Consider the following 144,179-nt stretch of genomic DNA (forward strand, 5'->3'; position numbering starts at 1 on the left):
TCCGGATAACCTCAGATTTTTCGGGTGCGCACTTCAGGCCACTCCATCTAGAAAATTTCTCCACCGCTAATACTGCGCTTTGGAGCGTATATTCCTTTTCCCCTAGTGAACCTCTGTTCGTCCACAGCGTGATGTCGTTTGCGTAGAGCGTGTAACCTAGTTCGGGTATCCGATCCAGATCGCGCGCGAGGCGACACATCGCCATGTTGAAGAGAAGAGGAGATAATATAGCTCCTTGAGGTGTTCCTTTGTCAGGCATTTTAAATAAATCCGAAGTGATTTGCCCAATACTGATGCTCGCCTCGCGGTTGGAAAGGAACGCTCTTAAGTAATTGTATGTGCGCTCACCACAACCCGCGAGTTCGAGTTCCTCCAATATTGCGGCGTGAGAGACGTTGTCGAAGGCTCCTTTCAGGTCTAGTGCTAGGACTAGTCTCTCGTCGCCGTACGGTATATTAGTTAGAATTTCGTCTCTAAGTAGGAGGAACGCGTCCTGGCAAGATAAAACCGTGCGAAATCCTGCGAAAGGAAGTATCCACAATCACGCACTATACATAAGGCGAAGATTCTGGCAAAAACAAAAAAATAAGTCAAAGCTATCTAATTTGTAGGCGTTTAAAAGAGAGGGTAACGTGTAGGATAAACGCTGTTCTCCGGTAGTAAGACGAGGAGACTAACCAGTTTTCGGCATATCTAGTTGGGTAGTATGGTAATTTGTTTTGCAAATTTGCAAGAAGTTGTACACTATTAAGGTTATGTCTTATTTCTGTTTTGAACTTCACGCTCAGTCGGTACTTACATAAGTTGTGTATACTAATTATTCTGGAATTGTGGAAAAGTTGAGCTGTGTGGCATCGGTACGGTGCATTATAAACATGACGAACGTATTTCTTCTGCAAAAGATGAATGCGTTGCAGGCTAGAGGCCGCTGAGGTTCCCCATAAGAGTCGACAGCACTTGAGAATAAAAAAGGGAGTTATAAAGAAGCAATTTAGTTTGTGTTGATAGCTGATGTTTTAATCGGCCTATCATACCAGTGATTGAGGCGATCTTCGTCGTTATATTATATGATCGTCCCAAGACATATGACAAGAGAAAATTACGCCATGACATTTGAAACTCTCTACAATATCTATGTTGCGGAAGTTCAGTACTAAGAGTTGGTTTGGTGGAATGATTTTGTTAGCTGGTCGGCAAATGACTGCCTTAGTTTTCTGTTCATTTATACGCATAGAGTTTGATATTGCCCATTTTCGTAGCGTGGTTAAGGTATTGTTACATGCGGATATCATTTCGGAGATATTTTTTCCTGAGAAGAACATAGTATCATCATCTGCATAACTAATAAATCTTACATCATGGTTTAGGTTTACAATGTCGTTAAGGTACAAATTAAGGAGAAGAGGTCCTAGTATGCTGCCTTGTGGTACACAAGTTTGGATAGATTTAACTGCGGAACAGGAACTAGTTAGCTGAACCACTTGCTTTCTCTGGGATAAATACGACCGTATTAGTTGTAAAGCATTACCGGGAACTTCATATTCATGTAATTTTTGCAATAATGGGCCCTATAACGTAAAACTATTCCAATATGTTTCTATTCCAATTTCCTGACGTCAAATTTGCGTAACCACCGACGCAAGCACCGGGCGGTCACCCACAGGGTTGTCTGAACAGCCCAATCAAACGCTCTCCTCGTTCATAGGAGGTCACTTTTGTTTACTTGAAAAACGAATAACATTGCCTACACTGAGCGGCTTGTCGTAGCTAATTGGCTGACAAGAGGCGAGGAGAACGCTCAAGTGGAGAGGGATTCACTGGGGCAGAGCCAGTGCACTGAAAATCGATAACCGGATGAAGAGGGTAGTGCCGGCGTCTGCGATTGGTCGGCTTTCCCTTACTTAGCTTGGGGTGGCTGGTCGAAAATCGCGGCGGCATGCAACGGAAGCTTAAGAATGACGCTAAAACTGACCCTCAGCAAAGAAGAGTTGGCAGAATGAGGTAGTAAATGAGCCGAAAGTGCTTGAAAACGTTACACGGTCACACAAGAAGTTTTATTATACGCAAATACACCCATGCTCTCTGGCAGGTGAAAGTAGCCAGCGTTTCAGCGATCGGCGGCAGCCATCTTTTATTCCTTTCGGAACGGGGCAGCCTGCGGCTATTCCGCAAGAAATTCAGTTTTGTTCGGCATATTAATGCATCTTTATCGCGTACACGTCACTTTGACGCAGTGAGTTCCTCCGGTTTTGTGACGTCGCGTGACAGGCAGGTGAAGTGGGTGCAGCCCGAAAACTTTTTACCAATAGCCGAGGGCTAATGGCGAAAAGGGGTCGAATCAGAAATAACTGTTTTTCTTTTTTCTGTCAAATCATGCATAATCAGTGTGTGCACATCATATCAGATGGGGAGGTATCGCGGTTTTCGTGACGTCGCGTGACAGACAGGTGAAGTGGGGGGTGGTCGAAAAAAGTTTTTGACCAATCGCGGAGGGCTGATAGCCGAATTGGAATAGAAAAGTTTGGAATAGTTTTACGTTATAGCGCCCAATATGTTGTGATCCACGAAGTCGAAAGCCTTTGAAAAATCGACAAATACGCCAAGTGCCGTACACTTTTTTTCAATCTGTCCAAGTACAAATTCTTTCTGTGCAAGAAGCACCAGTTCAGCTGATTAATTTTTGGTGAAGCAATATTGATGTGAAGTAAGCAGTTCGTACTTCTTAATGAATTTGGATAAACGCAAGTGTAAAAATTTTTCAAAGACCTTCGAAATCACAGGTAGTATAGACACTGCAATATAGTTGCCCAAACCATTTCGGTTGCCTTTTTTATACATTACAATTACCTTTGCTATCTGTATTTTTGTTGGAAAGACGGCTGTCGTTATACATGCATTAAATATGTTAGCAAGACTTCGTGCTATGATATCAGCGACATGATTCACAGGGCGCACCTGGAGGTCATCGATATTACGGCATGTACTGTTTTTTAGGCTGTGTATCACAGATATTATCCTGAGCTGTCGCAGGCTGCAGAAAAATGAACGTATAACGACAGCGGTCTTTCGGACTAAAAGGCAGATAGCAAAGGAGTCCCTGTTCGGAGTGTTCATGTATTCTAAGGCGTCGGGCAAGACATTGCTTGTTCCAGTCTTACAAAAGAAATTGTTAAATGCATCAGCTAAATCGTTTCCAGATAATTCTTGGCTTGTAGTTTCAAAGGCGGTGCGTGAAAGTTACAGTGGTGCAGGAGCATATTCAGTCGAGACCATAGCAAATCATGTCTGTCATGCTCCATGCTTGGTAAAGAAAAGTGGTACTCGTTTTGTGCGCGTCTCAGTTTTTTGGTCAATCTATTTCGGGGTTCTTTAAAAATGGCTGGGTCACCAGGCGTTCGTGTACTCAGAAATCGTTGGTAAAGCTGGTCCCTTATTTTCCTTTCGTGCCTTAATTCCGTTGTTACCCATGGATTTCGTATTTTACTTCTGCGGCGAGACCTTAAAGGAAAATGAGAGAAATATAACTTTTTAAAGTGATCAAGAAATGCATTATACCCTTTATTTGCGTCAATTAACTGGCTTTCATTTGTACAGTCAGCCTTTAGAATGCAAGCGCTACACTCATATTCTGAGCCGTCCTTGGAAAACGAGACGTGACACTGCTTTTTATTTTGGAATAAATGGGGTTGAAGCATGAACCATATGCACGCAGCAAAGTTTTAAGCTGTGTGGTAATATTACAGGCAATTAAAATACCTACTGCAACTGCTCGACAGAATCAGCTTCATTGGAAATTTTGCTGGATTCTGTAAAGTCACAGAAAGGCTGTGCATATTTCAGATTGTCAAGTTATATCTTGAAATATTTTAGTCGTAAATTAGGAATAAGAGAAGAACAGGGCGTCTGTAATACACTTTGTAGCGTAGCGCTTTGAAAGTTTCTGGTGCACACGGCAGTCGAATCTGCTAAGTTATTTAGCCTAACCGTTATGAAATTCCAGAAATAAGCTTTCAGAGACATTTAGCCAACCAGACGCACTTCTCCTTAACAGCCCTGCCTTCTTCCTTTCTTTTTCTTCTTCCTTCCCAAGCTGTTTTCCAAACATATCCTACCAAAAATACGTTGTTCTAAATCGAACTTAAGGGGAAACTTGAGCTCCTACATGGGAAATCAACAAACCTTTCTTCTGATACCCACTGCACCGATATTAATGAGATATGTTGAACTTAAAAGAAACAGTTGAAATATAGTGATCTCGGAAAACGAATTTTTTATGTAGGCTGGCGCCTTTTTTTTTAGAAAAGTTATTAAACATGGCGAAATTTCAAGAAACGAGACGAAGTATGCAACTCTACCTCAGCAACTAAAATAATTCTGTAAACTTTACGTAATATTTATTCTAAAGCGGTCGAAAATCATGTATCATACGCCACCCTGAAATATACCACTAACTTCTGAATATGACACCTGCAAAACCTTTTCAAACATTGTAACAAATTCACATAAGTGGTAAGTTAATACATCAAATTTGTGCGATTTAGATGCTCCAATGAATGCACTTTATAGAAATGCCATAGGTGTTTTTTACGCTGAGTTACGGATTTGCAAACTTCGTGCGTCTATTTTTTTTTTAAGATTTACGGATTCCAGCCAACTCTTGTAAAAAATGCCATGGCATAAATCAAAATTCTGTTTGCTGCAATCACTGCAATTTAACGTTCTCTCTTAAATGCAACAGTTCTCATTCATATCGGTTGGGCGGTTTTCTCATGAACGTATTCTTGCGTTTTGCATTATTTGAGCAGCCGGCATCGGAGATAGGCCCGTGCTAAAGCTTGCTCTTAATGCATCACACTGGTTCTATAGGAAACCCACGCAACAAAACACTGCCTATACACAAGCCCGCGACGGCAGTGGTGCCCAAATAGTAAGACACGTAATCAAGAAAAAAGAATCAGAGCCCTTCCACTTGTGAAGATGGAAGAGCAGCGAAACTGTATTGCTCAATAGCTATATTAAGGTTTATATTTTGGTAATGCTTTACTGTTTAATAAAGGAACAAACACATAACTTTATTGTTTGTTTCTTCTTTTCATTATTTATTTATTTATTTATTTATTTACTAAACTCATTCACTTACGTTTCGACGCGCATCGTCATAGACTAGCATTTGGGCAACAGCGTTATTTTCTTTTAATTTTTATGCATTATTTATTTTTTATTCTTACTTTTCATATTTTTTTTTACTTTACACATATGCACTGACGTTTCGACACGCATCGTCATAGACTGGCGAGCCCAACCGGGTTATGTGCGTTTGAGCTTGGACCCTTTCTGCACTATCACCAGGATCGGCCCACATGATGGTTTCTTTTCGTCAACACCTTGGGGGGGGGGACGCATTTTTTTTCAGCTCCAAGCCCCCCCCCCCCCCCCCATAGACAGCTTCGCTGTAAAAAAAAAGAAAAGGAAGCTTGGCGAGAGCAGTTATGTCGGCCAGACATCTTTTCCGGAATGCCGACCTGGCCAGGCGTCTAGCAACATCGCCGATTCATTTCCAGTCGAGCAAGTAGCTGGTCGCCTTCGAGATAAGGCTGATGCATAAGCGCGCTCGTTTTCAAGTGCGGAGGTGAAGCAGCAGTCTAAGGGTGTGTTTAGTTTTATTGCGCTTTCTTTAGTTAAGCGTCATGGATACGTCCATGGCGCGAATTTCAATTCTTTAAGGTCGATACAAAGGTCGGAAGAAGGTCTTTCAGGTTTAAAAAGAAAAGAAACTGAACCAATATCCAGAATTCCTGGGCATGATTAATCCGGAGTCCCCCTCTACGGCGTACCTTATAATCATACCGTGGTTTTGGCGCGCAAAAACACAAAATTTAATGAAATACCAATATGGCATCCATCACAATACTTTCTCACTTTCGATTTAGAAGCCCTGAAGAAACGGTGCAGCACGCTTTATATCCTCTCAGTGTTGTAGGCACATCGAGGTAACTTTAAAAAAAAGAAGACCCTCCACCCGGCACTTGCATGGCGCAACCGCTTGCTCTTGCCTGCTTCATTCTTTATCAGTCACACATTGGGCACGTACACTTGACCGGTTCTTAAGAGTACCAGGCGAGCGTCGAATGCCCGGCCGGTGAGTGCCTTCTAACGGCGCGACGCGACGCAATCAGTAAGAGCAGGAGAGACCAGCAAGAGATCATGGAGTTCTTGCTTCGCGGTTCTCGGGAACCGACTGACTGGTCGACGCTCGCGTGGTACTGTTAGAGAATTGGCTAAGTGTACCACTAAATCCGCCCCTGAGATCGTCATCGCGATTGACACACTCGTATTCCATAGCACGCATAAGTGACTGAATATTGGCAATGGATAGCTTTTTTCCTCATGCAGTAACCCTGTGGAAGGCACTTATAAGAAAGCGACCTGGTATCTCAACATACACCCCTACCATAACGTCTGTTTCTTTCCTTCTTTTTTTATTCTACATCCCCTCCCCTTATAGTGTCAGAACAGATTCAACCGCACAAAAGATAGAGAAAAAGAAGGCAGTGAGGTCAACCAGATAAGCGCCCGGTTTGCCACCATAAACTGGGGGTTAGGGAAAGGGGACTGGAAAAGAGGGAACAGTGCACGCGAACAGCAGGACGCGCAGCAGGACTACGCTTGGTAACTGAACCCGAAATTAAATAGTTTCACCAGTGTCTTCATTCTGCTGCATACGCTTTCTTGTATGTTCTATTTTCTTGCGAGTTTTCCTTCCTGTTAATATTCTTCTTTTTTTGTACTTTGCCTTAAGCACTTCGATATATGGCCCTCTGGCCCTTAAGGGGCAATAAATGAAATGAAATACGGCGCATATCTTTCAATATAATTTGTTGTAAGTCAGAGGCGTGTGTCTAGTCCTTTTGTTCCCGTGCTGTAGATGTAATCATAAATAGGTAACAAGGCCACCCTCGTAAAGTGCTCAGTGACACTGCGAAAGAGCTATAAAAATGCAAACACACCGCAGCAAGTCCACAGCGGTGGCTTCATTTAAATTATATTCATCTACATGCTCAAGGTCAAAAACCAACATCCCGACGTGATGCTGATCGAGTGCCAGAACCTGTTCGTAGCGGGTCGGCATACGAATGTCGCGGCCTTGGACGTCAAGGCCTTCCTAAGCACGACAGAAAAAGTGCTGCGGTGAGCCAGTGTTCAGGAGTCGGATCAGTGTTAACCAGGTGGCAGCCTGCTGCTCCGCTTGCTCCTCAACATCGGTTTGTGACTAGTGCAGCGAACGGGTGAGCACCTCCTGCAAGAGCAAATTTCTCGTTGATAAACTTCGGAAACGGAGATGTCATCTACTAATCCAACCGCTCTAGTAAATGAAATTATGTTTGAAATAAAAACGTAATATGAAAATAGAGTAAAAGAATTTGGTGTAGGTTTCACAGGCATTGCATGAATTCGCCAGAACGAAAGTATCAGAGAATAAGAGTGCAGTGTTATCATTTCGTAACAATGAAAGGACGTAACATATCCTAGCCCTGAAGCTAGGTATTGCCACAATGGTTCAAGCAGCGAAATTATAATGTGTATATGTTAGCTCGGTTAGGCGACTGTTCCAGAGAGCTTCGGAGAAGTAAGCTTTTTGTAAATTAACGTAAGTTATTTATGTTCTTCACTTCTTATGAAACAGTTCAGGGCCTTTATTAAAACATAATATCATCTTTCGATAGAAAGTACTTCTTAAAATGCAAAAAAATATTTGAATTGAGAGCTCACAAAACAATATCATTGGAGCATTTCCCACGTAGTTGGACAGAAAACACGCTTTCTGCCACAGCGCTCCGCGAAGCGCCATGTTCATATTATTTGATTTTTTTTTCATCACGGCATTTTACGTGCCAAAATCATGATATGATTATGAGGCAGGCCGTAGTTGGGGGTTCCGGATAAATATTGACCCCCTGAGGTGATTTAACGCACACCGGTTAGCGTTCTTGCATTTCGCCCTCATTGGAACGCGGCCGGGATTTGATGCTGTGACCGCGTGCTTAGCAACGCAACGCCGTAGGCGCTGTAAGCCACCACGGCGGGCTTTGGGATTTCCTAGTTCATGCAGTCCTTGAAAGCATATCCTTGGAACCAAAGTTGCGCCACTTTCGCAAGCATTGTACGCAGTGATTGCGCTCTCCCTATGGGCTCGTTTCCTGGGAAATATTCGCATTATTCCTTAAATGTAGAAAAGTGAGACGCGAGCAAGAATATAAACAACAGTGACACCCGAGCTCCGGGGTCTGTTACATCTCAGTAATGGGTCTGCTGTTATTTTTGATTTTTATCAATGACGGTACAAATAGAATTGATTGTAAAATTAGACTCTTTGAAGACGAAGGATCGTGTTCTGGTCGATAACACACTAGCAAAAATAACTGAATGGTGTGCGATAACTGGCGAATGACCATTATTAAAGAAAGAAAACGGTTTGCACGACAGTAACAAAAAAAAAAAACACCCATCGCTTTTTCCCTGAACACTTAATGACAGCCTTGTGACTAGAGTTCAACAGCACAATTATCTTGGCTTAACAATAATGCTCCACCTTTACTGGGCATCGCATATTAACAACATTGCTTCTTGTGCATTACGAAAATTCTTTTTCTTCCAAAGCTGTCCGCGGCTGGCATCAACTAACGTCAAACCTTTAACTTACACTATATGTGTGAGACCTGTCCTTGAGTATGCTGATGTCGCATGGTTCGCATGCGCTGAAATTATCATATTTAAACTGGAAAACGTCCAGAGAAAGGCAATTAGGTTTGTCCACAGTAAATACCGGCGCCTTGATACACCTACCTCTTACTAACACAGTCAGGGCGTGCAACTTTGGCTCTTCGATCAAAACGAGCTCGTCTAAAATTTCGGCATCGAATACTAGACAACGGACTTAAAATATCTGCTTCTGCATACCTCTTCTAAATTGCTGGTCATAATCATCCGTACTCACTAAATGAGTTCCTTTGTAATAACGATGCATTTGTTTTCCTTTTTTCCCCGTGTTGTTCGCGAGTGGAATAACCTAGATGCATCTATAACTGATACAGTACCGCCGTCTGATTTTGTTAAGTTATTGTTAAGTAGTTAGGAAATAGTTTTATGCACTATATAATCGTGAAAATTTCTATTTTTAGGAAGTATAGCTAAATTTTACTTCCTTTGTTTCTTTTCTTGTTTTTGTAACAATATAATAATCTCTACTCACATGTCACACGAAGTACACTATTTATGTGACTTGCTTTCTTTATTAATACCATTATTGTTGCAAGTATGCGCAATGAACCGATTTGATGTATTTTCATATCGAAAAACTGTTGGACATATTTAGATGCTTTTACCATTCGTTGTATAAAAAATAAGCTGTATTTTTAATAATTTGCCTGCCTGCTATGGTTCGATATGAAGCTGACATTATTTTAAATAAATGAATCAATGAATGAATGAAAAAATAAATATCAGTGCGCGTACATTCACTCACGTAAAAATTATGAGCCCTTCTACTCTGAAAGTGGATGACCAGCAAAGCTGTGTAGCCCACGGCTAAGATGTGACACAGAATTATGAGCAAAGCTACGAACACATTTATTGTCTTGACCGGTGGTCATCGTGACGAAAGGTATGCACACACATTTATTTATATACATCCGTATTCATTCGTCTGATACATTTGTTATATGCATTCGTGTTTTCATTTCGCGATATTTTATTTATTTATGTATTTACATATACTGCAGCCGAATATAGGGCTATAACAGGACTGGAAACATTACACATTAAAAACAAACATACGCAAAACGACGAATGATCAAAAAGAAGTGCTTTGCGTGTTAGCGTAATGCTTACTAGTTGTAGCTATAAAATATTTTAGTGATAGTGAACGAATTTTATCGGGTAGAGAATTCCAAAGCTCTATTGCACGTGGAAAAAAAACTGTACTTGAATGTGTTAGTACGGGCATAAATAGGTGTTACGTTCAAGGCGTGGGAGCTACAGGTACAACTTGTGTTAGAAAATCTGATATAGTTACAGTCAGAAAGAACAGAGGTGGAGTTACGAATTGCGTATAAATGTTTTAAGGCTTCAATGCGATAACGTGAAAGTAATGGCTCACTGTTCAAAGATTGCTGAGTCTGTGTTGGTGAAAAACTGCGGCTGTAATTTTGGCAAATGAAACAGATAGTATATGTTGAGGCAAAGAATTTGGGACTGAAATCACCGCACCGACTGCCAGTGTGCCGCTGCCGTCAGCGCCTTCGCTGAGGGAGGCGCGATGAGCGGCAGCGGAGTCCGATGTGGACGACGCATGCGCGAGCAGTGGCACGGGCCATTGCTGATGATGATAGTTTTTGCTCACACAGATTTGCTGATGGACGTCGAAAATACATAGAACCCTAGCCATAAACAGCTTCGCTGTAAAAGATGTGTGCACATGAACTCATATTCACAATAGGTAAAGCAGCAAGGTTTTTATAGTTATAGGTTGCTGTATAAGCTTATACCACGGGGCCTGCAGCAGAGAACAGCCTAAACTTGGTATGAAATTAGTTAACTTTGTAAAACGCAGCTCGCAAATAACGTATAAAAATAGGTTTCCACCAGAAGAGCTAAATTTTTTCGCCAAAGATAAAGCTTTAAAGTCCGTGCCATGCAAATGCGGAAGTTGTCAAAAAAGCATTAGATAAGTTCATTGAGGTGAAAGGAAGATCGATGCACCGAATAAAGGAAATGAAAAACTGCTGCGGACCCTACATGGGAGCCTTGCCGCCAAATCACAGGATGAGGCAGTTAAAGCTCTATTGGATTAGTGAAACTATCAAGAATGATAATTCATAAAAATTGTGCAGTAAAGATATTTATTCGGCGATTTACATCGGCAGTCATCAGGTTGTTTTTAGTTCGACAGTTAGGCTAACTTTGTTAACTGTACAAGTAACGAGTATCACATATGTACGTTTATTTATTTATGCAAACAGCGCCTTTACGGCTATACATTGTGTGTTGGGGGGGGGAGGGGAAGGAATACTACATAACATCAAGTGGATCCGTGTAGCATTGCAAAGGACTAAACATAGCTGACAAAAGTGCAAAGACTGTAAACAAAATGATCAAACAATAAAAAATGTGCGATGTACGCACAAAGTGTAGGCATGCAGATCAAATCATCGTGGGCAGTAATATTCCCTTTGTCCCACATATGAAACGTATCGTTAGACATCACACGAAAATGTGATCAAAATGGCACTCGGAAAATGGCAGTTTATTTTCCTCCGGAATTGTTATTAGGTATAAAGACATTAGAAATATCTCTGTACAAAGAAACTTTGAATGTTGCAACTGACCGAATGAATCCAGTGACTGCTGAAAGCATGTCCGCTTATTAGGATTCCTAGGAATAGTACCAGTTTCGGAGTATTTGTCCTCAAAATATTGCACAAAATGCACGATAGTGTTACGTAGTTTTGCTTAGGGGCGCAGAAGACTCGAGTTTTGTGGGGGAATGATAAGTGGGAATTCAATGCATTTGCCCCACATGTGGGCATGGTACTTCTAAAATCGATCAATCTTTTATGGCTGTTTTTCGTACAAAGCTGACGAGGGTGAGCAAAAAGGCAATGTCTAACCACTGCTTGACGCGCTTCAGCACCCATAGTGTTGATCACACTGGTGTTACTCTCATGATTCCTTCTAAGTGGTCATAATTTTATCAGTGTCTGGCTGGCAGTTGTGAAATTGAAACCTGTGACCTACTTAATTAAAAGTTTGTCCACATGGTAATTATTACGTGATATATTATGCAACGACTGATGAAGGTTAGGAAGAAGATTTATATGTCGAAAAAAAAACACCTTTTTACTTGATAAGCTATATTCTATAACTATATTCGTCGCCGAAATAGCTACGATAAAATGCGTAAGGTAAATGAGAAAGTAAGTTGGATGAAAATGCATCCTCATTTTCGGGGCCTGAGAAATCTTCTCTGACTCTAAACACGCCGTGATTCAAAAGGAACTCGTCGTGTCAAAGTGTAAAAGCAAAATATCGGATTATTTTTGCATGCAATCTTGCGTGTTCAATGCATGCCAATAGCTCTGGAACTGGTCGTTCTAGAGAGGCGCTGTCGCTCTCGAGGTGTTTCTTGAGATTGAGTCGATGCTCATTCAGTTTTTCTTCAAGGTTGCAAATTTTACATATGTGTTCGTATTCGCACTGCGCGCAAGACGTGTCTCATAATCTTCTGCACTAAGGCAACGGAAGTTTAGATTCTTATTTACCGTACGTCGTCGTAGATGCAAGCAACGTGAGGGAAAGGCAAAAAGAGATGCTTAAAAGTGGACAACAACAGCAAAAGAAGTGAGAAAATAGAGCTGCAGACATACAAATAGAGTGCAAGGTTGAAGCCAACTAGAAAATAGGAAACATTGCGCTGGCCATAAGTAGTGAAACGTTATACCCGAAGAATAAATTAATGAGCCTAAGCTTTTATGTCGGCGAGGGTTGAATGAAACGGAACGAAAGGTGCAGTTTGCTGCGAAGAGATGCTACTGAATGATTTGGCAGCCGTGATTTGACCTGCAATATGTCAAGGTTCCCTACGGCTAACTCTATCATGTGACATTGACCGCCATTTGTGTCAAGGCCATAAAAGAGGCATTCATGAACACTTATCTTCCTCATGAGGCAGTTTGCCAACTCACGTGGAGGCAACCCCGCTGCTTGCGTGCGCGCTGAGCAACTGGGCTCAGCGCGTAAGCTGACACGGACAGCGCTTGAACTGCTTATTCAAAAGTTACGCAACATCTTGTCCTTTCACGACACAGTCTCAAGGTAACATCCGATTTCCGTGGATGCTTCTCTCAAAACGTCACACAGGCAGCGAGGCCGATAAAAGAATTCTGCGTCAAAAAAGGAAAGAAAAAAAAAGAACAGGGATTCCGCGTCACCCAGTAAAGAATCGTCGTATAGCCACCACAAGTGTTCCATATTAACTTATGGAGCGTGTACTTCGCTCAAGTATAATATTTTTTGTATAGGTTAACTTTTTTCACCTACGCCAACATGGCTGTTTAAGGAAGTTATCTTGTTCCTCTCAAACGGCTCTGTTTCTTAACGGTATAAGCCAAGGTATGGACGCTAACATACCCTTGTACGCCGTCCTTCTAGACTTGGGAAAGGCTTTGCCAGTGCGGGTGCCTCAGTTGTGAAAAATATATTTCGTGAATTTTTGTGCTCATCAAGAGCGGAAAAAAATTCAGGTCTTCCTCCCTCGGGCACCATTGATCGTCTATACGGTATTTACCCGGTAGTTCGATCAAGCTTTCCAAGACGGCTACCCCGAGAATTGGAGGCATTCTACCATCGGCTACGACCAATCGTGGCATACACAAACAGCCTCCTCTGCCGCTTTGGTCAAACTACGAGCCCCTGCTGCGTCAACTGTGGCTCCGTGGAAACGTTCGCACTTATTCTATCAGAATGTAGAGCGCACAATGATGAAAGGCACATATACGAGGCAAATATGGCGCCAATCTATCAAGGTCCGACGAGACTAAGGCGCAAATTAGGTCCCTGGCAAACTTCATCAATGCTGCGTCAAGCACTCGACTTCTTATTGGATTACCTTCAAATAATTGGCTTTATCTCAAATCCAGCTGGTATTTGAACTATTACATCGCATACAAAGGCAGCATTGAAGTCAAGACAACTCATATTCGGGCAAGTAGGAGCCGAACGGAAATGAACATATCAGGCGTTATTTTTTTCTGCCCTCCTTCTCATAGAGCCTTTCTCTCCCTTGCCACACAGCGTAGCTAGTAGGCGAGTACTTCTGCGCCGGCAAGACTCTCTGAACTTTACTAAAGAGCTCTCTCTCTCTCTCTCTCTATCTCTCTAAAGCTTTCTACAGGGCTGCTCACCGACTACTCTTTAGCTTTCACGACTAAACCTCAGTTCCTTGGTTCTTGAGTGGATGCTTAGTTTTCTAACTAATCGTAAACAGTGTGCTTTCTATGTCCTGCATCGTATCAAGCGTTCCACAAGGTACTGTTTTAGGTGCTTTACTGTTCGTAACATATATATTATTGAGCTGCCTGATTATAGTAGTCCATTATTCGCCGACAATTACGTTATTTACCTTAGTATCACTAACAGTACCGACCCCTGTGTTCTCCAGTGTGACCAAAGTGAGCACAGGTGCACTAAAGGGCTAATGTCGCTCCCATTGTGGGCTAAACCTCGCTAACTTTCTTTTTTAAATGCCGTCACTCGCGCTCATCGCCTGTATACACTGTTTCTGGTACCCAAACATTTTCTGTAATTTCGTACTAGTTCTTCAAAATACTTGCATTTTCAGATCTTACGTGGGCATCCCTCACATAAACAGAGGTTTGTTCTAAACTTGAATATGCTGCCTCTATCTGGGACCCTAGTGAAATCACACTAACCCGCGCTGTCGAAAGCACTCAAACTCGCGCGCAGCTCGTTTGAGGTTCACAATGATGAGATTCACAAATTGAGGTTCACAAATTATTATAATGGGGAACTTGTCCTCAAAAACAAAGTGCCGAAATTCTGACAGCCGCGACTGCAGACTTCTGGTATTCCATTGAAGTATAGAAGCGCACCTGACTTGCTTCCGGAATGGCTGCAGTGGTTGTGGATGGCAAGCCATCTTGCTACTGTACACCCACAAGTACTGGCTCAAGGGAATCCAGGACTTGCAGTGAGCATTTTTTTATTGAAATCGATATTAGGAGAGGTTGGTGCCTTTATGGTGGCACCGGCTACTCCTTGTCACTTGGCAAAGGAAAAAAAATTGCGTAAAAAGGCAAAATAGCGACGCAAAATATGACACTCAGTAGAACACTGGATGAATAAAAAATATACAGTCCAACAGCATATGAATTGCAAAGATTTATGCATGAGTTCAGTACTCGTACGCATATGTAAAGGCAGATGTTTTGAACAGCCAAGACACACAACACATGCAATACACTGCTAGTGCAGAACAGAATTATACATATTGCGTAAAAGTTGAGATCACCACATAAACCAGTTATGAACCACGATCAATATTTATGTTACTCATTTAGCGTATTCGGATAATCTGAAACTTAATATTCTCCCAAAATGTTGGTGTGTATGTGTGTGTGAAAACTTTTATTGTAATGAAGTCCGGAGGCTCGACTTCTGAAGCCAAGGCGGGCCGCTCCCACGTTGGCACTGTCAGGCCAAGCCTTTCAGCGACATCATGGGCCCTCTGGACGGCCCTTATTTGGTCCTGAAACAATGGGCTTTGAATCCTTTTCTCCCACTGTGTCCATTCTTCAACGAGGTTGGGGAGAGTCGCGGGACACCCCGCCAGCATATGTCTGATTCCAATGATGCCATTACAATCATTGCAGTCCATCTTAATCTCCCTCAATGGATATATTTTATTAATAGTGTACGGTGTGGGATATGTACCCGTTGGCCTGTATAAGTTGATGTTTGATCAGCAGCATAGCATCCTGAGTTGACAGCCCTGGACGAAAGCCGATCACGTTGTATGGGAGGATGTCGTTCTGCTCAACGTATTTCGTGAGTCGATTTAGGATGACATGTTCCTTAGCTTTGCCTAGACATGACGTTAAGGAAATGCGACGGCCACCCTCCCTTCCTCTGAGTATACCCCTTTTCTCCAACATTCATTGAAGTGTTCAGTTAGATAAAAGATTGATTCATCATCTAGATTTAATATCTTGTTAGTTATTCCGTCAGGTCCAGCCGCCGATCTACCGTTAAGACTGTGAAGAACCGCCCTCACTTCACTCTCAGGGAAGTCCCGGTCAAGTTCTTCACATATGTCTCCCGTATACTCGGGGATCTCGACCCCTTCATTTGGTTGTTTAATCAGGAGATATTTGGCTGCTAGACTATCCATGATATCCCTCTCTGTTTTATCTTGGCTTTCCTGATGAACCAACTTAGCTATAGCTGTTCTCTTGCTTGTCCTTGTTTCATTCTCGTTGAGCAAGTGCTTGAGGAGGTTCCAGCTACCTCCATGTTTGAGTCTACCATCAGCCGAACTACAGATCTCATCCCACTATTGCTTCACGAGGGTCTTCGAATGATCATCAATTTCTTTGTTTAATTGCGCTATTTTTTTCCTTAGCCTTCTGTTAAGTCTCTGCGTTTTCCATATCTGTAATATAGCCTGTTTAGCCCTCAATCAGATGCGCCAGCCTGCCGTCCATAGCTTCAATATTTTCCTCTGTCCTGATTTCTTTAGTGGCCTCCTTGACCTCCTCTCTGAGCTGGATGACCCATGTCTGAAATGTCTGAAGGGGCTCCTGCTCGGCATCTAGAGGCCCCACTTTCCTTCTGTTCGTCCTAATTTTTCTGAACTGATACCAATCAGTGAATTTGAAGATTCTAGTTTCCTGTCTCGGTGTGCGTATGGTTATGTGTACGATGTAATGATCGCTTCCGAGATCCAAGTTTGAATTTTCCCAATTGGCTCCTCTTGAATTGTTTACAAAAGTAAGATCAGGCGTGGAGTCGCTGCTTGTGGACGTGCCACAACGGGTGGGATACGCTGGATCAGTAATCAAGCATAACCCCAGACCCATGGCAAGACTCCATAGCTCCTCTCCCTTCTTTGTGTTCCAAGTGTATCCCCATGTGGGATAGGGAGCACTAAAGTCCCCTCCAATAATGAGCGGGGAGTTTTTGGCAACCGAAAGCACCTTGTTGAAGAGTGCTCTAAACCTCTGTCTCATGTCGTTAGGACTGCTGTAAATATTCAAGCAGAAAATGCTTTGCGTCTTACCTCAGTTCCTTTTAAGTATAATCTCAACTAGAATAAATTCAAACCTGGAATGTCTAAGGTGAATATCATGCTCAATGTATGGCAACTTTTTGTCAATGAGGGTCGCCAACCCCCTCCCCATTTTTTTGTCTCTACATATAACTTTGTACCCAGTGAGCATAATTTCGTCCGCTAAGGTTTCCTGCAGCATAATTACCTTTGGCCTGGCCTTAGATGACCTGATCACCTGTTGCAGTGCTGCTTTTTTGTGTTGGAACCCACGACAACTTCATTGCCACGCGTTAAATCCATGATTACTGTCCATTGTTATTAGGTGAGGCTGCCTTTCTATTACCTGCTATTTTCCTCTTTGTGATGGCCCCCGACAATCCAGGAATGGACTTTATACTATCCGTCTCCGATGGCAGATACTCATCGTCGTCATCCCCTCGCGCCTCCATTTTTCTAAGTCTTTTCTCCGCCGTTAGCCTCCATTTCCACAATTTGTCCACTTTAAAGTTGGTCGTTTCCACTGTCTCTCTTATCGCTTTAATTGCCTCTTTTATTTCACTGAGGGCTGAGAAGACTGAATCACCCTCGGAACTCACCGCTCTCTTTTTAGGGGCAGGGGAGTTGGATTCCCCTGGATCGTTGCTTTTGCTCACAGGTCTATCTATCTATACTCTAGCAGGGCTTGACTGCTCTTTTTTGCGAAGCTCTACTACCTGCCTGGTCAATTCTTCATTAGCTTTTCTTAAAGAAGCTACTTCTTTAATTAATTGCTCTATTCTGGCATCATTGTCATCACCCACAGCCGCCGAGGCGCCCCCAGCAACTCTCGCCACACCTTTGACTTTGGCAGCCCAGATGGTTCCTGGCGTTATCTTCTCGCCAGGTATTGAGTCTCTGTGCACGAAGCGCACCTGCGCTTCCCCTGACTTGGAGCGCCTTCTCTCCCTGGATAGTGAACGGTGCCTGGATCTGGTGCGACTCCTGGAGCGTGAGTGCTCCCTGTCCACGGGGCGATGGTTGGGCGCCAGCTGTTGCGCCTCCGACTGCGCTCTTGTTGACGACCGAGTCCTGTTGCGCTCTCTTCGACGGAGTCGTACAACGTAAGGGACTTGAAAACTTTTCTTACAAAACTTGTCGCCGGTAGGGTGATCGCCGTCACAAAATTTACACCTAGGTACACACACATGTTCATCTCCTGGGTTGCGAGTTCCAAAACCCCTGCACTGAAAAAAGTCAGGTGTTGGACACACATCAGAGCGGGGCCCGACCCTTCCGCAGGTGAAGCAGACGTCGAATTGCTTCCTGTAGAGGTAGCGTCTCACTAGTGTGGATCCATACCTGACAAAACTGGGCACTTTGAGTCCATCGAAAAGTACAATGACCGATTCCGACGTCTTGATGCACTTAGCAGCCAGCGCAAGCGGGTTCAAGTCATGCACGATATTTCTTGTTATCATAGCTTGGGAGTCTCTGATGTCCACTCTTCGGATGACGCCTTTGCATGTGGCATGTGGTGCCGCTTCGTATGCATTTACCTCGTATTCCGCTTCCATGATCTTGAAAGACTTGATTCTGACATACGTCGCAGCATGTTCGGGCTTAGGTGTGCTGACTACGATGATATTTTGAGTGAAGTTTGGGCAGACAACATCTTCACGGGTCTCGTCTTCCGTTAGGCCGGACGCCTCGATGACTGCAGAACCAATCGTGGTGGTGCTCACCTTGTTCAAATTGAGCCCTCCTCGAGGCAGTATAATGATCTTTCTGTGCTCCTCAGGCAGTTGAGGCATTCTCGAAGCTCTGATAACCCGATTATTAACCATTCCACCGACGGCGGTTTTCTTGACGCCACGATCTCGCTGACTGCGTGGCAATGTGCTCTCCTCATCCACAGCCTTTGTGCTAGCTCGCGATCTTCGGCCAGCCACTACTTGCCAGCCGAAGTCGTCCTGAGCGTTGTTTCTTTCATTTCCAGAAAAATCTTCATCTTCCATGCTTGTATCCGCCATGCCTGCGGGCAGGTGGGCTTACTAGGCCCAACAAAGGCCCTACTCCTCACTAAGCTTAGCTCCCCTAAGCACAAGTAGGCGTCTAGGAGCAGAAAAGGTTCCGTAAAATTGTGAAAATAGAAGCCCCACCTCAAATCTTGGTGTCAGTCGATTCGCCGTCGCTTCGTGGATCCAGTGGTATGCTTCTTTTCGTTGTACTCTTAAAATTGGCGAGCGGAGCATGGAAAAATAACGGAGCCGATGCTTCCACGTCTGCGCTGCTCGGCGCTTCTTCTTCCCCAAATGTTGGTGTCCTCTAAAAACTTTTTCAGAGCAAGAAGTGCTCTTTCCTGAAGGCCTGCAGTTGGCCATGGGCGAAGTATCTTTTTTAGAGTGAATGGTGTTCTGTCTAATATAAACAAATTTACTTGCAGTACCCTTCTTTGTGGATCGTATTTCGTCCACTCGAGAAGAAGATGATGCACATCTTCGTCTGGATGGACACAAGAGTACTGCTGACTAGAGACACGTTTTATCCTGTACAAGAAGTGTTTCGTAAATGCAGTACCAAGACGCAGGCGGTGTACCGATGTTTCAAATTTTCTGTTGTCCCTTCGATTATCCGGCATTGATAAGTTTATACATGGTTCTATAGAGTATAACTCCGAGTTTTTAGTTTGCTTATCAAACCAGGTAGTTTCGTTGATGCGACAGGAAATCTATCTCAGGATCAGACGGACTTCACTACGCAATTGGGGAAGATTGGTTGTCTCTGCGTTATTGTGCGCTCGATTCGCAGCTGCGTCCGCTGCAGAATTACCAGGAATATTGCAGTGCCCAGGTACCCACTGAAATGCAATTACGTGGTTCATTGCGCTTGCTTTTGTAAGTTCTTTGAGCGTCTCATCTAATAGCAAAGTGTTCAAAGAAGTTTTCTTATTGCTTTGTAGTAATGTGAGAGCGGCTTGCGAATCGCTAAAGATAACCCATTTTTGCAAATGCTTTTCTGCTGTTATGAAACGCAAAGCACACAGGATTTCAAACAGTTGTGCCACGGTGGAAGATGTCTCTCGGGACAATTTAAATCTTTGTTCTAGCGCTAAATGTGGAATAACGAATGCTGAAGTCGAGCAATTTTCGCGCGATGATTTATGTATAACATAGTTTGAAAGACGAAAGTCATCTCGTACGTCTGCCTCCTGTATACATAAAACAGGAAAGTTATGTTTAGCTAGTAGTTTGCGAAAATCAGCTGACTTATTTCGAAGGCTACTAGCATTTCACTGAAATATGAAAACATCGTTGTAACGATTATTCATTGTAAGCCTGCCGTGGAGCTGTTGGTGGTTGTGGAAGCACCAACGATTACATAGAAAGCAGTGCTTTTACCTCTGGTAGGTTTTTTGCTTGTGGAATGGCACGGAGAATTGCACGCAGAGCTGTGAATACACTGGGTAGGATCATCTGTGCCAAGGATGAAGACGCGTAATCACCAAACGGCGCTGAAGCTCCATGCGTGCTCGAAGCAAATCGCTGAAGAGCTGACTGAGATGGTCGCTGGGATGACTGGTGTGGTTGAAGCGAATGCTGAGGTAGTCGTTCAGACGTTGGATGAGGTTGCTGGGTCAATAGGAGAGGGCGTTGCTGAGAAGGTTGTTGGGAGTTGGAGGCGCGCATCTTACTGCATCAAAGTTGGGTGAGGGCGCATTGCGAGGAGGTAGCCTTCCGTATTTCAACTCAAGTCTGCGTAACCTTGAGGTAGCTCTGCTCTGAGGGCACCCGGAGTAGGAAGCTGTATGGTTTCCGCCACAGTTGGCAGACTTTGGCTGACACACAGACTTGCACTCTGAATGGTTGTGGTCTTCTGAGCATATTTTGCAGCGACGTGGACTGCGGCAGTTCTTCGATAAATGTCCAAATCTCTGGCAGTTGTAGCATCTCAGAGCAGGGTCATGATATTCTTCTACGGGATGACTCGTGAAACCTAAATGCACACGTTGCGGCATTGGTTTGTCTTCTCTGAAATGGAGAATGACTGTTCTCAGAGGGCGTCATTCTACCGCGCCGTCTTCTTGGCGATTGTAGCGCGCCTGATGACGGGCAGATGTCACGCCAAAATCCTTCAGGAAGTCTACCAGTTGTTCTTCCGTATACTCAACTGGCACATGGCGTATCTTGCCAACATTCTCGGTATAAGATGCCGGCATGAATGGCTTGACTCCCAAACCAGCAACTTCGCTCATCGACAGCAAATGTCTTGCAGATGAGACTGAAGTAACGTTGACAGAGAAACTTCCATCTGTATTCATGCACAATGACTGTACCTTTTCCTCTGCCGCGGAAACAATTACCGACGTAGCGCGGTTTGCATTCACTTGCCAGAAGTTGCGTCCTTCCTGTGAGGGTCGAAAAACAACTGGAATTCCCTCACGCCGCTTCTTTTTATACGCAACCAAAGAGAACGGCGTTTCATCGCAGTCTATATCTTCATCTTCACTTAGCTCATAGGTAGATGTCTTGTCGTCGTCAACCCGTGGTTTCTTGGCTTCACTCTCGCTTGTCTCAGCCATATTCACTGAAGTTGCGCTGGAAGGTAGGGCAGCGTCGAAAACTAGCGTCGCCGGCTTGATGACATTAGGCGTGTGTTGTGGCGCTTCCGAGTGCGCCGTTGATTCTGCGGCACTCATGCGCCTAGGAACGTGCTGTTGAACATAAGGCTCGTGCCGGTGTTCTTTGCTGCCTACCGCGGTGGTAGGCGCAGATGCGCTGGGGAGCGCAGCAAAACCACGCGATATTCTGCGTGATCTTTAGCACATAGGTATTCTACGGGATGTCTGTTCTCTCTGGACAACAGCGAAGTCTCAACACAGCACTGATTCTTCGAAGAAAACAGAAGAGAATATCTCACCGAAGAAGCAGCGGCCGCTCGGTGCGCGTTTAGCGGATGGCGTTTGCATATTAATGAGGAGTACGTGCATAACACTCACCGGCGACCTCAGCATAGCAATGACCTGGACATCTTGCGCAGCTTGATTATCTGTTGTCGAAGTAGTGCTTGGCGGTAGTCGACGCAGTGACTCCGCGGAGAAGTGTGCATGTGGTAGCGCAGGCCAAGCAGGGTCAGATTCTTTTTTCTGAACCTCGGTATTTTTCTAACCATTTAGGTGTAGGGTGCTTGGCGGTGGTTGGGGTGGCAGCGGCGTACAGGAATGCTCTGGAGGCAAAACAACTTTTTTCTTTCTTCGAAGCGTGCCGTAGATCAGAACGTCGTCTTTTAACAGTCGTTATCGCTTCCTTCCGCGACGAGCCGTCTTTCACCATTTGTCTCAAAATTCTCTTGTCATTATTGATTAGTGGACAGTTTTTTTTATGAGGCATAATGATTTCTTTTGCAGGTCCGGTACTTCAGGGCAGTCTCTTTGCCACGCTCTGCTGTGTGGGCTCGGCGCAGCGCTGGCAATTTGGCGTGTTGTTAGATACGCCACTCACGTGGCCCATTCTCAGACACTTGTGGCGTTGAAAGGACCTCGGAATATAGGATCGAATGGCATGACGAAAAAGAGCAACCTTCATATGTGAAGGAAGACAGTCGCCCTTGAAGATCAGTTTAACACAACGGGAGTCGCTTATTCGGCAAACTTGCAGTATGACTGTAGCATCAGTACCTGTTCTGACCAGGACAGGAAGGTCGCCATTCGGTACGGAGACGTCGACATCATATATAACGCCCATTGTCTTGCCTCTGCCTTGTGGGATGTAAGCACGGACACTGATGTCGCCAAGATCCGTAACAGTTCGCAATATACGTAAAGCGGCCGGGTGCTCGACGTCTATGGGCAGGACGTTCTTACGTGCGTTACGTCGAATGTCTTTTGGCTCATTCAGCAGGGGAGTTTCAAGTCGTGCCGAGATGATCTGCCGATTCATGCTTCTCGGTTTTCCGAAGAATTACGGGAACAAATAGTATAGTGTGGCGCTCCAGACCACAGGAAGGCTTCACTGTTGACGTACTTTCTGGCGAAGACCCGCCGAGGATCCTCCTCTTCGCCTTGCGCTTAGGAAGCTGTCGTAGGTAGGAAGCTGTCGTCGCTGTCATTGCTACCCGCCGTATGCAGTTCAGTGATGTCACTGGCAGTGTCAGCATCTCGGCTGTTCCGCTTCCTCGAGGCCTACGTTGCAGGCAATGCCATGTCGAGACTACGTATAATGGGGTCAGGATCCACCGCCACACGCAGGAGAGCGATAATCCCCGGAATAAAGAACAATCAGAAAAACTAAGGCAACAGAAGGAGCAGCGTTCCACAGGAGAAACACTTCATCGTCTTCGTCCCCACGTCATAAGGGTTCCTCAAAGGTCAGCAACCCCACGGTTTAGCGGTCAGCGCTACAAATGCACTGAATATTTACGCTTTTCAATGAACGCCTTTCACGCCAGCGCTTTAGTGAGATGCAGTACGAATCCACCGGGTATGTACCGCTATTCAATAAGCATCTCGCCACCTTCGGTCACTGAGTATGTTCCACTGGCTGTGCGGCAAGCGAGGGAACAATTCTCAGTGTTTACAGGCACCGGCGCTTTTTGTCTTGGAGGTCACGCGCAGACTTTTCGGCAGACAGCGTTCGTGCACAAAGGCGCGCCGTCGTTTCGCAGGCTTCGCTGTGGCGGCTTTTGATGGCACCGAGTGCAATTAAGGGAGCGCGAAAGAGAAGTCCCGCTGCGATACACGCCTCACAACTCGCTTTTACGGTGGCAATACATTGCGTCGCTTTATTGATTCAATAATAAACGCATTACATCGACAGTCATCGTGAGACGGTTTCTGGCGCTTTTTGTTTCCATCCTTTGCATACAATCTGCGGAATCTGTTTCTCTCACTTCTTTTTTATGACTCCTGGTTGTTTGTATACACATTTAATGACCCTGTTCTTGGTTTCCAACGTTCTTGACATCTTCCTCCATTACGCGTAGACGCTTTTGTGGTAGAGATATTTGTGCACTTTATGCGGCCATTTGTTTCATTTCATGTTCCTTAGTCTTTCTCGAAAACTTATCCTGTCACCACAGCATACGTCATCCTGCCGACACAGCAGCGCCGTGGTGCGGCTGCTTACCTCAAACTTCACACGCGGAGGCCACCGTTCTGGCCACCCTCCCAAAGTGTATATATAAACGCTCTACCAGTAATACTCCTACACTGGAGGAACGATGGAAAACCGCAAAATGTGAATTCCTGCACAGCCTCTGAGCGCCCGCTGCGCTGTTGTTTGAAGAGGGCATGCGGCGCCACTGTGGCTGGTGCCGGCGTAAAGCGCTTATGTTCTCTGCTCGCAGCCACGAAGCGGTGAGAATGGCCACCAGCGACGCGAACCTGTGTATGCGGTCAAAAAAAAGCAAAAAAAAATTCTGTAGACATATCAGGAAGTCGGTACCGAGGAAATCAGCAAAAGTAATTGAAACACCTGTAGCACTCAACAAAGAAAAAAAACATGTAGAATAGCTAAAATGTACGCAATTCGTAGCTCGTCTGCTCTCGATTCTTAATTCTGTCAGATTTTGCCCATGGAGCACCTCATTGATTATTCTAGGTCATTTTGAAGCATCAACACCACATCGGGAGACGTTCACTTTAAGTGTACTGCTAGGAAAATTTTCACTGTGCAAAGGACATCTTCTATTGTAACTGGTTTCAAGATATGAAGTCTGTCTTTCTGGACATTAATGAAATGACATACCGTCAGATAATGCAAGCTTGAGAAGTGGAGGGTTTTAATAGTTGTCTTTCGTTGCCCTTTGCGAAGTCGTACTATAGAAGCAGTGTATGGGGGCAGCTGATTCGCATAATATATATATATATATATATATATATATATATATATATATATATCAACAGGTTATTTCCACAATTTATACACCTCAAGGCAACACAAAAAATACGTTTATTGTTTTCAGCCTGCTATGATGTTTTGACTGAGAAAGACGTTCACTTTGTCCTGTGAGGCACGCAATCATTGCTGTGGCGTATTATTTTACTGCGCAACACTGGATACAGTAGCCAACCATTATTAAAACTCAGAAGAAATTAATAGCACAATGCATATGATAAGGCCCATAGCATTTTATTGCACTTTCTTAATTGATGTCATTATTTTATTTGCACAAAAACTACGGCACTAAAATAATATACTAGTACATACTTAAAAAGCACGATTTTATACTACAATAATAATCAATCTGTTAGAGGTTTATTATAGTGCCCAGGAACAACTAGAGAGCATTCATACTGTTGCATTTAAAGAGCAATATGTCAGGCAAAATGCACAGAAAACATGATTGTGGTAGACAAAAAAATGCGAGATAGAGCAACAAATAGGAAAAAGAAAACGAGGAAGGGTGAAAGGGAGTTAATCATCCATGATTATCTATAGATACAAAAAAAAAAACACAGGAAATGAACTCTGAAGTATGTCATTACAGGCACAATTCTTATTACACGCTTTTTTGGAGTCGGGCCATATATAGTACAGTCTTTAATGCAACAAAGCCAGACAAAGAATGAGGAATGCTGCCTGGTATACTGTTGCGGCACGAACAAATGCATATGATCAAGAAGCTTTGGGCAATGTATAATGGCATGGACCACCTTATACAGGAACAAAAAGTCTGATTAATTCAGTGTTCGATATAGAGCTGCGAGTTGAGGTATATTCGAGAACGCTGAACTATGGTCGCCAGAATGGTAAACGTAGTGCTTGAAGATAGATATCAATTTATTCTGGACGCGTTCAATGAGGTCAGAAATAGATTTGCACGTTGCACCCCCACCTACAGAGGCATACTCAAGTAGTGGAAGGCACACAGCAGAATACAATTTCAGAAACACAACAGGTGAGTGGAAATCAGGCAATATATGACATACAGTTGCAAGAGCGTGAAGGGGATGTTATGTGATTATCTGTGTGAAGAGAAGCTTAGTATTTTGTCGAAGTACACATCAAGATCTTTCATTTCATTGACCTTGGGCAGTGGAGCACCCCAAAGGGTGTATGAATATACACGTGGTGTGTTGGTCGTATTTAACTTAATGCCATACTACTGGAAGCATTTCCGGCGTCGTTCGAAGTCGGTTTGGATCCACGTCGCACTACCACAGCTCACGGTCGTCGGTCGTGTCGTTGTCGGCCTACTATCACAACACTGCCCTTCAGGGACACTGTCGCGCTCGTCGTGCGTCCAAAGAACTCGGACAATCGTTGGTGTCAGCGCCTTCGCATCGGCTGCCATCAGTGGCATAGCAGCCGGAGGCCTCGCAGCCTCCGATTGGTTGACGACGGCGACGCATCACAGCCTCTGATTGGTGCACGCCGGAGAAGCGTCGCCACTGCGTCGCCGAATTTCTAGCGTCGGCATTCGACAAAATCTCTGCGCGTCGCCACGCTTCATCCTGTTCCCGACCGACGCTTTTGACGCTTTAGCGCGTGCCGACGCGTTCCCACGCGTGCCGACGCGTGCCCGTGGTAGGTATTTAAGATATTACTAGGAAATAGACATGCCCCTCATTTCATTTTATGAATGTTTGTGAACGCCTGTAACGCATATCGAAACTCCAGCCACTCGATGCAGGTGCACCGTGCAAAAAGCGGAAAGCTGAGCTTGCTGAATCGCCTTTGATTACGGCCTAATCTGATGCCGCGAACTCGCTTTCGAGCTTGTCCTGCAATTGCCGCTTGTCCTGCAATTGTTCAGTGCCCGTTAATGTGGGTTGATCGAGTTTCAATACACAAATGTGAGCGCCAACTAGTGAAGGCAGACGTGTCAAATGTATCGGACAGTGGCAGCGGGTGATGTGATACAACAGACGATACCATATGGCATGCGGGTGTGCCGCTCACTCTCGGGAAGCGGACGGGCAAAGCAGGGGACAGCATACGTCTACATACATGTCTCTATTATGGGCCCACAGACATCACCAGGATTACATATATGGTACACAGTAAAAATGGCGTAATGAATGTCAACGAAAAGTCAATTACCACAGTCAGAGATCCTGACGCAGTACTATATACAGTAGAGTCCCTTTGAGAAGAACTCGAAGGGAGCATGAAAATTTGTGTATCTTATCTTAAGTTCGTCTTACCAGAAGAATAATTGGCAACATGACCAGTTGCATCCAGATATCTTACTTTGAAGCGGTAAATGAAGTAGACTTAGAACGTGAAAAAAATTACCCAAACAGCATTTATTTACCTGAACCTAATATTGCAAATCAGCGAGCAGCCGCAAACGATGTCATTTCATGTAATCAACTTAATAATCCTTCTGTGCATTTGTGCTGCTGGAAAAAGTTCACTAGGGAGTTCAAGCATGCATTTGCTGCCTGAGAGGTCATCGGTGCAGGCTCCGAGCAAACACAAGTACGTAGGACCGCGGTGACAAACCAACGCAACCCAGAGGAAAGTCTAGGTGATGTTGGGCGAAGTGGGGAAGGAGCAACGAGGCGTAGCGTCGCGGAGGAGGAAGGTAGGCGGGGGCGCGCTGGGTTGACTCCCTCTGGCAGTTGGTACAGCTTTTGTGTGCGATACGGAGGCACCGGGCCCGTCTCGTCATAATATCGTCTTCGCGCGCCGTACGCTGTGTGTGCGAGTGACAGCATGTGACTGTGAGCTGACAATGGCTGCTCAATATCGCATGCGGAAAGGGGAAAGGGGTGGGGAAGCGCGCCGTCTTCGGTCGTGCGCGTGGCACCGGGCCGGGAGGGAGGGAGGGGGGTGTTGTACTTCGGCCACTCGCGGCCGTGGGGGCTTCATCTTGAAAACGATCTGCTTTGTGGGCACAATCAAGGTGGGCCGATGGCTTGTAGCGGAGGTCACTTCGCTCACTCCTGCTGCCGCGATTCCTCAAGCCAGCGCTTTGACAGCGAGCGTCCGCGGTCATCGAGTGTGATGTGTTCATGTTTGCCTGCCATGCTTGTCAATTTAGTTAGTAAGCGAATGAAAGAGGCGTTCTACTGCCGCGGCTGCTGCTGCGTATGGCGCGGCATACGATCTGCGATGCGGACAGTCCAGGCGCACCGCGGGCCGATAGCTTCGTGTGCGCTATAGCACCGATACGCTTGCGCGTCACCCACGTTCACGAAGTGAAACGTCACTGTCTCTTCTTGTTCCTGCTCTTGTTTTCGCTCTGTCCACGAGTGATGTACACCGCAGCCGTGCAGTAGGGTTCCTCGATGCGTGCTCCCCCGGGTTCAGCACATCGATGCACCCTAGCCGGCAGGATCGGTGGCGATCACTCCGAATGTTCGTCTTAACTGGATTTTTTTTTGCATTGAGTGTATGAAAAACCAAACAAATGTGCTCATGTTGTTCGTTATACGCAAGAATTGTGCTTAACCGAGTTCGTCTTAACGAGAGTTCACTGCATACGATACTATATACTTATATATATATATATATATATATATATGGTCGGCGTAAGACAATTATATATGCGATATCTAAAATCTCTTGATAAACTCCATGAAGCCTCAAAAGCAAAGAATGCAAGCAAAAGATGGTGTATGAAATGTAGCTTTCTGAAATGGAAGCACTGCAAAACAGGTGTTTCATTTCATTTCATTTATTTTCTCTCAGGGCCGAGGCATTACAGAGAGGAGTGGATGGTATCAACACAAAAAAAATATACATTTTAGCAGCATAGTAGGGCTACAAGAAGTTGTTAACATGGGCGTTTTTGAATTCGTTGGAATTGACGATTGAAACAACGGAAGCGGAAACGGAAACGAAAACAACTGTTATTATAGTAAAAGAAAACGGAAACAACTGTTACGATAATAGCAGAAGTCACGTCGTACTCAACCCTCTTCATTTGTGCCACACAGCTCCCGAAGATTTCTAATGGGCCGACGGCATGACTGATTTCTTCCCTCTTGCAATACGTATACATGGTTAGCGGACTACGAGTGAGCACCGCGAACCAAACTGCTTCCTTTGAAGTGCTCGTCGGCGGCGCTTATCCTAGCGTAGCCACGGAACAACAAGCGAAGCTCGTTTTGCGGTGCCATTGCAACACGCAGCCGCCGCACACCAGTTCGGACAACGCGCCGAGAAGGATGTGCACCGACCCGGCGGCCCACTGGCGCCGCCGTACGAGCGCATGGAGCCCGCAGCGCTTGTTGGCGTCTCCGTGCGCGTAAACATGTTTGGCCGTTTTCAATATGTGCATCCGGTCACATTCATTGGCACAACTTGGTGCACTATTCTGGCAAGATCATTTTCCAGTATTGATGTTTTCCGCGTGAAGTTCAAGTTTTATGCTCTGCATGCCAGTGTCTTCCTTCTGATACGGTTAACACTTTTGAACATGTCAGTTGGTCCTCTAAATTCATGTCAGGTTTGTTTTACCTTATTATCATTTTCTCCTCGTGTGATTCTGTTAAGATATGCGTTTCATTTCTCTCTCTCTTTCTTTATTTTTTTGTGCAAGTAATAACAAATACCGTTTCGGCGTTTGTGTTTTTACCTGTTTATATCTATAGTTCTGTTTGTGTATAGGTTTCATGCACCCATTAACTGTTTTGGTCCCTACGTCCTTTGTCTTTATATATTATTATTCAAAGTATATTCGCAACCTACACTCAGACAGCACTATATACGTAAATAAATAAAGTAAATATAGGGCAACTAACACTTAGATGTTACGAAAATTACCCGCCGTGGTTGCTCAGTGGCTATGGTGTTAGGCTGCTGAGCACGAGGTCGCGGGATCGAATCCCGGCCACGGCGGCCGCATTTCGATGGGGGCGAAAACACCCGTGTACTTAGACTTAGGTGCACGTTAAAAAACCCCAGGTGGTCGAAATTTCCGGATTCCTCCACTACGGGGTGCCTCGTAATCAGAAAGTGGTTTTGGCACGTAAAACCCCATAATTAAATTAGATGTTACGAACGTCTCCCAAACGCGCGGAGGGTTGAAAAGATGCGCTTTATAAAAGCCGCGTAGCGGGCCACGTGCTAGCGTTACGATGACTTATAGCACGCAGAAGAGAGTTACTTGTAATGATACTGCACGTAATGCCATTAGTCACCTTATTCTTGCGGTGTCCCTACCCGTGGCACAAAAAGCGCCTTCAGACATGCGCTCGAAGTATGGCACTTAAATCGCTGTTCACTGTGCATAGCTAAGACCACGGGGAAATAGCAGCACAAAACTTGAAAAATATTGTTCAAATATGCGCTCCGAAAGAGCTCCAAGAGCTCCGAAATAGGACAGCCTGCTATCACGTCATGTGAACATGCCTGACGTGACTTTGAAAACTTAAATTCTGGGGTTTTATATACGTGCTAAAGCCACGATATGATGGTGAGGCACACTGTAGTGGTGGACTCCGGATTAATTTTGACCACCCGGGGTTCTTTAAGATGCACCCAATACGCGATACACTGGAGGTTTTCCTGTCATTGCACTTTGTCCCATCGAATTGCCGCCACCGTGGCCGGGATTTGATCCCGCGTCCTCGGGCTTAGCAGCGCAACGCCAAAGCCACTACGCCCCCAGGGCGGGTCGCCTGACGTGACATGTGCTTCTTAACATCACTTCAAAACCTACCAGCGACATGCATCTCAGATGTAGTCACTCGATCGGAATATTGCCCCACTGAACACAGATTGCACGGATTTTAGCCTCGTATAATGTATTTTTAGAGTAAACTTTAGTCATTGTAGCACCACGGAACCTTCGTGGCACCGTATTACGGAACTGAAAACCGCCTTGCACATTAGTTGTTTTTGCAACCCAACGCAAACGTAATGATGTGGGATGCAACAGTTAATTTATCTACATGTCTTGTTGCTTCCTTAGGTGCATCACGAGCGTCCTGCGCGACAATGAGACCTGCAGTCTTCTTGCTGAGCTTGTTCTACTGCTCAGCATTGGCATCTCAAAGCAAGTTGATAGCGTCGACATCCCAAGGCCCGCTGATAGGTAAAACGGAAAGATTCGATGGCAATACGGTGGAGGCATATCTGGGTATCCCCTATGCCCAGCCGCCTGTAGGAAAGCTGCGATTCCGCAAGCCCGTTCCTCTGGCCTCGTGGAATGGAACGTACGACGCACGCAAGGCCAAACATTCCTGCATACAGACCTTGTACCCCATTATCTTTCACATAGAAACAGACCTCTCGGAAGACTGCCTTTACTTAAATGTTTGGACTCCAAGCAAAGGGGGGCCCCGCAGGCCCGTCTTGGTTTGGATCCATGGCGGGGCTTTCAAGTTCGGCTCTTCTCACGAGCGCTGGTACAATGGTGCTGCACTTGCCTCCCTGAACAATGTCGTTGTAGTGTCCCTAAACTACAGACTCGGCTTGTTCGGTTTCTTGAATTCCGGTGATGAAGAAGCCCCAGGAAACATGGGCCTATGGGACCAGAATGAGGCCCTCAAGTGGATCCAGAGGAACATCGGGAATTTCGGCGGAGACCCCGACCTTGTCACACTGTTCGGAGAGAGCGCCGGCAGCATGAGTGTACACGCCCACGTGTTGTCTCCGCATAGCAAGGGACTCTTCAGGCGAGCATTTATGCTCAGTGGTACGCTCAGCTACAACTTGCCTGTAGAAAGCATTTCCGAGAGCGTTCAGAGAGGCGACGTGGTGGCCCGGATTCTAGGTTGCGCTGGCTCGCGCGTGGCTCAGTTGCGGTGTCTGCGCGCAAAGGGTGCCGAGGAGCTGCATAAGGCAGCCGAGGAAGCTGCCTCCAACAGGATCGTCACTTTCTTCCCAACGTCTAAATCCGAATTCCTGCCGGTGCTTCCTTCTCACGCGGCTCCGACGAAAGACTACGACCCCGTTGACACTCTTGTCAGCGTCACGGCGGACGAAGGCGCCTTTGCGGCCATATTCCAACCAGACACGAGGCTCTGGGCACAGGAGCTCCCTCAGCTAGATGATGAGGCCTTAAAAAAGACCATCCAGGTCCTCATTCAAGTGTGGAGCTTGGACAGAGTGCTTCCCATAGGCATATCGTACATCGACAGAGTGGCTTCAAATGGCAAGCAGGCTGTAAGGAAAGCACTGATAGATTTTGCGGGAGATGCTTATTTCAAGTGTCCCTCAATGGCGTTCAGCCGAAGCCACTCTCGGGATGGAGGCAAGGTGTACGCATTCGTGTTCGGCTACCGGTCCGACAAGTACGAATTCCCCGAGTTTTTTGGAGTGCCGCACACGAGTGATATTCCGTACTACATGGGAGGGCCTTTCCTGGACGCAGAAAAGTACACGGACAAAGACCGAGAAGTGAGCAGGAAAGCCATGGACATCTTGGTGTCATTCGCAAAAACAGGGTATGTTCACCGCTTATGCCAAGCGCAATGCGCAAGGCTCTTCCCGCTTGTGCTTTTTAAAAATTATTGTAGATATATGTAATTGAAGGATAGGTTGGCATCCTTATCGACACCGGCTGCTCCTCCTGGCAGGGCAAGCAAAACAAGATACTCAAAAAGACTTAAAAGCACTGGAGACCATCAAATATCGTAAATATTTGCGAATTTTCCGAACGAATAAAGAAAGACACAGAATGGAGTAAAATGACATAAACAGATACATAAAGTTCTGTAACGAAGTGAAAGTGCTAAAAAAGTATGAAAGCACGCAAATAAGCTGAGAGTTTTGCAGATTCAGCGGCTGCCGTACGTACACATACGCACATAACAAGACGCATAAACAACACACAACAAAATCAGACGTGAGCCACACATTTAGGATCTACGGCATTAAAACAAACAGTAGTGGCCTCAACCATGAACGCTCAAAACTAGCGTAATATTTTTGTATTTTACACGAATATTTTAAAAGCCACAAGTGCTCTTTTTTGATAAACAGGGTCAAGACACCAAATTTTACGACATACAAACTAATCATCGCATATCAAAGCTAAGCGTCCCACAGCGCAAATTTGCGATAATTCGGTGCGGCAAAAAATTTGAATTCGCATTTTTTATTTTGTCACGTTACAGGCGACGGTGAAGAAAGGCGCATTGTCAAAGCTGTGAATTAGGAATTTAACTCGTTATTGCGTAAACTTGTGCCCAGAGAAACAAGTAAAGGCACGTTTATAGTCCGACGTTATCGGCGCGCGGGCGAGCGTCGTTCGCGGTCAGTCACGCTACGTCGGTTGCGCTGCGCCAGCCGAGATGCCATCCCCTCTATACTTCAACGCGCGCGCCGTCGGCTGTTATCTTCGGAGCATGCGCAGAACGTTCGCCAAGTTGCGCGCCGTCCGCAAAAGCCGTCTGCGGAGTTGTGTTGGCGCCTTTTTCTTCGCGCGCAATGCATTGTGGGTCGACGCGGTCGGCGGCGCCGGCGCGCGAATGGATCAGGAGCGAAATTTGCGCCGAGCCCGTCGGGGCGCGCTGGCAGCCGCCGGTTACGTCGGCGCTGCAGTGCGTCGGACTATAGAAGGAGTTGTTTTCGCCAACGTAACGTAGCGTGCGCGAGCGCGCGCGCGCGCGCGCGTTACGTCGGACTATATTTACGCCTTAACACTCAAGCACAACGATAGCGGCGAGCGTCTGCGTTCGGGATAAGACGCGTCGACTATTTACACGCGACTCATTCAACTTTCCTGCGTAATCGCTGGTGCTAGCAAATGTTCTAGAATGAACATCAGTGTTATCGTCGCACACGCAACCTGATTTCACAAGGCTTGTCAACAACACAAAACAGAGAGAACCAGCGATAACATTCGAGAAACTTGCAATACAGAATTGCGCTCGCCTTGCACTGGCCGACAACTTTACAAATTTGTTAGCCGTGGAAATGCGGTCACCGGAAAAAGTTGAACAAGTCCACGTGTCAATATCGGAGTTGAATCGTAAACAGTCTCGCAACACTAATTGTAATGAAATGAAAGCACACCCCCACCAACAGCGCCTTCGGAATAACTGAACGCAGTCTCGTTTTATCCTGCACATGGCAGTGCTCAAGCGGTACGGAAAGAAGCTCATCTGCAACTGAGTTTTGTTGAAAAAAAATTATAACTCGAGCATTCATACGCACACGCTGATAAGGACGCACTGAATTATCAACCACTATTCGGTAACAGCACTTCTTTGTCTATGAGATGCACTCACGGCACGCTGATATATATATATATATATATATATATATATATATATATATATATATATATATATATATATATATATATATATATATATATAATGTTGTCACGTAGAGGTGACAGTGAAGAAGGCAGCACACCTGTGATTATTAAAACTAGCGTTTTATTGGGCGAACTTTGCCCTCACAAGCAGGCTACACTCCACTAACAACGATACCGGCGAACACACTCGGCGATCGTCGAGAGTGGGATCAGCGGGTCAAGCGCGTCGGCTTTTATACATCAGTCGTCAAATGTTCCAGAGTAATCGCTGGGACCCGCGCGTCTTCCACAAAGCTCTACACTATTCGCGTCGCGAATACAAGCAATCAGATTACACAATGTTCGGGGACAGACAGCGGATAGAACCATCGATAACATTTCAGAAACTTCCGATACATCCAGGCGCGCCCGGCGCTGTGCGATAACATTTGTTAGGCGGTGAAACGTGGTCGCCCGATAAAAATAAAGAAGTACAAGTGTCAATACCGCCCCCCCCCCCCCTTTAAGAGCGTCGGCCCGATGCTACAAACAAAGGAAAGAAATAAACAAAAACACCCGTAGCAAAGAAACAACAAAATAAGGAAGTTCGTCAGCGAGCGTAAAAGGGCTTAAGACGCGCCACGTGGACCACTTCAGATGATGCGCGGCGCCGCTGTGAATGCGAAGTGCTGTCTGGCACGACCTCGTAGTCCAGTGCGCCAATACGTCGGATGATCTTGTAGGGTCCGAAATAGCGTCGCAATAGTTTCTCACTCAGTCCTCGTCGGCGTATCGGGGTCCAAACCCAAACCCGGTCGCCGGGCTGGTCCTTGACGCATCGTCGTCGGTGGTTGTAGTGTCGGCTGTCAGTACGCTGCTGGTTCTTGATCCGTAGGCGGGCGAGCTGTCGGGCTTCTTCGGCGCGCTGGAGATAGGTGGCGACGTCAAGATTGTCTTCGTCAGTGACGTGCGGCAGCACGGCGCCGAGCGTCGTCGCCGGGTAGCTGCCGTAAACCAGCTTGAACGGCGTGATCTGTGTTGTTTCTTGCACCGCCGTGTTGTAAGCAAAGGTTATGTATGGCGGGACCGCGTCCCACGTCTTTTGCTCGACGTCGACGTACATTGCTAGCATGTCGGCGAGGGTCTTGTTCAGGCGCTCCGTGAGACCATTCGTCTGCTTATGGTTGGCAGTTGTCCTCCTGTGGCTTGTCTGGCTGTATTGCAGAATGGCTTGGGTGAGCTCTGCTGTAAAGGCTGTCCCTCTGTCTGTGATGAGGACTTCTGGGGCACCATGTCGCAGCAGGATGTTCTCAACGAAAAATTTCGCCACATCGGCGGCGCTGCCTTTCGGTAGAGCTTTAGTTTCAGCGAAGCGGGTGAGATAGTCCGTCGCCACGACGATCCACTTATTTCCGGATGTTGATGTCGGAAATGGTCCCAACAAATCCATCCCGATCTGCTGAAAGGGTTGGCAAGGAGGTTAGATCGGCTGTAGTAAACCTCCTGGCCTTGTCGGTAGTGTCTTGCGTCGCTGAGATCTCGGCATGTCTTGACGTAACGGGCGACGTAGGCGGTCAGATGCGGCCAGTATTACCTTTCCTGTATCTTCGACAGCGTCCGGCAGAATCCGAGGTGCCCAGCGGTTGGATCGCCATGTAGGGCATGCAGTACTTCTGGACGCAGCGCCGACGGAACAACAAGAATGTAGCTGGCGCGGACTGCGAGAAGTTCTTCACGAGCAGGTTGTTTTGTAGCATGAACTAAGACAATCCGCGCTTAAATCCCCTAGGGACAACGTCGGTGTTCCCTTCCAAAAACTCGACGAGGCCTTTTAGCTCCGGTTCTCCTCGTTGCTGTTTAGTGAAGTCTTCCGCGCTTATTATTCCGAGGAAGGCGTTGTCGTCCTCGTCATATTGCGGTGGGGGATCGATGGGGGCGCTTGATAAGTAGTCGGCATCAGAGTGTTTTCGTCCGGACTTGTAGATTACAGTGACGTCATATTCTTGCAGTCTGAGGCTTCACCGCGCCAGCCGTCCTGAAGGCTCTTTTAAGTTAGCTAGCCAATACAACGCATGATGGTCGCTGACCATTTTGAATAGCCTGTCATATAGAGAAGGGCGAAATTTTGCTGTAGCCCAAATGATGGCGAGGCATTCCTTTTCAGTCGTAGAATAATTGCCTTCCGCTTTTCACAGGGACCGGGTAGCACGAAATAACACCCGTTCGAGTCCGTCTTTCCTCCGGACTAGGACGGCACCGAGGCCTAGGCGACTGGCATCAGTGTGGATTTCGGTATCGGCGTCCTCTTCGAAGTGTGCAAGTACCGGCGGAGACTGCATGCGTCGCTTGAGTTCTTGAAATGCGTCGGCCCGTGGCATTTCCCACTTGAACTCGGCATCACATTTGGTTAGATGTGTTAGCGGCTCAGCGATGCGGGTAAAGTCCTTGACAAAGCGCCTATAGTAGGCACACATGCCAAGGAATCTATGCACTGCCTTCTTGTCGGTGGGTTGCGGGAGCTTTGCGATGGCAACTGTCTTCTGCGGGTCGGGGCGTACTCCAGATTTGCTGATGACGTGGCCTAGGAACAGAAGCTCATCGTAAGCTAAGCGGCACTTTTCCGGCTTCAGAGTCAGCCCTGATGAGTTGATGGCCTTTAATACTGTCCCAAGCCGCTTACGGTGATCGTCGAAATTTGCGGCGAAGACAACGACGTCATAGAAGTAAACAAGACATGTCTGCCACTTCAATCCTGCTAACACCGTGTCCATGACGCGCTGAAACGTCGCAGGTGCCGAGGATAGTCCGAATGGCATGATTTTGAACTCGTAGAGGCCGTCTGGTGTGATGAAGGCGGTCTTTTCGCGATCTGCCTCGTCGACTTCTATTTGCGAGTAGCCAGACTTGAGGTCAATCGACGAGAAGTATTTAGCGTTGCGGAGCCGACCCAATGCGTCGTGTATCCGTGGGACGGGGTATACGTCCTTCTTCGTGACCTTGTTCAGTCGACGATAATCGACGCAGAAGCCTAGGGTTCCGTCCTTTTTCTTCACCAGGAGTACAGGAGATGCCCACGGGCTTTTCGACGGCTGGATGATGTCGTCGTGCAGCATTTCGTCGACGTCTTGCCTAATAGCTTCACGTTCTCGCTTTGAAACGCGATGAGGGCTCTGGCGGAGCGGTCGAGCGCACTCTTCGGTTATTATGCGATGCTTTGCAACTGGTGTTTGTCGAATCCTCGATGACGTCGAAAAGCAGTCTTTGTATCGGTGGAGCACACTTCTGAGCTGTTACTGCTTAATCATAGGGAGACCTGGATTTACGTCGAAGTCTGATTCGGGAACTATGGTCCGCCGGGTAGATGCGGCAGAATCGGAGAGGACAAAGACATTGATGGTTTCCACGATTTCCTCAATGTACGCGATTGCCGTGCCCTTGCTGATGTGCTTAAACTCTTGGCTGTAGTTGGTTAGCACTACTTCCGCTTTCCCTCTGTGGAGTCTAGCGATCCCTCTTGCGACGCAAATTTCACGGTCGAGCAGTAGCTGTTGGTCGCCCTCGATGACGCCTTCTACGTCAGCGGGTGTTTCGGTGCCGACGGAAATAATAACGCTGGAGCGCGGCGGGATGCTCACTTGATATTCGAGGACACTCAAGGCGTGGTGACTACGTGAGCTATCCGGCGGTATCGCTTAATCTTTCGACAGCGTTATCGATTTCGACTTCAGGCGGATGATTGCGCCATGTTGGTTCAGGAAGTCCATGCAGAGAATGACGTCTCGTGAACACTGTTGGAGGATAACGACGGAGGCAGGGTAAGTCCGGTGATGAACGGTAATTCTCGCCGTGCAGATTCCAATCGGCGTAATGAAATGTCCTCCAGCGGTCCGAATTTGAGGGCTTTCCCATGCAGTTTTAACTTTCTTCAACTGGGCGGCGATGTGTGCACTCATTACGGAGTAATCGGCACACATTCGACGGCACACGCAGTCCACTAAGGCGGTGACTGTGTGGCCGTCGAGAAGCACGTCGAGGTCGGTGGTTCTTTGTCTTGCATTACAGTTAGGTCTTGGCGTCGGGTCACGGCTGCGTCGCGTTGGCCTGTGTCTGGTATATGACTTTGTCAGGTCGTCTTTCTTTGGAGAATTTTTGCTTCCAGACTTCGTCGGGACGGCGGCGTGTCTTTGTTATGTCGTCGAGATTGTCTCTTCGGCGTCTTCGTCGGCGGCGTGGGATCTTCCTCAGTTTCTTTTTATTTCATTTTCAGTTCATTTTATTACCTTAAAGACCCCTTGCGGGGTATTACATAAGGGGTGGGTGGTACAAAAATACATGAGGTTGCCCACTATGTTATTTTACAGAAGGCAGATGAGGCGGCGATGGCAGTGACGAGGTGGGGAAGGCCGTTTCAGTCTTTAGCTGTACGATGAAAGAAATGATGACGAGCAGGTGACAGTGCGTGCGCGTGGGCCACGCGCACGCAAATGTGGGTGGCCACAGGCCACCCACATTTAGTGGGTGGCCTGTGCGCAGCAATACGCGTGAATGTGGCCAAATGTAAGGTGCGTGGCGAAGCGAGCTGGTGTAGAATTTATGGAATAATGATAAGCTCACGATACGGCGATGGTGCGCTAGTGTGTCCAAACCAGACTCCACTTTTAATGGTGATACGCTGATATCATATGAGTATGTCGAGTGAATGTATCTTACGGCGCGGTTCTGTATGGATTCTAATGCGTTGCTGAGGCAAATCTGGTGAGGATGCCATATGGGTGATTCGTATTCGAGTTTTGGCCTAACCAGTGCTTTATATGCTAGTAGTTTTACCTGTAGAGGAGCATTGCGGAGGTTGCGTTTCAGAAATCTCAAGGTTTTGTTAGCAGATGATATAATGTTAGTTATATGCGAGCACCAGTTTAAATCATGCGTGATCGTAATACCTAGGTACTTAATAGAGTTTACAGTGTCGATTGGGACGTCCTTAATTATGCAGAGGAAGTCATGCCGATTACGGCTGCGGGAAATTGACATAGATTTGCATTTATTATTGTCTACGACCATTATCCAGTGATCACAGCAGGCTGTAATGTTGTTCAGGTCATTTTAGAGATAAATGCAGTCATTACTGTAAGTGATAGTTCGATAGACAACGCAATCATCAGCAAACATACGAATCTGAGAGGAAACATGCAATGGAAGATCGTTTATGTATATTAGGAAAAAGAGGGGACCTAAGACTGAACCTTGCGGTACGCCTGATGTTACGGGAACAAATTCTGAGGTAGTATTGTTAACACTGACGGACTGTGATCGGTTACGAAGAAATTATTTTATCCATGATAGGACATTGGGGTGGAAGTTCAAGCGAGAAAGTTTTAATAATAAGCGGCGATGAGCTACTTTATCGAACGCCTTTGCAAAGTGAAGAAAGATGATATCGGTCACAGTGTTAGTATCGAGATTTCAGTGTAGGTCATGAAAAAATGTAGCTAATTGAGTGTCACATGACAGGCCTCTACGGAAGCCATGTTGCGACGGATGGAAAAAGTTACTACTGTCTAGGAAATTCATTAGGTGGGAGTATATGACGTGTTCCATTATTTTGCAAGGGATATCAGTTATGGATATTGGACGATAATTTAAGGGTGAATCACGGTTACCTGATTTAAAGACTGGAACGACCTTGCTCTTTTTCCACTCGTTAGGGAGCGTGCCTGATGATAGTGATTGGGAATACAGCAGGGTTAAATACATGGCAGAGATGCGCTTCGTGTCTTTTAAAAGCTTTGGCGTAATATCGTCAACACCAGCTGATGAAGGTAACTTATGATTATTAATGAGTGCGGATATTCCATCTGGTGAAAAAATAATATCCGGCATTGGAGACATGACAGCAACTGGGAAAACAGGAAGAGGCATGTTTGGTTCAGTAGTGAAAACAGATGAATATGCATTATTAAACAGTTTGGCGCAGTCAATATCAGGTAAAATTTCACCATCTTTCGAAATTCTGACACAAGGGGATGACTGGGGATTCATAACCTGCCAAAATTTTTTGGGGTTACTGCTGATAATGCCGGGTAGGTCTGAATGAAGAAATGAGTGCTTCTGTTGCCTGATAGCTATCAGGTAGGCGCGTTCAGATACGTAGTATTTTTTCCAGGAGCTAGGGCTTGGCCTCAGTTTAGCGGAGCGAAATTGACGTTTCTTTTTGTTTTCCAGTTTTTTTAGCGCGTTCGTTAACTATGGTTTATTGCGATTAGAGCGAAGTAAGCTAGTTGGTATAAACTGCGCAACGAGGTTAGCCATCTTAGTTTGGAAGAGCAACCAGTTTTCTTGTATTGAGCGATTTTCAAAACCTACTTCAAATGATTGATAGAATGCGACTAGTTCGTTGTTTATCCTGGTATAATTCCCCTTTTCGTACAGGCGGATTGTTTTCTGATCGCACTATAGGTGAAAATGAGAAAACAGCGTGGATTACTTTGTGATCACTTATTTCGCGTAGGTAGCTAATGGCGGACATGCTTTCAGGATGAGTGGTTAGTGTGAGGTCACGGATGTTAGCCGAGCCGTGAGTTGCACGCGTTGGCTCTGTTATCAATGGGAGAGGTTAAAATTAAGGCAAATATTATATATATGACCAATTGATGTGTGGGTAATTGAAATCCACAAATATCAAGATGCAAGCGTTCGGGAATTTTTTTGTTAATTGGTTCAAGGTGCTATTGAGATGGCGGGGGAAGTCAGGATTACTGTTGGGGGGACGATAACAGACGACAAGAAGTAGTAGCTGCGGATTAGCGCGAATGATAAGCCATAAAATTTCTAGGTCAGTGGCCACATTGACTGTGAAGCACATTGTTTTTTTTACTGCGATAAGAACGCCGCCGCCCCCGAGTGCCCTGCCTATCTTTACGAAAAACATCGAAATTCGGTAGTTCACAGAGAACTTCACCGTCAGTGACATAATTGGTTCGACGAACAGCAACCGCACCTCCATCGGTTGCTGCTTTTAGTTTTCCGGATATGGGCTCGCAGACCGGCCCCAGGCTGGGCCAGTGTATGGTCGGCGCTGCGGCGACAGGTAGCGGCTTGGTGACGGCGAACGGGACGGTCGTCGTAGGCTCCACTGAGTGGTAGCGAAATAGTCGGCGATATCGCGAGGTCGTTGGCTAATCTGTGGTAGCGGCGCGTTAACGGCGAATCTCCGGGTATGGGCATCGGCGGTAGACGTGACCCGCTTCTCCGCAGTGGTAACAGAGCGGGCGGTGGTCAGGGGCGCGCCAACTGTCCGTCTTCTTTGGGTAGCTTCGCTGGACGACGGGTGGACGAGCTGCTGACGGCAGCGGACGGCGGAACTCTGTCGTTACAGCGCTCTGGCGTGGACGCGGAGTGTTACTTTGACGGCGGGCGACGGCGGCGTTGGTCATCGCTTCAGGCTGGGCCTGTGGCGATTTCAGCTGGCCTTGGGGGAGTTCCATTGACCGCTAGATTTCTTCTCCCACAACATCCGCGATCGACGCAACCCGAGGCTGGGATCTTGGGAACATCCTCTGAAGTTCCTCTCGCACGACCGCTCTAATGGTCTTGCGTAGGTCGTCGGTGGGCAATGATTGAACTTTGGCGCAGTTTGCTCGGCTTGCGCGGCGGTTGAATTGCCGGTTTGGCATTTCCAGAGTTTTCTCGACGCTCGTGGCCATGTGAAGAAACTCTTCGACGGTTTTCGGTGGATTTCGTATCATTCCGGCGAAAAGTTCTTGCTTGACGCCACGCATGAGTAGGCGAAGCTTTTTCTTCTCGGACATTTCGGGGTCGGCGTGGCGGAACAGGCACGTCATTTCCTCGGTGAAAATCGCTATGTTTTCGTCAGGTAGTTGTACTCTGGCTTCTAGCATAACTTCGGCCCTTTCCTTACGCACGACGCTCGTAAAGGTCCGCAGGAAGGCGCTACGGAACAGGTCCCATGTTGTCAGGGTCGACTCCCGGTTCTCAATCCACGTCCTGGCGGCGTCTTCTAAGGCGAAGTGTACATGCCGCAGCTTGTCGTCGGAGTCCCAGTTGTTGAAAGTCGCGGTTCATTCATATGTCTCGAGCCAGGTTTCGGGGTCTTCAGAAGATGACCCATGAAATGTTGGTGGGTCCCGACGTGGTTGCAGCAGAATGGCGGATGCTGGGGCTGCCATTGGGGTTTCTGACTTGGGCTTGATCCCTCTGGTCCGCTGGGGAAGAGGTCCGTATTTCGCTCGCAATCCTTGCTACCTACGGCTTGCTCGCTGGTCCTTGGCGACGTTGGTGTTGTCTTCGGGTTTCGGGCTTGGATCGCGGCTTTGCGGGGGCGTCCGGTACATGAACTCACTAGCACCTCCACCAGATGTCACGTAGTAGTGACGGTGAAGAAGGAAGCAAAACTGTAATTAATGAAGCTAGCGTTTTATTGAGCGAACTTGTGCCCTCAGAAGCAGGCTACATTCAAAGAACAACGATAGCGGCGAACACACTCGGTGATCGTCGAAAATGTGATCAGCGGGTCAAGCGCGTCGGCTTTTATACATCAGTCGTCAAATGTTCCAAAGTAATGGCTGGGACCCGTGTGTCTTCCACAAAGTTCCACACTATTCGTGCCGCGAATACAAGCAGTCAGCTTACACAATGTTCGGTCACAGACACCGGGTGGAACCATCAATAACATTCCGGAAACTTCCGATACATCCAGGCGCGTCCGGTGCTGTGCGATAATATTTTTAGGCGGTGAAGCGTGGTCGCCCGATAAAAATAACTTAGTACACGTGTCAATACATAGTATGCATACGAGGGGCTAATTTTAAATTTTTCTGTAATTTTGAACGATCGCCTGTGCAAAGTAGCATAATTCTTGCACTTAAAGGGAAGCTGTAGGGTTTTCCAGAAAAAAGTGAGTGAAGAACTGTACGTAATGATTTTCAACCCTCCGAATTCGTATATCGCATCGAAATTGAGCTAAAGAAAGCGCAAACAGATTTTATTTTGACGAAAAGTGCAGCAGCAGACTCGGGCAGCTAGCGCGACTCGTTTCCGTCTGTGATTGGTCGGGCGCCTCGTGACGTCAACATTGGTGCTCGTCCGGATTGGCCGCTGCCACCACACATGCAGCACGGTGCAAGATGGTTTGGCGCTGTGGTTTGGTAAGACGGTAATGATAAATTTCGAGAGCTTGCGCTTCTCTGAGGAGTTCGGCAATGCCTCCTACATGTATACGTAGCCGGCCTCTCCAAGAAGCAAAAGATGGTGGTAGCAAGCAGTACTTTCGACGCGAACGAAAGCGAAGTGTTAGCATCTCCTCGTGTTAGAAATGTTCTTTGGGGAGTATGTTTTTTTTTTTTTTGCAAATCTGTATTCAACAATCCAGTGAGTTCGTTTCCGGGCAAACAACTGTACTGTTATGTTCCTGCATGCCTCTTCGTGGAACGTAAGGAAAGATGCGATCGTCGGCATTTGTGCGCTTCCCCAAAGCTGTCGGCAATCTACACAGACGGTTGACATGCGGGAAAAGTTTTCCGGCTGTTGTAGCACGTGTAGTGGCCTCCATCAGCGCGCCATCCGCACGCTACTCGTAACCGGAGCCGTAAAGGCGATGAATTCCGTCGGCTACGTGAGACAGCCGCTTTCTCTCTGTGCGTGAGGGCGAGGGCAGCGTCCTGGCGTGCGCGGGCTTTCAAACACATGAAAACTTTACACTTGCACTGCATTATTGCAGCTGCATGTTGGCTGTTTCACAACACACGTGCGAATAGAAAATTAACGGCGGTTTGCGACCAAACCTGCGTCAAGGGTGGGAGATGAAAATGTACCTTCCGTTCAGCCTGTTAACACGAAGGAGCTAGCAATAAATCAAAATCCTGGTTTGGACGAGTTTGGTGTATTCAGAAGGTCTTCAAGACCAGTTACCATCCGTCCGCCCGCACCCGTCCCGCGTTTGCGCGTTCGTTCCTTTTCACGCTGCCTTTAGAAAGCCTGGTAGCAGAAAGTCGTACTCTACTCATTCACGCCTTATTGATAAACACTGATAGTAATCGTCGTCACGGAAGTGGTTAGAGCACAGCACTGTTGTTCTTGAGCGCTTGAAATTGTTTTGCTTCACAGCAGCCTCCCACTTAGCTGCAAGCTTGTCTTGCGGGGAGTAACGGAACATCGTCGCGGCCGCTGGTGGTCATACAACCGTAGGCTGCACAGAACGCCGGCCTGATCGGCCCACCACTTCAATTGATGCTGCGCACGTCAACTACCACTCTACATACACACAAACAAAGGAATGCAGGCTCGAGTGAGGCAGATTATGACGGCACGCACACAGAAACAAGCGCGGTCAGGCACGGTCGCGGAGACTGCGAAGGAGCGGAACACCAGTGCTGACGTCACTACGCCGCGGTTTCCGGTCTCCGCTCACATCGTCAGCGTCAGCAGCAGCGCGCGGCGCTCGAAGGGGGGCGGAGCGACAGTGCAATTTTAACTGGCGATTACGTCTCTCCTAAGTGAAAAATCCCGCCCAAAATTTTACGCGCATGGTTAATAAGGTTCCCGCATCCGTATATGAGCATCTTATTGAATTCGACAGACTCTTCAGCTTCTCTTTAAGCTGGATTATTAAAATAGGTGGACATCCCCCTATAGCACGAGAAATGAAAACATATATTCGCGTAATTAAAAAATATTACTAACGAAATTCCTAACTATGCTTAAATGTTTTACGGCACATATTCCAATTTACAAATTGTAGACGGTGAGTTTTCAAAAGGTACACACTTGAAATAAATCTCCAGGATAACGCTAACTTCGAGATATTTCCCAGAGTGCGGGAAAAAATACATGACCATTCCGGTTACTTTATTTATTTCAATACATAAAACAGCGTATTGTTACAGACGTAAGTGGGAAAACAATGTATCTTTTACGGCGAGTTTGATGGTACAAACTGGTGTCATTCTTCACATTTATTCGAAGTAGTTACGCCTTGCAAACTCATCGGCTACAATTTCGTAAATTGCAATATGTGCGCAGTCATCGAGTGCGATTTGTTCATGTTTGCCTGTGCGGGGGTCACACCGTGCTTGTTAATTTAGTTAGCAAGCCAATCTCTACAGCAATTTACACAGCTGATAAAACTGCTAACTTTACCGCGTATGGCTGTCTAATAATTTGCTGTCGCAATCAATGCTTCGCCTTTTGGGCGAAATTGCGGCTATTTATGCAATCAACTAAGATGGTCCGAGTATATAGTACGAATTTAAAAATAAAAGCTGCAGTGCCTTATGGAAACAACATTTTTCATTAAAGCGCAGTGGATACGTCCTACCTGTTCATTTGGAAAAAAGAACAGAAGTGTCCGAGGATTACGCTACTCCCTAATGCGAAATTTGAGCACAGTTCGATATGTATTTTTATTTCTCAATATTATATGGACACAAATAATTTGAGACTGAAATCAGCGCACGGACGGGTAGTGGCCAAGTGCCGTCAGTGCCTTCACACAGAGAGGGGCAGTAGGCCGGGAACACTGGCATGATGAGCGGCATTGGAGGCAGCCGTGGTAAAAGACGACGACGAACGCACGGGCAGTGGCACGAGCGCGAGGGGCAGTACGGGAACGGTTGCGTGATGAGTGGCATCGGAGGGAACTGTGGCAAAAGACGACGACGAACGCGTGAGCTGTAGCACGGGTGCGAGGGGCAGTGTGGAAATGGTTACATGATGAGCGGCATTGGAGGCAGCCGTGGTAAAAGACGACGACGAACGCACGGGCAGTGGCACGAGCGCGAGGGGCAGTACGGGAACGGTTGCGTGATGAGTGGCATCGGAGGGAACTGTGGCAAAAGACGACGACGAACGCGTGAGCTGTAGCACGGGTGCGAGGGGCAGTGTGGAAATGGTTACATGATGAGCGGCATTGGAGGCAGCCGTGGTAAAAGACGACGACGAACGCACGGGCAGTGGCACGAGCGCGAGGGGCAGTACGGGAACGGTTGCGTGATGAGTGGCATCGGAGGGAACTGTGGCAAAAGACGACGACGAACGCGTGAGCTGTAGCACGGGTGCGAGGGGCAGTGTGGAAATGGTTACATGATGAGCGGCATTGGAGGCAGCTGTGGTAAAAGACGACGACGAACGCACGGGCAGTGGCACGAGCGCGAGGGGCAGTACGGGAACGGTTGCGTGATGAGTGGCATCGGAGGGAACTGTGGCAAAAGACGACGACGAACGCGTGAGCTGTAGCAAGGGTGCGAGGGGCAGTGTGGAAATGGTTACATGATGAGCGGCATTGGAGGCAGCCGTGGTAAAAGACGACGACGAACGCACGGGCAGTGGCACGAGCGCGAGGGGCAGTACGGGAACGGTTGCGTGATGAGTGGCATCGGAGGGAACTGTGGCAAAAGACGACGACGAACGCGTGAGCTGTAGCACGGGTGCGAGGGGCAGTGTGGAAATGGTTACATGATGAGCGGCATTGGAGGCAGCTGTGGTAAAAGACGACGACGAACGCACGGGCAGTGGCACGAGCGCGAGGGGCAGTACGGGAACGGTTGCGTGATGAGTGGCATCGGAGGGAACTGTGGCAAAAGACGACGACGAACGCGTGAGCTGTAGCACGGGTGCGAGGGGCAGTGTGGAAATGGTTACATGATGAGCGGCATTGGAGGCAGCCGTGGTAAAAGACGACGACGAACGCACGGGCAGTGGCACGAGCGCGAGGGGCAGTACGGGAACGGTTGCGTGATGAGTGGCATCGGAGGGAACTGTGGCAAAAGACGACGACGAACGCGTGAGCTGTAGCACGGGTGCGAGGGGCAGTGTGGAAATGGTTACATGATGAGCGGCATTGGAGGCAGCCGTGGTAAAAGACGACGACGAACGCACGGGCAGTGGCACGAGCGCGAGGGGCAGTACGGGAACGGTTGCGTGATGAGTGGCATCGGAGGGAACTGTGGCAAAAGACGACGACGAACGCGTGAGCTGTAGCACGGGTGCGAGGGGCAGTGTGGAAATGGTTACATGATGAGCGGCATTGGAGGCAGCTGTGGTAAAAGACGACGACGAACGCACGGGCAGTGGCACGAGCGCGAGGGGCAGTACGGGAACGGTTGCGTGATGAGTGGCATCGGAGGGAACTGTGGCAAAAGACGACGACGAACGCGTGAGCTGTAGCACGGGTGCGAGGGGCAGTGTGGAAATGGTTACATGATGAGCGGCATTGGAGGCAGCCGTGGTAAAAGACGACGACGAACGCACGGGCAGTGGCACGAGCGCGAGGGGCAGTACGGGAACGGTTGCGTGATGAGTGGCATCGGAGGGAACTGTGGCAAAAGACGACGACGAACGCGTGAGCTGTAGCACGGGTGCGAGGGGCAGTGTGGAAATGGTTACATGATGAGCGGCATTGGAGGCAGCTGTGGTAAAAGACGACGACGAACGCACGGGCAGTGGCACGAGCGCGAGGGGCAGTACGGGAACGGTTGCGTGATGAGTGGCATCGGAGGGAACTGTGGCAAAAGACGACAACGAACGCGTGAGCTGTAGCACGGGTGCGAGGGGCAGTGTGGAAATGGTTACATGATGAGCGGCATTGGAGGCAGCTGTGGTAAAAGACGACGACGAACGCACGGGCAGTGGCACGAGCGCGAGGGGCAGTACGGGAACGGTTGCGTGATGAGTGGCATCGGAGGGAACTGTGGCAAAAGACGACGACGAACGCGTGAGCTGTAGCACGGGTGCGAGGGGCAGTGTGGAAATGGTTACATGATGAGCGGCATTGGAGGCAGCTGTGGTAAAAGACGACGACGAACGCACGGGCAGTGGCACGAGCGCGAGGGGCAGTACGGGAACGGTTGCGTGATGAGTGGCATCGGAGGGAACTGTGGCAAAAGACGACAACGAACGCGTGAGCTGTAGCACGGGTGCGAGGGGCAGTGTGGAAATGGTTACATGATGAGCGGCATTGGAGGCAGCTGTGGTAAAAGACGACGACGAACGCACGAGCAGTGGCACGAGCGCGAGGGGCAGTACGGGAACGGTTGCGTGATGAGTGGCATCGGAGGGAACTGTGGCAAAAGACGACGACGAACGCGTGAGCTGTAGCACGGGTGCGAGGGGCAGTGTGGAAATGGTTACATGATGAGCGGCATTGGAGGCAGCCGTGGTAAAAGACGACGACGAACGCACGGGCAGTGGCACGAGCGCGAGGGGCAGTACGGGAACGGTTGCGTGATGAGTGGCATCGGAGGGAACTGTGGCAAAAGACGACGACGAACGCGTGAGCTGTAGCACGGGTGCGAGGGGCAGTGTGGAAATGGTTACATGATGAGCGGCATTGGAGGCAGCTGTGGTAAAAGACGACGACGAACGCACGGGCAGTGGCACGAGCGCGAGGGGCAGTACGGGAACGGTTGCGTGATGAGTGGCATCGGAGGGAACTGTGGCAAAAGACGACGACGAACGCGTGAGCTGTAGCACGGGTGCGAGGGGCAGTGTGGAAATGGTTACATGATGAGCGGCATTGGAGGCAGCTGTGGTAAAAGACGACGACGAACGCACGAGCAGTGGCACGAGCGCGAGGGGCAGTACGGGAACGGTTGCGTGATGAGTGGCATCGGAGGGAACTGTGGCAAAAGACGACGACGAACGCGTGAGCTGTAGCACGGGTGCGAGGGGCAGTGTGGAAATGGTTACATGATGAGCGGCATTGGAGGCAGCTGTGGTAAAAGACGACGACGAACGCACGGGCAGTGGCACGAGCGCGAGGGGCAGTACGGGAACGGTTGCGTGATGAGTGGCATCGGAGGGAACTGTGGCAAAAGACGACGACGAACGCGTGAGCTGTAGCACGGGTGCGAGGGGCAGTGTGGAAATGGTTACATGATGAGCGGCATTGGAGGCAGCTGTGGTAAAAGACGACGACGAACGCACGAGCGCGAGGGGCAGTACGGGAACGGTTGCGTGATGAGTGGCATCGGAGGGAACTGTGGCAAAAGACGACGACGAACGCGTGAGCTGTAGCACGGTTGCGAGGGGCAGTGTGGAAATGGTTACATGATGAGCGGCATTGGAGGCAGCTGTGGTAAAAGACGACGACGAACGCACGAGCAGTGGCACGAGCGCGAGGGGCAGTTGGAACGGTTGCGTGATGAGTGGCATCGGAGGGAACTGTGGCAAAAGACGACGACGAACGCGTGAGCTGTAGCACGGGTGCAAGGGGCAGTGTGGAAATGGTTACATGATAAGCGGCATTGGAGGCAGCTGTGGTAAAAGACGACGACGAACGCACGGGCAGTGGCACGAGCGCGAGGGGCAGTACGGGAACGGTTGCGTGATGAGTGGCATCGGAGGGAACTGTGGCAAAAGACGACGACGAACGCGTGAGCTGTAGCACGGGTGCGAGGGGCAGTGTGGAAATGGTTACATGATGAGCGGCATTGGAGGCAGCTGTGGTAAAAGACGACGACGAACGCACGGGCAGTGGCACGAGCGCGAGGGGCAGTACGGGAACGGTTGCGTGATGAGTGGCATCGGAGGGCACTGTGGCAAAAGACGACGACGAACGCGTGAGCTGTAGCACGGGTGCGAGGGGCAGTGTGGAAATGGTTACATGATGAGCGGCATTGGAGGCAGCTGTGGTAAAAGACGACGACGAACGCACGGGCAGTGGCACGAGCGCGAGGGGCAGTACGGGAACGGTTGCGTGATGAGTGGCATCGGAGGGCACTGTGGCAAAAGACGACGACGAACGCGTGAGCTGTAGCACGGGTGCGAGGGGCAGTGTGGAAATGGTTACATGATGAGCGGCATTGGAGGCAGCTGTGGTAAAAGACGACGACGAACGCACGAGCAGTGGCACGAGCGCGAGGGGCAGTACGGGAACGGTTGCGTGATGAGTGGCATCGGAGGGAACTGTGGCAAAAGACGACGACGAACGCGTGAGCTGTAGCACGGGTGCGAGGGGCAGTGTGGAAATGGTTACATGATGAGCGGCATTGGAGGCAGCTGTGGTAAAAGACGACGACGAACGCACGGGCAGTGGCACGAGCGCGAGGGGCAGTACGGGAACGGTTGCGTGATGAGTGGCATCGGAGGGAACTGTGGCAAAAGACGACGACGAACGCGTGAGCTGTAGCACGGGTGCGAGGGGCAGTGTGGAAATGGTTACATGATGAGCGGCATTGGAGGCAGCTGTGGTAAAAGACGACGACGAACGCACGAGCGCGAGGGGCAGTACGGGAACGGTTGCGTGATGAGTGGCATCGGAGGGAACTGTGGCAAAAGACGACGACGAACGCGTGAGCTGTAGCACGGGTGCGAGGGGCAGTGTGGAAATGGTTACATGATGAGCGGCATTGGAGGCAGCTGTGGTAAAAGACGACGACGAACGCACGGGCAGTGGCACGAGCGCGAGGGGCAGTACGGGAACGGTTGCGTGATGAGTGGCATCGGAGGGCACTGTGGCAAAAGACGACGACGAACGCGTGAGCTGTAGCACGGGTGCGAGGGGCAGTGTGGAAATGGTTACATGATGAGCGGCATTGGAGGCAGCTGTGGTAAAAGACGACGACGAACGCACGAGCAGTGGCACGAGCGCGAGGGGCAGTTGGAACGGTTGCGTGATGAGTGGCATCGGAGGGAACTGTGGCAAAAGACGACGACGAACGCGTGAGCTGTAGCACGGGTGCGAGGGGCAGTGTGGAAATGGTTACATGATGAGCGGCATTGGAGGCAGCTGTGGTAAAAGACGACGACGAACGCACGGGCAGTGGCACGAGCGCGAGGGGCAGTACGGGAACGGTTGCGTGATGAGTGGCATCGGAGGGAACTGTGGCAAAAGACGACGACGAACGCGTGAGCTGTAGCACGGGTGCGAGGGGCAGTGTGGAAATGGTTACATGATGAGCGGCATTGGAGGCAGCTGTGGTAAAAGACGACGACGAACGCACGGGCAGTGGCACGAGCGCGAGGGGCAGTACGGGGACGGTTGCATGATGAGCGGCATCGGAGGGAACTGTGGTAAAAGACGACGACGAACGCACGAGCAGTGGCACGAGCGCGAGGGGCAGTTGGAACGGTTGCGTGATGAGTGGCATCGGAGGGAACTGTGGCAAAAGACGACGACGAACGCGTGAGCTGTAGCACGGGTGCAAGGGGCAGTGTGGAAATGGTTACATGATAAGCGGCATTGGAGGCAGCTGTGGTAAAAGACGACGACGAACGCACGGGCAGTGGCACGAGCGCGAGGGGCAGTACGGGAACGGTTGCGTGATGAGTGGCATCGGAGGGAACTGTGGCAAAAGACGACGACGAACGCGTGAGCTGTAGCACGGGTGCGAGGGGCAGTGTGGAAATGGTTACATGATGAGCGGCATTGGAGGCAGCTGTGGTAAAAGACGACGACGAACGCACGGGCAGTGGCACGAGCGCGAGGGGCAGTACGGGAACGGTTGCGTGATGAGTGGCATCGGAGGGCACTGTGGCAAAAGACGACGACGAACGCGTGAGCTGTAGCACGGGTGCGAGGGGCAGTGTGGAAATGGTTACATGATGAGCGGCATTGGAGGCAGCTGTGGTAAAAGACGACGACGAACGCACGGGCAGTGGCACGAGCGCGAGGGGCAGTACGGGAACGGTTGCGTGATGAGTGGCATCGGAGGGCACTGTGGCAAAAGACGACGACGAACGCGTGAGCTGTAGCACGGGTGCGAGGGGCAGTGTGGAAATGGTTACATGATGAGCGGCATTGGAGGCAGCTGTGGTAAAAGACGACGACGAACGCACGGGCAGTGGCACGAGCGCGAGGGGCAGTACGGGAACGGTTGCGTGATGAGTGGCATCGGAGGGCACTGTGGCAAAAGACGACGACGAACGCGTGAGCTGTAGCACGGGTGCGAGGGGCAGTGTGGAAATGGTTACATGATGAGCGGCATTGGAGGCAGCTGTGGTAAAAGACGACGACGAACGCACGAGCAGTGGCACGAGCGCGAGGGGCAGTACGGGAACGGTTGCGTGATGAGTGGCATCGGAGGGAACTGTGGCAAAAGACGACGACGAACGCGTGAGCTGTAGCACGGGTGCGAGGGGCAGTGTGGAAATGGTTACATGATGAGCGGCATTGGAGGCAGCTGTGGTAAAAGACGACGACGAACGCACGGGCAGTGGCACGAGCGCGAGGGGCAGTACGGGAACGGTTGCGTGATGAGTGGCATCGGAGGGAACTGTGGCAAAAGACGACGACGAACGCGTGAGCTGTAGCACGGGTGCGAGGGGCAGTGTGGAAATGGTTACATGATGAGCGGCATTGGAGGCAGCTGTGGTAAAAGACGACGACGAACGCACGAGCGCGAGGGGCAGTACGGGAACGGTTGCGTGATGAGTGGCATCGGAGGGAACTGTGGCAAAAGACGACGACGAACGCGTGAGCTGTAGCACGGGTGCGAGGGGCAGTGTGGAAATGGTTACATGATGAGCGGCATTGGAGGCAGCTGTGGTAAAAGACGACGACGAACGCACGGGCAGTGGCACGAGCGCGAGGGGCAGTACGGGAACGGTTGCGTGATGAGTGGCATCGGAGGGCACTGTGGCAAAAGACGACGACGAACGCGTGAGCTGTAGCACGGGTGCGAGGGGCAGTGTGGAAATGGTTACATGATGAGCGGCATTGGAGGCAGCTGTGGTAAAAGACGACGACGAACGCACGAGCAGTGGCACGAGCGCGAGGGGCAGTTGGAACGGTTGCGTGATGAGTGGCATCGGAGGGAACTGTGGCAAAAGACGACGACGAACGCGTGAGCTGTAGCACGGGTGCGAGGGGCAGTGTGGAAATGGTTACATGATGAGCGGCATTGGAGGCAGCTGTGGTAAAAGACGACGACGAACGCACGGGCAGTGGCACGAGCGCGAGGGGCAGTACGGGAACGGTTGCGTGATGAGTGGCATCGGAGGGAACTGTGGCAAAAGACGACGACGAACGCGTGAGCTGTAGCACGGGTGCGAGGGGCAGTGTGGAAATGGTTACATGATGAGCGGCATTGGAGGCAGCTGTGGTAAAAGACGACGACGAACGCACGGGCAGTGGCACGAGCGCGAGGGGCAGTACGGGGACGGTTGCATGATGAGCGGCATCGGAGGGAACTGTGGTAAAAGACGACGACGAACGCACGAGCAGTGGCACGAGCGCGAGGGGCAGTTGGAACGGTTGCGTGATGAGTGGCATCGGAGGGAACTGTGGCAAAAGACGACGACGAACGCGTGAGCTGTAGCACGGGTGCAAGGGGCAGTGTGGAAATGGTTACATGATAAGCGGCATTGGAGGCAGCTGTGGTAAAAGACGACGACGAACGCACGGGCAGTGGCACGAGCGCGAGGGGCAGTACGGGAACGGTTGCGTGATGAGTGGCATCGGAGGGAACTGTGGCAAAAGACGACGACGAACGCGTGAGCTGTAGCACGGGTGCGAGGGGCAGTGTGGAAATGGTTACATGATGAGCGGCATTGGAGGCAGCTGTGGTAAAAGACGACGACGAACGCACGGGCAGTGGCACGAGCGCGAGGGGCAGTACGGGAACGGTTGCGTGATGAGTGGCATCGGAGGGCACTGTGGCAAAAGACGACGACGAACGCGTGAGCTGTAGCACGGGTGCGAGGGGCAGTGTGGAAATGGTTACATGATGAGCGGCATTGGAGGCAGCTGTGGTAAAAGACGACGACGAACGCACGGGCAGTGGCACGAGCGCGAGGGGCAGTACGGGAACGGTTGCGTGATGAGTGGCATCGGAGGGCACTGTGGCAAAAGACGACGACGAACGCGTGAGCTGTAGCACGGGTGCGAGGGGCAGTGTGGAAATGGTTACATGATGAGCGGCATTGGAGGCAGCTGTGGTAAAAGACGACGACGAACGCACGAGCAGTGGCACGAGCGCGAGGGGCAGTACGGGAACGGTTGCGTGATGAGTGGCATCGGAGGGAACTGTGGCAAAAGACGACGACGAACGCGTGAGCTGTAGCACGGGTGCGAGGGGCAGTGTGGAAATGGTTACATGATGAGCGGCATTGGAGGCAGCTGTGGTAAAAGACGACGACGAACGCACGGGCAGTGGCACGAGCGCGAGGGGCAGTACGGGAACGGTTGCGTGATGAGTGGCATCGGAGGGAACTGTGGCAAAAGACGACGACGAACGCGTGAGCTGTAGCACGGGTGCGAGGGGCAGTGTGGAAATGGTTACATGATGAGCGGCATTGGAGGCAGCTGTGGTAAAAGACGACGACGAACGCACGAGCGCGAGGGGCAGTACGGGAACGGTTGCGTGATGAGTGGCATCGGAGGGAACTGTGGCAAAAGACGACGACGAACGCGTGAGCTGTAGCACGGGTGCGAGGGGCAGTGTGGAAATGGTTACATGATGAGCGGCATTGGAGGCAGCTGTGGTAAAAGACGACGACGAACGCACGGGCAGTGGCACGAGCGCGAGGGGCAGTACGGGAACGGTTGCGTGATGAGTGGCATCGGAGGGCACTGTGGCAAAAGACGACGACGAACGCGTGAGCTGTAGCACGGGTGCGAGGGGCAGTGTGGAAATGGTTACATGATGAGCGGCATTGGAGGCAGCTGTGGTAAAAGACGACGACGAACGCACGAGCAGTGGCACGAGCGCGAGGGGCAGTTGGAACGGTTGCGTGATGAGTGGCATCGGAGGGAACTGTGGCAAAAGACGACGACGAACGCGTGAGCTGTAGCACGGGTGCGAGGGGCAGTGTGGAAATGGTTACATGATGAGCGGCATTGGAGGCAGCTGTGGTAAAAGACGACGACGAACGCACGGGCAGTGGCACGAGCGCGAGGGGCAGTACGGGAACGGTTGCGTGATGAGTGGCATCGGAGGGAACTGTGGCAAACGACGACGACGAACGCGTGAGCTGTAGCACGGGTGCGAGGGGCAGTGTGGAAATGGTTACATGATGAGCGGCATTGGAGGCAGCTGTGGTAAAAGACGACGACGAACGCACGGGCAGTGGCACGAGCGCGAGGGGCAGTACGGGGACGGTTGCATGATGAGCGGCATCGGAGGGAACTGTGGCAAAAGACGACGACGAACGCGTGAGCTGTAGCACGGGTGCGAGGGGCAGTGTGGAAATGGTTACATGATGAGCGGCATTGGAGGCAGCTGTGGTAAAAGACGACGACTAACGCACGCAGTGGCACGAGCGCAAGGGGCAGTACGGGAACGGTTGCATGATGAGCGACATCGGAGGGAACTGTGGCAAAAGGCGACGACGAACGCGCGAGCTGTAGCACGAGTGCGAGGGGCAGTGTGGAAATGGTTGCATGATGAGCGGCATTGGAGGCAGCTGTGGTAAAAGTCGACGACGAACGCACGAGCAGTGGCACGAGCGCGAGGGGCAGTACGGGAACGGTTGCAAAATGAGCGGCATCGGAGGGAACTGTGGCAAAAGACGACGACGAACGCGCGAGCTGTAGCACGGGTGGGAGGGGCAGTGTTGAAATGGTTATATGATGAGCGGCATTGGAGGCAGCTGTGGTAAAAGACAACGACGAACGCACGAGGAGTGGCACGAGCGCGAGGGGCAGTACGGGAACGGTTGCATAATGAGCGGCATCGGAGGGAACTGTGGCAAAGGACGACGACGAACGGGCGAGCTGTAGCACGGGTGCGAGGGGCAGTGTGGAAATGTTTACATGATGAGCGGCATTGGAGGCAGCTGTGGTAAAAGTCGACGTCGAACGCACGAGCAGTGGCACGAGCGCGAGGGGCAGTACGGGAACGGTTGCATAATGAGCGGCATCGGAGGGAACTGTGGCAAAAGACGACGACGAAGCGCGAGCTGTAGAACGGGTGCGAGGGGCAGTGTGGAAATGGTTACATGATGAGCGGCATTGGAGGCAGCTGTGGTAAAAGACGACGACGAACGCACGAGCAGTGTCACGAGCGCAAGGGGCAGTACGGGAACGGTTGCATGATGAGCGGCATCGGAGGGAACTGTGGCAAAAGACGACGACGAACGCGCGAGCTGTTGCACGAGCGCGAGGGGCAGTGTGGAAGTGGTTGCATGATGAGCGGCATTGGAGGCAGCTGTGGTAAAAGACGACGACGAACGCACGAGCAGTGGCACGAGCGCGAGGGGCAGTATGGGGACGGTTGCATGATGAGCGGCATCGGAGGGAACTGTGGCAAAAGACGACGACGAACGCGCGAGCTGTAGCACGATTGCGAGGGGGCAGTGTGGAAATGGTTGCATGATGAGCGGCATTGGAGGCAACTGTGGTAAAGGTCGACGACGAACGCACGAGCAGTGGCACGAGCGCGAGGGGCAGTACGGGAACGGTTGCAAAATGAGCGGCATCGGAGGGAACTGTGGCAAAAGACGACGACGAACGCGCGAGCTGTAGCACGGGTGGGAGGGGCAGTGTTGAAATGGTTATATGATGAGCGGCATTGGAGGCAGCTGTGGTAAAAGACAACGACGAACGCACGAGCAGTGGCACGAGCGCGAGCGGCAGTACGGGAACGGTTGCATAATGAGCGGCATCGGAGGGAACTGTGGCAAAGGACGACGACGAACGGGCGAGCTGTAGCACGGGTGCGAGGGGCAGTGTGAAAATGGTTACATGATGATCGGCATTGGAGGAAGCTGTTATAAAAGACGACGACGAACGCACGAGCAGTGGCCCGAGCGCGAGGGGCAGTACGAGAACGGTTGCATGATGAGCGGCATCGGAGGGAACTGTGGCAAAAGACGACGACGAACGCGCGAGCTGTATCACGAGTGCGAGGGGCAGTGTGGAAATCGTTACATGATGAGCGGCATTGGAGGCAGCTGTGGTAAAAGTCGACGACGAACGCACGAGCAGTGGCACGAGCGCGAGGGGCAGTACGGGGACGGTTGCATGATGAGTGGCATCGGAGGGAACTGTGGCAAAAGACGACGACGAACGCACGAGCAGTGGCACGAGCGCGAGGGGAGTACGGGAACGGTTGAATAATGAGCGGCATCGGAGGGAACTGTGGCAAAAGACGACGACGAAGCGCGAGCTGTAGAACGGGTGCGAGGGGCAGTGTGGAAATGGTTACATGATGAGCGGCATTGGAGGCAGCTGTGGTAAAAGACGACGACGAACGCACGAGCAGTGGCACGAGCGCAAGGGGCAGTACGGGAACGGTTGCGAAATGTGCGGCATCGGAGGGAACTGTGGCAAAAGACGACGACGAACGCGCGAGCTGTAGCACGGGTGGGAGGGGCAGTGTGGAAATGGTTATATGATGAGCGGCATTGGAGGCAGCTGTGGTAAAAGACGACGACGAACGCACGAGCAGTGGCACGAGCGCGAGGGGCAGTACGGGAACGGTTGAATAATGAGCGGCATCGGAGGGAACTGTGGCAAAAGACGACGACGAAGCGCGAGCTGTAGAACGGGTGCGAGGGGCAGTGTGGAAATGGTTACATGATGAGCGGCATTGGAGGCAGCTGTGGTAAAAGACGACGACGAACGCACGAGCAGTGGCACGAGCGCAAGGGGCAGTACGGGAACGGTTGCATGATGAGCGGCATCGGAGGGAACTGTGGCAAAAGACGACGACGAACGCGCGAGCTGTAGCACGAGCGCGAGGGGCAGTGTGGAAGTGGTTGCATGATGAGCGGCATTGGAGGCAGCTGTGGTAAAAGACGACGACGAACGCACGAGCAGTGGCACGAGCGCGAGGGGCAGTATGGGGACGGTTCCATGATGAGCGGCATCGGAGGGAGCTGTGGCAAAAGACGACGACGAATGCGCGAGCTGTAGCACGAGTGCGAGGGGCAGTGTGGAAATGGTTGCATGATGAGCGGCATTGAAGGCAGATGTGGTAAAAGTCGACGACGAACGCACGAGCAGTGGCATGAGCGCGAGGGGCAGTACGGGAACGGCTGCATGATGAGCGGCATCGGAGCGAACTGTGGCAAAAGACGACAACGAACGCGCGAGCTGTAGCACGAGCGCGAGGGGCAGTGTGGAAGTGGTTGCATGATGAGCGGCATTGGAGGCAGATGTGGTAAAAGTCGACGACGAACGCACGGGCAGTGGCACGAGCGCGAGGGGCAGTACGGGAACGGTTGCATAATGAGCGGCATCGGAGGGAACTGTGGCAAAAGACGACGACGAACGCGCGAGCTTTAGCACGGGTGCGAGGGGCAGTGTGGAAATGGTTACATGATGAGTAGCATTGGAGGCAGCTGTGGTAAAAGTCGACGACGAACACACGAGCAGTGGCACGAGCGCGAAGGGCAGTACGGGAACGGTTGCATGATGAGCGGCATCGGAGGGAACTGTGGCAAAAGACGACGACGAACGCGCGAGCTGTAGCACGAGTGCGAGGGGCAGTGTGGAAATGGTTGCATGATGTGCGGCATTGGAGGCAGCTGTGGTAAAAGGCAATAATGAACGCGCGAGCCGTAGCACGCGTGCGAGATAGCAGCATGGGAATACTTGCATGATGAGCGGCATCAGAGGCAGCTGTCGTAAAAGATGACTGCGCACGTACGCGCAGCTGCACGAGCTCGAGGGGCATTATGGGATCGGTTGCATGATGAGTGGCATTGGAGGCAGCTGTGGTAAAAGGCAACGATGAACGCGATGAGCACGCGTGCGAGATAGCAGCATGGCAATACTTGCATGATGAGCGGCATCGGAGGCAGCTGTTGTAAAAGATGACTGCGCACGTACGCGCAGCTGCACGAGCGCGAGGGGCATCATTGGATCGGTTGCATGATGAGTGGCATTGGAGGCAGCTGTGGTAAAAGGCAACGATGAACGCGATGAGCACGCGTGCGAGATAGCAGCATGGCAATACTTGCATGATGAGCGGCATCGGAGGCAGCTGTTGTAAAAGATGACTACGAACGTACGAGCAGCGGCACGAGCGCGAGGGGCATTATGGGATCGGTTGCATGATGAGTGGCATTGGAGGCAGCTGTGGTAAAAGGCAACGATGAACGCGATGAGCACGCGTGCGAGATAGCAGCATGGGAATACTTGCATGATGAGCGGCATCAGAGGCAGCTGTCGTAAAAGATGACTGCGCACGTACGCGCAGCTGCACGAGCTCGAGGGGCATTATGGGATCGGTTGCATGATGAGTGGCATTGGAGGCAGCTGTGGTAAAAGGCAACGATGAACGCGATGAGCACGCGTGCGAGATAGCAGCATGGCAATACTTGCATGATGAGCGGCATCGGAGGCAGCTGTTGTAAAAGATGACTACGAACGTACGAGCAGCGGCACGAGCGCGAGGGGCATTATGGGATCGGTTGCATGATGAGTGGCATTGGAGGCAGCTGTGGTAAAAGGCAACGATGAACGCGATGAGCACGCGTGCGAGATAGCAGCATGGCAATACTTGCATGATGAGCGGCATCGGAGGCAGCTGTTGTAAAAGATGACTACGAACGTACGAGCAGCGGCACGAGCGCGAGGGGCATTATGGGATCGGTTGCATGATGAGCGGCATCGGAGGCAGCGGCGCTACAAGGCAACGACGACCGCGCGAGCAGTAGCACGGGCGCGAGGGGCAGTATGGGAACGCTTGTATGATAAGCGGCATCGGAGGGTACTGTGGCAAAAGACGATGACGAACGCACGAGCAGTGGCACGAGCATGAGGGGCACTATGTAAACGGTTGCATGATGAGTGGCATCGGAGGGAGCTGTGGCAAATACGGCGAACCCGACCTGTAGCACGCGCGCGAGGGGCTGTGTGGAAATTGTTGCATGATGAGCGGCATTGGAGGTAGCTGTGGTAAAAGAGGACGACGAATGCACCAGCAGTGGCACGAACGCGAGGTGCAGTGTGGGAACATTTGCATGATGAGCATGTTGGTGTCAACTGTGATAAAACACGACGATGAACGCGAGCGACAGTATGTGAATGGTTGCACGATCAGAGGCATCGGAGTCAGCTGTGGTAAACGACGACGACGAACGCGCTATCATTAGCACAAGCGCGCGCGGCAGTATGGGAAAGTTTGCATGATGAGCGGCATCGGAGGCAGATGGGGTACAAGACGACGACGAACGCGAGAGACAGTAAGGGAACAGTTGCATGATCAGAGGCATCGGAGTCAGCTGTGGTAAAATACGACGAACGCGCGAGCAGTAGCCCGAGCGCGCGGGGCAGTATGGGAAAGTTTGCATGATGAGCCGCATTGGAGGCAGGTGCGCTACAATATAACGACGCACGCGCGAGAGGTGGCACGGACGCGTGTGGCAGTAAGGGAACGCTTGCATGATAAGCGGTATCGGAAGCAGCTGTTTGAAAAGGCGACGAACGCACAAGCAGTTTCACAGGCGCGAGGGGCATTATGGGAACGGTTGCATGATGAGTGGCATCGGAGGCAGCTGTGGTAAAAGGCAACGACGAACGCTCGAGGAGCAGCACGAGCACGAGGGGCGGTATGGGAATGCTTTCATGATAAGCGGCATCGGAGGCAGCTTTGGTACAAGACAACGACGAAAGCGTGAGCAGTAGCACGAGCTCGAGGCACAGTATGGGAACGGTTGCCTGATGAGCGGCATCGGAGGCAGCGGCGGTACATGACAACGACAAACGCTGGAGCAGTAATACGTGCGCGAGTAACCGTATAGGAACGCTTGCATTATTAGCGGCATCGGAGGCAGCGGCGGTACAAGACAACGACGAACGCGCGAGGAGAAGCACGAGCGCGAGGGCGGTATGGGAATGCTTGCATGATGAGCGGCATTGGAGGCAGCTCTGGTACAAGACAACGATGAACGCTGGAGCAGTAATACGGGCGCAAGGAGCCGTGTGGGAACGCTTGCATCATTACCGGCATCGGAGGCAGCGACGGTACAAGACAACGACGAAGGCGAGAGCAGTAGCATGGGCGCGGCGGGCAGTATGGGAACGTTTGCATGATGAGTGGCATCGGCGGCAGCTGTGGTACAAGACAATGATGAACGCTGGAGCAGTAATACGGGCGCGAAAGGCCGTGTGGAAACGCTTGCATCATTAGCGGCATCGGAGGCAGCGACGGTACAAGACAACGACGAACACGCGAGGAGCAGCACGAGCACGAGGGGCGGTATGGGAATGCTTGTATGACGACGGCATCGGAGGCAGCTGTGGTACAAGACAACGACGAACGGTGGAGTAGTAATACGGGCACGAGGGGCCGTGCGGGAACGCTTGCATCATTAGCGGCATCGGAGGCAGCGACGGTGCAAGACAACGACGAACGCGAGAGCAGTAGCATGGGCGCGGGGGGCAGTATGGGAACGCTTGCATGGTGAGCGGCATCGGAGGCAGCTGCGGTACAAGACAACGACGAACGCTGGAGCAGTAATGCGGGCGCGAGGGCCGTGTGGGAACGCTTGCATCATTAGCGGCATCGAGGCAGCGGCGGTACAAGACAACGACGAACGCGCGAGCAGTAGCACAGGCGCGAGGAGCAGTATGGGAACGCTTGCATGATGAGCGGCATCGGAGGCAGCTGTGGTAAATGATGACGACGAACGTGCGAGCAGTGGCAGGAGCGCGTTTGCGTGGTGCTGCCAAGGGACGCCGACGCTCAAACTAGGAACGGGCGCCTAAGCGCTGCACTCTGAAAAATACCACCGCAGTCTGAACTAGGAAAGGAGTAATTACATAGATATGCAATGCATATTGAAACAATTCATCTGGCATTTCAACAGTATTCCCGAAATAATCAAGATATTTTTTAGACATGGAAATAAAATCCAAGTCGCAATCAGAGAACCTATTGAGGATGCGAGTGATTGAGCTACGTAACATTTGATCACCGGAGTTTGTTCTACTTGGTTGCACCTTCCAATTTTCACAACGATTTGTGGCATAAGTGGCTGTTATGACGTAAGTTATAAATTGTTAGTATTGTATCGGTTGCATACTTCAATTTATTTTTTAAAGCTTTAGAGACCCTATAATAATTAAGGTTTGCCAGCCTGATCAAACAATGCTTCTCTAGCAAAATAATCACTGCATGGTCAGGTGGTGAATTTGAAAAGATGTCAAAAATCTATTTTAAAGACGAATAAGTTAATTAACATGTTACCATATTGTATTTATCTATACCAGAAAGTAATAACCTATCTTCGAAAGAAACAAATAATTTTACATCCAAAGATTCATTTTTATTGGTAGTATGTCTTAATTTCCGCATACTAAGCGTACGTGCTAACTTCGCAGCAATATTTGATACATGCACAACGAAAACATATTTTTGAAAAGTGTAACACCGATTATCTTAAGACGGCTCAATGTTTCGAGCAGGTGATCCTTAAAAATGGGATGCTGCTGCTCTTTGCGTGCCAACTCTCGCTGCGGAAGATAATTGCTTTAGTTTTTCGGCATTTATTTGCAAACCATGTGAGAAAGCCTAGCGAACTATAGCTTCTGTAGCAGCTCGTTACACGTTTCCTGTAAAGATGAATTTCTGTTTGCGTAATACAAATAGACGGCACGTTTTGTAGCTTAAACTTATTTCCTAAGCTTTATTTCCTATATATATATATATATATATATATATATATATATATATATATATATATATATATATATATATGATCTAAGACGCCCAGGCCTCGGTTCAGAACACATCATGTGAATAAGACACATCGACTGCGTAAAAAAGGCATAAATATCGGAACGGCTGAGCTCGCTCACCGCTCCTCTGAGCAAATCGCTTCTCATGGCTTTCGGACCAATCAGTACTTCACGTCGGCTTTCAAGTGGATCAAGGGCAACAATGTAGTGTGTGACCTGTGCTAAGTCCTGTTAATTATCATCGCCGTCCCAACAACATGCGACCTAGCCCGTTCCGCAGAATCTAGTTCTGGTACCACGCACGCCGAGAAGCACAAAAAAATGTAGGGATAATATATCTAGACTAAATGAATTAGTGAGTTTTCATGCTAGGAACACTTGGTTTCATGTGTTATTTTAAATCGTACTGTATTTGTAACCTTCTAATGTGAAGGCAAGGGAAAATTTAATCTGTGTTATAATCTGTTATGTAGATATTAGAGGTGGACGATCGAATATGGACTTTTTCGAGTACGAATCGAATACCAATAACAAGTATCGAATATCGAATACACAAACGCCAACGTACATACGTACAACAGGAATATTTTTTCGGTATATATAGGAACACGCTTATGATGAATAGACAGTCAACTACCACGGACAACTAGGATCGTTTTAAACGCAAGATCACTACAGTTGTCATGAAAAGAACTGCACGACTAGCAGCTTGACAGCTTTGGAGCTGAGTATTAAGCTTTCTAAGAATGACAGGATGCTGTATGACCAGAGTTCCAACGACGCGAAATAAACAGTTCTTGAAAAAAAATATCAGAAGTTATGGAAAAATTTAAGAGAAAGCTAACGAGATATTTCTCTGTCCTACACACATGAAGGGCCTGCTACAAGGAAAACGTGACCGGTTGTAACGTAAAATATGGAAGTTTCGGCCAAACCCATTCATATGATGACGGATTAGTCAGCGAAGCTGTCGATCGCTGACCACGCAACTATGGCGAAAATGAGCGTCCGGTCTTGAGTTTTGATTTCACCGCAGTGAAACTCGAAGGAAGTGGCAACTCACGCTTCTGCCGCTTGGACGCAGACTCGAACGACCTAGCTTGACGGATACGAGCGGCCTCCACTGCACGATCTTCATCGGTAGCTTGCACTCGACGCCAGGGCCGGATTAAGATAAATGGGGGCCCTGGGCTGTTGCGCATGCAGGACCCCTTTCCCTATACTGACCGCTCCCCCCCCCTATCGTCTGCTACGCTACTGGAACTATGCCATGTTTCATTTTAATTCCACCAAAATTAAATAGAACGAAGTGCGATCAACGGGATTATTGTTATTGTTATTATTATAAGAAAAACAATAAAAGGTGCTTCAAACGCGTGCTGTTGTAAACACCAACACATATGTTCACTTTGTGATTATTCTGCATTCTGTTTTTAGCAAAAGCTAGGCTTTAAGAAAAAGTTTAGTGCACTCAAGACGAACAAGAACGTAGAAAAGACAACACGGCTCAGATGTCGATCCTTCTGAAGCTAGGCTTTGTTTGCATCACTAAGTTTAATCTCGTGAGGAGATGCATGGTTGTGTCCAGAACATTCTTTTTAGAATTCAAGCATCAGACTGCAGTAATCGTTATACACGTTACTCCATAAATATGCAATAGATATATACAATACTTAAGGCAATACAAACACCATTAAAATGCACAAGAATACAGATGAACATCACCAACTGTAATTACAAAACATTATTTGAAAATATTTTCGTTAAAGGTAAGACAAGCAAGGACGGACACCAAATAATCGTGGCACTATCAAAAACAACAAGAATACAGTTCTTTATAAGCACGCTAAATATCACAAGAAGAACAAGCAAGAGACGAACAACGAAGATTTGAATATCTTGAATTACACTGCTCAGCGTTTCATTGGCAACGTGGGGCTGGTAGGCGACACAACGAACTTATTGCAACTATTCATGTATAGCGCAAACAGTCCTCTTTTAAAATGGCATCTTTCGGGCCTTCGCTTTGGCGAAATCAGATATAATCTGTTCGAAGGATAGATCGCGGAGGTCACTTTCAATGGACATGATAGCAAGTGAGTTCACCTTGTCGTCAAGGAGGCTCGACCCAAGGCGATTTTTTATCAGTGACAACACGAAAAACGATCGTTCGGTCTCACAGTTTGCCACGGGTATGCTTAAGTACATTCGCAAAGCAATAGAAAGGTTCTGAAACACATCAATAAGCTTTCTTTCGTGCAGCAACTTCATTATTCCCAGGGGACTCGTGTCCTGGCACACAGAGTTGTGCAGAAAGTTCGCAAACTGAACGATTTCAGCGAAAAGTGCTGGCTCCAAATGATTTTTGTAGGATTTCACCAACTTCTCAGCCCTTTGTGCCAGTGAGGCCTCGCTCCTAACTTCTGTCAGCAATATTAAGCACCCGAACCTTTTGCAGAGTTCAGTGTAGGCAGCCTTTCGCACTCGCAAAGCAAAGCCTAGGCTGTCATGTACAACATTGTAGGTCTCTACGATAAACTTTTTGCTACCTTGTAGCGCACAATCGCTTTTCAAAACAAGCTGTTGGCCAGTTCCTCCCATGCTGTCCAAAAGATCCCTCCATCGCTTAGGTGAAGCAGCAAAGAACACATACAGTCTCTGAATTACAGTGAAAAATTTGACTGCCTCAAGGCAACTGTCAACGCTACACGGGCCAACTAAGTTCAGTGAATGACCAGCACACGGGACGTAGACTGCCAATTCGTTCAGGTGATTAATTTGAGCTTGCAGCCCTTTTTATTTTCCGGACATATTACTCACATTATCATAAGCTTGGTCCCTACAATCATCAATTGAGATGCCATTGGTCGTCAAGAGGGACATCACGGTGTCGAAAAGATACAAGCCGGTATGCGATTCAATTGGAACAAATCCAAGAAAGCGTTCGTACACTTTCCCATTTAAATAGCATCGTAAAACAACTGACAGCTGATCAACGTGAGTAAGGTCTGGAGTCGAATCAGCAATTAGAGAGAAGTATTTCGCGCGTTTTACTTCGTCAACGAGACGTTCCTTGACAGCCATTGCCATATGCTCGATAAATTTATCAAAAATGGTTTTTAACGGATACGATGGGTGACCTTTTCCTTTGTTCCCGTAGCGTTTGATGTGCTCCTCTAGAAAAGGATCAAACTTGGCAGTGGCCTCAAGCACTCCCATATAATTTCCATTTCTCGGTGAACCAAGTATCTCCTCACTGCCCCAAATGCTAAGTTGCGCTCAGCTAGAAGCTTAACTACAATGACTACACGCGTCAACACCTCTGTCCAGTAAGTGGTCTCAGTGACAAGATGCTTAACCAGCTCCTTGTCAGTTGCGCTGCTCGAGTTAGAGCGGACGAGCCATGCTGCCACGTAGTTCCGGTGCTCGACGCTATTTTCATGTGCGCAAAACTTTTCTTCTACTTTTTTCCAATCAGAAAAGCCGTGCGTGGTGAAAGCACTGGGGTTGTTTGAAATCCAAAATAGTTTGCACATGAAACAGTAAACGGAACCTTTATACTCCGAGTACATTAACCAGTGTCGCTCGTACGCCTCCCCATTTACAGTGTTTCGCACGAAAAGATGAGGTGACATATAGCGTTTCTGAGTTTCGTACTGCCTTTCGGAAGACCGAAAATTTTCTGCCCGATTTTGAAAATACAATGGCCCTTTCTCAAGGCATACACTCTGAAAGCTGTCAGTAATAATGTCCGAGCACTTAGCAGGGTCACTTCGGAGAATCTCGCAACGTACCTCTTGCTGCGGGGGTGTCTGCATTTCTCTGTTGCCGCATCGAGAAGCCGTTTCATTCGTCCTCTCGAGGCACACTTTGTGGGTGGGAACATGATTATTTGAAGCCAAAGTAACAGGAAACAAGTGAGTCGGTTCTTCGAGTGTTGTTTCCTCTCGCTCGTCAGTAGAAGGAGGCTCATCGGGTAGGTTTGGCATCTGTTGGTTAGCAGTAGTAGAAATCGGGCATGGCGGACCGGACACCTGGAGCTCTGTGGCAGGGGCACGGCCGAGTAGCATAGACGTTGCTGACTCAGGAACAGGACAGGGCTCGGTTAGCATCGGTTGCTCAGAAATATGGACGACCGAGGTTGGCACCGTTTTCACAGGATCCAGACAACCAAGATGAGTCAAAACTTGCTTCTTGCCAGGAAACCGTGGTGATGGAGTTGGCAAGTCCTCCACAGAAGCACAGTCGGTACTATAGGGAGTTTGACACGGACTCTGGGTAGAGCGATCATACTGCTCCGCGGAAGCTGCGTTCAGTAGGTACTTTGTCATCTTTGGTAGCTTCTTTTCACGCTCTTCTCTTTCTAACTTCGCCTTTCGTTTAGGCGCACCACTTTGATGTTTCCGACCGAGCATTTTCCCATGAATGGATGCTAATTGTTTAACAGGCACTTCGTCAGTCCGACGCGACCGCAGGTGTCCAACGGTGGCCGTCCCGATGACTGGCGCAGGCTGCCTGGATGTTCACTGGCTGGCCGAGAGTGGTGCGTCCCCCGGGCGCTCCTCAACGGGCAGGCTTATGCAAGCTTAACCGGCGGCTCGGGGCTGAATCGCAGCCCGCGATCAACTTCCTTTTATAGACACACGCCGCGCCCGTCTGTTACTAGCACCAAAGCAGGCATTCACACACGCATAGAGTTCATTGTACAAATTTTATTTTTCTCCGTACAAACTCACTCCTTCTCCCGTTCCAGTCTCGTCTTCCAATTGGCTAGGAGCAGTCGTCTGTTCTGGGAGGTTCTCGATTTTTCTTTCACCCCGTCGACGCGAAGCGCGAGAACGAAGGCGAGAGGGCGACTTCTAGCGCGGGCGAAGTTACGCGCCCTCCGTCGCCTCTGAGTCATCTTTTACTTATTTCTGGGAAGTTAGGCGGCCAGTCTGACCTACTTTTTCCGTCGAGCGCGCGTGAGGGTGCGCAGCCAGTAGGCAGGAATGGGCCCTGGTGACGGGCCTCTGTGTCCAGCTCTCCAAGTTCCCCCTTCACTCTTCCACAACTCTAGCCCGAACAGTGAACATTCCATGCCCCACGGCATGCGGACAAAAGCACGTGTGACGCCTTCTTTGCTTTCCTACCTAGACGCTGCCATCAGACTCATCACCATCTGCTATCGGACTCATCCTCCCCCGCCCAAATTACCATCACGGTAAAGAAAAGTCGAATGGGAGGCACTGTTGGGTACTGCAGCACATCCTTTCTATGAGAAGGACAGCGGCGGAACTATTTGAAAGGTGGAGGGTGGCGTGGTCATGACGTGGGGCAAGGGAGATTTAGGTCCTCGTCCCACATTACGTGTTTTAGGTGTTTCCCCTTTACCCCTCCTCTCCAGACAGCACTGGACAGATAGACTGACAGGAAACCACGAAAACTCTTTCAAGCAAACGCATCTCGCTTCGTAAGAAAGAGGGCCCCGCCGGGGTTGCAGGGGATTCCTGTTTTTGCAGCTCGACAAGCTCTCGCCAAATGATCAGGCTAAACGCATGCTATTACATTAAGCGGGGGGCCCCGTCTGCTCATTCTGGTTTTCTCGCTTCATACATGTCGCTCGAAGTTCCGTTGCCCATGGTTCCATATACTAAGCAGGTTAGAATAAATGTGCCCCCTTCTCCTACTGTCCGAGGTGAGGCCCTGGGCTGCATCCCCCTTAGCCCCCCCCCCTCTTAATCCAGTGCTGCTGGACGCCGACGATGAGACTCTCGGATCTGCTCTCGCTGATGTTCTTGGGAGTCATTGGCCGCATTCTCCGCTTTCGCACGGGCACGCTGTCGTTGTTTATAGTCGCGTCTCTGCTGTCGACGTCTCTCCCCGTACTCAGCCTGCTCTTCGGCCGTGCTCGCAATGCGTGGTCTTCCCCTTTTACCGATTTTTGTTGGAGTTGCAACTGTTGCACTGGTCTACCTCAGCAATGCACAATCCGGTTCTTACACGCCGCGGCATTCCAAACCATCCTTATTCTTCTGTAAATTTACTTGTCATGATCCGGGTCCCGTGTGAGTAATTGACTCGCACTCCTCTTGCTAAAGACCGGGTCATCATCGTCGTCGTCGTCATCATCATCATCATCATCATCATCATCATCAATAGCAGCAGCAGCAGCAGCCTGGTTGCGCCCACTGCAGGGCAAAGGCCTCTCCCATACTTCTACAACTACCCCGGTCATATACTAATTGTGGCCATGTTGTCCCTGCAAACTTAATCTCATCCGCCCACCTAACTTTCTGCCGCCCCTGCTACGCTTCCCTTCCCTTGGAATCCAGTTCGTAACCCTTAATGACCATCGGTTATCTTCCCTCCTCATTACATCTCCTGCCCATGCCCATTTCTTTTTCTTGATTTCAACAAAGGCCGGATACTTGCGGGTGAAAGTGGTACAAGCGCACTCCCGGCCAGGTTATTGGCCATTATGGGACTTCAACGCTTGGAAAGGGGTGTCACCTACCTGAAGGAATCCCTACATAACGGGTGCACTTAGACGCCACATGAGAAATTTCCCCCACGGGAGCGGCCCGAACCTCCTTTTTAATTTTCTTGGAAAAAAAAAACACAACCTTGTTAAAATGCAGTGTGTAAGGTCCTGTTGGCCTAAAAAGAAGCTAGAGAAAAGAAAAGGCAGATGGGGCGTTAGTGGAGGATTTTCTGTCATCAGCAAAATGTTTTGCAATGCAGAAAGTGAAAGAAAGCTGGAAATTCTACATTCACACAACACCACATGCCAATAACATAAAACTGAGTAATAGATTTTTGAAATATCAATAATTCACCCGATATCGGTAATTTATATCACCTACCCACACCCATGGCGCCATCTTCTTACTTTAAAAGCAAGGAAGGTGTATCTGCGGTTTTGTGAACAAGGGGCCCGTAGGGGCCTCAATATGTCCACCTTTGTTCTTCTGTAATTTTTCTGATTGTGACGAGTGTTTCTTTATCCTTGCTTCCAAAAAAAAGAGGAAGGCAGGAAACGATCATTCAGCAATTACTTGCAAAGACCACAAATAAATCAGAAACGATAAACTTTAACCATGCGACACCCTAACATGGCCTTTATTTACGCCTGCGTCACGGGCACCCATTGCGAATAACGGCACTTTGACGCTTCGAAGCACTTGCTTAAGCAGGTTTTGCCAAGGACACCCACACACATTTACTTCCTCGTGCAAACAATTTTTGCATACTTTTACTGAATTTGATCCATTGTAGGTGAAAAATGTTGTAATATGACACGTTGTTGGCAGAGTTGCCGGAGACATTATGTTGCAGGGACTGCATCGTGACGCATGCGAAAACTTAAGCACCATGACAACACACTGCACTACGTGTAGCAGTGACCACTGTTAAAGCCACGAGGACGGAGAGCACGGCAACATTAAATATAAAAGTGCGTCAGAAGGCGATCCTCTTGAACAGAAATCTATAAATGTGGAAGTCAATTAGAACTACGGCAAGACATTACGGCCGTTCAATTAAACATGCATTGATGCAACGCACGGACGTTGCAAATAATCATTGTTCATACCGGTTGGAGTTGCTGGATGTCATCGCTATTGCTATACGTTGATGCTGCCGCTTAAACTAGCTCGAGAGCAAATTTTCGTCAATGACAAGTCTGACTACGTCCATTCAGCTGCCAAAGGGAGTAGCCGTTCTGATCAGTGGCGTAGCCAAGGGACGTCACACCAGGTACATGCCCTCCCCCCATGTTTCTGCAAGTATGCGGCCTGCCCAATCGCTCATCTGTGCATTGCGCGCCCGTGCAATGCACAGTTGCTGCCAGAGTACAACCCCGCCCTCCTCACTCGTTCCCCTCCCCCCCCCCCCAGAGCCATGCACCGGACGGGACACGGGGCATTTCCTCCCCGCTTTCCTCCATTGCACGTGCGAGATTTAGCCGTGATAGTTAAAAAAATTAAAATTAAATTATGGGGTTTTACGTGCCAAAACCAATTTCTGATTATCAGGCACGCCGTAGTGGAGCACTCCGGAAATTTCGACCACCTAGGGTTCTTTAACGTGCACCTAAATCTAAGCACACGGGTGTTAGCCGAGATAGTCGGTGCCCCTCGGAGGCGGTCAGAGTACAACGCCGCCTCCCCTCCCTCCGGGTTCTTTCTCACGACGGCAGACGGCGCCTTTCCTGCCCGCTTTCCTCCCTTGCGCGCGCGAGATTGAGCCGCGATCTTCGGCTCCCCTCGCACGCTTGCATTCGTTCTTTACAGCGTGGTGACGGTGTTATCGCCTTTGTACTTTGTACGAAACATCACGGCGACGGCGATGCCAACGCCACGAGTGTACAGGAGGGTCCAGGAGTGCGCCAGGAGTGTCCAAATAATTGCTATCGTAATCAAAAATTTCTGGCTACGCCACTGTTCTTTATGTTGTTTTTCACACATAAGAGTGAGGTTTGATACGCATGTCAGACGGCACGCGATGCGTATATGCGTGCTTTTTCAGCCGGTACGCATCTGAGTCAGTGACTTGTATCGACTGAGATCGCTAGAAGAATACTAACCAATTGATATCGTCACTTACTATGTCAAGTGAGAGCGGCTATTCCGGAATGCCTACTTCCCGCTCCCTTTTCGGGATGTTGCATGCATCGGCGTACAGATCAAAACATCTCGGCTCTCAACTATCCGCACCCGTGCACAAGTCGAGGTCTGTGCTTGATTGAAAACTTACAGCACGGCAAGCAACAATCTCGCAATTGTCAAAATCCTAGCATAGCGCAGCTTGTCCGAGTCTTCGAGCTTGTTCCGAGTGTCATCCACTTGTGTCTCGCTTTGCGCACGCCTAAACAGTAAATAATAGCGACCAACAAGTGGTAGAAAAAAAATAGAAAAAGAAAAGAAAAATTACAGAACGCGCCAGGGTTTGATCGGTGAATGACGTGCATGTTAAAGGCAGCATCGTAGATGATGCCCAATTAAGGATGATACGGACAGTAGTTCCAAGGTATGTCCGAAAATGTGGTACGAAATACATGGGCATTTGGGTTACTTTTGTGCTTAAATGCGTAAAATAGCGTTTTGTTAGAAAACTAGGGGAACAACAGTGCATTTTTATGGCAAGTTTAACGGCGCACATCTCGAACTGGGGCCATTCTGGAAATTCAATCCAGGTGGAGACGCCTTGCAATGTCACCGGCTGCAATTAGTAAATTGCAATATATGCTCTAAAGTAATTAAGTAAGAAGATAATTCGTTAATCTTTGTTAATTTGTTGAATATATCTTTAGGTTTCTCTTGCAAGTAATGTCCGCCTCTCTGAGTAATGCAGCTGAAGCATTATAATTATGTCATCTGCAAAAGCTGATTTCTAAAATCTTCATAAAACTGAAAAAAAAAAGATCACCTAGAATGCAGGGAACATGTTGAACAAGTAAGGACGAGAAACGGTGCACACATTATTTCTTATCAATCTCAGGCAAGCGTTTGGTAGACCAGCACTCTAAGAGTAAAGGAGGGTGAACATGGAGAACAGCATCGAAAGCGTGAATCACAATGTCGCTTCTGCACTGCACTCGCAGGAAGCCGGCGCACCCTGGCGGTCTCCCGTGGCCGGCGTTCAGCGAAAAGCAGCCCGTCTTCCAGTGGATTCAACCCGGAAATTACACGCAGATCAGAGACCTCTCTGAAGGAAGATGCGAGCGGTTCAAAAAGCTGCTTTAATTATTTGCTTCTTTGGTCTTCCTAGGCAGCCGGGGTCACGCGCCGCGATAGTCCCGTGGCTATGGCGTTGCGCTGCTGAGCTCGAGGTCGCTGGTTCAATCCCGGCAGCCGCGACCGCATTCCGATGGTAGCGGGATGCAAAAAGGCTTGTGTGCTGTGCACTGAGTGCCGGTTAAAGATCTCCAGGTGGTCAAAAATAATACGCAGTCGCCCACTACGCCATGCCTCATAATCATACGGTTTCGGCAGGCAAGACCCGCGCATGTAATTCTTTAAAGCACGAGCCAACATGAGAGCGCTATGCTTTGTTCCCTGCTTCGCGCTGGTGAGTCATACCTTGCTCAGTTGTTGCGAGACAATTGTCACGCATCAAAATACCCCTTTAGTTGGCTATCAGCGTGTCGCGTGTGTATGCGTGCCGGTGTACGTCAGTAGGCGGCGTCCGCTTTGTAGCTACGGCATCCTAAGATTGACCGAAACGAATCTCGAAGGTCAGGCTTCTGCGTACTATAGGCCCCAGAAGCGGCGTTAGGGTCGCCAAGCTCTGTACACCACCAAGACAGACCTGCGTTTTCACCGCAAATCATTAGGAGAAAGGAGATAAAGCGTTTAAGACTGCTGTATGTCTCGAAATTCGCAGAACATTTTCTTTTTCTTTTTTTTTTTGCCTCTATCGTGTAACAAAACTACCGCTACTGTTACTCTTCTGGTTTGTCAATAAAAATAAATTAACATGACAGCCTTTAGGCCGTTTAGTGTCTGTATCGAACTTCCCATTGTTTATTGGAAATCAATCTCTCGTGGCCTACTTTTTTTACTATATATTAATGATATTGTCAATGTCGTTAACACTCCAGTTCAGATTCGTCTATTTGCTGATGACTGTGTTTTATTTAGAGAAGTTACCTGCATTACTGACCAATATGACCTTAACTCTAACTTAGACAACGTGTTGAAATGGTGTGAGCAATGGGGAATGCTTTTTAATGCAACTAAGTGTGTCTATCTCCCCATAACGCGCAAAAAAGTCCCCTTAGACTAGACTTACAATTTAGCTGCATCACCTTTACTGAAAGTAACATGCTATAAATATTTAGGCTTAACATTAATGAGTGACTTATCATGGAACTTGCACATAAATAGCATCTGCTCTGCCGCTTTCCGGAAACTATGCCTTATGCGCCACAAACTCAAATCTGCTCCGTCTAGTGTTAAACTACTCTCTTACTTTTGCTTAATTAGGCCAAAACTTGAGTATGCCTCCATAGTTTGGGACCCTCACACAAAAATTAACATTAAGAACCTAGAAAGAACTCAAAGAAAAGCAGTACGATTTATTTACAGTAAATTTAAGGCTACTGACTCCCCCACTGCATTACTAACCGATAACGGTATTGAACTACTACAAATTCGAAGAAAGAAAAGTCGGTTAGAGTTTCTTTCAAACTTAATTAATCATAGGATTGCCTTAGACACCGCAAAATACGTATCCCCCTTGACAAGCAGACCCACTCGGCACCACTACCCTCATTCTCTAACACCTATTTTCGCAAGGACTGACACTTATCGGTACTCTTTTTTTCCACAAACAATATATGACTGGAATAAACTAACTGAAGCATACCCCCAGCGCCCTTGAGCTGTATATAATTTGTGTAAATCTTGTTATTTCGTGTATTATTATAGTTGTATGGTAATCAAGTTAAAATTTTTCTTAATCGTCTACCATACGACCAAACAATTTGTGTGAAAAACGTGTTACACACTTGTTTCATCTTGTTCTTCTGTGTATATCATCTTTGTTTTTTGCTCACCCTGCTTGGACTTCTTGTCCGCAGTATTGTATAAATATAAAAAATAAAAAAAATAAAAAAAATCTTGAGTGCCCTGCTATCAAATCAAATCAAATCATATTTTATTCTGCAGCAAGTATCTGTATGGTCACCTGGGCTAAAAGCTGTACGAACAGCTTGACGAAGGCCCAGGAAACCATTACATGGCAGCAGCAGACAGAACGAAATAACGATAGCAATACAGAAGTAGTCATCAAATCAAATCAAGTACAGCAATCAAGTACAGCAATAACACAGAAGTTTTCTTAAACGACATATGAAGAAAATACGGATTACATGTGCACAAATTATGTTCGCAGTTGTTTTCGACTAAAACCAGCAGTATCTTTATGTTTATTGAGAAAAAATGGCAGACTGTGGGCCAAGGATTGCAGCTTGTAATCGGTTCTAAACTGTGGTAAGGACCAAGTGTCAGTACAACGAGTGTTAACTATTGGTGTACGATATTCAAGGGAAGCAAGTTGTGCCAGGAAATTACGCATACCTGTGAAAGAAAAGTATATTATTTGTAACAAACGACATTCATATATATTATCTACACGGATCAAATTGAATGATGCTATTGTGGGATTAACACTAGAAGTTGGTTCAATGTTAGCGATAAGGCGAATAATTTTCCTCTGCAATACAAGAAGCTTGTTCATATTTCTTTTAGTTGTTGTTGCCCATACCAGTGTACAATGGTTAATGTGAGAAAGAAATAGGGCGTAATATATTTGTAGTTTAGCGCTTGTGGGAAGAAATGTGCGGCCGCGTGAGATTACACCTGTAACTGCAGACAGTTTTCTGGAGATGCAAACAGCATGAGCATCCCATTTTAGATGGGCAGAAAAATACATACCGAGAACCTAAAAATTAAAATAAATTATGGGGTTTTACATGCCAAAACCACTTTCTGATTATGAGGCACGCCGTAGTGGAGGACTCCGGAAATTTTGACCACCTGGGGTTGTTTAACGTGCACCTAAATCTAAGTACACGGGTGTTTTCGCATTTCGCCCCCATCGAAATGCGGCCGCCATGGGCGGGATTCGATCCCGCGACCTCGTGCTCAGCAGCCCAACACCATAGCCACAGAGCAACCACGGCGGGTCCCGAGAACCTTGTGCTCGGTGACTATTTCTTTATGCTGGTCTTGAAAAATGAATGAACTTACCGGAGGAACTGCTTTATTCTGAGCACGAAAAATAACTACTTTGGATTTAGTTGTGTTTACTTTGATTTTATTTACTCTAGTCCATGCCGATAGTTTAGTAAGGATATCATTGCATTTTGGCTCTAGTGTGCTAATATTACTCCCAGAAATAAGTTAGGTGCTATCATCAGCATAGATTACGAATTTTATTTTGGTGTCGATATTTATGATATCATTGATAAAAGTATTATATAAAAGGGGCCCGATATACTTCCTTGTGGCACGCCACATGCAATTGGTAAGAATGATGATCTTTGGTTGTTAATATACACGCACTGGTACCTATTTTCTAAGTAGGATTTAACTAAAGCCAAAGCTGTACCACGAATTCCATATGATGAAAGCTTACTAATGAGAATACTCTGATCAATGGAGTCAAATGCTTTACTAAAATCAAGGAAAATTCGGGCTGTCAGTAAATTATTATTATTATTTTCCAAAATTATTTCCTTCAGGGCTAACAAGGCGGCTTCAGTCGACCGCCCCTAAAACCATACTGTGAGTTTGTCAAAATACTGTGCTTATAATAAAAGTTTCTAATGCGAGAAGGAATAATTTTTCCAGTCCCTTCGAAAAAACTGGGAAGACGTAAGGCACATGTCAGAAGTGACATAGCCACTACGTTTTGAACATCGAGTGCAGCTGTAAGCGGAACCTTTTTGTACCATTTGTAGGGAAAGCCACCTCTCTATGCGTGTATTCTATACTTACTTCAAATACTTTTTTAAAAAAAAGAAGAGGCCGACAAAGCTTACTTGAATGAGGTTTCTAAACACTTCTTATCTGCCCAGCGGACATCTCTTGCAGGAAAGCCAACGCAATTCTTTCGCGAAAAAACTTATTACGTTAATAAGCGTCTTAGTTACAAACATTACGGTACATGTTTTGAGTGAAACATTTAAGGGAATCGCCTTAAAATCATCTTACCTGTTTCTACATATCGAAATGGTATAAAACAGAAATACCTTCCCCGCCGTATTATTTGCTCAGTCAACCTAAAAAGTAAATTATTTGGTTTTACATGCCTGAACCATGATTTAATTATAAGGCACGCCGTAGCGGAAGAGAATCCGGAAGAAAATGGACTACCAAGGTTTCTGTAACGTGCACCGAAATTTAAGTACACGGGTGCTTTCGCATTTCACCCTCATCGGAACGTGGTTGCCGTGGGCGGGATTCGATCCCGCGACCTCTTGTTTAGCAGCCCAACACTATAGCCACTAATCAACCACAGCGGGTTCCCGCTTACCTGATTACACCAACAGGGGCACTATGAACTAAACCAATTTCGATCTTTTTCTGTTTAATCTATGCCGCGAGCCCTCCACAATTGCGTAAACATTTTTCGGGCCACCCGCACTTCGCCTGTCGGTCACGCGATGCCACGAAAACGACGAAAACTCCCCATCTGATATGGCGTGCACACACTGATTATGCATCATTAGGCCGGACAAAATAAAGATAATTATTTCCGGTTCAACACATTTTCCCCCTTACTTCCTCGGCTACTGTTCAAACTTTTCGGGCTGCACACACTTCTGTGTGCCACGCGGCGTCACAAAACCGCAGCATCTCACGTCAAAGTGATGCGTGCGCTCTACAGATGCAATAATATGTCGAACAAATTTTAATTGTCATTTTTTCAGAATAGGAAGAGACTGCCCCTTTCCCAGTGGAATAAAAGGTTGCTGGCCGCCGATGACTGTTACACTGGTTATTCGGATCTATAGCGGTGAATAGATTTCTCTGCGTATAATAAATAATTTGGCGTTGCAGTATAATGTGGAACCCTTTCGGCGCGTATACGACATCGCTCTACCAACTCTACTTTACTGAGGATCCGTTTTAGCGGTGTTTTTAACCTTCCGTTCCACGCCGCCGCGATTTTCGACCAGCCACCACAAGCTAAGCAAGGGGAAGTGGACCAATCGCACACGTGGCAACAGTGCACTATTTATTTTCACTGTGCTAGCTCGGACCTTCCAAAACCCTCTTCACTTATGGGCGCTCCTGGCCTCTTTTCAGCCAATTAGATAAGAAGAACGCGTGAAGGTAGGCAGTCGTATCTGCGTTCAAGGCAAACAAAAATAGCCTTCTATAAACGTGCACAAGTATTCATTCGCTCGGGAGCTGCGGCACAGAACTAATCAGAGAGATCACGGGAAAAGTGGTATGACAGCTTCATTTTGTGCCATCCTCTTACGTCTCACAGGCGTTGGGCAGAGAGCCGCGTTGTGCAGTGCCGCGGGGATCACAAGCTAAATTTAACGAATAATTGTACACCGGTTATTTTGTTCTACATGACCATATTGAAATCTAGAAACACGGAAGTAGACTTTTATAGCGATTTCCTCCAACTTGGCATTATAAACATGTGCCCTGAAATTGGTGATTAGGAAGTTATTAATGCGAAGTATTCTTTGCGAACTTGAGGTAACTTGAATGTGAGTATCCATATATATATATATATATATATATATATATATATATATATATATATATATATATAGATAGATAGATAGATAGATAGATAGATAGATAGATAGATAGATAGATAGATAGATAGATAGATAGATAGATGAAAATTTTCCTGAATATACATACACAGGATATATGTGCACCGAATGCTAGTATCAGCGAACTGGCTTATATAACCTTTGTACGACTGACTGACAAAGTATAGTGCCAGTATGCACACGTCTGTTCTGCGTAAGAGAAAAGTCTGCAAGTCCTATGCACATGTTGGAATCTATCTGAAGCCGGCAAATAAATACTTTAAAACTAACAACGATGCCTGCAATGTTGCTTACTTTCATGGTCTGCAAATGTTTATGTTTATCCACCAAAACGTAAAAACTTTATTGCGCAATTTACATGTCGATGTCTTACGCTGTTCACAACATATGCCGAAATGCAAACACTTAATTAAGTTGAGGCACAGTGTGAGACGTGTAAGGACGGATGTCACAAGGCCGAAGGGAATGTTTGATGCTCCTCAGGGGAAGAAGGGTGATGACAGGTGTATGTACAGAAACGTACGACACGAATCAAGCAACATTTAGGGATTGTGTACCTCCTGTATCACAGTAGGAAACACTGTAGCGCCCCAAACCAGCAGTGCACATCTTTTGGGTGTTTTACCCGAGGCAGCGCCTTTCATCAGCGCCGCCGACACGGCGGCAGTGCACGACGATAGGGTGCCTCGATGTGCGACAGAGCGCGGGCGCGCATCGATGCTCCCTACCCGACACCGACTGTGACGTGCGAACAAAGAAACTCGCTTAGAACCGACAGTGTCCACAACCCTTCGTGGAAGTGCTAATGAGCGTGAAGAATAATTTCCTGTCCCTGATAAGATTACCGTCACGGAGAGCAAGGAATCCAGTCGACGACTTTTGTGGAGGGAGTGTGAACTGTTTCGGGGAAGCAGCGCGAACGATATCTGTTTCCGAATTGCCTCGTCCTTGATTAGAAGGTTAGATATCAGAGGCGGAGTTCTGTGAACTATACGACACCGCTGATTAGCCGCAAGAAGGTCAAAGAATTCCTTTGTGTACGGAACTAGGGAAGAAAAACGTTTTAATAAGTGGACCTTTGGTGCAGAGGGAGGGGGTGCTGAGGTGTCCTGACGTCGGCGGTCACGTGTGAGCTCTGACTAGAATCTGATGACTTCTTTCAGTACGTAAATAATGTAAAATTAACCTTTTTCTTTCGCTCCTCCTGCCGGGCGTACTTATCCATATGGCACGAAGGATCTCAACAAGACCAATTCTGGAAATTTGACGGTGGATGGATGGATGGATGGATGGATGTTATGAACGTTCCCTTTGGAACAGGCGGTGGGTTGTGCAACCAATCTCTTGCTATCATACTGCATAATGTCCTACCTAGGTTAAACAGAAAAAAAAGAGGAAAACCCACGATGAATTCCCATAACCAAATTTTCTGACCCCCTATTGTGAACTTCATCTTTGTACGTTTTTTTTTGTCGTTCCCCTACTTCTCTTCCAGCAAGCTTCCAATCGCCTCTTACTAATTTCTATTGCGGATATGTTAACTTTCGCCCTGCTCTCGCTGAACCCCAAGGGCTTCAAGGAGGCCAGTGGTGCCCGAATCGACCAATGGACAGATATTTTCACATTCTAATAAAATATGTTCAATCGTTTCCCTAGCTTTACCGCAGCGAGCACGTGCTTCTTCTTCCTTCTGATATTTCGCTTTATAAGGGCGTGTACTAGGGCAACCTGATCTCACTTCGAAATCTATGAGTTTCCCTTTGAGTTATATTAAAAAAAATCTCTTTCCTGATTTCGTGTTGTCCTCTTAAGTAGTTACTCATGGCACGTTTCTTTTCCATTGCCGCCACCCATGAGATTACTGCAGCTTCCCTCACTTTCCGGTTGACGTTCTTTGTTGCTGTGTTGCTCACCCTGCAGGCCGCATACTTGCCGGTAAGCGTCCTACTTCTTCCACTGTGAATCAATGCTTTTCCTGTACAAATACCTCAACACACTCCCAGTCCATTTATTTTCCTCCATATTGCTCAGTCGTTCTTCATAATCAAATTTACTGTCAGCTTCCCTCACTTCAAAACTTGTCCCGCCCATATCCCTCTGCACAGCTTCATTTGTAGTCTTCCCGTGAGCGCCCAATGCGAGGCGACTCACTGACCTTTGGTTCCCATCGAGTCCTGATTGTACCCCTGATTTCAAGCAAACAACCGCATTTTCGAAAGTAAGCCCTGGAACCATTACACCTTTCCACATACCCCGGAGGACCTCGTATATATTGTATCTCCATAGCGCTCTGTGTTTCATTATGGCTGCATTTCTCTTCCCCTTTACTGTTATTGTTTTTTTCTGTGTTTCCGTACAGCTATTGCCTTCGATTATCCATATACCAAGATATTTATAGTCTTTTACCCGACGTATATCCTGGCCCTGTATTGTCACTGTCAACTGTTTTCACTGAATACCGTGACATCTGATTTTCTAACGCTAAATTTCAAACCTAAATTCTCGCCTTCCTGTCCACACATATTAGGCCGACGTTGCAAATCACTTTGCTTGTTAGCTAGCAACAAAATGTCGTCCGCACAAAATAAACCTGGAAGCTGCTGCTCTAATATTGTACCCGCCTGTTTGTATGAGAGATTTAACCCGATATTACTTGCTTCTAGTGCCCTCTCCATCCTCACCATGTCCATCATAAACAGCAGCGGGGATAAAGGCCACCCCTGCCTCAGTCCCTTGTTGATATCAAATTTTTCCTCCCTCTTCATCCGTTCCTCTTCTAAACAAACGGTATTTCCTCGGTATCTCTCTCAACAGCTGTTGACAATTGTCGCCTAAGCCTTCCCCTTCCAGAATATAGCACAAAATTTTGCGCTCTACGTTGCCATACGCTCCTGTAATGTCTAAAAAGGCCACATATAACTGTGTGCTTTCTACTCTTGATATTTCAATACACCGAGTAACAACAAATAAGTTATCATCCAAACGGCTACCTATTCTGAAGCCATTCTCAAGTTCTCCCACAGTGCCATTATTCTCTGCCCATGCTTACAACTTTAATTTGATTGACTTCGTTGCTAACCTGCATATAACCGATGTAATGGTCAACGGTCTATACGAGTGAATTCTATCTCTCACACCCTTACCTTTATGAATTAAATTCATTCTACCAACTGTCTGGTATTCGCCTATATTTTAACGTTTTTTCCCCTGCTTTCACCAGAACTTCCTGACTTTTTTGTCCAAGTTTATTAATCAGCCTAACGGGAACCTCGTCTAGCCATGTGGCTGTGCGGTCAGGAATTTTCTCTTTGGCTTTCTTCCAATTGAAATTTTTTCTTCAAATGCAACCTCGTCATTGCCTTGGAAAGATTCGGCTGGTATTTTTCGGATGTAACTTAATGCCGCTTCTCCTTCCAGTTTGTTTCCATCTTCCTCTAGGATATGTTGTATTGTTGTTGACTTCCAGCCCAATAATTTTACGTGGTTACAAAATATTCTAGGTGCGGCCTTCTTTTTCTCACGTGTTCTGAGAACCAACGTTCACTTTGACCTTTTATCTTTGCTTGTACCTGTCTTTCAACCATAGATGTTTTCTCACGGTATATTTCCCATTTACTGGCTACTTCATCCTGCGTCAACTGCGCTTGCTTTTTGCCTGCCTATGCCCTCGGGTTACTGTCGGTTACTGTCGTTCGCCGATCGCTTCTCGTATCTCCCTGTTCCATGATCTTTTCGGTTTTTTTTTTCTTTCCAACGAATATGTTTCTCTTGCTGTATTTGGGTCGTCATTACACCTGGAAGCACACTATATATACACTTTTTGCTTGACCATTTGCCAAGCTCTTTTTTGACTCTTGTGACTATACTTATATTTGTTCAGCGTTCAAATTTGGACTGGCAATTTTGCACTCCTTACTCTCTTTCCCAATTGCATATCCTATATTCAAGATGATGCGCTTTTGGTCATTCCCTATGCTGCTGTACCCTTCCTCATCAATGACCATTTCTCTCAGCTTATCGTGAATTGCTTCCGTCACCAGAGAGTAATCGATGGTCGATTGCCGGTTTCCCAGTTACCACGTGATCTGTCCTTCACACTTAGGCCTGTATTCACGATAACAAGGTTATGTTGCTCACAAAGCTCTAGCATTGACGTCCCGTTGTTGTAGGTATAGCCATCTAGATCCTGTATGTGGGCATTCATCTCACCTAATAGGATAATTTCAGCATCATTCCCGAAACCTTTAATATCAGCACGTAGGTTTTCTACTAACTCTTGATTCTTCTCTGTGCAATTATTTCCGGTCCACAAATGCGTTACGCCCAGCCAAGTTTTTTTTCCCACTCATTGTACCTGATAACCAACGATGCTCTTGGCATTATGAATTTACTGTTTTGCATTTGGCTCCCTGATGGATGAGCATTCGCACTCCCTCTCCCATTCTTTCCAACTTAGTTCTGTTGTACCCTTCCCAAGCATAATTCTCAATCACTGGTGACTCTTGCGAGTCTCTAAGGTGCGTTTTTGCAACCGCATACACCCCTATTTGTTCTCCATTAAACTGTTCTTCGACCTCTGCCCAGTTTTTCTTTCTTCTGCTACCTTGAAAGTTTATGTAGCCTATTGCATGGCGAGCTTTCTTTCTTGTTTTTCTCCTTTTTCTGTTATTGACGGCGATGTTATTCTCAGGTTTCCCTAGGGTACCTTCTTCATTACTACCTACTCTGGCCTCCTGAGCGCCTGTGCGCCGCCTAAAAAAGCAACAACGCGACCAGCAAGTCGCCAACCCATTTCTCGTCCAAGCCTGCAATTGAAGTGGACGCCGTCTCGTTGAAAACCACCACACCTTCTCACTTCCCTATTAACTTCAGCAACCTAGAAACCTTTCTCTCGGCTGATTTTCCATATTACCTCATTAACAGTCATTACGGATCTTTGCACGTGACTGTCACATACAGGCACCTCCGGCACCGTGCACACCATGATCTGCACCTGAGGGGCTAGTTCGCGCAAGCCGTCCACTCTCTTCGCCAAGCGCTGGGCTAGTCCTGTCCCTTTCCTGTTTAGGAAGTGATTTAGCCCACCTGCTACTATGACAAGGTTGCGCACGTGGGCATTTTCCGCGAGCTTTTCTTTTGCTCGCTCCGTGACAGAGCCCAGTGTCAGCCCTGGAAATGTCCCTACCGCCACTCTTTTATCGCCTTTCACCCTCTCCACAATTGCTCCTGAGCACCCAGCCAGGCGATAATCACCCTTTCACTCTCTCCTACCTCTCCCTACTTCCCTTTGTCCTTTTCCACGTATTTGAAATCGACAAGAGGCATTGTCCCCTGTGCCCCTGCTTTTTCAGCGTGGCAGCCTCAAGGTAGGTGCCGCTCTTTCCAGCTAACCCTTCACCACGTTGCACGCATTCCACGTACTTTGCTAGCACTCTCTCCTGTCACGTCGGGGGACTGCGTTCCGTTGTGACGCAAATTCTCTTTCACAATGGCGGCCCTGTTAAGCTTTCACTCGGCTGCTTCAAGTCTTTTTTCAACTACCTTCCGTGCATCACGCTCTCTGTTTAGCTCATTTTGGAGCTGTTCCACCTGTTTGACAAGCTCTTCCTGGAAGGCCTCCATTTTCTGCAGCCTAGTATCAACATCACAGTGTGTGCCGGTTGATTCCATTCGCTCTCCATTCTCATCCGTGCCCTCATCTGCCTTGAGGGAGCCCCCGCGCATTGCCTGCTTTCCCGGCTTTCTTGCCATGTATTGCGTGGCTTTTTCTGATGCAAATACTATAATAATATAATAATGCAGAGCACGTGCCTTTTAGCAAAAGCCGATACGCACAGGATCCAAATCCTCAAAATGTCTCAAAGCAACTCTCACCACTGTTTCAAAAGCAATCAACGCTGCGGAGACCCAAGATATGACATGCTCTCGCACGCGCTCAATGACGCGCCCACGCTTTCACTTTCCTACCAAAACACGCACAGTAAAACCACTGATAGCTATTAGTCAACTATTGGTAGTCTATTAGTAGTCAACTCAACTATTAGCAGTCTCGACTATTACTAATAGGTATTAGTCTCTCTAATAACTCAACATCCCACTTGGCTGCACGTGTTGAAGCACGTGGCGCGAAAGGGCGCTCTAACCATCCTGCAAAACCAAATGTACACGAAACACACCCGCGCACACGAAATACGAGAGACAAAAAAAGGAAAAAGAAAACCACCCAATTACTATGTAAAGGAAAAAAAAACCGGCAGATCAAAAGCAGGAGCAAGCTTAACGCATGCACAAAAACTTATGATTTCGTCGCCGCCACGGAGCTTCGAAAAGCACGTACATTCGCCACAAAATCTCAAGCAATCTTGCAAAATAGTGAGCGCCATCTGGCGCACACTATATGGCGCACACCATCTGGCGCTCAATAAGCAAAACTGCAGTGTTCTGCGTGCGGGAGCATGTGGCTAGAAAGCGAGTTTCGTTTGTCGGCTTCTGCCTGGCCTCTGCCGCGGCAACCGCGTGTGTTAAATACGGCAAAAATAATTGAAGACGCCGTGCCTACGTTCCAGTTTTCTTGCACGACATGGGCCTCCGACTTCTTCAACCGTACCATTCAAATTGATCGCGTATGGCAGTATCTGCTTTCTAAAACTGCCACTATTCGCCAGGCTCAACAAGGGACGGCACTGAAAGAAGAAAACTACGCTAAAAAGATCGCATATTCGGAGGCTGCTGATGCCTGCACGGTAGTGATGTGAGCGACGTGCACTTTTTCGACAAGGAGCGGAGTGCACGTCGTAGAAACACACCGCCGATGCGTCGCCGAGTGGCCACACTTGATTTCGCAGGCAAGCCGCGCGCAGCGACTACTGTGCGAGGCGGCTCGCATTATTTGCTCTTGGCTCGCGACAGAGTACAGAGAGAACCAACTCTACACTCTGAAACAAAATTACGTCTTTTGGGTTGTATCTTGCCACACAACAGTAAACGTCATCTGTCTTGACCGAATTTCCTTTCTTCAACGGTGCGAGCCCGGTACTTTCCAGTAACGAACGGCATGAGCGTTATCAGCATGGCATAGCATTGCCGACACGAAAGTAGCGGGCATGGCGTTTTCAAGAGTGTATGTTCATTTAACTGCGGCATAATTGTCCAGGTGCTAAAATGCTCACGAAAATAAACGCTTTATGACTCGAGGCATTTTCATTGCAAACGCCGTCGGCTGCTGCTTCGTCAACACCGGGAGCTAGGCCTACTGGCTCGAGCGATCGCAGGCTGCCGACAAACTCAGCGGGCCGAGCGTGATGATCCGCTTAGGAGAGCTTAGCGAACTAATATGGCACATCTCAAACAAAGCAAAGTTTCACATAGCTGTTTGTCTTAATAAGACGGTCCCCTATGCCCCTGTGCAAAGGGGGAAGGCAGCTGGGGAGGATCAGGTAACAGCAGATTTATTGAAGGACGGTGGGCAGATTATTCTAGAAAAACTGGCCACCCTGTATACGCAGTGCCTCATGACCTCGAGCGTACCGGAATCTTGGAAGAACGTCAAATTTTAATTCATAAGAAAGGGGACGCCAAAGACTTGAAAAATTATAGACCGATCAGCTTACTGTCCGTTGCCTACAAAGCATTTACTAAGGTAAACGCAAATAGGATCAGGAACACCTTAGACTTCTGTCAACCAAAGGATCAGGCAGGATTTCGTAAAGGCTACTCAACAATAGACCATATTCCCACTATCAATCAGGTGATAGAGAAATGTGTGGAATGTGACCAACCCTTATGTATAGCTTTCATTTATTACGAAAAAGTGTTTGATTCAGTCGAAACCTCAGCAGTCATGGAGGCATTACGGAATCAGTGTGTAGACGAGCCGTTTGTAAAAATACTGAAAGATATCTATAGCGGCTCCACATCCACGGTAGTCCTCCATAAAGAAAGCAACAAAATCCCACTAAAGAAGGGCGTCAGGCATAGAGATGCGATCTCTCAAATGCTATTCACTGCGTTTTTACAGGAGGTATTCAGAGACCTGGATTGGGAAGAATTGGGGATAAGAGTTAATGGAGAATAACCTAGTAACTTGCCATTCGCTGATGATATTGCCTTGCCTATTAACTCAGGGGACCAACTGCGTGCATGCTCACTGACCTGGAGAGGCAAACCAGAGGGGTGGGTCTAAAAATTAATCGGCAGAAAACTAATGTTTAACAGTCTCGGAAGAGAACAGGAGTATACGATAGGTAACGAGGCACTGGAAGTGGTAGGGAATACATCTACTTAGGGCAGGTAATGATCGCGAATCCGGGATCATGAGACTGAAATAATCAGAAGAATAAGAATGGGCTAGGGTGCGTTTGGCAGGCATTCTCAGATCATGAACAGCAGGTTGCCATTATCCCTCAAGAGAAAAGTGTATAACAGCTGTGCCTTACCAGTACTTACGTACGGGGCAGAAAGCTGGAGGCTTACGAAAAGGGTCGCGACTGCGTTTAAAGGCGTCTTGAAGCTTGCAGGCCGAAATAAGCTCGCAGCGCTGGCACATGACAATTCAGTAGCCGCAAGTGGCGCGATGAGAACCAGCTCTGGGAAGAGCGAGCAAGTTGTGTGCTGTGATGGCTTCTCCGACTGTCGCTTATCCACGCTGCTTTCCTCCCCAGATAGCTTTTCTGGGACGGAAACCGAAATAAACTCGTGCTCTTTTTGCCAGTGAAGCAATTTGTGCACAATACGCAACAGAACTAGCCGGCCTTTTCACTAAAATACCGCGGTCAAAATAATCAGAAACTGGCGTATCAAGGCGCTCTGGGGCTGCGTTGGTTGTTCGTCTGCTTCTCGTATCTAATCATGTAGAGGGCGCTCGTAACCGCCGTGTTCACGCATGCGCAACAGTATTTCGCAAACAGTCAATTTGGCAAGAACGGGCGCACCCCCCGAGAAGTGCATCGAGTGGCGAAATAATGATAGTAAACTAAATCAAAGAATCTGTGAAATATAATTCACCGTTTTAAAAAAAAACGTCTGATGTGATTTAAAGACCTCTGTGGGCCAACATTATATCTTCATGTTTTATGTAGTTATCATACGTAGTGGGACATGCCCGTTCTGTACGTGTGGCCAAGAAACATTGGAAAGTATGGAGTGGTTAAATCAAAGAATATAAAATAAAGGAAAGAATCCGTTACAAATAATTCGCCATTCCATTAACAGATTGGTGTGCTTTAAAGACACATGCAAGCTGCCATTAGACCTGCAGCTTTTACTTAGGAAGCAATTTCTTTTTCTTACGCAGCATAGAGCTGGACATACGTGGTCAGCATGCTAAGCTTATATTATATACATACACGTTTTCTGAAGAAAACGTACGTAGTGGGTCATGCCCATTTTTGCGAAGTGGCCATAAATTCAGTGGCAAATACTGAGTGATTAAATCATCCGCTAAATACAATTGACCGTCCCACTAGCAGATCGGCGTTCGTTAGATATGCCGGTGACCGTTATTATCAGCTACTTCCAGCATAGAAGGCCTGTATAGACTTTTTTTATGGCGATCTGATAGGCGCTGCCATCTTTGATCACGTGGTGACGCGTACATTGCTTACCTCAGCTGCCTCCTTGGCCTCCTTGTTTACAACGGATGTTCGTGACGCCCGATGCGGCTTAGCAAACCTCTGCTTCGGTGCGGATATCGTAGTTGGTGACTGGGCGGACGGCACCATGGTTTGGCCACAGCTTCAGAAGATGCATGTCTAAGCTCATTACGGCTTGTCCAAACAGTGCGAGCAGCGTATACGGCGCTTGTTCTACAGGGTGTTTTTTTTTTTTTTTTTGCGGCACCAAATTTTTTAAAGATTGCCTATGGCAGATGGCACAATTCTAACCATTGTTCTAAATTACTCGATGAGGCGGCCATTATTTCCACGAGAAATCAAAATATCCAATTGAAGAATTAACGTAAGTATACTAATTAAATATCTTAATTAATAAGCTTACGCTACATATTTCAATCCACGAATTACAGCCGCTGATTCGCACGGCGTATCAGACTGCAACGAGTTCTCTGGACAGCACCAGTTCAGAGACACTAATTTTCAAATTGTCCGACGAAATGCATTGGCGTTCCAGTTACCTTTTTAACAAACCGCTTTTTTATGCATTGAAGCGCGAAGGTGAAGATTTCGTCGGACACTTTGAGAATTAGTATCTCTGAACTGGTGCTGTCCAGAGAATTCATTGCAGTCGGATACGCCGTGGGAATCAGCAGCTATAATTCGTAGATTGAAATACGTGGCGTGAACTAATTATTTAAAACGGTAAATAACGTAATTACATTATTATTCAATTGCGCATTTTGGTTTCACGTAGAAGTAATGGCCACCTCATCGAGTAATTTAGATCAAGGGTTAAAATTCTGCTATATGCCATAGGCAATCTTTAAAAAATTTCATGCAGCTAAAGAAAAGACACCCTATATAAGCGGCGCTAGAAATGCATTCCAAACTGTGAAACTTTGCGCTTCTGATTTAAATCAGTGTCAGTATGTTTAGCTATCCCTTCTTTATTTGTCAATCACTTTGATTCAGCGGCTTGTCATGTTTGTGACTCAGTAACTTTCCTCCGTATGGTCACCATGAGATTTTTATTGAGGCAAATGCCTTAAGAGGCTCGTTTCAGTGGCTGATACCCCCTCCCCCCCCCCCCAAAAAAATAGCGGCGTCTAGTCCAGCGAGACAAAAATATCATCATCAGAAATGGCTCATACTGCCGTAAGCAAGCAAAGATGTAATGGCTGAATATGAATGAAGAAACGAAAGAAAGAAAGAAGGAAAGAAAGGAAGAACGAAAGAAGGAACGATAGCAAGAACGAAGAAAGAAATTAGAGACAGAAAGAACGAATCAGAGAAATAAAGAAAGACGGAAAGAAAGCGAGAAGGAAAGAACATTTAGGTAGTGCATTATGTGCTCGCATGTGTCGTTGAGGAGGCCGACCTACAGCGCCATAGGTTTACTTCACACTGCGACTCGTTATGTCTTGCAAGTTGTAGGGGTGCTCGACTACCGCGCGTCCCCTGATGTCGTTTTTCCCGCATCGCTCTCACCTCTCCTGTAATCCGGCTTCTCCCCGGAGCAGTCGGTGTGGTTGCAGCATATTACGAGAAATGGTGCGGGTGTTGCGCTGCTATCGCCACTTAACGGCGGGGTTAGTCGGGCCCGACAGGGAGTATCTCTTTGACTCGAGATAGGCAAGCGGCGCGGACATTCCCTGCGTGCGCCAATCCATGCTTCTGCAACACCGTCTCGCGAGGCCTAGGACCAGGACACTGGTATGGACGAACACGATTGTTCGAACGCGCCACCAGTCGTATGACCTTACGCGCGAGCGACCAGGCGTTGGTTTCCACTGTGGGGCATTTGCTGGATATCCAGTCGCGGTGAGTCGGACTTCCTAGATTTGTCGCGCGCCCATCGGCACCTTCTGTGGATAGCAATTGGGCTAGCAGGCATTGATATATGAAAACTGCACTAAATGCCCATGTGATTGTTTGCGCTACTATGTTGTCGTTCCTTTGTCTAAAGACCACGTGTGAGACCCCACATCTTGCGCCCAACGTGGGCCTCTTGGGGCATCGGACGATAGGTAGCTTTGCTTCATTCCAGAAAACCTTTGTTTGAACCGAAGCGTAGGGCTTGCGTGAATTTTGATCGCTAGCGTCGGCGGCGTGCTTTCATGAGCGAGGCGACGGTTTCTGTAATGTGCTTCAACTTTTCATCATCTTAAGCCTTTTTGCAAGTGTTTTTAAATGACATTCATCGGCACGATAGCCACGTGGTCTGCATCCTGGGAGAGCGAGGCCGTCGCCCGCTGAGCATTGGCAATGCCGAAGCGAGTGAGTACGGAAGCCTCGTGCGTGCTCCGAATTTCTTATATAAATAGCTTCTATCTCTTTGACTGTGGAAGTCGCGGCTCTGGAAGCCGGGTGGCCGCGGCCCACGGATGCCGCTACGGGCTGTCTGGTGTTGCAGCCTGGTACTGGGCATTCTCACACCGTCTGAGACGGTGGGTGCCGTTAACTCGGATGCTGTGTGCACCGAGCGGGTAGGACCGCCTCAGCGAGCTGACGTCTTCTCGAAGCTGCCTGTATTGCGCCCATTTTGGATGCCGGTTGTTGTCAGGGTAGTGACGCATTAGGCCTAAGGCTTTACGAAACTACCTGTCGCACGTGGAGGTTACAACCTCATGGGCTGTGGCGTTGATGTGTCGCGCTTTGCTTTCCTCACTCTAGTTAGTATTGCAAGAATTGAAATTACTCGTTCGACTTAAGAAGGCGAGCTTTGCTGACGTGAAGTTTGAGCTTCTGAGTAGCCGCCTGATTTTTTGCTAGCCGAGCTAAAGTGTGTCCGGCTCGCCACACTAGGCGGCTGGGAAAAGAGCCGGCAGTCCGCAACGGCTGCTGCGGCTCTTCAGCATGGCGCGTCGGTGTGAGCGACGCTTGCTTGTGCCGCCTAATACGTCGCCGTTTCGGGGATCCTGACCTGGAATCGTGCGTAGGGTCTACAGAGCTGCTGCTGCGACCAGCGAACGCCAGCGCTGTGCCTCAGAGACATTGTCGCCGTGCAGATTATGTACAGGAGCTTGATGTGGGCGAGTTGGTCTAACATACTTGAAGAAAAAACAGCGCTACAATGACGCGGACTAAAAGAAGAACATGTACGACGGACAGGCACCAACTTCCAACAAACTTTTATTTAAAAAAGTAAAATATGTGTAAAATAAAATAACAAAATAACCCAAAACAGTTAAACAAACATAAAATAAAATTTAGTAGGAAATTAGCGCCTGTTCGTCGTACATGTTCTTCTTTTAGTCGGCGTCTTTGTCGCGCTGTTTTTTAAGTATGTTAGGGACAGTGCGTGGACATTTCCTCGGTGCAGCCACTGCCACATGTACTACCTCTTGCTCGTGGAGCAAGCGTTGATGTTAGACCGTGTGACATGTTTAGGTGGCGTATGTAATGATATTGACACGTGTACTTATCTTTATCGGGCGACCACGTTTCGTCGCTTAACAAATGTTATCGCACAGCGCGGGACGCGTTTCTGGAAGTTTCTGGAAAGTTATATCGATGCTTCTATCCGCTGTCTGTTGTCGCCGAACCATGTGTTATCTGATTTCATCGTGTGACGCGAATGGTGTAGAACTTTGTGGAAGGCATGCAGGTCCCAACGATTAGTCTGGAACGTTCGATGACTGCTATATAAAAGCCGACGCGCTGGACCAGCTGATGAGTTTTTCGACGATCGCCGACAGTGTTCGCCGCTATCGTTGTGCTATATGTGTAGCCTGATTTGTGGGCACAGGTTCGCCCAATAAAAGTTAGTTTTGTCGTTCACAGTATTGCTACTGTGTTCTTCAACGTCACCACCACGTGACATCTGGTGGAGGTGCTTTACGTTCATGTACCGGACGCCCCCGACAAGCCGTAATCCAAGCCCGGACCGCAAAGACAACGCCAACGTCGTCCAAGAACACCGAACAAGCCGCCGGCTACAGCAGCTGCCCCCGGAACACGGTCTTCTACTAGATACGACCAAGAAGACACTCCAAGAAGATCGTCCAAAAACGACCAAGAAGACATCCCCAATGGCAGCCGCAGCAGCCCCAATTATTCTTCAGCAGCCCAAAGAACCACCGACCTCGACGTGCTTCTCGACGGCCACGCAGTCACCGCCTTAGTCGACACATGGGCTGATTACTCCGTCATGAGTGGACACATCGCCGCCCAGTTGAAGAAAGTTAAAGGAGTACTGACACAAAAAAATCCACGTGGTTTTTTCTGCTTTAATAAGTAGCTAATGACCCAGTAATTACGGTACGAAACCTCATTTACTCCAGAGCGCGACAGATAATTATTTGCAGTCTTTTTTGTAGCGACCAGTCGAAGTTTCGGTTCCAGAGAGTAACGAGACGGCACAAACGGGAATGTAAACATAGTGGTCACGTGTTCGCAAAAAACCATGACGTATGCTCTGACGCGCAGCCAGCGTGCGCGACCAACTTGCTGGATATTGTCGTGCGACTGCCGCATCGGTCAGACGACCGCAGCCAATGACAGCGCCGGTAGCGTGAACGTCATGGTCACGTGGTAGACCCGGCGGGGCGGGGCCGGCGAGCGGGCGCCTCGCCGCTCCGATCATGTCTTTTTTTTTCTTTCCCTGGTCGGAACGCGGGCTTGTTTCGCTGCTGACGGCGACACATAAATGGGCTACAATTTGTTTCTGACGCGAAATAACTTATAGAATAAAGTGACCTCGAAAGAGTGGGAGTTATAAAACGTTGTGCGAAATAGTAAATCGTTGGCGTGATTTCTACTCGGACGCGGTAAGCGCAGATGCGCCAGCAATCGTCTGTATACGAAGTGGCTCGCCTAACTGGCCTGTTTACTCATCGCTACTAACGGCACCGGGAAAACTAATCGTATTTTCATTTAGGAGAAACACAAATTTTCAGGCATTGATTGCGCTGAAGAATTTAGGCGCTTTATTACGAGCTGTGGACGCATCGCAAGGACCCTCGACCCCGGATAGACGGCCGGCGAGCTAGGCCTACATCGTCTCCCAGCGATCGCAAGCTCGTTCGCTTCTGTCGGCGCCAATGAAATCAAATGTGCTGCAATTTAAGCGTGACATAACTGTGCACACGTTGTGCCGACTAACATAGGCGCTTCGTTATACGAGCTGCAAGCGATCGTGTCACAAGCGCAACCGGTGTCGGATTCGATGGCCCACCGAGCTATGCCTGCCGGCTCTTGGCCATCGGCGGCTGTCAACGGATCCGATACTGCTAACGCGGCCTTGCGCAAACACGTCTGCAGTGCTCGCATAGACATGTTTATATTGTCATCCTTTGTTTCAAACAAGATAGCTGTGCAAATACGGTGCTTCCACTTTCTGTTCGAAGTTACGTAGAATTCCGAACTTCCACGCAGGGGAGCCGGTTCTGGGCCGCCGCTCGCTCATTCGTACCATGTGTCCCGAATCGCCGCATGCGGCAAGTCGCACAAGACGCGCCGTGTTAAGCCTGTTTCACATGATGCGATTTTCGTCGCACAGGAAGTGCGATTTCCGTCGTTTGCGATGAAAATCGCAGTCGCAGTGCCGACCTCCCGATTTTCGGCTGCGACCAACCGGTTGGTCGCACAGTCACACCGTCGCACCGATCGCTGCGATTTTCCGTCGAAATTGCGCGGAGAGCTGTCAACGGAGCTATTTCGCCGGTCTGTTTTGGAAAATGGCGTCTCGCACGACAAGTGCAATGCGCGGAGACGTGGATCGTCGAATTCGGTACGTACGCGAAGGGAGAATAAAAAACTTGTACCGCAGATTGCATTCTCCGATTTCTATGCGTTTGTTGACACGCTACACAGCAAATGAAGTGCATTTTCACGTTTGCTTCGTACGCCTTTGCGACTTGTCAGTGCTAGGAGGTGTTCGATCCCCAGCAGACGACGAGGTCGTCAGAATTTTCTTTTACCGAGTAACATGCAGAAATCGCGCTTACGGAGCAGCTTGAATTATTTCAACCTTGGCAAGGGCAAATGACAAGACAGCAAAGTACCCGAAGTTTCAACGTTGCGCTGAACGCAGTACCGTTCAGTTGCATTTTCTTGTCGGTTTTGAAGCATGAATTTCCCGATGCATCTTGAAAGCTTATCTTGCCTCTTATTAAATTTGACAGAGCGAAAGTGTAGGCTACCGTAATGAATTTGCTACGTTAGCATTAAATCCGTGGCTTGAATAAAACATTACATGCACGTTAAGTTGCACCTCTTCTCTGGATAATTTTTTTTTCTTGCACAGAAACCAATAAACATTGACTATGTTGCGGACTTTGTATCCTTACTGCATCTGTATGAACACTTGCTCTGCAAGGTAATTAACTGTACAGCTAGTAGATTAAGTAAATTGCTTGCTATAGTGGCACAGTGACAACGTACCCTCCTGCACAATCATATAGAACTCGTGCAACAATGCGAAAAGTAGGCAAACGGCCTGTTCTTGTGGGGATAAAACAGTATAAAACGACACGCTGAAGAAAAGTAAATCAAAACTGTGCAGTGAAGTCAGCCAGTACAAGCAGTTCTTGCACGTTCACGGCTGATCAAGTGTGCAGAAACATTCATGCCTTACATGTTTCTAGTAAGTTTCTAATAAGTTTGTGATCACATATATTAGTGTGTAAAACCATATAACGATATCGGCTGCGATTACTATCTTTATAAGTAATTAAATACCATGCTACTTGCAAGAACATATATAACCCGAGGATTTTAGAACAAATTTCTGCATTTCAACTATACACAATATGTGGTTTATTCAATAAAAGAACACAAACTGGGCTTTTTTGCAATGACAAACTTATTCCAAACTTTACTTACATACAGGCAAGAAAAAAAATTATAGACAGAAATATTGTTCAATTTTTTCACCTGCCACTGTGGCTATAGCATTCTGCTGCTAACACAAGGCGAGGGGTTGTTTTGCCAGCCATGGAAGTCGCATTTCGATGGGAGTCATAGGTGAAAAAAAAAAGCTCTTGCACTTAGACTTAGTTCATCACCTTTTATTGAACCCTTACACTTCAAAATACTATTGCATAGGGGGGCATGCTTATGCAAAATCTAACACCAATAGAAAGCAAAGGGCAGAATTGTAAAACAACCATGTTTCGTGATAATTCGAGTGTGTAAATATTCATTGCATCAATAGGTATTGTTCAACAGCACTGCACAAATAAGCATGATCAGGTATAGCAAGTACTCTGTCAGGAAGCTGGTTCTAGAGATGTATATAGTCAAGGCATGAATGCTCATACTACATATATGTTGCACACATAGCACAAAGAAAACCTTTTTCAAGAGTTGTCCCTTCTGGCAGATATGAGTGGGCCATAAGCAGCAGAAACTTTATTGCAGGACATTGTGTAATACCGCTTATGAAAGAATTGAGAGAGTGAAGAGGCTTTTAACAGCAGTACCTCATGCTGCTCTAATAAGAGGAACGATGAGCAAAAACATTTGTGGTAGAGCACTTAAACAGTAACTTTCTGAAAGGCAGAAAATTCCAGGTGAGAGTTGGAGGTACATTTGGCCCACACACACCAGCAACACGGGCATACTACAAGAAACACTACAGCCTATGGTGTATTACAGTCTATGGGAAAGCTATCTTATACAGAAATCAAGAATGATGCAACAAGCCCTCGACAACACTGCAGACTTTCTTGGCCAGTCTGGCCTCTCGCTTTCTGATAAGTCAGCTCATATCAACGTCGGAAAAAAAAGAAAGACTAGAATCAAGAACTACCCCAGATTGCACATTGTGATCCACATAGCTGGACAAATATGCCCACAAGTCAACATCCACAAATCCTCAGCTAGTGTAAGCCCATGACGGCAGAGCCAGCACGTGGATGAAACAATTATGCAATGCCTGGACGCAACTTCCACACCTGGTGAAAAGAATAATCTCGAAATAATGGGGGTGGACAACTGGATACTATAGAAAATCGCAGATGCTGTGCTTGTGTCCAAGGTATGGTGCGGTATGAATTACCAGCAGCACACAAAAAAGACAACTCATCGAATACAGGCATCGGGTAGTAATAACAGGTCTTTCCAACTTTACCATGCTTGAAGACCTCTATGAGAAAGAGCTAACGAACAAGCACCTAGACAGTAGAGTTGCAGCCTGCAGCACAAATTCTTTGTCTCAAGAGCTCAGAACCTCGTCCCAAGATACTATGCCAGCTAGCATATGAGATGCAAAGACGACTACCCCTCGCTTCAGAAACACAACCTCGGGAGTGCCTGAACTTGAAACACAACAGGCCGATACCGTGGAATATGGGGGCAAACAATTAGGCCAGGAGACTATATGCAACTGCCAAACACACAGAGGAGGTTGCTAATCATGAAGATGCAAGCAAACATAAGGCACATATGGCATGGCAATAGCAGTGTAACAGTAGTATGACACTACATAAAGCTAAACCCCATATAAGTGAGTACCATTCCAGGTCATCCTACACCTAGAAAAGCTGAACTGAAAGCAATCAAAGCAGCACTTGTAGTGCAGATTACACCCTGCACAACACCCTGCATGGATTCACCAGAAACTATTTGGGCCTGCACATCACACAAGATTGTCAGGAAAATCAGGAGATTGACACGCGACTTGCAAGCACATGGCCAGAAATTAAATTACAGGATACATAGCCGTGCAGATATTCCAGGACACAAGCGGGCTTATAAGCCCGACATAATTACTGAAAACTAGATGAGTTTGTGTGTATTCATTATTAACTAAAGTGCAACAGATTGACAACAGACAAGAACGAAGCGCTCTGTGTGTTCACTTCGTTCCTGTCCATCGTATTTCTGTTGCACTATAGTTAATTACTATAGATTGTAACACCAGAACCTGATACAAACATGCACACTATAGGATGCAGACAAATGCTCAGGACAAACTCCAGAATGTTTGCATCCTGGTACTTATGAAAGTGAATGGTTTCATTCCATGGCTGTCAATGAGACGGAGAGAGAAAACTTGATTGTGTTCGTGGAACAAAAACGCATTGATAAGCTTAGATATAGTCATTGCTTAACACTTTCGAAATGAACAATTATAGCTTGCTGTCGACATTGAAGCAGCCTTTCGACAGCAAGAAAAGGAATCAGTTTTTCCAGCTCTGAACATTGAATTGCAGGAAATGCAAGCAGACACAAAATTCTGCCAATATAATCTGTTTAGGAATACCAAATTGGAACAAACATCGAGGCTTGCATTTGTACTTTCTCTGGCTGAGCAATCTAGTTTGAAATGACTGCCATAAGCATGTCGTAACAATGTTGATCTAATACAGATTAAATGCATGACTAGCTTAAGAAATCTGGAAGATTGCTATAAATTACAGTGAAGAAACTATAATATCTAATAACATTAATAATATAATACTAATATTTATTTCCACAGAACAGGCTAACCGTGAGAGGCGTGCGAGGCTGAGCAGAAAGCTGAAAAATTCTACGGCAAGTGCGCCTGCCGTGGGCCTACGATCCTGCATTATGAATAGCACGTATTGATATGGTATTCTTGTTAGAAGTTCCGAGTATACTACCAGCGCGAGACACGGGACAACAAAGTGGACGAGAAGCGTGTCTTTTAGAATGCTATGTTACAACGTACAGGTTTCTACAGAAGTGACGGTAACTGCTCGAAACATTTGATGCGTCGGCTTTTGCGCCTTTAGAAATATTTATAGAGGGCTCCCATATATATATATTCGCAGCGCAAGCACGGCGATGGACGAACCAGGCTAGCGCTAAGGTTGAATTTCACAACACAATTTTCATTCTACGTCGTAATCACACAGATCGTTTGAGGCTTCGTTCAGGGGCACACGCGGGCGTTCGGGTTGGTGCTTCTTGATGCGTTTGGCGTAAGAATACGGCTAGGAGCAGGCACCACATATGCGCAATGACGGGCAATACACACGCATCATTTCTCCAGAAGCTGACGCCTAGCACGGGTAGCGCGAGGATCTTGTTGGGCTGACACGACAACTTCGTGGCAGCCGAATTCCGAATACTGCATATAGGGTGAGGGTAGCTATATGAACTTGTCGATAGACCATCTTGTAGATTGTTGTAGCGCAGGAAAAACAAAACGGTCATAGAAGGTAGATAAGACAACACACAGCGCTGAACCATAGAATAAAGAATCGCTGAACCACCTGCGAACAGCTGTTTACGTGCGCGATGTCGCACTGAACTACAGAAACCGCCGTCGCGCACTCCAAGACAAATCTTAACTAACGGTTTTAAATTAGTAAACGCACATATTATTTGCTTCTAATCAAGATAAGTCAATAATATTATAGTGTAAACGTTTTATTCACTACAATAAAGTAATTATGCAGCGTGTGCCACGAAACCTGGCAGTAAGCAACCCTGGGCGTCGCACCAGTCGCATTGTTGAAATCGCAATCATGTGAAATGAGCCCTCTAAAAATCGCATTGCGACGCGTGCGACAGCCCCGATTTTCGTCGTTGCAGTCGCAGAATGTGAAACAGGCTTTACAGATCGCACGGAAAATCGCGCCATGTGTCTCGCGCTTTAGCCGTGGCCAATCACTTAGCGACTCAGATATTGCGGCCGGCGATGGCGAGGACGAACCTCAACAAAACCCTCGCATCGGCCACAATCAATGGTAAGGCACAACAAATCGGCGTTGAACGTTGTGGCAGTGCAGTCAAGCTGATAGTGTGGGAAATATCCCGATGGACACGACAAAAACTGCAGTTGCAGCGACACGGAGCGCGTCCCACTACGAGTACAACAGCTAGAACAAGCAACAACAGAGGAGAAGAGCACATGCAAGCCGCATGGCAGCCAACGAAAATTCGTGACGTAGCCACATGACGTAGCGTTTTCTTGGCTATTTACAATCCCGTTTGATGTCAATGTCGCGAGGTGCTCTGTTTTGCGTTTGGCTGCGCGCACGTACTTTAAAATTGATTTTAAATATGTTCTAAGCGATATTCGCCGCTGATATTTTATTGACGATGTGTGTGTGACCAACTAAATCGATCTCACAAGTTATCTCGACTTCAAATTTTTGTGTCAGTGCTCCTATAAGACTACGTGGGACGATCCTCAAATTCGAACCGCTGGAGGACACCTCATAACGCCGACTGGAATGTGCACGGCCAGAATTACCATTCACGACCGGACTTACCCTGTGACCTTCTTTATCCTCCAACAGTGTTCACGAGACGTCATTCTCGGCATGGACTTCCTCAACCAACACGGCGCAGTCATCGACCTGAAGTCGAAGTCAATAACACTGTCGGAAGATCATGTGATACCGCCGGAGAGCCTTCCTAGTCACCGCGCCTTGAGTGTGCTCGAAGATCAAGTGAGCATCCCGCCTCGCTCGAGCATCGTTATTTCGGTCGGCAACGAAACAACCGCTGACGTAGAAGGCGTCATCGAAGGCGACCAACGTCTACTGCTCGACCGTGAAATTTGCGTCGCACGAGGGATCGCTCAACTGCACGGAGGAAACACGAAAGTATTGCTGACAAACTTCAGCCAGGAGTTCAAGCACATAAACAAGCGCACAACGGTCGCGTACATCGAGGAAATTCTGGAAACCAGTAATGCGTTTCTCCTCTCGGATTTCGCCGCATCTACCCCGACGACCATGGTTCCCGAACCAGACTACGACATTAATCCAAGTCTCCCCGTGATTAAGGAACAGCAGCTCAGAAGTCTGCTCCAACGATACAAAGGCTGCTTTTCGACGTCATCGAGGATTCAACAAACACCAGTCGCTAAGCATCGCATAATAACCGAGGAGTGCGCTCGACCACTCCGTCAGAGCCCTTACCGAGTTTCGCCGCCAGAACGTGAAGCTATAAGACAACAACTCGACGAAATGCTGCGCGACGACATCATCCAGCCGTCGAAAAGCCCGTGGGCATCCCCTGTTGTCTTGGTGAAGAAAAAGGACGGCACCTTACGTTTCTGCGTCGATTATCGTCGACTGAACAAAATCACAAAGAAGGATGTATACCCTCTACCACGGATAGACGACGCATTAGATCGGCTCTGCAACGCCAAATACTTCTCGTCGATGGATCTCAAGCCTGGCTACTGGCAAATAGAAGTCGACGAGAGAGATCGCGAAAACACCGCCTTCATCACGCCAAACGGCCTCTACGAGTTCAAGGTCATGCCATTCGGACTCTGCTCGGCGCCTGCAACGTTCCAGCGCGTCATGGATTGAGCAGGATTGAAGTGGCAGACCTGTCTTGTTTACTTGGATGACGTCGTCTTCGCCGAAAATGTCGACGATCACCTTAGGCGGCTTGCGACAGTACTAGAGGCCATCAAGTCATCAGGGCTCACTCTGAAGCCAGAAAAGTGCTGCTTCGCTTACGATGACCTTCTGTTCCTAGGCCACGTCATCAGCAAGTTTGGAGTCCGCCCCGACCCGCAGAAGACAGCTCCCATCGCAATGTTCCCGCAGCCCATCGACAAGAAGGCAGTGCGTAGATTTCTTGGCATGTGTGCCTACTACAGGCGACTTGTCAAGGACTTTTCGCGTATCGCTGAGCCGCTGACACAGCTGACTAAATATGACGTCGAGTTCAAGTGGGAAAGGCCGCCGGCCGACGCATTTCTAGAACTCAAACGACGCATGCAGTCGCCGCCCGTACTTGCGCACTTCGACGAGCACGCCGATACCGATACACTGACGCCAGTAGCCTAGGCCTCGGTGCCGTGCTAGTCCAGAGAAAAGATGGTCATGAACACGTGATAGCTTACGCTAGCCGGGCATTGTCAAAAGCGGAGGGCAATTATTCTACAACCGAAAAGAAATGCCTCGCCATCGTTTGGGCTACAGCGAAATTTCTCCCGTACCTATATGGCAGGCCATTCAAAGTCGTCAGCGACCATCACGCATTGTGTTGGCTAGCTAATTTAAAGGATCCTTCAGGACGGCTGGCGCGATGGAGCCTAAGACTGCAAGAATACGATATCACTGTAACCTACAAGTCCGGACGAAAACACTCTGATGCCGATTGCCTATCACGCGCCCCCATTGACTCGCCGCCGCGAGAATACGAAGATGACGACGCCATCCTTGGCATTTTAAGCGCAGAAGACTTCGCTGAACAGCAGCGAGAAGACCCGGAGTTGAAAAACCTCATTGAGTATTTGGAAGGGCACACCGGCATTGTCCCTAGGGCATTTAAGCGAGGATTATCTTCGTTCTCGCTTCAAAACAACCTACTCGTAAAGAAGAACTTCTCACCAGTGCGCGCCAACTACCTTCTTGTTGTCCCGTCAGGACTACGTCCAGAAGTATTGCACGCCCTACATGATGATCCGACCGCTGGACACCTCGCATTTTCCCGGACACTATCGAGGATACAGGAAAGGTATTATTGGCCGCGCCTGACCGCCGACGTCGCCCGTTATGTCAGAACATGCCGAGACTGTCAGCGACGCAGGACGCCAACGAAAAGGCCAGCCGGATTACTAGAGCCAATCGACCCTCCTTGCAGACCATTCCAGCAGATCGGGATGGACTTGTTGGGACCCTTTCCGACGTCAACAACCGGAAATAAGTGGATCGTCGTGGTGACGGACTACCTCACCCGCTTCGCTGAAACTAAAGCACTACCGAAAGGTAGCGCCGCCGAAGTGGCGAAATTCCTTGTCGAAAACATCCTGCTGCGACATGGCGCCCCAGAAGTCCTCATCACCGACAGAGGAACGGCCTTTACAGCGGAGCTCACCCAGGCCATTCTGCATTTCAGTCAGACAAGGCACAGGAGGACAACTGCCTACCAGCCACAGACGAATGGTCTTACGGAGCGCCTGAATAAGACCCTCGCCGACATGCTAGCAAGGTACGAGGACATCGAACACAAGATCTTGGATGCCGTCCTGCCGTACGTAACATTCGCTTGCAACACGGAGGTGCAAGAAACAACGCAGATCACGCCGTTCAAGTTGGTTTACGGCAGGAACCCGACGACGCTCGACGCCATGCTGCCGCACGTAACTGACGAGGACAATCTTGACGTCGCTACCTATCTCCAGCGCGCCGAAGAAGCCCGATAGCTCGCCCGCCTGCGGATCAAGAACCAGGAGAAGGCCGACAGCCGACACTACAACCTCCGACGACGCTTCGTCGAGTGCCAGCCCGGTGACCGTGTTTGGGTATGGACCCCGATACGCCGACGAGGACTAAGTGAGAAACTATCGCGACGCTATTTCTGACCCTACAAGGTCATCCGACGTATTGGCGCACTGGACTAATGAGGTCGTGCCAGACGGCATTTCGCATTCACAGCGGCGCCGCGCACGACCTGAAGTCGTCCACGTGGTGCGTCTTAAACCGTTTTACGGACGCTAACGAACTTTCCTTATTTTGTTTTTTTTTGTTTGCTACGAGTGCTTATTTATTACTTTCGTTTGTTTGCAGCATCGGGTCGATGCTTTTTAAGAGGGGGGGTATTGACACGTGTACTTGTCTTTATCGGGCGACACCTTTTGCCGCCTAACAAATGTTATCGCACAGCGCGGGACGCGCCTGCATGTATCCGAAATTTCTGGAAAGCTATCGATGCTTCTATCCGCTGTCTGTTGTCGCCGAACCTTGTGGTATCTAATTTCATCGCGTGACGCGAATGGTGTGGAACTTTGTAGAAGGCATGCGGGTCCCAGCGATTAGTCTGGAACATTCGATGACTGCTGTATAAAAGCCGACGCGCTCGACCCGCTGATCAGATTTTCGACGATCACTGACCGTGTTCGCCGCTATCGTTACGCTATACATGTAGCATGTTTTGTGGGCACAGGTTCGCCCAATAAAAGTTAATTTTGTCTTTCACAGTATTGCTTCTGCGTTCTTCAACGTCACCACCACGTGACTATATAGAATAGAGGCAGCAGCGTAAGTAGCTTAGCAATTTTTTCAACAGTGCTCAAGAGACGGAAATTGAAAGTATTAGTAATCATTTCTGCTTCAGAAATGAAAAGACGCGGGCGTGTATCGTCCAGTAACTCGATAGATTGGTGCAGTGGTGATGCAGGAATGAACTCCGGTCACGTTCAATGCATCTTTCACATATTCAATTTCTCCGCACGCGTGAACTCCGGCCACTGCTAGCGCATGCAACAGAAGTGGTTTGCATTCTTCGACAGCGCACACAAAAACGAAACACGAGAAAGAAGACAGGACAAGCACTGGTCTAACAACTGAAATATTTTATTTGAATAAAATGATTATATACGCAGTGATCATGAAATTCATGTGGAATACATGTAAAAGCCATCATACACTCACGAGTGATCAAAGAACGAGATCGCTTCGTTTGCCAGTTGTTTACTTACTTTGTTCGGTGCACCGTAGTTAAATCGATGTTTGCCGTCTGCTTTTCCCGTACTATTTTCTTGTGAATCGGCAGAATTTCACTGGTGGCATCAACCCTTTCGTGTTTACATTGCTGTTGTGGCAGTTAACAACACAATAATAATGTCCATTCATCCGGAGAGACACCGTCGCAACAAGACGTTTCGCGTGCAGCGTGAGCTAAGCGTGGGCGCGACCTTGAAGGCTTCGGAAGCGGCGGAAACGTGCACCCGTGGGAGGTGAAATCGTACCGCCATGGGAGAAACGAGCGCTGTCGTCTAGGATGTAATCTGGCGTGCGGACGTCTATGCACTACCACGTGTGCAACAGGCTTTCGCCATCACGTGTTACTGGAGTGTAAGATGCTGACGATGTTTTTAATTGTTCGTGGGTATGCTCAGTTGCGGTACATTTTCGCTTCGCACAGAGGACGTTTTGTAACACCTTATAGCAAAGACGTATGATCGCTAGTCACTTGCTTGCCCTCTGGAGAGTCAAGAAACGTTCAACTGCGAACATTTGTGTGCGGTCGTTGTAGTGCGCCACCATCACTTTGGTTTATTCATTCAAGAGTGCGGCCATTCACTTACTATAATATCTGGGCGATAAAGGAGGCGTAAGATTGAGTGCGAGTTGGGGTGGATGTGCTTAGATAACGTGCGATGAACTTACTATGCCAGGAAGCGGCGCTTTTCAGTTTGTCACTGCGTAACGAGTGGTACTCACTCTTACCGGCGTGCCAGAGTTAAACTGCATTCTTTGAAGCTTTGCGACACAATGCTGGCGCATATCAGTTACCATTTTTTTGACGGTTTATTTTCCATGCTTTTACGCATTCTCGAAACTTTTGATGTGTTTTAAGACGCGTGCAGGTGGAGCGGCTTATTCTGCTACTGATTTTTGTATGAGCGTGGCTTTGACCGGCAATGCTTCTCCACTGCGTCTGATTTCCTCTTCTATGACTGCATCAGCTAAGACGCGCTACGAGCAACCTGCAAAATGTGTGTTCTAAACTTGGTTAACGAAGCGAAGATGCTTCGCGAAATCTACGGATACCATTAAGTGTGGTCAGGAAAATGACTGCTTGTCGATGGGACCATACGAAACAATTGATGTGGATGACAGGCGACTGCTTTCCAGTCGACATCCTGACGAGTACTACGCTTCTGCTACTGTTAAAAATACGAATATACACAGTCCACGAGTTCTCTTACGCGATATGAGCACCTGAGAATATCTGTCATCAAGTGCAGCTTAACTACGACACCATCCCACTGTTTTCTATATTTAATAGACTTTGCGGAATTTCCACAGTGGCGGAATTACTTGGACCGGTGGTGTGCCTACTTCGTTTGTAAACTTAATGTGCTATTTGTCTATATTCTGTCGCTGCTTATGAGACTGGTAGGGACATGGAAAACTAACTAGTCGACGATATTACCGTCAGGGGTGTAATCGATGTTAGGAGTGCGTAGGTCTGCAGCAGATAAATTGCCAAACGTCGTCAAGCGAGTTGCTTTTCAGTTTAAGCTTTTAATTTTATTCCCGGGATTACTGCCATCTTGCCCTAGTCGAAGTCTTACCATTCGAATGCTGAGTTTTTATTGAACACATGCCGGTTTCCACCAGGCCAGGCTCCAGGGTGCGGGGTGCTCACAATCTCGCAGGTTTGCCCTGCTACCATGCTTTTCGACGTACACAATTGTCACCACGCTTTTCACTAAACATTGTCAGCACCACCAGTTTTCGCATGCAGAATAATATTCGTTGTAATGTTGACACGTTAAGTGCATTTCTTCAGCTGCTCGTGCCCTTGCACAATAGAACCTGGCAAGTGCAAAATACGCTAACGCAGCGTCTGTATTACATTACCTCCTCGGGCTCCATTATATTTCAGAGCATTCTGGAAGACTCCCTTGCAGCTGTGCACTGTGGGAATCACCCGACACGAAGCTTCTTTGATGTAGATGCTTGTGTCTATGCTAAATGTGTTGATGTAGATGCTATTTTTCGTCAAGTATACGCTCTGTCAATGGCAAGCATAGGTCACATAGCTTGTATTGAAGCAATTCATAATACTTAATTAGGCTTTTATTTATTGATTCTATCAATACAATAACGGCAACACTTGACCTCAGTCAGCCAAGAGAACAGGTTGGATTCAGGAAGGGATACTCTACAATGGATCACATCCATGTCATTAATCAGGTAATCGAGAAATCCGCAGAGCACAATCAGCCTCTCTATATGGCTTTCATAGATAACGAAAAGGCATTTGATTCAGCAGAGTTACCAGCAGTCATATAGGCATTACGCAATCAAGGAGTACAGACCGCCTAGGTAAATATTCTGGAAGATATCTACAAAGATTCCACAGCTAACTTAATTCTGCACAAGAAAAGTAGCAAGATACCTATAAAGAAAGGGGTCAGACAAGGAGGCACAATCTCTCCAATGCTATTCAAGATATTCCTCCGGCCTGGCGCTCAGTCATTCGTAGGAGTTCTCATGTTGAAAGGTGCCCTATAGAGATTTTATAGGCCTCAGGGTACCCACTTCTCTCACCACATCAATCTTGACATAGTTGAGCATTTGCGAGTGCGGTGGGCGGCAGACTAGTGCTGCCACCTGGTACATACCGCTAAAACAGGTATAACGGTGATTCCACTCAGGTGTTCAGCTATTATAGAACGCTTGGAAGGGGTGCTTGTCCCTAATCCGAGGGCGTCCCCACCACATAGCTGCATCAGGATGTCAAAAACATGTTTTTTTTTGCCGCAATTTAACACACACGAAAGGAAGACACATAAGAGAACACGGGCGGCAGTTCCAACTGGTTTAATTTGGGCTGTGACCAATGAATGTATATACACATACACGCATGCGCTGCCAGTTCAGAAATCTACGTTACCCAGTGGTCAAACAATCTATTTTCCGATTTGTAGAGCACGATAGATGTATCGCTAATGCAATTTGTACCTTTCTTTTTTATATAGTAAGCTTCATTAGCTCACGTGCTGTTGGAAATCTACTTCTGCCATAACAAAAAAAAGGTACAAATTGCATTAGCGACACATCTATCGTGCTCTACAAATCGGAGGAGGAGGAATAATCTTTTATTTTAGAAACAGTATCCCGAGTTAAGCCCCGGTTCTACTCTCGGTAGGAGGTCTCCTCATTCCAGGAACCCTCTGGCCTTCTCTGCTTCCTTGGCCCTGGCGACGAGACGTCGTTGTTGTTCCAGGTCCTCGGAGACGAGCTTGGCCTCCCACGTTTCTATGAGGTCTTCGCTTTGTCTGGCGTTGCAAAAGTCTCTAGGTGAGCACAATGCGTCTTTATCTAGATTTCATGGACATTCGAGGATCAAGTTCGCTAAGGTGTCCGGTACGCCGCACATTAGACAGTGGTATCCTTGTAGTCTTGGGTGCAGTCTAGGCATGATGATTCCGCGGATATAAGTATTACTTTGCAAACTTCTGAGTGTAGTGCTTTCTTCTTTGTTGAGCTTTGGGTGAGGTGGTGGGTACACCCTGCGATCCAGCCTGTGATGTTGAAGGATCCCTGAGTACGTGATGGGTACGGTCTCTGCCTCCGCTGGCGCAGACCTGGCGTCTCGAGAGTAGGAAGGGCTGGCCCGGCAGGTGTGGCCTCGGGCCGCGGCGTGTGCCGCTTCGTTCCCCTCCAGCCCCTCGTGCCCAGGAACCCACGTCACGAAAGTGTAGGGGATCGGAGTACTGCGGTGCTTCAATAGCTTCAGTGCTTCTGTCGACACGCGACCCTTAGCGCAGTTCCTGACGGCTGCTTGAGAATCGGAGAAGATGATAGCTGCGTCCATGCACGTGGTAGTTGCTAGGGCGATCGCCGTCTGTTCTGCAGTCGCGGGGTTTTGTGCACGGACTGTGGCAGACGCTAGCTCTCTGCCCTGAGAATCTACGACGCTCAGGGCGTAAGCGTTTCTTTGCGGGTATTCGGCTGCGTCGATGTATCTGGTGTCCGGATCTTGCCTGTGTCTTCGCCGTAGAGCATCTACTAGGGCTTGTCTTCTTTCCTTGTGGTACGTGGGGTGCATGTTGCGTGGAATTGGGGCTATGCACAGGAATTCGCGGAGGTTTGAAGGAATTCTTTCCTTTCGGTCCGTGGTGGCTATAAAGGTTTCACCGTAGCTCAGCCGTTGCAGCACTGATCTTCCGGTGGGCGTGAGCTTCAGTCGTTCTAATTGACTGGCTTTCCGAGCTTCAGCCAGCTCTTGCCAGGTGTTGTGTACGCCCATCTTGAGAAGTCTCGTAGTCGAAGCCGTAGATGGTAGACCCAGGGCGATTTTGATGGCTTTCCGTATTTGAATGTTAATTTTTCTACCTCTACATACTTCAGCGCGAGGTAGGGCGTGCCGTATGTAATTCGACGGGTGAGGAGTGATTTCATCATGCGTAGCGTGTCTCGCTCTTTAAGTCCGCTTCTATGGCTTGCAACTCTCCTGACGAGATGCGTGAGCTGTGATAGCGTTCGCTGTAGTCGCGGGAGGGTGGCCGCCCCGGACCCGTCTTTGTGAATGTGTAGCCCTAGAACTCGTAGGGTTTCCACTTTTGAAATGGGCGTTCCATTGAGGGTGACGTTAGGATCGGGTTCATCGTAGCCGGGTGGTCTGCCTCTCGTTCTTGACTTGAGGACGAGGTGTTCGGATTTCTCAGGAGCACAGCGGAGGCCGCATTTGTGCAAGTAGGTCTCGATTGTATCTACTGCTTCCTGTAGGCGTGTTTCTTGTGTTCCAGTGTTTGAGGCCCTTGTCCTTAACTTGATATCATCTGCTTAGAAAGCGTGTGTTATGTCTGGTATCGCGTCAAGGAGGCTGGGTAGTTTGATCATTGGGACGATGAAGAGCAACGGCGATATGACCGAACCCTGCGGGGTGCCTTCGCTCGGTAGTCGGAAGCTGTCGCTTCGCAGGTTGTATATTCCAAATGTAGCCGCGCGGCCCGTGAGGATATTCCCGACATAGTCGTATGTCCGAGAACCGCAGCCCAGGTCTTCGAGATTGCAGAGGATAGCTTCGTGACGGACCTTGTCAAAAGCTCCCTTTACGTCGATGGCTAAAATCGATAATTTGCTTCTGGTACTCAGGTGGTCGATGAAGTCTGCCTTGAGTAGAAGGAAGACATTTTGCGTTGACAGGTTCTGCCTGAAATCGAACATAGTGTTTGGAAAATATCCTTTGTCTTCTGGGTACGAGGTTAGCCGGTTGTGAATCATATGCTCGAAAAGTTTCCCTACGCACGAGGTAATGGAAATTGGGCGCAAGTTCTCGATGCTGAGCTGTTTCTTTGGTTTGGGGATCATGGTAATCTCCGAGTGCTTCCATGTAGCCAGTAGCTTTCCTCTCTCCCAGCATGCACTGAAGTACTGGAGCAGGGCTGCGGTGATCTGCTGCGGAATGTTCCGAAGATGCTTGTTCATGATCCGATCTTTGCCTGGGCTGGCGTTTCTGGTGAGCGTCGATAGTGCTGCAGAGAGTTCAGCATGCGTGAAGGGTTGGTCAAGGTCGGGGTTTGGTTTCCCACTGCAAATTTTGTCATGTGCCTTCTTATTAACGGGTGGGTCGGCGCACAGCTTCTTCTGAATCTCTCGGAGGAGGTTCTCTTCCGATCCGGCGTGGTTGTGCACGAGCCTACAGAGGTTCTGTCGCTGCTGCGTCTTCGTAGGGCCGTTGTCGAGAAGGGCGCGCAGGAGATGCCACGTCGTCTTTGTGCTCAGGGTTCCCTGGAGTTTGTCGCAAAATGCGTGCCAGTTCTGTCTTCCTAATCTCTCAGCGTATGCCTGTGCTTGCTCGGTGAGGAGGGCAATTCGCTTCTTAAATTTCTTGTTGAGCTTCTGTCTCTTCCACCTCTTGAGGAGAGCTCTCCTGGCTTCCCAGTGGTGGAGGAGGTGCGTGTCGACGGCTGGCACTACTTTATTCAGCTGTATTGTTTTCGTGCGGCGTTCTGCCGTGTCGAGGACTTCCTCCAGCGAGTCATCTATGTTCTCGATGGTGGTCTCGACATTTAGCACGTCTCTGAATGACTTCCACTCCGTTACCCGGGCCGTTACAAGCCTATCGGGCTTGCGAGTGTGAGCCATGGTTAGTTGGAGGATGTGGTGATCGTTGCCAAGGGTTTCTGGGAGTCGGCTCCATTCTGCCGAGGGCACGTTTTGCGTGAAGGTGAGATCCGGGTTTGTGTCTCTGGAGACACTATTACCTATCCTCGTTGTTTGGAGTGGGTCATTCCACATGGTTAGTCTGTGCTTCTGTGCAGTGTCGTGTACTCTGGCTCCTTTCTTCGTTCTGGTCTGGTACCCCCAGGCTGTGTGTGGGGCGTTGAAGTCCCCTACTATAACGACTTGATGACCTTCGGTGCGCTTCTTAATTTCTCGGACAAGGTGGTCGAAGTCTAAAAGGACGTCTCTGGGAGGGCTGTACACACTGACTACGAATACGCTCTTGAGCGATTTCCTCTCCGGTATGATTTCGATTAAGGTGTGTTCGATCGGTGTATTGACGGGTTCCAATTCCTGTACAGTGAGATTCTTCTTGGTGAGAATTGCCGTGCGTTTTGTTTGTACGTGGGGGTTATACCCTTGTAGCCTGACGTTTTGTGTATGTGTTTCTTGCAGCACTATGAGGTCGGGTGGGTCTTGTTTGACAAACTCTTGCAAGGTAGCATGCCGTGGAGGATAGGAACGACAGTTCCACTGCCATATGCGGAGAGTTGAGAGCGCATTTGTAGTCCTGTGATTAGGGACCGCAATCTTCGGTTGTTTCTGTTCCCTGCCGGCGCTCGCGGGTAGGTGAGACTGAACGAGAGGCACTTTGGCTGTTTGTTCGCGGCCGCTTTCTGTCGGGCTGAATGTCATTTATTGACGTGTTGAGGTGCTGTTTTGTTACGTACGTCTTCTTGATGTGGGCTATGAAGTTGGTTTCTTGCGCTGCGAGTCCATCCACCTTGGCGTCTAGGGTGTTGACCTTATTGGTTATGCTTGCGGTAAAATTCGTTATTGCTGCCTGGACGATTTTCTCAATTGTGTCGGTGGGAACTTTTCATGAGAGTTTCTTGGTGGATTTGGAACCTTGCGTCAACTACGTATTGAACATCTGCGTCGGGATGTGAGGGTCGCGGCTGTGCAATATTCTCTTGGACTTTCGTACATCTCTGTTGCAGTTTATCAATGACATCTTTTGCTCCTCGCACTTCTGTAGAAGCCTGTTTATGTTGTCTTGCTGTATCTGTTGACATTGGATCAGCTTGTCGATGAGGTCCTGTTGGCTTTGTAGTTGACTGTTTTGATTGTGCAACGTGTTTTGTTGAATTTACACCTTATTTTCGAGAGCCTGAAGGGCCGCAGTTTCGGCCGACAAGAATTTGGAGCTGCTGGTGGTTCTCGATGCACTCGATCCACTTGCCACATCCGCGTAGCTCACGCGTTTGGGCGAGTGCGAGCGTGAGCGTGATTGGGAAGGCGATCTGAGTATAGATCTAGATCTACTTCGTTTGGGGATGCTGCCATCACTGTCCCTCAAGCTGGTGGTTGAGCTTCCTAATTGTGGGAACTGTTCTCCGCCTGAGCTCCAGCGACTGTCTCTCACTTTGAGCCTGTCGATGCGTTGCTGTCGTATGTTGAATGACGGCGGGTTGGGTTTCAGTCGTTTCTTGCCATCTCTGCTTGCGTTTTCGTGCCCTTCTCCACATAACTTGCATGCGTGTTTGCACTCGTGGTCGGGTAGTTGATCGGTTTTGCCAAATTTAGAGCAAAAGGCAGACATCCTGGCGGTGTCCCGTGTTGCCACAAGTTCTGCAGTATTGCACTGACTTGCGGTAGGGTCGGCATCGAAAATCGAGACTCTGGAAGCGGACGTAATAAGGAACGTGCCGTCCTTGGAAAAAGATCATGGGCGCGGACGATTGCTCGGCCGCACGAGCGTGGAGGACGGTGTACCTCGCTGGTGCGCGAAGACTTGCCTTGAGTTCTTCTTCACTCGTGCCGGGCAAGAGCCCGCTTATTACGCCTCTGGATACATCGTGCGGGGTTCTCGTGTTGCCTTTTACAGTGAAGAAAGTGCCGCCAAGTTGTATTGTGCTGATATTTTCGAGTTTCTTCGCGTCTTCCCAGTTGGCCGTGCTTGCATTAATCAGGTTCTCAATTCTTTGCACTTGAACACACACTTTTTCGCCTAAGTCTTGCTGCGGGACACCGCTGGCTCTTCCGATGGCGTGCATAACGGCGACATTGTTCCACTTCGCAAGCTCGAGGCCTGGTTGTGGGCGGAATACGACCTTGCAATCGTCGACTAGTAGAGGCGGCATTCGAGGCTTTCGCTGTTGCGGTGGTGGTGGCTTTCCATTCGTTTGTTGCTTGGCTGGGTTGCTTTCTTGTGTCGTTTGATGCTCTGTGTCCTTCTTGCCTTTTCTGCCCCTCGTAATCCAGATGCTCTCGCGTTCAATAGTTCTTCGGCTGCCTGCGTCATAATGCCAGGCAGTTTCTGTGTTGTTTACTTCAGTCGGGTCCATCTGCATTGTGTTTGTATCTTCCAGCTGTTCTCTTGGTGTGTTGATTGCTTTTACTGCTGCTTCGCTCATCTCGAGAGCTCGTCGCTGCGTGGGCAGGCGCCCGTGCAATGCTCGCAGATACGCTCGAGCGGCGCGAGCACGCGCCACGGGGTTGCAGCCGCTCGTTCGGCGTTGGGCTTAGCTAGGCGGCTGTGCGGCCTTTGCAGAAATCAGTAAATATGACACTTACTTGACGGTGGCTAGTGTCCGCCGATTTCTCTCGTCTTGCCGGTTATGCAGTTGGCAAAATTAAGGTGGTCGCTGGCCGTGATTCTAGTGGACAGGCACGAGAAGCGGGAGCCCATGTGAAGCGCGTTTGTTCTCCACGGCCCCCTAGAGGCTTTTTTTCTCGAGAAATCGGAAACTAGATTGTTTGACCGCTGGGTAACGTAGATTTGTGAACAGGCAGCTCATACGTGTATGTCTATATATATTCATGTGTCACAGCCCAAATTAAACCAGTTGGAAGTGCCTCCGGTGTTGTCTGTATGTGTCTTCCTTTTGTGTGTGTTTAATTGCGGCAAAGAACATGTCTTTTAGCAAGCATGAACTAGGCCAACAAGCAGTTCTGGTGCAGCATATTAGGATGTCACACAGGAAATTACCACCATGGAAGCGGCCCAGACCGCCTTTCTAAATCTGTAGAGTGCCTTTTGCAAGATGAGAACCCTTATAATGATTGATTGACTTGCTAGTTGGTGCTTAATTATGGGACAAAGGAAGAACCACAGACATACTGCGCCATAAGGAGCAGACCCCTGGGCCCAGGGACATCTATACTCATTAAGAGAGCTGGTGAGTTCCTGGCGGTGAACAGTGGATGACAAGAGAGCGAGAAATGAAGAGGGAAAAGTAGGGAGGTCAACCAGGGGCGTGCGCGGTAGGAGTGGATGATAAGAATCCCGTGGAATTGAGCGGAACTGTCGGTTATCAATTCTCAAGCATTTATAATAAGGCAGAAAGTCCGGCGTTGGCACGACCAAAGTCATCGAGCTCTCAAGCATCGGTGGAAGTCGAACCCGCTACCATTGGTGGTAGTCGAACTCACGACTGATGGTGATAAATAAGGGAAAATTATAAAGGAAAAGCTAATAAAGATAGAGTTAATTAAGGCACTCGAACCCATGGCGCTTGGTGGGAGTCGAGCCCTCGACCTTTGAGAGTCGAAACCACGACCTTCGGTGTTTATTAAGGCGAAGTTAATTAGGGTTCTGTTAATTAGGGCACTCAAACCACGACCCTTGGTGGGAGTCGAACCCTCCACCTTTGGTGTAATTAAGGCGAAGTTAATGAAGGCAGAGTTAATTAAGGCAATCGAAACCGCGACCTTTTGTGAGCATCAAAGCCTCCGCTATTGGTGGGAGTCACGAGCTTTGAGGTTAATTAAGGCGAAGCTAATTAAGGTGCAGGTAATTAAAATAGAGTTAAGGCATTCGAACTCACGACGTTTGGTGGGAATTGAACACTCCAAATTTGGTGAGAGTCGAACCCGCGACCTTGCGTTGTGCGCAGCTTGTGGCGGACACTGTTCGTGACGTTGCGGCGCTTGGGAGCAGTTTTTCGGTGATTGTACTTGAACTGCAAAGATTCAGTGAAGTCATCAGGACCAAGAGGATACCCGCCTTTGAGGTAGGGGATCATTTTTGGGGGATTAAAGGACAATTTTGTTCACTCACGAACCGAGTCGTCGCTAAGGCAAGGCGTATTCCACCGACCGCTTGGCCTAACCGCCGCGGCTGCCACCTTCGCCGACGGGCGGACGATGCTGGAACGGACATTATTCCGAAATCTATTTGCATCATGGCCACTTCCATGAGTGCTGAAATAGAAGGGGAGGATATTCACCCTGAAGGAGTAACCAGGACCCTGGGCTGGTGCATCGCCGGAAAACGCAAGTCCCGGCCACGTCAGCGAGACCTAGGCCTACCCAACGCATTTCAATCAAAACCCTCCGGTGCCGGTCGTGGACCCGGGAACGCCAAAGGCAAGCTACACAAGGCAGAGCACATGGCTGCGTTGCTACGGCACGATACCAAGATCGTGGTGCGACCACGCGGTCTCACCAGCATCAGGAAAGTTAGCCATATGAAAGTTGGCCGGGCCACTTATTCTGCGGCGGAAGTCGCCAAAGAAGAATGGATCCGGGACGTGATATGCCCGAATTACCAGCAAGACATCGTTATCATCAGTACTTCGAAAAGAGAAAAATGCTAACCGGTACGTCAGAGTCACCCAGATTGTCGCCCAAGGCAAGAAGCACGAGGCCAGCGTCTGCGAATCGGCCCCCCATGGCATGACTAAGAGAGTCATACGAGGCGTCCCCCTCAGAGACACGGTTCGAGAAATCAACGAGAACTTCGTCAATGAATACAATCCCACTGCTTAGAGGTCAACCGCGACGCCAACTCGACGTCTGTGGTGATCGCCTTTAGTGGACCCAAAGTGCCGAACCACGTTCGTTGTGGCAGCCTGCTCGCCAAATGCTCTTTATACAGAAAACAGATAGATGTTTGCTACACATTCGCGTGTAGATTGCAGTGTCGGTGTGGTATATAAGGTTCCTTTGTCATGCGGCAAAGTTTATGTCGGGCATCAGGCCACTGTGTTAACTAGCGCCTTAGAGAACAAGAGCGATCCATACCGACAGGCACACGTTCCCATTTAGCTCAACATTGTAAAATATGCAAGTGCGAAGCTATGTTTCGTGATACTATGATATTAAAAAACAGCCGTGGTACCACCGCCCGATAATTATCCGAAGCTTTCTTCATACAGTCATTGGGTTCTCAGTGCATTAGTGTGCCTTCTTTAACCTTGTACTGCGCCGAATATGGTTTTTTGGATTCTGTCGCATGAGTGCGCTCTGGTGATCGGGTGTTTGTGGTTCCTGCACATGGTGCTCACTGCGCATGTTCTTCTAGAATCTGTTATCTATAAAGCAGTGACGCAATAAACTGATGTCAGTTGAGAGTAGCGCCTCGTCCTGTGGGGGGGGGGGGGAGGGGTCGTCTTTCTTGTGTCCGTTGTTTTGTGCTAAAGAAAGTAATTATGGATTCGCACCAACTAGCCCGCCAACGCATTCATCTATACTGGGGTTGCCGACGAACTTATCAACGGCCGGAAGACCAAGTACCTGAAAACGGAGAAGGGCGACATCGCACCTCCCGAATAAGCAGGACTTACCAACGAAAGATTGGACAACCCATTCACCGACACCAAATTGGCCTCGGCAATATCCGTGAGCAACAGGGACAACGCGCCGGGACCCGATAACATTTCCTACAAGTTACTCAACAACCTCGAGGACAAGGCCCGCAGAGAGCTGCTAGAGTATATCAACCGGGTCGGGTGGTCTGGCAAACTTCCACCGAAATTGAAAGACGCAGAAGTCCGCTTCATACCCAAGCCTGGGAAGACACCTCACATGGACAACGTGCCACCGATATTCCTCAATTCCAGCGCGGGGAAGGTCATGGAACGCATGGTACTCAAGAGGTTGCAGCGACATCTGGATTCCAGCGACCAGGTGCCGGAGACAATGTATGGCTTTAGACAACACCTGGGCACCCAGGACGTTCTCGTACAGCTCGACGAACTGATAATCAAGCGGGCAACGAAGCAGGTGCCGCGAGCGCTACTAGCGATCGACCTCAAAGCTGCCTTTGATAACGTCACACATGAAAGTGTCCTTCGCAACCTACGCTACAGGGGTTGCGGAGCGAAAACGTACAGCTACATCCGAGACTTTCTTGGCAACCGAACGGCCAGGATCAGAACAGGAGAGGAGACATCCCAACCGATCTCCCTGTGGGATAGAGGAAAGCCGCATGATTCGGTCCTCTCCCCTCTCCTGTTCAACATGGCTCTCCTGCCGTTGTCCAAGCTTCTCGAATGAATAGATGGCCTGGGCCATGCATTATTTGCCGACGACTTCACCGTCTGTACTGCAAGGGTAGGGTCGTATGGCTAGATAGAGGACACGCTCCAAAAAGCGGCTGAAACGGTCAACAGCTATGCGAAGACCTGTGGCCTTTGCTGTTCGCCTCAGAAGTGGGAGCTGACTATCGTCAGATCACGTGCATCAGGAAAACAAGCAGAAAGCATAGAAATCACTCTGGAAGGGATCCGGATCCTCCGGTACCTCAACTCGGGATCCTGGGCCTCCTGATCCAGGCAGACGGCAAGGCAACGGCTATGATAAAAAAAATCAAACTCACGTCGGACCAGGTCTTGAACACAATCACACGAGTGGCTAACAGGCGGAGGGGTCTGAAGGCATCGGACACCTTGCGCCTTGTTCATGCCTTTGTTATATCACGAATAGTATATCCAGCGCTGTACATGCAACTCCTCAAGAAGGACGTCATACATTTTCACGCAATAATCAGGAAAGCCATGAAGCAGGCCCTGGGTATTCCCATAAATTCATCGACGACAACATTATTTCAAATGGCAGTCCACAACACAGTAGCCGAGCTCGTAGAAGCCCACCTATCCAATCAAAGGGTCCGCCTTAGCCAGACCAAGGCGGACAGAAGCGTCTTCCACAAGATCGGATGGCAAGAATCCCACTTGAATCACAGTCACACAAGAAGCGCCCGCCACGACCAATTACCCGAAAAGTGGACTGAGAATCTAGAATGCAAACCACACTACCGGGCAACATGAACCCCACAAGGCACGCCGGACGACGCGACGCCCGGGCAAGAGACATCTTCCTCCAGGACACTGGAGGTAGGCGACACTGTCCTATACACAGACGCCTCTCTACTCAAACGCTCCACGAGGGCAACGGTTGCGGTCACTGGGCTGGACAAGCTGGCCACTTGCGCATCAATCAGTGGTGGTGGTGGTAACAACTTTATTGAGACTCTGCTCAGTTATGATCTGGCAGGCCCGAGTCCTAGAATGGCCCCTCACGAGGAGCGACCCTTTCGGCCCAGGCAACGAGGGCTTTTTGTACTTTTTCATCCGGCGTTCTGAGAAGCTCTTTCCACGTCTGTTGTGAGGGAGCTGGCAGGAGCGACCTGGGAGGGGGTAAGCCCTCGCACCCCCAAATAATGTGATTTTGGGTAGCCAATGTTTGATTTGTGCAGTTTTGACATATTGGGGGGGGGGGGGTTCCATTGCCCGTTGGTAATTATGGCTAGCCAATGTGGGCTGGGGAACGATTTAATCAGTACTCCATCTTCAGAAGAAGCAGAAGTGGCGATAGCCCTGGCACTCCTGTAACCTAACGTCACCAAGATAGTCACGGACTCACAAACTGCGCACAAGAACTACAGATCTGGCTGGGTGTTCCTTGTGGCACTGAAAATCCTCTGAAAAGCTACGCGTCCTAAATAGTCGAACTCGTTTGAGTCTCAATTAAGTTAAGTTAGTTAAGTTAAGGGCAACGAATTTGCTCATGAACAGGCCCGAGTGCTCAACTCCTGGGCCCCTGAGGAGGAGGCGAGGGGATGGCAACCCATCACCAGTTACACAGATATAGTCAAGTATTACAAGGACGGTCGGAAGACATTCGCACCCCCCCCCCAATCCTTGACCAGAGCCAAGCGATATACAGGCAAATCCAGGCAGGATCCTTTCCACACTCCTGCCTCCAGAACAGAACATACCCAGAAAGATAAGAGAACACATGTTCTAACTGCAATGCACTAGGCACCCTCTGGTACGTCATAGGAGAATCCACTTTCAACAAAAACCACGCCCCATCTATACCCATAACCAACCTCCCTACTATCCCTACCCTTTATGAGCGATGGGAGATCTCGCTATCCAGGCCCGCCCTGGAAGACCAGCTCCGACTGATCCGCAGGGGCCAGGCGACTCTGGAAGCATATGAAACCCGTTAAGAGGGAGCCACGCCATCACGCGCTTAACGCGCTCCATTTAATTACGGATTAATAAAGTTGTTTCTCTCTCTCTCGCCGTGTTTCTGCTGATTATACTGCAATGCTTTCGAATTCATCCACGTAGGGATAACTAAGTGCTCCTTGAATTTTGTGAACAAACCAGCCGCACAAATTCTTTGTTAGAGACAGATTCGAATGCGTGAGGTTTTCTAGCGTTGTTGCTCACAAATTAACAAGAGAGAGAAAAAGTTACATCTTCTGTTCATTAAGCTCGTGCATTACTGTTTTATATGAATGCTTGCGCTACAATTGTTGCATAGTTGTAGGCACTATAAAGCGAAGACATAGGTGACTACTGTTGCGCCCATAGCTAGTTATTTCTTCACACTCTTGTGGTGAGCCATTGCATTGTACAGCAATAGAATAATAGAGAATAATATTGTCCGAAATATAAGTTTAAATGATATTGGCTTTCGAAATTACGTAATACACTGCTGCTAGACGCTCTTTTAGCTCCATTACGAATAAACATATTACGTGTGACACACGACAAGGAATTTTTATTGTTTTATTCGTCATCATTTTAGTGCACTTTTTTCAGTCAGCGAAGTCTAAATTGTTGTTAACATATGGGGCTGTTTTGTAGGGTGCATGTGCAACATGTAAATTTTTTCTCCATCAAGTTAATATTTAATACTTCTACATCCACGCTAAATTCAACTGAACTCGTGTTGGTCGAGAAGTAACGGATACCAATGAATGAACAAGATGGCCACGCCATTTAGGGTGTCAAAACATTGCATAAATAAAAATGCATTTGTATTTTCCTGCATTCTGTTTTGTTTTCCACATTCCCAACGCTGCAAGATCTTGCATCTGAAAGCGTGAATTTGATTATGGTTGACTAATTATTTCATTTCATTTCATTTATTGAACCCTCAGGGCCAAAGGCATTAAAGAGGGGAGTGGTTACAAAACAGAAATACATAAATAAATAAAATGCATATTACAGACCAAGTATTATCATCTTCCTGTTATACAATGTTAGCTAGTGCAGAACGAAAATGCTGGTTATCAATTATGTCGAATATATCTGCGGGAAGGCGGTTCCATTCGCGTGATGTGCGAGGCAAGAAAGACTGAAATGCAGTTTTAGTGTTACATGTTTCAATGCCAACTTTGTGACGATGGTCAATGCGATTTGTCACGTATCTGGGGGACGAAATGAGGGAATCGCGTAGCATGAGGTGATGGTATAGTTTATGAAAAAGGCTCAAACGAATTGTCTGCCGGCGGGATGCTAGAAGAGGTAAAGAAAGATTAGCTTTCATGCTTGTTACACTTGCGGTACGGTTAAAGTTGGACAGGATAAAACGAGCAGCGTTATTTTGAACCAGCTTAAGTAAAGTTATCAGTTTTTCATGATGCGGATCCCATATCGCGGCGGCATATTCCAGATTCGAACGGATTAGTGTTTTATAAAGCAATAATTTCAAAGAAGATGGAAAAGTTACGGCGCACGTAGCCCAACATGCGGTTAGCTTTGTTAGTAATGTACTCAATATGGCACGTCCAGTTAAGGTCAGTAGAAATATGAACACCCAGGTATTTATATGAAGTAACCGCTTCTAATGCAACGTTATTTAGGTAGTATACAGGCGGAGAGTTGGCACTTTCGCATAATTTCGCACTTATTAGTATTAAGTTCCATAAGCCATTCATTACTCCAAAGAGAAATGTTAGAGAGGTCACGCTGAAGACTGTTAGCATCGTCGGGGGATTTTATTTCGCGGAAAACAACACAGTCATCATCAAACAAAAGAATGTTAGATGATACAATGGAAGGGAGATCCATTGATGTAAATAAGAAATAAAAGGGGTCCAAGCACTGACCCTTGTGGCACGCCCTAGTAAACTTCGCTGAAAGGTGAGTTAAAATTATTAGCGTAAACGAACTGCGATCGGTTAAGAAGAAAGTATTCAACCCATTTCAGAACATTGCAGTCGATATTCAGCTGGGTTAGCTTTAAAAATAATAAGCGGTGGCATACCTTGTCGAATGCTTTCGAGTAATCTAGGAAAATGCAGTCAGCTTCTGATGCGCGATGTAAAATATGGTGCAGTTTGATAGTGAAACTGGCAAGTTGTGTTTCGCAATAAAATGACCTACGAAAACCATGCTGTACGGGTGTAAAAAATGAATTGGACTCGAGAAAGTTCACAAGGTTAGTGAAGAGTACATGTTCTAATAGTTTGCAACAAGTACTAGTGAGCGAGATTGGGCGATAATTTGTAGCGGATGTTCTATTTCCTGACTTGAATAATGGAACCACCTTCCCGACTTTCCATTGTGTTGGCAGAGTGGAACTATCGAGAGTCTGCTGAAATAACTTTGTTAGTATTAAGGAACTGTAGACGATTGTATTTTTTAAAAATTTAGCATGACTGCAGTAAAAACCGGGTCATAAATGAAATTTTAGGGCATCAATGAGTTTAGCAACGCCAGGTGAATCGATGAAAATTTGAGGCATAGTTGGGAAATTATACCGGAGTGGAACGGGATGTTTGGTGTTTGATGTGCGCGAGAAGTTGCGAACAAAGGTTTCGTTAAGTTCTGATGCGCATAAATGAGCCCGAATAGGGTCACCTGACGCGTCAGTTAAGTTAATAGATTCTTCGGTATGCGGGTTGATGACGCGCCAAAATTTTTTAATGTTGGTAGATAGCATCGATGGTAAAGTGTTAGAGAGTAAGTTATCTTTTGCTTGCTTAAGCGCAGTTACATACGCATCAGCGGCAGTCTTGTATGCGTCCCAGTGTGCGTTACATTGTGATAGCCTGGCTCATTATTCAACTTGTCAAGACAAAGAATGAACAAATTAGGAGAAATTATTCACCTCACACTTAAGATCAAAGCAGAGAGAAACAACGACGCTTTACTAAATTCGTCTTTTTGTTGCTTTCACTCAATGCTGCGCCCATTTCAGTGACTATACCGACAACTTGGGCCACAATTTTATAGCAATGCATTTTCACGTTTGTGAGTGGTCAAAGCAACACGCCGGCACTCTGTTCACTAACAAATAAAAAAAAGGAATTAGCGTTGGAAAAAGCATCGCTACTAAATCGCAGCCCTGAGCTGTGAATACTGCCACATGCCTAAGATTCTGCAGCGCCTATTTTGCGACTTCCCTGGCTGCTTGCGAGAGCAGCAGACGCTGCCCTCTGAGCTGGCAAGCAACGAAGGCAAAGATTATCAGAAGCTACAATTCTTGGTGCTTGCCGTGACAGCATGGTATCAAAAATAGCTACGAGTGCTGTTCTAGACCATTTGCAGAACACAGGAATATAATTGAAGCTTTAAAGAGAGAACTGCGTTATGTTATCGTTGTGCACATACACACGACCTTCCTTTCCTCGAAGTCTTTCAAGACTATTTTTTTACCCCTTTTAACCTTCCTGTGTGCGGAGTAATGGGCACGAACATACTAGTTCAGACTCGTCTCTACTTTTAATTCCTATGAAAAAAAGGTGTCCCTCTCACTTGTCAGCTAGGATAACTTAGTTATTTGGGACCCGTCGTGATTGCTTTATGTCTATGGTGTTCGGCTTATAAGCACGAGGTCGTGGGATCGTATCCCGGCCACGGCGGCCGCATATCGAGGGGGGCGAAATGCGAAAATACCCGTGTACTTAGCTTTAGGTACACGTTAAAGAACGCCAGGCAGTCCAAATTTCCGGAGTCCCCCACTACAGCGTGCCTCATTATCAGATCGTGGTTTTGGCACGTAAAACCACATTTTTAATTCAATATAGTTACCTGGTACAAATATCTGCGCCACTATAGCAGCTGCTGTTCTTGGTAACTTTGGGTGTCAGATGTTTATTTGTCTTGCAACATATTGCCTTTAGAATGAAGCTATGCGCACTACAGAGTGCGCCCATGCCGGTAATGGCTGAGATGGATGGATGGATGGATGGATGGATGGAAGGTAGGAGCGTCCCCTTTGAAACAGGGCGATGGCAGTTGCCACCATGCTAAGCTTTTCATTATTGTTTAACTGTGTTATAAATTACTAAAATTCGCCATTTTCATTAAATACGTCTTCCTACCCTTTTAACCTTATGTCAGCTCTCTGCTTTTGAGCCACCAATCTTCCAATAGCTCATTGCTAATTTCCACCGCATATTTATTTACATGACTATTGTTATCTCTAAACCCTAGGGCCTCAGGAAGCGTGACTGTGCCCGTATCGACATCGGGATGGATACCATCACATTTTAGTATGAGGTGTGCTATTGTTTCTACAGATTTACCACACACAGTACTTGTGTATTCTTCGTTAAATTTCTTTTTATAGCTGCGCTTTCTAAGACATCCTGACCTAGCTTCAAACAGTAGCGCACTGGCTCTTGAGTTATCACAAAACGTTCCCTTTCTGATCTGCTGTTTCCAGTATCGATAAGGTTACACACTATGCTTCTTTTCCATTGAATTTATCCAGTTTTTACCTTCCGAGTTTTGAGCCTGTGCTTCAATGCTCTGTCTTTCTCCGTCCTCGTGTCTGGCATACTTACTGCTTAGCTTCCTAGTTCTTTTCCGCCACTGTGAGTCAATGCTCTTTCTGTATAGGTATTTAAATACCTTAGCTGCCCACCTGTTATCGTCCAATTTCCTCAGGCGTTTTTCGTGTAGGATTGTACACAGAGCTTCCCGTGCTTCGAACGATGCCCAGCCCATATCCCCCTGTACTGCCTCGTTTGTGGTTCTCCCGTGGGCACCTAGTGCTAATCTTCCGACAGCTCTCTGATTTACTTCTAATCTCGACTGAACTTCTGCCCTTAAGCACAGGACCGCATTCCAGAAAGTAAGCCTAGGCACGATTATTCCTTTCCAAATACCTCTCAGTACTTCATAGCTGTTGTATACCCACAATGCCCTTTCTTCCATTATCTAGGCATCTCTTCGCCCTTTTGCTATGATAGACTGTTCAGGCTTTTCCGCGTACATCAGCCCTTTCTTTATCCATACCCCGAGATATTTGTATTCGGCTACTCGAGGTATCTCGTGGTCTTGTATTGTAAGCTCAGTTGTATCGTTGAAAAACATCCCACCGGACTTAGCTGCGCTAAAGCTGAACCCTAGACTGTCTCCTTCGTCTCCAATATAATTAACCCGAGTTGCAAAATCTTCCTGGCTCTCTGCTCACAGTACAATATCGTTCGCATACATTAAACCCAGTAGTCGTTGCTCATTAACCTTACTGCCTAATTTGTACTACAGATTATATCCTAGATTGCTTCCTTGTAGCCTTCTTTCCGTATTTATCATATTGACGCGAAATAAGTTTGCACGTGATGACACGGGACCCTTAAGGCGAGAACGACGAAGTTCGTGGTTGCGCGCGCGCTCTCCGAGGACCAGCCATTGCTAAAGGCAGACGTTTTTTTGCCAATCTGTCGGTGGTAAACTGTTTTAGTTGTAATAGCTGGGTGACATTTCTGGTGGACGTGCGGGGTACGGTCGATGTTAAGATCTCCGGAGCATACCCCAGACCTAAGCCCGGCGAGTAGTTCAGCCGAGCTTACCCCTGTGCACGTACAGGCGCCCAAATCTTTAACTGGCGTGCGCCACTTTTCTGTGCGTCAGCGCCGTATGACGGGGCGAGGCTGGAAACAGCCTAGCAGACGATGGGCCCAGCTGAGCGCGCTTTGGCGCCGTGCGCTTTGCCTCAGACTGTTTCTAGCCTCGCCCCGTCATGCGGCGCTGACGCATGGAAAAGTCGCCGCTCGCGCACGCCAGCTAAAGATTTGGTCGCCTGTACGTGCCAGCCGACGTCTCCAGGGACTAGAACTAGAACGACGAACCAACCACCTCCTGCCACTCCTGTAGCATCGCACGTTCTCGTCAATCACATCCGGACGCCGAACATGTTCTACGGAAGTGCTTCAGAGGACGCCGACGACTGGCTCGACCATTTTGACCGGGTTGCCAACCTCAACGACTGGAACCACGAGCGTAAGCAACGCTACGTGTACTTCGCTCTTGAGGATTCCACGACAACTTGGTTTGAGAACCACGAGGCGATGGTGATGTCATGGGAAGAATTTCGTAGGCAGTTCCTCAATCCCTTCGCCAGGGCGCACAGGGAGGAGAGGGCGGAGTTAGCGTAGGAGGCAAGAATTCAAGGCCCGAATAAGCGAGTGACGGCGTACGTAGAAGACATGAATCGGCTTTTCAGACGTGCGGACCCTTCTGTGACTGAAACAAAGAAGGTGCGCCATCTCATGCGCGGCGTCAAAGAGGAAATTTTTGCTGGCCTCATTCGAAATCCGCCGACGACACTTGCAGAGTTCCCTGACGAAGCCACTACTATGGAAAAGGCCCTTCAACAGCGGGCCAGGCAAAACAACCGCGACGCCATGATTTCAAGGGAGCTCACTGCCGTTACCCCGCGGTAACGACGTTGGCGCCTTGCGAGAACTCATCAGGGCTGTCATCAAGGAGGAACTGCAGAATATGCAGACGACCACTGCCCCTGTGGGACAACTTTCCATTGCGGAAATGGTGCGCGCCGAGGCCCGACAGGCCATCCATATTCCTGGACAGTACGAAGCACCACAGCAGGGACCGCACGCCGAAATGAGTTACGCTGAAGCAGTACGCCGTCCGCCACCCTCAAGTGCGTACAGCATGGTAAACCCCACTCAACAAATGGACAGTAAGCTTCAGGCCGCCTCGCAGCCCACCGCACATCGCCGAAGCAAGGACTAGGAAGAGCGACGTCTGGCGGACCACAGACTACAATACTCGCTTGTGTTCATTGTGGCGAAGCCGGGCACATCTACAGAATGTGTCCTTATCGTCATGTGGTGCTCCGTGGATTCTCGCCGAATGCACCGCGTCCACGACCTGGTGAGCGGCCGCCCGAAATAGAGAGTTTCGTCGCAAATCGTCGGAATGTCGATCAGCGATGGCAGGAGCCCCGTTCGTCATCTCCTGCTCGTTACAGGTCACCATCACCAAGTCAAGCCTTTACTCGCGGCGTTCTGAGGCGCCGCTCGCCTAGCCCGGCGGGTCGGGAAAACTGAGTTCAGCGACCTCCTGAGGTGAGGCCGCTGACGACGACCGTACGCAACGATTTCACTACGACGACAACGACGAAAACAGAACGACGCAGACGTACAGACGCAGTCAAACACCTTACGAGAGTTAGTAACGTCGAGCATTCCCGTCACCATAGACGACGAAGAAATAACGGCGTTAATCGACACTGGAGCGGACAGCTCAGTTATGAGCATGGACCTTGCCTGCAAGCTGAAGAAAGTTTCTACCGAGTGGACTGGATCGCAGATTCGCATTGCAGGAGGTCATCAGCTAACCGCGGTAGGAAGATGCACAGCGCGAGTGAGCATTCGTGGGTTTACGTACCTCGGAGATTTTGTTATCCTCCCAAGCTCTTCGAGGGACCTAATTCTGGGAATGGACTTTCTGCAGGCTAATGGAGCTGTGATTAACTTACAAAAGTCGCGGGTAACGTTTTCGACGGCGCAGGCCTTAGCGGGGAGCAGCACTGACGACACGTATGTCAACACCTTGAGGATTGTTGACGAGAACATCACGGTGCCGCCAAGGAGCAGCGTAGTGACCCTCGTCACCTGCGACGCATTCGACGGCTATGAGGGTGTTGCCGAGGCAAATATCCCGCTGCTGCTCGAAAGACACATCTGCATCGCCCGGGGCCTTGTTCGAATACAGCATAAGTGCTCGCAAGTTTTGTTGACAAACTTCAGCCATGAGTGTCAGCACGTCCCTCAAGGTACAGCTGTCGCATTCCTGAACGACATTGCTGACTTCTCCGACATCGGCACGTTACAAGTGGTTTCACCGGATGCAACAACTCACGCCAGCCTGAATACCCGCGTCCACATCAATGCTGACTGAGCAGATGTACAGAAGGATCAGCTGCTGGGCCTACTGACAGAATTCTCCGGCTGTTTTTCACGGAATCCAAAGTTCAGCGCACTTCCGGTACGCAACACCGGATCGTTACAGAGGAGTCGGCGCGGCCTGATCGTCAGCATCCGCATCGCGTGTCACCTATAGAGCTGGAGGCGATTAAGCGTCAAGTTCAAGAAATGCTAAATGATGACGTCATCCAGCCGTCGACAAGTCCGTGGGCATCGCCTGTCGTACTAGTAAAAAAGAAAGACCACACACTCAGGGGGGGGGGGGGGGCTTCTGCGTTGACTACAGACGGCTTAACCGAGTCACCAAACGCGACGTTTATCCCCTGCCACAGATCGATGACGCTTTGGACCGTCTGCGTGATGCTCAGTTCTTTACTTCGTTAGACCTAAAGTCAGGCTACTGGCAAATCGAAGTGGACGAGCGTGACCGTGAAAAAACCGCCTTAGTGACTCCCGATGGGCTGTACGAATTTAAAGTGCTGACTTTCGGTCTCTGTTCCGCTCCTGCTACGTTCCAACGAATGATGGACACTGTACTCGTTGGTCTAAAGTGGCAGACGTGTCTAGTGTACCTAGATGACGTTGTTGTGTTTTCCAGCACGTTCGATTAACATCTCGCCCGGCTACGAAGTGTCCTTACCGCAATACGCAAGGCCAACCTCACCATCAAGGCTGAAGAATGTTACTTTGGCTTGCAGGAACTCAAGTTTCTAGGTCACGTGGTCAGCTCCCTAGGAGTACGACCAGGTCCAGAAAAACTCGCTGCCGTTGCCGAGTTTCCTCGTCCTAAAGACAAAAAGGCTGTTCAGCGGTTCCTGGGCCTCTGCGCTTACTACCATCGTTTCGTTGAAGGCTTCTCAAGGATTGCTGAACCGCTCACGAGACTGACGCGACAAGATGTGCCCTTTGCGTGGACGGAAGACCAAGAGCAGGCCTTCACCGAATTGCGTAATTGCCTTCAATCCGCTGCAGCCCTGGCGCTCTTTGATGACACCGCGGCAACTGAAATACACACCGACGCCAGCAACGTAGGACTCAGGGCCATTCTGGTTCAATGGCAAGATGGCGCAGAACGTGTACGCGAGTCGTAGACTGACAAAAGCAGAAGCTGATCATTCAACGACCGAAAAAGAATGCTTAGTAGTCGTTTGGGCCATCAGCAAGTTCCGACCCTACTTATACGGCCGGCCATTTCGAGCGATCAGTGATCACCACTCGCTCTGCTGGCTTGCCAATCTACGAGACCCGTCAGGTCGCCTCGCTCGTTGGAGCCTCCGCCTCCAGGAATACGACATAACTGTTGTCCACAGATCCGGACATAAGCATAGCGACGCTGACTGCTTGTCACTTTCTCCTATTCCCTTGACATCCTCCGACTTGGAGCTGGATTTGCCGTTTCTTGGTGTCGTCGACGTGGTGCGCATGGCTGACTATCAACGTGCAGACTCTGAGCTGCTTCCAGTCATCCGATATCTCGAGGGAGCTGACGTTGTCCCACGCCCACTTTCACGAGGAATGACGTCGTACTGCCTGCGAAACGATGTCCTGTGCAAGAAAAATTTCGAGAACTGCCAGGAAACGTTCCTTCTCGTCGTCCTGACGGCACTGAGCGAGGAAGTTTTACAGGCGTGTCACGACGGTACCTGTGCCGGCCACTCAGGCTTCGCGACGACATTAGTGCGCATACGGCAAAAATACTATTGGCCACACCTATTTTCGTCGGTTCAGCGCTATGTGCGAACGTGCCGTGACTGTCAGAGGCGTAAAGTTCCACCCGTCAAGACTGCCGGCCTCGTTCAGCCTTTGGGTCCGCCTCCGGCGCCTTTCCAGCTAGTGGGAATGGACCTTCTTGGGCCGTTCCCCACGTCATCCTTGCAAAATAAGTGGATAATCGTGGCAACTGACTATTTAACTCGCTATGCGGAGACGAAAGCTGTGCCGCGGGGAACTGCTGCTGAAGTCGCCAGCTCCTTCGTCCACAACATTGTGCTTCGCCACGGTGCACCCGCTATACTCATACTGACCGCGGTGCAGCGTTCACAGCGGAGTTATTGCAACAAGTCGTCACACTGACGCACACCGACCACCGAAAGACCACAGCCTATTATCTCCAAACTAACGGCTTAACAGAGCGCCTAAACAGAACATTAGCCGACATGCCCTCCATGTACATTGATGTGGAACACAAAACATGGGAACCCGCCGTGGTTGCTCAGTGGCTATGGTGTTGGGCTGCTGAGCACGAGGTCGTGGGATCGAATCCCGGCCACGGCGGCCGCATTTCGATGGGGGCGAAATGCGAAAACACCCGTGTGCTTAGATTTAGGTGCACGTGAAAGAACCCCAGGTGGTCAAAATTTCCGGAGTCCTCCACTACGGCGTGCCTCATAATCAGAAAGTGGTTTTGGCACGTAAAACCCCAAATATTATTATTATTATTACAAAACATGGGATGAAATTTTGCCATACGTCACGTTTGCTTACAATACCGGTGTGCAGGAGACCACCGAGTTTACACCATTCGAGCTTGTTTACGGACGTCGCGTTACAACCCCCTTAGACGCCATGCTCCCGGTAGACCACGGAACCACAAGTAATGACGCCACTGATGATTTCGTCGAGAAAGCCGAGGAAGCTCGCCAGCTTGCTCGGAATCGCATCTGCACCCAGCAGAATACCGACGCCTACCGTTACAACCGGACCCGACGGAATGTCCAGTACTTACCAGGCGACCGCGTGGGGGTGTGGACACTTATCCGACACCGTGGGCTCTCAGAGAAATTGTTGCGCCGCTATTTCGGCCCCTATGAAGTTGTACGCCACCTTAGTGATGTGAATTACGAGGTGGTGCCTCCAAGCTCTGATCCTGGTTCGAACCGACGCCGTCCCCGTGCTGAAGTCGTCCACGTAGTACAGATGAAGCCGTACTACGCACGCGAGAGATAAGCAACCCTCTCAAACCACTTCAGCATTGTGTGCATTCCTGTATGTTTTTTTTTCTTTTCATCTTGGCACTCTTGCCCATAGTGCGCGCCCGCTGGCTTTGAAGCGACCGGGCCGGTCGCTTTTGAGAGGGGAGCAATGACGCGAAATAAGTTTGCACGTGATGACACGGGACCCTTAAGGCGAGAACGACGAAGTTCGTGGTTGCGCGCGCGCTCTCCGAGTACCAGCCATCGCTAAAGGCAGACGTTTTTTTGCCAATCTGTCGGTGGTAAACTGTTTTAGTTGTAATAGCTGGGTGACAGTATAAAGCATGAACAGCAGCGGTGATAGAGGAAAACGTTGCCTTAATCCTTTGTGTACCTCGACAGTTGTCGTACTCCTAACTCTTTTCCGTGTTATTTCAACATTATTTTCTGGATATATTTCTTGTAGGAAATCAACTACCTCATGACCGATACCTTCATCTTTTAATATGTTCCTCAGGAGTTCCCTGTACACGTTGTCGTATGCACCGCTTATGTCCAGGAAGGCTAAATACAGAGGTATATTTTCCACCTTAGCTATTTCTATGCACTGGCTAAGCACGAACGGGCTATCATCTAAGCGCCTACCACTTGTGAAGCCGTTCTGAAGTTCTCCGAGTATTCTATTACTTTCTACCCATGATCGCAATTTTAATTTCACCGCCCGCATAGCCAGCCTATATATAGCTGATGTTATCGTAATTGGTGGGAAGGATTTTATGTTCGTCGTATTGCATTTCCCATTATAAATCAAATTCATTTTACTCTGTTTCCAGCTGTATGGAATTTGCTTATTTGTTATGACTGCCTCCAATGCTTTTATCAGCGTTTCGTTGCTTCTTGCGCCAAGTTCATTAATTAACTTGATTGTAATTTCGTCTATCCCTGTGGACGTGCATTTTGGAACATTTGCTTCCACCTTTTTCCAGTTAAGACTGGTCTGTTCTAAGCTGTTTTCTATTGAGCTATCCTGTGTTGCTCCCTCATATGGGGCGATTACCCTATGATCTTTCCTAAATGACTCAGCTATAACTGAACCAATGTAGTTCACAGCGTCATCTCCCTCTAAACATTTTCCCTCGGCATCGTGAATCTGTTTCTGCTTTCTTTTATTCAATCTATCCAGCCAGCTTATATGGTTCGAGAATTTTCTTGAGCCCCCTTTAGTTGCACCGCGAACTTCAGCCAGCGAGCGATCAGAGGACTGCTTTATTTTAGCCTGGGCGAGGACCTGTACTTGTTGTTTCTTTTGTGGACAAGATTCCCATTTTCGGCCTATTTCCTCTTCAGATAACTGCGCCCTCTTTGCTTCTCCTTGTTCCCGTGATGCCAACCGTCGTTGTTAGATGGCCTCCCTAATTTCATTATTCCACGAACTTCGTGGCTTCCGCTTTCCTCTCCAGCGGTTTAGTCCTTTTACTTCTTTTATTTTTGTACTAATGAGTAGTTCTGATTATAATCCCACTTTTACAAGGGATGTTTCTCTATAGCTTCCTGTATGCCGGCCGCTATTTGCGCTACTGTTCGTCATTTACTTTGGCGTACTCTTTTTGACTTCCCTGCATTTCTCTTTTGAGCAGGGCTCCCAGCTGTAGACTAATACGCTTATCATCGCTTCCGAGGCTGTACTTCCCCTCTTCGTCTATTTCCATTACTGCGAGCTTGCTATACATCCCCTGCGACATTAAGCAGTAGTCAATGGTCGTTTGCCTGTTACGGGATTCCCACGTGATTTATCCCTCACAGTTAGTGTCTCTATTTACTATAACTAGGTTGCGTCGCTCACAGAAGTCTACCATCAACTTCCTGTTACAATCCGTGTATCCATCCAGATCCTCGATGTGTCCATTCATGTCAGCCAGCAGAATAATATCGGCATCTTCTCCAAACTGCTTTATATCGTCATTGAGACACTTCACTAGATCCTTGTTCTCTTGCCTGCATTTGTCCCCTGTCCCTAAATAAACTACTCCTAGCCATGTCTTCTTACCGGCAATTGTACCTGGTGCCCAGACAAGTTCTTTGCAAGTTGACTTTATTCTTGAACAATTTGTTCCTTGATGTATCAGCGTACCTACTCCTCCTACCTTCCCCTCCGTTGTTGTTCTGTTGCTCCCTTCCCAGATGTAGCCCTCAATAAACGGTGGGTCGTCTAGATCCCTGAGATGTGTTTCGCATAGCTCGTATACACCTACTTCGTCGTCCTTTAACTGCTGTTCTATTTCTATCCACTTCGCTTTCTTTCTACCGCCTTGCATGTTTATGTACCTGATCCTCGTGTTAGATTTCTTTTTTGTAGTTTTCTTCCTGGACCTCCTAGTGGCAGTTTTATTGGCGTCAGCCTCTATAGTGGCACTTTCTACTTCGTTTCTACCTACCCCTATGCCCTGAGCCGCAGTGGACCCCCCAAAAAAGCTACTGCCCGGCCTGCCAGGCGCCAGCCGATTTTGGCTCCTAGTCTTCCATTAAAGTGGATGCCATCTCGTGTAAAGCCTCCGCCAAAGCCTTCTCTATTCACTTCTGTGTTTATGTCTGCCACTTCAAAGCCTTTCTCGTGCATTAGCTTTTTCATCTCCTGACTAACAGCCACAACGTCCTTGATAATTTCTCCTTTCCGTCGTTGCACCTCCGGCACTGTGCATACTTGCTGTGCTATCGCCCTTAAATCGTCAACTTTCTCCGCTAATCTTTCCACTACTTTTGCGGCTTCACCATTCAGGTCGTCATTTAGCCCCGCCGCTACCACTACCTAACTAATTGCGCTCTGCAACATTCTTAGAAAGTTCGCTTTTTGTCGCTCTCAGTACTGCGTTCATTGCCCTGCCTGGGAACGCTCCGACTGCTACCCGCCTATCACCCTTTACGTGCTCAGTTATAGTTCTTTGGCACCTACTCATATTTTAGACACCACCGATAAGCACTAGGGTATTCCCTTCCTCCTTCCTAACTTCCAGATTATGCTGCCTCTTATCATTGACTGTGACCTCATTCCTTGGAGTTAGCTTGTTCCCCTCCTCTCCATGGCCTTCTGACTTCCTAGTTGCCACGTGTGCGTAGCTATTCCTGTCTGAACCTGCCTGACCTTTTTTCCTATCGCTGTCTATGCCAGTGCAGGCCCCATCCACGTGGCTGGCGCTGGAAAGTCCGCCAATGTGACTTCGCATGGTTGTGCCAGCCATATATTCGTCCAACAATTTACTAAGCTGCTTTTGGAGTTTGCGCTTCTCTGCCCTGTCTACCTGTAGCTCCTTTTCTAGAGCATCCATACATAACGCTAGGCCGGTGTTCACTTCGTCAGCCTTGCACATAAGCAGGATTTGCACATAAAATTCGCGCCTTTCACCTCCTCGACAGATTTGAACCGCGTTTCCTTCCAATTCACCGATGCCTCACACTCTTTGCATTTAACCTTCAGTTGCTTGACCATCTTAGCAGCACTCTATTATCGCTACCACGAAAAGCTAAAAAAAAGCCACTTGCAACCACGTGCTGCAATAAAATTCTGCCTACCGCAAAGAGCCGATCACCTAAAAAAGAAACACTAACTACCTGTCTAAACTAGTTAACTCACAAATGAGCCCTGCAAATCTATAGCTGCCAGCCGGAAAAGACCCGGCCGTTAGGTCACTGGCCTGCTCTTTCGCGAGCACTTCACCCGACTAGCCTAGATCTAAAAAACTAGCCTAAATCTAAATTCTCAAAATATTAAAGAAAAGAACTCATCTATTTGTCGTCGTCACGGCGCTCTCGCAGTCGTCCGTCGGTCCGGTCCCGGTCCCCACGCGTAATTCCGACGTGCACGACGATGCAGCTCCATCTAGGGAATGGAAATTGTCGCATTGGTGAAAGCTTACACCATCTTTTAGCACGTCTTAGCATGGACATTCAGGTTGTTGCAAGGTTAGGTTAGGCTAGGCTAGGTTAGGTTAAAAACAAGTTGGGGTTCACTGGGTTACAATAAAACATTACTGAAGCTCCCGTATTGGGTGAGCGAAAAATAAAGGCCTAAACCGGACTTGGAATTTCCGGCGAGTGTGTGTTTCGAGAGGCAAACCCACGTACGGCTGAAATGACTAGCATTACACGGGATGTGGAAGCATCGCCGTACGGCACCTGTTTTTCATGCACTCAGCCATTTCCGGCAGGTGCGCACTCCGTAGTGCGCATAGCACCATCCTTACATTTAAGCAAACTGTGCTGCATATATTTCTGGTTCGTAAGGCCCTGTGAATATGGCAGGTGTAGTAGTACATGAAAAGTGCTCTGCCAGTATTGTTTTCATGTGCTCGGTGTTGCGGAAGATAACAATACGAGGGCAATGAAGTCACCATCGCAATCTCTACTTCGAGCGCACACCGCAAAAAAAGTACGGATCGCATGCGCGCGAATTTGCAGAGTAAATAATGATGATCTTCCAATTCACCATTTGCGTCAGTATTTTCAGGGCCTGAGCAGCTTACGTATCTTGAAAGTCAGATGGCAGGGCCCACGTCGCTCTACAGCTGAAATAACAAGGCCTAAAATTTTAAAAACGAAAATGCAGAAGCCGCGCCGCTTTATGTGACAAGCTTCAATTTCGGCAGAGGTACCTTGAGGTCACAGTATTTCGTGGGTGGGTGGTACTGCAGTAGTCGACACTGTTCCCACCACGAAAACTTGTCGGGGGCATCTCGTGTCTGGACGCTCATGCACAACGTACTGCTAGTGTTGGGTGAGAGGGTGCTTCTAGGCACATATGAAAGGGGGACATAGCAGATATTACCGAAGAATTATTCCCTAGCTACTTTAACACCTCTCTAGGGGCAGGGAGTGCCTCCCTGACCCTACGTGATATCTGGTTTCGAGCCAAATCGAGTACAGCCGGCCTGCGGGGAGATGCTTCTCTGCTGTCGGCAATCGTTGCCAGATGTCAACAGACCTAGCCTCGTCCAATCGGAGTGCACGTGCGATCCGCTCCTGTGGATTCAGCGTAAAACAAATTCTGCGACATAATCCAAGGTCGATGCAGATAGCCGCGAAGTTTCGGTCGAAAAGCGGTTCAGCACCAATTGTCACCGACATCATCGAGGGTGGTTACGGGAGCAGCGGTTGAAGTACGACTATCTGAGGAAGGAACAAACATTGATAAAGAAAAAGTGTTTTTAATTAAAGCGAGGGACAGTTTGAATCATTCAGCGAAAATACAATTCCAAATCAAATATGTACGTGTGGCGAGGAAAGGAAAGCCAACTCTATTTTGCATTCTCGTTATCAATAAATACCTTTTTTCAGCGGCCACTATAGAAGAGACGCTGCTATCACTTGCGATGTAATGCATCTCTTGAATTGTACAGAAAGGCACGCTCGAAGGTTCACCAGTCACAACACCACCCCCTCATACATTGTTTTGCTTGTCGACGTTTGTCTGAATGTAGTGGCGCGGTAGTATCATCGTTCCGTAACCTGTTCAGGCAAAAGTAGTGAGTTAGGACGACCAGATAGTTGCTTAGCACTTAAAAAAAATTATGGGGTTTTACGTGCCAAAACCACTTTCTGATTATGAGGCACGCCGTAGTGGAGGACTCCGGAAATTTCGACCACCTGGGGTTCTTTAACGTGCACCTAAATCTAAGTACACGGGTGTTTTCGCATTTCGCCCCCATCGAAATGCGGCCGCCGTGGCCGGGATTTGCTTAGCACTTCTCCTGTGGCGGCGATGGCTGACGGGCTTGGCGTCTGACGATGGCACCAGCACTCTACACCCAGCATACATAACATTCATCAGATCAAAATTAGAGTACGCGTCGGTCTTATGGGACCCGTTCATAAAGAAGGACATTTAGCAGCTTGAGATGGTGCAAAGGAAAGCGATTAGGTTCATTTATAACAAATACAGAAGGCTTGATTCACCTACGACACTAATGAAAACAAATAACATCCAACTACTTCAAGTACGTAGGAAAATGTCCCGTTTGTTGTTCCTGCATAACCTTTTAGCACATAAACTAAATATTTCGCATACCGCAGAACTTAAACAGTTATCGTCTAGACGAACACACCACACAGGAAGTCATTTACTGGAACCAATTTTTGCAAGAAGTGAAACATTCAAACACAGTTTTTTCCCGAGGACCGTTTCCGACTGGAACTGTCTTCCAGGGGCTATCTTCCAGTCCCCTAATTTTGTTAAAGCTCTAGAAGAGCATTTGTTTGAGTGAATGAGTGCTGTATATGTACGTATGCGTATATATATGAATGAATATGTACATGTTGTATATATATTTTTCTGCTTGTCTATTAGCGGCAATCTGTTAAAGTGCCGTTCTTTCTTTTTCTTTTTCCTTTTTTATGTCACAGTGTATTTACATGCCTTGTATAGCCCCTCCTGCATGGGCCATAACTGTTGGCCTGCAGTATTCTGAAATAAATAAATAAATAAATAAATAAAGCTGTGCTTGGGGTTCCAGAGAAAGTATGTTCTGTGCAGGGGTGGAATTGCGACACCCATACGGCTGACCTTTTGCTGCATCGCTTTTGTTGCAAAGCTCGAAGCCCCCATCGAGTCGAATTGCGGGGCATCTAAAAATACAGTTCTGATGGCAGGCCACCAAAACAAATATCGCGCCTTAGAGGACAAAATTACGTCAATTCTATTTTTAACGAATATGGTGTCCCATGATTTTTTTTCCGCCTAAAATGTTCCCTCTTCACACATATAGCTCTAAGACCCATGAACCTCCGAGACATGCGTCTCCCCTGAGTCAGGCTGGATCCGGAGAGTAATAAATGCTTTGACGTCCCACCAGATTTTTCTTCCCTAAGTTGTCCCCAGAATTCTGTATTTTTCCTCTGTGCGTTCCCTATGACGCTGCAAAGTACCTGGCAAGTCACGTGAACATGAGAACGTGGCCGGTGAGCTTGGAGGAAGATCGGGAAGATCACACGAGAATTAAGATATACTGTAGTTGATATCGCCTCCTGAGTGGGTCAATGGCTAAGTGCTTCGACAATCGCTGCATGTTTTGGAGTAAACACGTGATTCCCACGTGATTATAGAGTTGCGGTACGCAACACCGGATCGTTACAGAGGAGTCGGTGCGGCCTGATTGTCAGCATCGATATATGTCTCCACGAGACAGTACTCAACGCAAGAACATCTGAGCTCACCACAAGAAACATGTGGAGGGGTGACAAATACGGCAGTGACGTCCCTTCGTTGGAAAGTGTTTTGAGACCGGCAAAATCGCGTTGAGACGAGGCACAAGTTCCTGAGTACGTGAATTTGTTAGAAAAGGCTAAAAGTAAAAACCGTTTTATAATTGGGTTCGTTAGTTTTTTGTCAGATTTTCTACGAAGAGAATGCACAAAGTCGTCAGCAGATGGTATCGGCCTACGACTGTATGCAAGAAAGACCATTGATTCAATGTATAAAATCAATCGTCTGTAATACGGATGACTGTGTGTGTTGGGTGTTTTTAACGTCTGCGGCAGCTTCTCTATAGTGGATTAACGTTGTAGTGTTGCACTGACTGGACCTAACTTTCCATGTGTAGCAAACCGACATAAACTAGTACTCGTGTTTAGTTGAATCTAATGGTGTAGCATTCAATATCTAAAATGTTGAGTGCAAAATCTTTCCCGCTGATATAACGCGGATGCAGCATCTTATCCCTAAAAAGTGTACACGCCAGATGTTCCGAGTGCAGTGCAACCACGTTTTTGCTAAACCAACCTTTAGCAAGTCTTGAAATAACTCAATTGCTTAAAATACCGCGTTTATACTTCTAGCACAACCAGTCTTGTGGATATCTGCGAGAAGACTGCAGTCGGGCGAAAACTTGAACAATACAGTAGAGTATTAGGTGCAGTCAACAGATTTCACAGTACAACTAGTTAGCAACCAGACAATGGTTGATAACTATTGAGTTGCAGGGGCCTAGCCAGGGGGCGGGCGCTTATGGGGCTTCAGCCCCCCCCCCCCCCGAAATTTTTTCGTGCTGTCATGTGCCGCCGAACAAACTACCCCCCCGCGCCGCTAATCATGCCCGATTTTGTCTAGAATGTCCTTTTCACGCTCGAAAAGACATTTTAGCGCGAACATTGCGAAATTGGGCTGGATTTCGCGGCAACGCCCATGCACCGGGACTCACATATCGCAACGCAAGGAACTCCACCAGAGCACAAAGTTTTGAAGGCGTTTGGATGGCGAGTGGGTGCGTCACGGCATCTCGCGGAGGCCGCGGAATCTAGGGAGCGCTTAGATTTCCATTCTGAAAACTGATGGGCATAAAGTTCTCATGAACTTTTGATGCGAAAGGTGCATTGACATTTCCAAAGTCGTGATTTAGATTTTCAATTCCGGAACTACGTGGGTTTAACGTTTTTATAAACATTTGACGCCAAAGCTGCATTGACTTTTCTGAAGTCTTACATCGGACCATACAACGAGACAAGCCAAATCAACACACTATAATGCAAGTTGACAAAGCACGCAGCGAGGTCCGATGAGACGAAGCGTTGTGGTGGTTCATTTGTGTCACCATGTCAGAGAAAAGAATATCAACATTTTTTTTCACCTGCGCCAAAGCATCCATGTCAAGACACTAAAGCCAGCAAAGGTAACTACGTTATTATTTATTTTTCTACTTGGACTTCTATTAGCAAGGACACACTGAAGCTCTTCTTTTTATTTCTTGTTCTCGCTACCCTTGGGCTGCCGAACTAGCCAGAGCGCACGCGCGGCGGACTTCGATGCGGGTTCATTTTTCTCTGGCCGAGTAGATTTTCACCTGGCAGAGTTTTGTACGCTTTCTGGCTAGCAGACAAGAAAAAGAAACAATCCATGGTCGCTCACCCCCCTAACTACGCAGGCTCGACGGACTGCAACGCGTTCGCTTGAGCGCAACCTTTCCGGAAAATTTTGTCTCGCCGGTGTAGGATACCGACCAGTATGCGCATGGTTTTCTGTGGATCAAGCGTCTCCCGTTTTCTTCGATATTCCTTTGGTAGCTACACTAGGTGCCCAAAGTAGGCATTTGATTCTAGCCAACATGCTTTCTTTGCGTTATTTCATTTCGGCACCCCCCGCCCCACAAAAGAAAAAAAAAATGGTATTGTTGCGGCGCAGCGAATTGTCGCACGGAGAAAGTTCGATTTTATTACTTCCTCTTTTGCGGAAAGTGATGGGCCACGGGACGCTTCAGTTGCCGGATACTCTTATTATATTATTGCGATAGCAAATGACACTCCAGGCAATTATTATACAATTTGATTAGCCCCACCTAATTCGGATTCAGAAATGGCAGGTCTACAGAACTTGCCCCTGTCATGCAAAAATAAATCATTTGATGAAAAACGCCTGATAGTTGGTATATATATCGACTTCTCAAAGGCGTTCGACCGTCTAAACACTTAACACTAACTAAAAAAACTTGAATTATATGGAATTAGAGGCACACCGCTCGCGCTTATAACATCCTACCTGTAAAATAGGATGCAATGTGTTTGCATTCAGGGAAATTTATCTCCATGCAAAGCAGTTACCTCAGGTTTCCCCCAACGGAGCATACTTGGACCGCTTCTATTTAATTTCTATATAAAGGACATTACACAAGGTAATCACGGCGCAGAGTATATAACTTATGCAGATGATACAACAATATTTTTCACAGTCATCATTATGAAACTCTTCAAAGTAATATTAATGAAGCTTTCCGCGATTTACACAAGTGGAGCATAATAAATTCGCTTAAAATTAACATAGATAAAACAAAACATATTATTTTCACACCTCGATAGTCCCCTGCAGCACTCAGTTTGAATCTAACCTTATGGAATTCACGTATAGATATTGTTGACTCGGCAAAGTCACTTGGTGTAGTTTTCCAAAAGCATATGTCTTGGTATATCCATGTTAACCACGTTGCTACGCAGATTGCAAAGGCAATAGGAATTCTGGCGAAATTCAAGTTCCACTTACCAGCAGCTGGCAAACTTCATATTTATAACGGACTATTTTTTTCACATTTAAATTATTGCTGTCTAGTATGGGGCACAACCACGTTAACGAACCTGAACCAGCTGCTTATATTACAAAAGAAAGCACTTCGTCACATTGCATGCATTGAAAAAACTGAGCACACAAAACCTCTGTCTTTAAAATACAATGTTGTAACTGCGCATAAATTGTACCCTATAAATCTATCCAGAAAATGTAAATAAGATTCAGACGGACTTCTATGTACACTTTCAGAATTGACACCACTCACAAGGTCTTATAATTCACGCGGTGATGATATCTGCAAAATACCGTTTGCACGCCTTATGTTAACAAAACAAATGCTTCGTCACACGCTTCCACAGCTTTTAAACGAACTTCATCAATACGGAATGAAATTAGAAACAACTGGGAACCGTGCAATCAAGGCATTTTTGTTGTGAAAGATTGATCCAATTCTATTGTGTAAAAGCTACACATTATGTATGATTTTATTCAAGATTTCCGAATGATTTTTTTGCAGTGTTACAATTGGATAAAGCATCGATGAATTTATTGTCATGAGTGCCTTAGGGAATTATCATTGTTCAACGTGTACACACGTTTTTGTATTTCCACGCTCGCACTGTATGCCATGTAAACGGGGGCTCGAAGCTTCTCAAGTGGATAGATCCACTTTTTTTCGAGCCGTCGTCTTCCACAAAAGAACAGATTTGTGGATGGAATAAAATTTCTTGATTGATTGATTCCTGCCGTCGCCATCGCCCTCATGTTCCGTATAAAGTCCAGCGGCGGTAACATCGTGGCCGTGTGCCGCATGCTGTATGTGCGAGTGAAAGCGTAAGGTGGGGGGGGGGGGGGGGGGCTTGGGTGAACCGACGATGGTGGCTCAGTCTCGTGTGCGCAAGGGAGAAAAGGCGGGAGGAAGCGCGCCGCCTTCCGTTGCGTGCGTTACATCGGGGGAGTGGAGGGAGGCGGGGGCTGTCATCTCTAATTCTGCGTTTGCGAAACATGTTTATTTGCCTTTTATGACGCCGCATATATAGTGACTTTTTCTTAAATACGTAGATTTATTGGAGACTTATACGTATATATAAACATATTGTTCCGAGGTTGTATGTATATGTGCAATGAACTTTCTTTCCAGTGACAGTTTTTTCTTGCTTTTTATCAAGCTGTATCATCGAATTTGTATATTCCATTGTATCTTCCCACTTATAATGTACGAAGGCGAGTGAAATGAAAGTGAGCCAACAGACCCAGCGCTATAATGTTTCGGTTCATTATCGGTGAGGCATGCACGTAGCACAGAGGCATCTCTTATTTACAGAAGTGACACGCAGGTGTGAGGATCAAGGTTCTTTAGTGCTCTCATACACTGGGTTGAACATTATTGCGTGACATAACAGACACCCCAAAAGTTAAACAGCGTGGTGTCGTGAGGTTTTTGACAGGTGAAGATGTTTTCCAAAAAGAAATTAGTCGCTGTATGGCTGCCGTGTACGTTGAACATTGGATTTCATTCGCCACTGTGAAGCGTTGGAGCAAACGGTTCAAAGAAGGATGGGGAAGTTGCAAAGACGATCCAAGACCGGGCCAAAGCCACCGTGCTATCACCCCCAACACAACTGCAAAGGCTCGTTAGACAAGAACGGAAGATAAGCATCGATCAATTGGCAGGGCGTGTGAACATCAGTCACGGTTCGGGTCACGCTGTAATTCATGAACATCTCGGTTATCGGCTCTTGTGTGTGCAAGGGATGCCCAAGATTTTAAACCGCCGCCAGAAGAAAGAGAGGTTCGGCGCTGCCTTGACTAATCTAATCCGGTATCACGATGAGGGTGAGGACTTCTTGTATGCAATTGTGACCTTGAACGAATCATGGCGCGACTACTACGAGCCCGAAACACGACGGCAAAGCTTACAGTGGAAATATTTGAATTCACCAACCCCAAGAGAAGCAAAGGCCGCCATTTCTACAGGAGAAGTGTTGTTGACTTTTTTTCGATCGTCAGGGGCCATCACTGATCGAATTTGCTAAACCTGGAGAGACTATCAATCGTTTACAATACTGTGAAACATCGAATCGGCTGCGTGCCGCAATCAAGAACAAACGACGTGAAACATTGACGAATGGGGTCATCTTGCTCCCAGAGAATGCCCGTACCTATGTCGCTGATGTGGTTAACACAAAAATGGCAACGTTCAAGTGGGAAACGCTGCAACATCCGCAATACAGCCCCCACCTGATGCCTTGTGACTTCCACATTTTGGAGCATTTGAAAAAAAAAACAGCTCAAGGGAACCAGATTCGTGTCGGACGATGACGTGAAAGAGTCAGAGACTTTTTGATTTTTTGATAGCCTGTTGAATCGATCTCTGTGCGCAGAGCAGCTTTTGCTAATTCTTTCAACATGCATTTGAGGGCACTAACAGCGCGGCACGTTAACCGGCCGTCACGTGGTATATTTAAAATTTCGGGCACAACAAGGAAATGCTGGAACAAAATTTAAAAAGAAATAAATTAGGGGGTTTTACGTGCCAAAACCACTTTCTGATTATGAGGCACGCCGTAGGGGAGGACTCCGGAAATTTTGACCACCTGGGGTTCTTTAACGTGCACCTAAATCTAAGTACCACGGGTGTTTTCGCATTTTGCCGCCATCGAAATGCGGCCGCCGTGGCCGGGATTCGATCCCGCGAACTCCCAACACCATAGCCACTGAGCAACCACGGCGGGTCTGGAACAAAATAAAACAAGGCAGTAATCTTGGCGTATATGAAATAATCCGATGTTTCATAAAAAGCGCTAAACTGTTGCATTGAAGATCTTTCTCTAGAGTTAATAATTAAAAAGTTAATTAGGCAATATTTGTTAGTTACCTAGCTGTGGCAATTCGACAGTTACCTAGCTGTAACAACACTGTGGCAATTCGACACGACATAGGCGCTACGCCTATGTTTTATTTTTTAATACTTGGCCCAAGTTAGCTGAAACGTTCTGTAGTGAGAATCGGGTTGGCAAATACCGACATGGGGGTCCGCCAACAAATGGGAAATTCTGACTGTTTCAAGCGAGCGTGTGCACTTGGTTTTAGGTGTCTTTTCCACACATGCATTGCACAGGGATTCACAGATTTGCACTTAGTGAGAATGCTGATGAAATCATTCAGTCGGTTGCAACCCCCTGCATAAGCTGTGAGAGGTGCCTCACGTGGATGACTATATTGCTCTGTGCTGCTTCATTAAAATCACTGGTTGGTACTGTCAGCCTATTGGGCATGGTATCTATTGGCAGTTCAGATGCACCTAAGTGGGTAAAAAATAAGGCTGGTACAAGCCATAACGCTTACAGCTCATTCTGTGTGCATTTAATAGGGTGCATGCACGAACGGCAGCGACAGGGCAGCGTGCCATGTTGGTGCACTCCGTAGCGAGGAAAAGAACGTGCTTGCTGTCGCAAGTGCGCAGCGAGTAAATGCTGTCATGCGCTGTCGTGTGTTGCTGCAGCCGTTTCAAAGTAAGAGAAGATAAGCTAAAAACGAAGCAGCATAAATGGGCCTTTTTTCAGCCTTTTGCGACGTGTGCACACGCGCGCGCTATAAAACCGGAGAACTTTACCAACTGTGATGACGCGATGGATCTCCCGTATCAATGTGCGCGGATCAACTCATGGCGGATATTTACAAATTCAAGGTTTGTTCTCAGCACTTTTCAGCAAGTACGCCAACCATCGGTTATTCGACTATGCCTGTCTGTCTCGTGCAAGCATGTCAGATTACGTTCATACACATTTTTCACTGTGATCTTCCAAGCGGGGCCGTATACTCAGATCTAGCACATTGTTTACATAAACTCGATGTTGGTATCACTTTTAGCTTGTGCGTGTCGCTGTGTTTTCAATTTCAATTTCAAAGTCTTCAATTTGGAAACGCACCACGCAAAGGAGGCTGCGCTTTACTACATTTTCGTGTCGTTGGCCGCTCGTCGGAACTCTTCATCTCCGCGACCTCTTGCTTGGCAGCAGAGCACCGCATCCATGGAGCCGCTATAAGAGGTCACAATGCATATTTTATATAGTGCACTACTCCCCCACTGGGCTTGCTTAGGACATTTTGAATTGAAATGAGCGGTTTGTATCGACGCAAAGTTACAGTTCATTATCAGCAGATAGATGAACAAGCAGTGGAAAAGGACAAGTTCAAGGTGATGCCAAATTCTACACATAAGGTACATGGCTTGCTGACCAAAGCATGCTTGCTGCAAGACACTCCTTTCGTTTAAAAAAATTAAAGAAGTTTCCAGTACATCAGAGCTCCTATAGCTTCACGGTTGTTTGGAAGCGCCAACGCATGTGCACACCACTAAGAACGAGACGAATGCAGGTTCTTCATTCCGCGTGCTTGCGCTTCCAAACAACCACGAATCAAACCAACTGGCCCGGCTATCTACTCTCCTCCTATAGCTTGTTTTCAGTAAGAAGGGTTGCAACAGACACATGTAGATAGCAAACATAATGGCATGCTTCCAAAATTACCTGCACCAAAACCTAGTCCACCAAGAAAATTGCTGGTGAAATTTGGAAGTTTACAGGCATTTTTTGCAGTCGTAGTACTAAGAGTACGGCTGAGGTACATTGTGATGTGTTCTCAAGGCCACTATTTTCGTTGTTTGAAGGGTTAGGCGTATTAGAAACGGCCACAAGAGGCATGCTTTCTATTCCTAATCTTTCAAACAAAGCATGAATTAACCGTTACAGCTTGCTCAGCTTTATTTATTTGTTGAGTGCTGCTAGCTTGAATTCCAGGCTTTAAACAATAGTGGGTTACACTTTCGGTACGAATGCACGTGAACAACAAAGAGCACACATACAAACAAACTGAACTAGAGATAAGCAATTGGTGTGTCAAGTACGGCACTGAATACAATAACATAATTTGAGATGGCAAATTTTTCATATATTAACACGTGTAGTGACGCTTTAGACAAAGCGTTGCTCAACACTTGTCAATGTGAAAAAAGCGCATTTGTTTAAAGCATTAGGCATCTCAACGCGATACACAGTATCAAGAAAACATAACTGAAACAACTTAAAGAAAAGCAAGAGATAAGTGCGACTCTTTTATGGTACGTTGCTAGACCATTGACGATAAGACACTATAATTTCTTGTTTTAAAGTGAGGCAGTGAAAGCTGAAATAGACGAGTACTCGATTACTTCTCTAGGTAAACGATTCCAATCACAAATGGTGCGGGAAAAAGGGAATTCGCATAAGTGTTATTTCTACGCCATGTTTGGGTAACTTCTTTTCAGTGGAAAGAACGAGTGGGACGCTGCGTAAGAGGTACGGGCTTTTGTTGATTCGAAGCTTGTCATGGTGCACCATTTAGAATGTTTTTAGTCTTTCGCAATAGCATCTTGTTTGTAGGGATGCTAGATTTGCAGAAATTAAAAGAGCAGTTGGCGATGTTTTGCTGTTGTACGAATTAAAAATAAACCTAGATGCTTTCGCTGGATATTTTTCTACTTTTCTTATATTTGTATTTGTGTACGAATTCCATGCTGCCGCTGCGTATCCGAGTGTTGGCCTTATACACGTTTTATAAACCAAAGTTTTACACTCCTCGAAGCTTTGGGAAGCGTTCGCCATAACTAGCCTAGTTGTCTCATGGTTTTCTTGTGCATGTAGGTGACATGATAATAAGATAACTACCCCTAGGTATTTGTAACTGGAAACTACAGACAGGTTGTTAGCGCTGGTACAAGTGAAAATCACTGGATTGCTCTTACGCATAAGTGTAATTGCTACCGTTTTTCTATCGTTTATTTGCATCTGCCACAAAGTACACCAATTGTTAATCTGGGCTGAGGATTTGTTAAGAGAAACCTGATCATCAGAACAATGGATTTTGTTATATAGGATGCAATCGTCTGCAAACAAAAGAATTTTTACCCGTCTGTCAAGACATACAGGTAAAGATACGTTTCGCAATGTCGTTTAGGGA

General features: G+C 47.9%; 1 protein-coding gene across 1 annotated transcript; it reads left to right on the top strand.

The window, feature by feature from the left end:
* The first annotated feature begins 7,206 nt into the window (after positions 1 to 7,206).
* LOC142566813 (cholinesterase-like) lies at positions 7,207 to 73,042 on the top strand. Its single transcript, XM_075677693.1, has 3 exons — positions 7,207 to 7,286; positions 30,686 to 32,162; positions 72,127 to 73,042. The coding sequence occupies exons 2-3, from the start codon at positions 30,712 to 30,714 to the stop codon at positions 72,266 to 72,268; spliced, it is 1,593 nt and encodes a 530-aa protein (XP_075533808.1). The 5' UTR covers positions 7,207 to 7,286; positions 30,686 to 30,711; the 3' UTR covers positions 72,269 to 73,042.
* Positions 73,043 to 144,179: the final 71,137 nt, after the last annotated feature.

This window comes from Dermacentor variabilis, unplaced genomic scaffold, assembly GCF_050947875.1.
Source record: "Dermacentor variabilis isolate Ectoservices unplaced genomic scaffold, ASM5094787v1 scaffold_13, whole genome shotgun sequence".
Lineage (NCBI taxonomy): Eukaryota > Metazoa > Arthropoda > Arachnida > Ixodida > Ixodidae > Dermacentor > Dermacentor variabilis.

Coding starts and splice junctions, on each gene's coding strand:
- LOC142566813 (XM_075677693.1), top strand. CDS start 30,712: ATGAGACCTGCAGTCTTCTTGCTGAGCTTGTTCTACTGCTCAGCATTG. Junction 32,163..72,126: donor GTGTCATTCGCAAAAACAGG/GTATGTTCACCG, acceptor CTGCACTCGCAG/GAAGCCGGCGCACCCTGGCG.